This window comes from Dermochelys coriacea, chromosome 6 (genome assembly GCF_009764565.3).
Source record: "Dermochelys coriacea isolate rDerCor1 chromosome 6, rDerCor1.pri.v4, whole genome shotgun sequence".
NCBI lineage: Eukaryota > Metazoa > Chordata > Testudines > Dermochelyidae > Dermochelys > Dermochelys coriacea.
Window position 1 is genome coordinate 10,679,500 of NC_050073.1, and position 120,759 is coordinate 10,800,258.

General features: G+C 52.4%; 8 protein-coding genes across 27 annotated transcripts; 5 read left to right on the forward strand and 3 right to left on the reverse strand.

Annotated features, from left to right (window-relative positions):
• Window positions 1-9,074: 9,074 nt before the first annotated feature.
• DDB1 (damage specific DNA binding protein 1) lies at window positions 9,075-35,390 on the reverse strand. Its single transcript, XM_038404615.2, is given in 30 exon segments — window positions 9,075-9,817; window positions 10,001-10,124; window positions 11,835-11,937; window positions 16,465-16,634; window positions 16,893-17,002; window positions 17,942-18,112; window positions 18,279-18,373; window positions 18,898-19,062; window positions 19,436-19,559; window positions 20,273-20,384; window positions 20,708-20,803; window positions 21,361-21,568; window positions 22,073-22,180; window positions 22,275-22,438; window positions 22,528-22,706; window positions 22,896-23,004; window positions 23,086-23,161; window positions 23,399-23,501; window positions 23,830-23,946; window positions 24,961-25,044; window positions 25,531-25,689; window positions 27,209-27,306; window positions 27,419-27,533; window positions 33,124-33,168; window positions 33,170-33,283; window positions 33,286-33,362; window positions 34,207-34,294; window positions 34,296-34,325; window positions 34,495-34,643; window positions 35,216-35,390. Coding segments are annotated over 30 exon segments (3,438 nt in total). The 5' UTR covers window positions 35,277-35,390; the 3' UTR covers window positions 9,075-9,733.
• Window positions 35,391-37,756: 2,366 nt separating this feature from the next.
• TKFC (triokinase and FMN cyclase) lies at window positions 37,757-45,531 on the forward strand. Its single transcript, XM_038404616.1, is given in 18 exon segments — window positions 37,757-37,826; window positions 37,829-37,864; window positions 37,952-37,992; window positions 37,994-38,134; window positions 39,220-39,298; window positions 39,676-39,762; window positions 40,163-40,197; window positions 40,275-40,359; window positions 40,434-40,523; window positions 40,980-41,100; window positions 41,621-41,699; window positions 42,396-42,522; window positions 42,525-42,555; window positions 43,291-43,417; window positions 43,681-43,784; window positions 43,990-44,023; window positions 44,360-44,449; window positions 45,043-45,531. Coding segments are annotated over 18 exon segments (1,515 nt in total). The 5' UTR covers window positions 37,757-37,771; the 3' UTR covers window positions 45,196-45,531.
• A 5,155-nt stretch (window positions 45,532-50,686) lies between these two features.
• Window positions 50,687-57,623, forward strand: TMEM138 (transmembrane protein 138). Of its 5 annotated transcripts, XM_043516641.1 has the most exons (6): window positions 50,697-50,890; window positions 51,343-51,484; window positions 52,143-52,400; window positions 53,095-53,266; window positions 56,481-56,556; window positions 56,886-57,623. In XM_043516641.1, exons 3-6 carry the CDS (start codon window positions 52,273-52,275, stop codon window positions 56,996-56,998), a joined length of 489 nt encoding a protein of 162 aa, XP_043372576.1. In that variant the 5' UTR covers window positions 50,697-50,890; window positions 51,343-51,484; window positions 52,143-52,272; the 3' UTR covers window positions 56,999-57,623. The 5 variants fall into 5 exon arrangements, with proteins under 5 accessions (XP_043372575.1, XP_043372574.1, XP_043372578.1 ...); XM_043516640.1 differs by lacking the exon at window positions 56,481-56,556 and having other exon boundaries at window positions 50,687-50,890; XM_038404614.2 differs by lacking the exon at window positions 51,343-51,484 and having other exon boundaries at window positions 50,694-50,890.
• A 2,343-nt stretch (window positions 57,624-59,966) lies between these two features.
• On the forward strand, window positions 59,967-65,142 carry TMEM216 (transmembrane protein 216). Of its 5 annotated transcripts, none has more exons than XM_043516637.1 (6): window positions 60,046-60,118; window positions 61,200-61,548; window positions 62,548-62,649; window positions 63,155-63,247; window positions 64,429-64,686; window positions 64,771-65,142. In XM_043516637.1, exons 2-6 carry the CDS (start codon window positions 61,503-61,505, stop codon window positions 65,004-65,006), a joined length of 735 nt encoding a protein of 244 aa, XP_043372572.1. In that variant the 5' UTR covers window positions 60,046-60,118; window positions 61,200-61,502; the 3' UTR covers window positions 65,007-65,142. The 5 variants fall into 5 exon arrangements, with proteins under 5 accessions (XP_043372570.1, XP_038263645.1, XP_043372572.1 ...); XM_043516638.1 differs by having other exon boundaries at window positions 60,101-60,118; window positions 61,231-61,548; XM_043516635.1 differs by lacking the exon at window positions 61,200-61,548 and having other exon boundaries at window positions 59,967-60,118.
• On the reverse strand, window positions 65,112-72,887 carry LOC119857987 (fascin-like). Its single transcript, XM_043516644.1, has 7 exons — window positions 72,475-72,887; window positions 70,632-70,881; window positions 69,917-70,198; window positions 67,977-68,095; window positions 67,148-67,304; window positions 66,363-66,536; window positions 65,112-65,756 (listed from the first exon to the last, which is right to left on the reverse strand). The coding sequence occupies exons 1-7, from the start codon at window positions 72,793-72,795 to the stop codon at window positions 65,557-65,559; spliced, it is 1,503 nt and encodes a 500-aa protein (XP_043372579.1). The 5' UTR covers window positions 72,796-72,887; the 3' UTR covers window positions 65,112-65,556.
• On the reverse strand, window positions 72,571-101,815 carry CPSF7 (cleavage and polyadenylation specific factor 7). 8 transcript variants are annotated; one of them, XM_043516629.1, is made up of 10 exons: window positions 101,670-101,815; window positions 101,210-101,323; window positions 87,037-87,255; window positions 85,934-86,037; window positions 85,235-85,380; window positions 82,872-83,277; window positions 82,502-82,620; window positions 82,253-82,421; window positions 81,888-82,061; window positions 72,571-72,705 (listed from the first exon to the last, which is right to left on the reverse strand). In XM_043516629.1, exons 1-9 carry the CDS (start codon window positions 101,754-101,756, stop codon window positions 81,893-81,895), a joined length of 1,533 nt encoding a protein of 510 aa, XP_043372564.1. In that variant the 5' UTR covers window positions 101,757-101,815; the 3' UTR covers window positions 72,571-72,705; window positions 81,888-81,892. The 8 variants fall into 8 exon arrangements, with proteins under 8 accessions (XP_043372564.1, XP_038261229.1, XP_038261228.1 ...); XM_038405301.2 differs by lacking the exon at window positions 72,571-72,705 and adding an exon at window positions 76,729-78,851 and having other exon boundaries at window positions 101,670-101,814; XM_038405300.2 differs by lacking the exon at window positions 72,571-72,705 and adding an exon at window positions 76,729-78,907 and having other exon boundaries at window positions 101,670-101,814.
• On the forward strand, window positions 101,796-104,565 carry SDHAF2 (succinate dehydrogenase complex assembly factor 2). Its single transcript, XM_038405042.1, is given in 5 exon segments — window positions 101,796-101,825; window positions 101,999-102,097; window positions 102,099-102,223; window positions 103,286-103,395; window positions 104,118-104,565. Coding segments are annotated over 5 exon segments (495 nt in total). The 3' UTR covers window positions 104,249-104,565.
• Window positions 104,566-104,702: 137 nt separating this feature from the next.
• On the forward strand, window positions 104,703-120,500 carry PPP1R32 (protein phosphatase 1 regulatory subunit 32). 5 transcript variants are annotated; one of them, XM_043516632.1, is made up of 14 exons: window positions 104,703-107,230; window positions 111,532-111,681; window positions 112,391-112,508; window positions 112,952-113,105; window positions 114,527-114,655; window positions 115,002-115,065; window positions 116,635-116,738; window positions 117,304-117,363; window positions 117,773-117,859; window positions 118,056-118,187; window positions 118,276-118,370; window positions 118,695-118,859; window positions 118,954-119,037; window positions 119,497-120,498. In XM_043516632.1, exons 2-14 carry the CDS (start codon window positions 111,576-111,578, stop codon window positions 119,618-119,620), a joined length of 1,422 nt encoding a protein of 473 aa, XP_043372567.1. In that variant the 5' UTR covers window positions 104,703-107,230; window positions 111,532-111,575; the 3' UTR covers window positions 119,621-120,498. The 5 variants fall into 5 exon arrangements, with proteins under 5 accessions (XP_043372567.1, XP_043372569.1, XP_043372568.1 ...); XM_043516633.1 differs by lacking the exon at window positions 104,703-107,230 and adding an exon at window positions 110,215-111,415; XM_043516634.1 differs by lacking the exon at window positions 117,304-117,363 and having other exon boundaries at window positions 119,497-120,500.
• Window positions 120,501-120,759: the final 259 nt, after the last annotated feature.

The following is a 120,759-nucleotide window of genomic DNA, read 5'->3' on the forward strand; positions in this document are numbered from 1 at the left end:
ATCAGGGTTGGAAGGGACCCCAGAAGGTCATCTAGTCCAACCCCCTGCTCAAAGCAGGACCAAGTCCCAGTTAAATCATCCCAGCTAGGGCTTTGTCAAGCCTGACCTTAAAAACCTCTAAGGAAGGAGATTCTACCACCTCCCTAGGTAACGCATTCCAGTGTTTCACCACCCTCTTAGTGAAAAAGTTTTTCCTAATATCCAATCTAAACCTCCCCCATTGCAACTTGAGACCATTACTCCTCGTTCTGTCATCTGCTACCATTGAGAACAGTCTAGAGCCATCCTCTTTGAAACCCCCTTTCAGGTAGTTGAAAGCAGAAACACTCCCCCCCCTCCGGCTGGCAAAATGTGGCCTGACTTACACCTGTGTAAACGGGGGCTGCTGCAGTAAAACGAGGGGGGGACCGCTTCACCTGACCCTCCTCTTCCTCTCGTAGGCACTCCCTCACCCCACCAGCAGCCTGAACCTCTGGGCCCAGGAGCCCCAACACACCCACCTCTCCAGCTGTGAGGCTGGTGTTAATGGAGCCTGGCACTTGGGGTCACAGCACCACTTGAGTTTGGCCCAGCCAGGTCCCCAGCTCCTCTGTCTGTGATAAAGCAAGCGCACAATGTTTCCAGCTCAGGCAACCAGGATTGTTATCAGTGTAAGGGGAGGGTTGGAATCGGGGACTCACTGTGCCAGGCACTGCCCAGACACACACCAAGAGACAGGCCCTGCTCGGCTGAGATCAGGGCCCTTTTGTGGGGGGAGCTGCCCAGACCGGAGAGAGTCCCTGCCCCCAAGAACTTGCAGTCCAGTGTTGCAAACTCTTTGGGTTATTTCTACCTCCAAGCCTCTTTCTTCAAGACATTTACTCTCTGCCATCTGTGCTTTTAGTTCTGCTTTTATCTGCACTGTTTCTTTTCCTGCCTCTGACCTACTCTATTCCCATTCCTTACCTCTTTTTGCTTTTCTTTTTCCCCTCCCCGTGATGCAGGAAAGGTCACTTGATTTGTATTATTGGAGCAAAGTTCTCAGCTGCAATCATGTCCCTGTGGTGCTGGGCACTGTACAGACAGTGAAAGACAGTCCCTGCACCCTGCAGCGCTAACATCCAAAACAGACCAGACAGCGGGTGAGAGGGGAAACAGGCAGAGAGAAGTGACTGGGGCAAGGGGCTACAGTTGATCAGTGCCAAAAGTGGGATTAGAACCCAGATCGCCTGAGTCCCTCTCCCCTGCCTTGCAGTGAGTGGGTGATGGAATTTAGGATCTCCTCCTAAACCCGGGGTCCAACAGTCTTGTTTCTATAACTAATCCCTGCCTGGGATTCCAGCCAGGGAAATTAGGCCCATAGTACAATAGGTGATTACACCAAGCTCTGGGGAGAGGTTTGGAAGGACCAAGAGAGCTCTGCAAGGGGATACATTGAAACCAGAGCCCTGCTAGCATTCTGCACTGGGATGAAGGATTCTGCAGCATTTGCGTGTGCATGACTGCACAGCTGCCCTGCGAGACCCCCGAGCTGGCCCCCTCTCCTCCGCATGGGTCAGAGAGCAGGTCAGCCTCAGTGAGCTATAAATAGAAACTGACATTGTCCATTGGGCTGCTCAGCTAGAGATCACACAACTACATAGGGGGAAACGCTGCACCCACCTCTGAAATGCAGCCACCATTGGAGTGGAATGGGGCAGCTGTTTAACAGCAACACTGCACAACAGGTTGGGACAAGAAGTGAAGGATCTTGGAGCCTGTTGACACAGCAGAGAAAATTTAGGGAGCAGCCCAACTGGAAAATGGCCAGAAAACTGGGATTAACACACCCCTGACCATGCAAACAGCACAGCAGGCCTGTCAGCAAGCACAAGTAGATGGACTGTCAGTGTTCTTCTGTTTATATTCCAGTAGCACCTCGAAGCCCAACTGAGATTTGGACCGCATTGCACTAGACACTGTATGCATCATACAGGATAGCGCCTGCCTGGCAGCCCTTGCAGCCTAAACTGACCAGGGGGATAGCTCAGTGGTTTGAGCATTGGCCTGCTAAACCCAGGGTTGTGAGTTCAATTCTTGAGGGGGCCATTTAGGGATCTAGGGCAAAAATTAGGGATTGGTGAGCAGGGGGTTGGACTAGATGACCTCCTGAGGTCTCTTCCAACCCTGGTATTCTATGATTCTATGACAAGACACAGGGTGGGAGAAGAGGAAGTTTTATCAATCCCATAAAGATGGGGAACTGAGGCACAGTGACTTGCCCAAGCTCACACAGGGAATAAATGGCAGAGCTCGGAACTGACCCCACATCTTGCGAGTCTCAGTCCACTGCCCTATCCACTGGGCCCCCCTAAAATGGCACCCTCTGTTCCCTCTAAGCTGTGTGCATGTGTGTGCACACAGATCTTAAATCCCGCGTGCGCTTCGGCAACGGCTTTTTTTTTTTTCGCTTCGGTAGCAGCATCTGGATTTTGCTGGACTGTCTCCCATCCAAGTGCTGACTGGCCTTGACCCTCCTTAGCTTATAAGAGCCAACAGAACACACAGAAGCCTAAGAGTTCAGTCCAATACAGGCCCTGAACAGCATGTCAGGGAGATGCAGCATCCACACAAGAACCCATTCTTGTTTTGAATGGTGCCTTCTATAGTTAGTCGTTGCTCAGCTGTGCAGAATCTCTCTCTCTATATAACAGGTGTGTCCAGCACAATGGGGCTTGGTCACTAAGTGCCACTTCAATAAAACTCAGGTTTCAGAGTAGCAGCCGTGTTAGTCTGTATTCGCAAAAAGAAAAGGAGTACTTGTGGCACCTTAGAGACTAACAAATTTATTAGAGCATAAGCTTTCGTGAGCTACAGCTCACTTCATCGGATGCATCCGATGAAGTGAGCTGTAGCTCACGAAAGCTTATGCTCTAATAAATTTGTTAGTCTCTAAGGTGCCACAAGTACTCCTTTTCTTTTTTCAATAAAACTGTTACTAAGGATAAACACTACTTAGCAAGCAAGCTGCTGAGTTCCTCCAGTATTCATTCCTACAAGTGACCTGCCAAGGAAACTCTTAATAGGGCTTTTGCCCTTTTCTAGCTTGTTTGTGATGGATAAAGGCCTGAAATTCTTCCTCGTTGCCACTGGGTTTTGCACTAGAAATTTACATCTTATCTCCCCTGGAAGACTCTATGGATCACTGAATAACAGGGTGGTTGGACAACATCACAGGTACAAAGGATGTGACAATTGTGGAAGGGTTTTTTATTTATTTATTTATTCGGGCTGTTTAAAGCTCTATTTAATTCAATTGCCCTGCAAATTTCTGGGAAAAAAGATTATTCAGCCCAATAAGAATTCAAAACAAACAGGCAACACAAAACTCCTTTCAGTCCCCCTTCTTACCATAAAACATAAAGGGCAAAAGCCTGAGTTTTATCCCCCCTCCCCCCTTTTAATGAGTAATACATGGAGGATTTGGGGCCTGATCCAAAGCACAGTGGATGAGTTCCGTTGAGTACAATGTCTCATAGAGAGCAGCATTTTCAGCGTAAGGCACATCCCCTCATTTGTGTGCACATAAAGATCTGTCAAAAGAAAAGGAGTACCTGTGGCACCTTAGAGACTAAAATTTATTTGAGCATAAGCTTTCGTGAGCTACAGCTCACTTTATCGATGCAAGCCATCTGATGAAGTGAGCTGTAGCTCACGAAAGCTTATGCTCAAATAAATTTGTTAGTCTCTAAGGTACCACAAGTACTCTTTTTCTTTTTGTGGATACAGACTAACACGGCTGCTACTCTGAAAGATCTGTCAGTTATCCTTCAGTGACTCAGTTTTCATTTAAAATAAAGGGAAAGAGACCAGCTACCATTGCAAAGAAAATCTCCAAACCATGATCTGTGCATAACTGATGCAGCAATAAGTGCCTGAGTTTGCAGAGATCCTGAAACAAGTGCTCTGAAATGTGACTGCTCCTGTCATTTCAAAAGGCATTCACTCAGATGCTACTAATGATGCTTTAAATGTCAATATCACTAATTCACTGCTTAAAGCACAAAAGGAAGGAGAGGAAGCATCACATTAACAACAACAGCAATGTTTCACAATGCACAGAGTGTGCATGCATTGAAGATGCATGCATTAAGATGTGTAGCTAAGATGTATGGCAGAGCTGAAGTGGGGCCACAACTGGTTTTATTTTCCTAAGCGGGAGGAGGGGCTCAGTTCCAGTCATTTAGGAAACTACAGAAATGATCTTACCCCAAGCAACGTGCATAGCAACCATGAAGAAAACGGGTCAAAAGTCACTGTGGGGAGGGAAATGTAATGATCAAAAGCCAGAGATAATAAAACAAAAACAAAAAAACAGGCTGAGAGCAACCTGACTGTCTAGGCACAGAATCCAGACTCATTTCAAAGGGTCATGGTCCAGTTTTTTCTGTCCCTAAACATAGTCTTTCTAAATAAAAGACATTTCCCAATATGGGCTTTTTAATAGTAAATTCTTCAAAGACACAATGGCAGGGCAGATCTGGCTGAACATTTCAGATTTGTAAAACCAAACCTGCAAGCTTTTATAGAATCTTGTGTTTCAGAAACACCACCTATGTCTCTGTCTGCTCATCAGTCTTGGTTAGGTGATATGCACATGGACTTTTTAAATGGAGATTCTATTTTGAGGGGCCTATTTGGCGGGTTACTCATTCATATTAGAGTAGAGCCCAAAGGCCCCAGCCAAGATCAGTACCCCATTGTGCTAGGTAGTATAAAAAGTAAAAACCCCTATGCTTAAGATCTTACAGTTTAACTAGTGGGAGGGGGAGCAGCAGAGGTGAAGAGATTTGCCCGAAGTCTGAATGTGGAACAGAACTTCGGTTTCCTAGGCCAGTGTCCACCCTGCAAGCCCATACTGCCAAGTCCACCCTGCAAGCCCACTCAGGCTTAATACTAGGCATTTTTCATCCAAAAATCTCAAGGCACTTTGCAAAACACTGATTAAGCCTCACACCACACCTGACCTATTAGCCTAGGAGTGGCCAACCAGAGCCTGAAAAGGAGCCAGGATTTATCAATGTACATTGCCAAAGAGTCACCGAAATATGTCAGCAGCCCCCATCAGCTCCCCCACCCGACTCCCAGCACCTCCCACCCACTAGCAGCCCCACCAATCAGTGACTCCCCCTCTCTTGCACCTCTTGATCAGCCGGTTTTGTGGCATGCAGGAGGCTGGGGGGAGGGGAGGGGAAGCAAGGGCATGGCAGGCTCAGGGGAGGGGGTGGAGTGAGGCCGGGAACTGGTGGAGTGGGGGCAGGGCCTGTGGCAGAGCCAGAGGTTGAGCAGTGAGCATCCCCCAGCACATTGGAAAGTTGGTGCCTGTAGCTCCAGCCCTGGAAACGGTGCCTATACAAGGAGCCACATGTTAACTTCTGAAGAGCTGTATGTGGCTTGGGAGTGACAGTTTGGCCACCCCTGTATTAGCCCCTTTCCACAGATGGGGAAACTGAAGCTGGCAGAGACTGCAACTTATCCAAGTCAACAGCAGGGGTGGGAACAGTGCCCTGGAGTCCTGACCCTCAAACCATTTCTTCAGGGAGAGCAGCTAGTCCCTTTGCAAGTCTCCTGTTGTGAAGCTACTTGGCAACTAACCAAAAGGGTATAGCTTCCTCCTAGATTAGGTGGTCTCATTTTGCCTGCCAGAGGACAGCCTATACCTATGACCCTGCTCAGTGCCAGTTTAACACCATTGGCAATCTCAGATCTGTGCAAGCACTCCTTGAGAATAGCTTGGGTGTGATCGTACTATCCCATTAGCCAGCCAGTTACACTGGTCTCAGAAGCCTTCAGGAAGGCATCTAAGCCATGTAGCAGTAATTGTACAGCTACACTAGATAGGGCCTGGTCTCTGGGCAAATACTATGCACGTGGCTCACTGTACAGAGGCACAAGAATCTGCTGACCTAACAGATCTATGGGAGTGGTTCCTTTCTGCACCCTGCTGCAGAGCCAAGAAACTGCACCTTGTTCCTCCAGGCTCAAGTACCTCTGTTGGGTAACTGGGGTCAGCTCCTGCTGGGTAATCAACTCTTTGTGAGTGTATAAGTGATCAGGAATGGTTAACCCCACTCTCAGACAGCCTGGATCACAGCCGAGGTGCATTAAAGGGGGCACATGGAGTGAGGTAGCAGGTTCTAAACTACTGCAGGGAATGGGCTATCAGAATAGACAGGAACAAAGATCTGATGAGTTTGCCATCACTTATAGCCACCAGAGTAGACAAGTTTGCAGGTATTATATCATAGAATATCAGGGTTGGAAGGGACCTCAGAAGGTCATCTAGTCCAACCCCCTGCTCAAAGCAGGATGAATCCCCAAATTTGGCCCAGATCCCTAGGATTGAGCTCACAACCCTGGGTTTAGCAGGCCAATGCTCAAACCACTGAGCTATCCAAGAGTCTGATGCAGTGTGGCACCAGATCGGATACCAGACTAGAAAGGATCGCTGGCCTAAGCCAGAGTGGTAAGAGCCAGAATACCAACCTGGAGGGGATAAGCAGGCTGAACTAGCATGGAGAACTCCTGTGTTCCAAAGAGTCACTTTATAATATTAGAGATACCGGGTGGGTGAGGTAACATCTTTTATTGGACCATCTTCTGTTGGTGAAAGAGAAACTTTTGAGCTTACACAGAACTCTTCTTCAGGGCTGGGAAAGGTACTCAGTGTCACAGCTAAATACAAGGTGGGACAGATTGTTTAGCACAAGGACATGGGCGGCGGGTATTGTAGGCAAGGGTTAGCTGTGCCTTCCCAACAGCCTAGCATGGCCCTGCCCACACTCTGCCCCAAGGCCAAGCCCCCGCCTGCAGTTCCTGCTCTGCCTTCACTGGCCTGCTTCCAGCAAGGAGTCAGGGGGGCTGGTGCTACTGCGGCCGCGCTGCCTGGCCTTCCGGAGCTGGCCATGGCACCCGGAGCACCGGGGCTGGAGGTGCTGCCACCGGGATAATCAGGCCTGGGGCCTCACCTCCCCAGCAGCCAGGCCCTGGGACTGCCATGGGGGTTCTCTTGGCTCCCGGGGGGGGCAGGGAGGCAGAAGACAAGGGGCCAGGGGCTAGTCTCCCCAAACAGCCAGGCCACTGGCCACCCACGCACAAGAAGTTAACGTTACAAAGGACCATTCAAGGTGAAGTCAGCAGTTAACACCTCTGCAATTATAGGACAAAAATGGGAGTGAGTTACAGATTGTTGTAATGAGCCATAAATCCAGTATCTTTATTGAGTCCATGATTTTTAGCGTCTAGCAAAGTTATAAATGTAAGCTCCCAGGCTCATCCTTCAAAGGCGTTGTGAAAATTTCCTTTGAGGGTGAGGACAGAGGGGTCAGCTATGGAGAGACCGCTTTATGAAAAGTGTTCACTGAGGGGAGAGATAGTGTTTGCCGAAGGGAGAGAGATTGTGTTTTTGTCTTTTATCGTTTTTCTGTGCGAGTTCATGCATGTGTGAGTTATATGGATTAGGGTAACATCTATAGTGCCAGAGGAGCTCACGGTCCCCAAGTACAGAATGCCGCACGTTCTCATAGTAAGAGAAAGTCCCTGCCCACACTCTAATAGCAAAGACAGACAAATGGAGAAAGGAAGGATCATTATCCCCATTTTACAGGCAGGGAATGAAGACCCAGAGAGAAGACCCTAAGTAATTGTGCTGTGGTTACATGGGCAGTCAGTGAAGTGGAACCCAGAGTTGCCAAGCCCCAGCTAGTGCTGTAACCACTAGACCATCCTGCCCTCTGCAGAATCACTTTTGCCCAATGGATCGTTTCATTAGCACAGGAAAAACACACTGGCTACTCTACTGCCTTACACACATGCCTCCAGATCCGCTGTCACCCATTTCCCATGGGAGATGCTAACAGCAGGGTCCCTGGCCTTACACTCCTGCCAGTGTGCAGAAAGGTACTGGAGCACAATGGGCCAGCTGAGCTGCTCAGAGTTTGTTCTTTATTTTATTCACAAGCAAAGAGATTGGAGGGAGATGGGCTGCTGTGAAAGCAGTTCAGTTTGATAGACAAAGCTATTGTCTCAGCCACATGGTGACCTAGACTAAGGTGCTGGGGTGAATCCATAGAGGAGACAATGCAAAGTGAGCCAGGACTATATTAGGACAGGAGTTCTGGCACCTTCTCTGAAGCATCTGTTGCTGGCCACTGTCAGAGAGAGGAACACTGGTCTTGATGGACCACGGGTCTGAGCCCATCTGATGATCTCAGTGTTCCTAATCGCAGAGATATTTTGCACTTGGGAATTTTACTACTACTGGGAATTGTTGGCAGAGCTTCCAACCTGGAAGGGACAGCCTTTTCAGGCATTTCATCATGGGAATGCACTGCTCCTCTGCCCCACTGGCAGCAGACTGAACCCGAGAAATTCATCCCACACAGCTTGGCACGAGACAGCCAGAACAGCAAACCAAGAAGCAGGGCAGGTGGGAAGCCCCTTAATAGGTGCAAAAAGGTAATTGTGAAGCTGTCCTTTTAATTCTATAAAAAAATCCAGGGATTCATTGTCAAGATCATTCCCATGGTAACCTTAACACTGCTCTACAGAGGGGATGGACACATTCTAGAAAGGTTTCCAAGTCTTATCTTTCCCTTGAGTATTTGGGTAACGTTGGAGTACCATATGCTTAGATACATGTCTATATCTGTAAGAGGAGCATGCTCAGTAATGCCTTCAAAGCACTCTGCACGAGGCAAAGCCCACAATCCTCAGTACAAAGACAAGTCTGAGATGACTGTCTTTAAAGTGCACACATAGAAGAATGCATCTGGGAAAGGTTCTCTCTTCCTCCCCCAGAAACTGATCGATCCACTCAGCTATTCAGCTCTGTCCAACTCCCCCTGCAGACTGTGTGTGAGCTGAGACAAACGGGGGAAAGTTTAAGCCCAAAGGATCATTTCTGGACAATGGTCAAAGCAATGGAGAACAGGGATGTGGAGTGAGAGTTCCCCGTGGAGCATAGCAGGGACATGGCTCCTGTAGCAGTGGCCCACAGCACTACAAATCAGCCCCATGGCAGAACAAAGGGACAAGGAGAAAGCAGGAGCCAGACCTTTCCTCTTGGACTCTTACTTTATTTGGTAAAACTCAAACCAAACCACAGATATTTCACTTTCCAGACCCTTCCTCCCTGAGCACGCCACAAATCCTGTGGAGAGAGAGACCTTCTCTACCCTTTGAGCTTCACCAGCCAGACAAACAGGCATCTTCCCAAGCCAGCACGGTATCTCCCCCATCTTCCCAGCACCAGAGAAGAGCCTCCAGCCCATCCTCATTACAGAGGCAGAAGGGGGTGCAAGAGGCTTCCACTTCAAAACACACTGAATCAAATAAAAATCAAATAAAAAGATACTAAAGACAACAGTGAACAAGTGAGTCACGGGGGAAGTCCAGGCAAGGGGTGACCCTTCAGCCAAGTGCTGGCAGTTACCCAGTGGGAGCAATTGGCCATGACCAGTCCTGGGTTGGGAGCCGAGGTCCACAGGATTGGTGAACTCAAGCAGGAAACAACAGGACGCCCAGCCAAAAAAATCACATCCCCAAGTCCCTAGCGAGATAGCTTCAGTTCAGAGGTTCTCCCCTTCCACCCGGGAAGATAACCGCAGCCTCTGGTGTCATAGTGCAACTGGCTAGGGGACCCCCTGGCTGCAGGTGGGAAGAGACTCCATATTCTACCATGGAGGAAGATGCTAGGAGATGAGTCCGAATCCTATTAATGGATCCGGGTCAGCTCCTCCACGATCTTTATCAGGTCGTCCACGGTGGCCTCTCTCTTCATGCCACTGCCATCGTCAATCTGCAACAAGGGACAGATGTGTTATAGCAGCATGACTTGCGGGGAGAGGAGGAACAGAGCTCCTACAGAAGCACCCCTGCATGAACCAAGGTTAAGAAGTGCCATTCAAAAGATTAGTACCAGAGATCAGTTTCCCAAGATCCTCTGCTGCTAACCGATTCTCACATCCGAACCCCATCTCACCTGTAGGTTTGCTACCACCTCCTGCATTTTGGGTCGGCTGATGTCCAGGAAGCTTTCAATCAAGTCACCGTCAATGAACCCTGTGGCTGGCTCCGTCTTGCGCTCAGTATGAAATGATCTCCAGGTGGAAGTGAGAATCAAGGAGCAAAACCCACTTAAACTGCACCATCCTCAGACTCCCTTAAATACCACTCAGAACAGAACTCCACCCCCAGGCACGTAGAGCAGCTTTGTAGGACACACACTGCCTCATTTCCCACATATACATGCTACATTCACGACCAGTGCAGCATTTGATTTACATCATGGCCCAGTATTTCAGAGAGAGAGAAACTGTGTGCCAAGCCCAATGGAATCCCTGACCCCGAGTGCAATACAACAGAGTGCCTGATTCATCCTGCTACTCTGCAAAGCAGCTCAAAACATTCCCCCTACCCACTGGTACAGTCCCCTAAGGCAGTGGTCTCCAACCGTTTTTACGTACAAGATCACTTTTTGAACTTAAGATCAACCCAGGATCTACCTCGCCCTTCCCCTGAGGCCTCTTCCCTTCCCCAAGGCTCTGCCCCACTCACGCCATTCCCCCTACCCTCACTCACTTTCACTGGGCTGGGGCAGGGGCTGCGGGCTCTGGGCTGGGGCCGAGGGGCTTGGAGTGTGGGAGAGGGCTCTGGGCTGAGCCTGGGGCAGGGAGTTGGGGTGCAGGAGTGAGGGGTCCAAGCTCTGGGAGGGTGTTTGGGTGCAGGGGTCATATGGTCACACTGCACCTAATCTCAGAATCCACTGAACATTTCATGAATTTTACTTATTATTAGTGTCATTTGTGGTTTATAGATCGAAAATTCTTCAGGGATTGTCATAAATCAGTGTAACATTCTCAACTGTGGGGTGTGCATTAGCTGAGCCTGGGGCAGTGGGTTAGGATGCAAGAGGGGGCTCCGGGCTGGGGCAGGGGTGTGGGGTCTGGGAGGGAACTCTGGGCTGGGGTGCAGGAGGGGGCTCTGGGAGGGAACTCTGGGCTGGGGTGCAGGAGGGGGTGTGCGGTGCAGGGTCTGGGCCGGAGGCGCTTACCACAGGCAGCTCCCAGTTGGCAGCGTATCAGGACTCAGGCAGGCTGCCTGCCCGCGGTAGCCCCATGCTGCTCCCAGAAGCAGCTGGCTGCTGGGACATCTCTGCATGCAGCCCCTGGGGCGGGGCAGTGGGTCTCCATGTGCTACCCGCACCTGCAAGCGCCACCCCCGCAGCTCCCATTGGCTGGGAACGGGGACGATACTGGGGGCGAGGACAGCATGCAAAGCCATCTTCCCACATCCCTTCCCCCACGGGCCGCAGAGACATGCCAGCAGCCAGCTGCTTCAGGAGCAGCATGGGACCACAGCAGGCAGGCAACCTCTAAGCCCCACTGCACCGCTGGACTTTTAGCAGCCTGGAGGTCACAAACAACTGGCTGAGGCTCCAGGATCAACCAGTCGATCGCAATCGATGGGTTGGTGACCACTGCCCTAGGGTATTGGTGCCAAAGCTCTGCCTGCCTACTATACATGTGAAGTGCCAGGGACACCATGTCCAAGTGATCAGAGCTCACCACAGTAGGTCACAGTAACACAAAGATCTGTTGAACTTCCATAAATTCTCCCACCACCCAGGCTCCTGGAAGTCACTCTAGGCTTTGGCTCATCAATTCATGGGTCAGCATTCTAGCATTCGCTGTGTCGGCCTCTATCCCACTCATGGCACAGCCTAACAGTCATCCCACTGTAAGAGGCACCTTCACTGCTAAGCTTCTAGATGTGCTAGAGAAGGCGGCACAGAACAGGAGGATGGGGAAGGATATAAGGAGTGCTCGATCTTGCCCACACTCTTGATGACTTTATTGAGTCTGTTCTGCATATCCAGCAGGAGGTTGTACCAGCTTTCCGACAGTGATGTCACCAGCCCTGCAAGAGAGGAGAGGGCAATGAGGAGCAGGTCTGGATGAAGCAGTTTCCTGGCAACCTTTGGGCCACACTGTTGCAGATTCCAGCAGGCTGGGAATGGCAGGCTCTTGCCTGGCAGTTAATGGATAGAGATGGTCACAAGTGCTCCCGCACCCAGGAAATTTAAATGGAAGTGGGAAAAAAAAAAAATCACTTTCTTGCATATTTTCCAGAGAAAACTTCATTTTTCGGCAAAAATTCAAATGTGAAAAGATTAAAATCCAGAAAAGCTGGTGCCTCACGGGAGCTGTGGTTCAGGTACCTTATGCTCCTGTTCCATGTACAGCCAGATTCTCGCTGGAAAGTATCAAGGGAGACTATGCTAGGCTGGGGAAGACCCTTAAGGAAATTGAGGCTCAGGTGATCTTTAGCGGGATCCTTCCTGTTCCTAGAGAAGGGCAACAAAGGTCTGACAAGATTATGACTGTCAACAGATGGCTTAGGCAGTGGTGCTAAAAGGAGGGCTTTGGGATGTATGGCCACTGGGAGGCATTCACAGACAGAGGTCAGTTCTCTCGGGATGGACTTCATCTGAGTAGGGAAGGAAATAGACTTCTAGGATCGAGGCTGGCACAACTGATAAAGAGCTTTAAACTAGGAATTGGGGGGAGATGGATGGGAGATGTCCAGAAAATCTCCACGCCAGATTTTAGCATTGAGAGGGAAGAAGATGAAGTAAGAAAGGATACAGCCATGGGTAGGAGAATGTATATAAGGAACGAGGGCGGTGTGGATACTAGTCTAATAGGTTATACTGGCTGTAGAATGACTGTGCCTAATAGGGTACAAAATGTGAGCGAGGCCAAACAGCAAAAATTAAGATGTTTGTACACCAATGCGAGGAGTCTAGGTAACAAAATGGAGGAACTAGAGCTACTGGTGCAGGAAGTGAAACCAGATATGATAGGGATAACAGAAACATGGTGGAATAGTAGTCATGACTGGACTACAGGTATTGAAGGGTATGTGCTGTTTAGGAAAGACAGAAACAAAAGTAAAGGGGGTGGAGTAGCATTGTATATCAATGATGAGTTAGAATGTAAAGAAATAAGAAGCGATGCAATGGATAAGACAGAGTCCGTCTGGGCAAAAATTACATTGGGGAAGAAAACTAGTAAAGCCTCTCCTACGATAGTGCTCGGGGTGTGCTATAGACCTCCGGGATCTAATTTGGACATGGATAGAGCCCTTTTTAATGTCTTTAATCAAGTAAATACTAATGAAAACTGCGTGATCATGGGAGACTTTAACTTCCCAGATATAGACTGGAGGACCAGTGCTAGTAATAATAATAGGGCTCAGATTTTCCTAGATGCGATAGCTGGTGGATTCCTTCATCAAGTAGTTGCTGAACCGACTAGAGGGGATGCCATTTTAGATTTAATTTTGGTGAGTAGCGAGGACCTCATAGAAGAAATGGTTGTAGGGGACAATCTTGGCTCAAGTGATCATGAGCTAATTCAGTTCAAACTAAATGGAAGGATTAACAAAAATAAATCTGCAACTAGGGTTTTTGATTTCAAAAGGGCTGACTTTCAAAAATTAAGGAAATTAGTTAGGGAAGTGGATTGGACTGAAGAACTTATGGATCTAAAGGTAGAGGAGGCCTGGGATTACTTTAAATCAAAACTGCAGAAGCTATCGGAAGCCTGTATCCCAAGAAAGGGGAAAAAATTCATAGGAAGGAGTTGTAGACCAAGCTGGATGAGCAAGCATCTTAGAGAGGTGATTAAGAAGAAGCAGAAAGCATACAGGGAGTGGAAGATGGGAGGGATCAGCAAGGAAAGCTACCTAATTGAGGTCAGAAGATGTAGGGATAAAGTGAGAGAGGCTAAAAGTCGAGTAGAGTTGGACCTTGCAAAGGGAATTAAAACCAATAGTAAAAGGTTCTATAGCCATATAAATAAGAAGAAAACTAAGAAGGAAGAAGTGGGGCCGCTTAACACTGAGGATGGAGTGGAGGTTTAAGATAATCTAGGCATGGCCCAATATCTAAACAAATACTTTGCCTCAGTCTTTAATAAGGCTAAAGAGGATCTCGGGGATAATGGTAGCATGACAAATGGGAAGGAGGATATAGAGGTAGATATTACCATATCAGAGGTAGAAGCGAAACTGAAACAGCTTAATGGGACTAAATCGGGGGGCCCAGATAATCTTCATCCAAGAATATTAAAGGAATTGGCACCTGAAATTGCAAGCCCATTAGCAAGAATTTTTAATGAATCTGTAAACTCAGGAATAGTACCGAATGATTGGAGAATTGCTAATATAGTTCCTATTTTTAAGAAAGGAAAAAAAAGTGATCCGGGTAACTATAGGCCAGTTAGTTTGACATCTGTAGTATGCAAGGTCCTGGAAAAAATATTGAAGGAGAAATTAGTTAAGGACATTGAAGTCAATGGTAAATGGGACAAAATACAACATGGTTTTACAAAAGGTAGATCGTGCCAAACCAATCTAATCTCCTTTTTTGAAAAAGTAACAGATTTTTTAGACAAAGGAAATGCAGTGGATCTAATTTACCTAGATTTCAGTAAGGCATTTGATACCGTGCCACATGGGGAATTATTAGTTAAATTGAAGAAGATGGGGATCAATATGAACATCAGAAGGTGGATAAGGAATTGGTTAAAGGGGAGACTGCAACGGGTCCTACTGAAAGGCGAACTGTCAGGTTGGAGGGAGGTTACCAGTGGAGTTCCTCAGGGATCGGTTTTGGGACCAATCTTATTTAATCTTTTTGTTACTGACCTTGGCACAAAAAGTGGGAGTGTGCTAATAAAGTTTGCAGATGATACAAAGCTGGGAGGTATTGCCAATTCGGAGAAGGATCGGGATATTATACAGGAGGATCTGGATGACCTTGTAAACTGGAGTAATAGTAATAGGATGAAATTTAATAGTGAGAAGTGTAAGGTTATGCATTTAGGGATTAATAACAAGAATTTTAGCTATAAGTTGGAGACGCATCAATTAGAAGTAACGGAAGAGGAGAAGGACCTTGGAGTATTGGTTGATGATAGGATGACTATGAGCTGCCAATGTGATATGGCTGTGAAAAAAGCTAATGCGGTTTTGGGATGCATCAGGAGAGGCATTTCCAGTAGGGATAAGGAGGTTTTAGTACCGTTATACAAGGCACTGGTGAGACCTCACCTAGAATACTGTGTGCAGTTCTGGTCTCCCATGTTTAAAAAGGATGAATTCAAACTGGAGCAGGTACAGAGAAGGGCTACTAGGATGATCCGAGGAATGGAAAACTTGTCTTATGAAAGGAGACTTAAGGAGCTGGGCTTGTTTAGCCTAACTAAAAGAAGGTTGAGGGGAGATATGATTGCTCTCTATAAATATATCAGAGGGATAAATATAGGAGAGGGAGAGGAATTATTTAAGCTCAGCACCAATGTGGACACAAGAACAAATGGGTATAAACTGGCCACCAGGAAGTTTAGACTTGAAATCAGACGAAGGTTTTTAACCATCAGAGGAGTGAAGTTTTGGAATAACCTTCCAAGGGAAGCAGTGGGGGCAAAAGATCTATCTGGTTTTAAGATTCTACTCGATAAGTTTATGGAGGAGATGGTATGATGGGATAATGGTATTGGTAAGTAATTGATCTTTAAATATTCAGGGTAAATAGGCCAAATCCCCTGAGATGGGATATTAGATGGATGGGATCTGATTTACTATAGAAAACTCTTTCCTGGGTATCTGGCTGGTGAATCTTGCCCATGTGCTCAGGGTTTGGCTGATTGCCATATTTGGGGTCGGGAAGGAATTTTCCTCCAGGGCAGATTGGAGAGGCCCTGGAGGTTTTTTTGCCTTCCTCTATAGCATGGGGCATGGTTGACTGGAGGGAGGCTTCTCTGCTCCTTGAAGTTTTGAACCATGATTTGAGGACTTCAATAGCTCAGACATGGGTGAGGTTTTTCATAGGAGTGGGTGGGTGACATTCTGTGGCCTGCGCTGTGCAGGAGGTCGGACTAGATGATCAGAGTGGTCCCTTCTGACCTTAGTATCTATGAATCTATGTAGGCTGGGCTCCCTGATGGGACTACATCTCCCATGATGCACCACAGTGCCCCTCCTCTTGGAGAGGGATGGCAGCACATCATGGGACATGTAGGCAGGCTGGGAAGCCCAGCCAAGGAAAGCGAGTTGGAACATGAGGAAACTACTACATCTCACATGAAGCACCGCAGCAGCATTTCTAAATAAAAAAAATTTTTTTTTAGCAGAAGTATTTTGATTGCCCCCCAAAAATCAAAGTTTGCTGATGAAAGCATACACTGTGCAAATATTTTAAATTTTCCAGCAAAAACCATTCTGCCTAGTCCAACTAATGGCTCCAGGAGGGCTCTGATATTGAATCCACTTTGGCAGCTTCCTTTCAAGGCCCATGTTAGTGCCCCTCCAGGATCTGAGATCCCCACACAACAGGCCCTAGCAGCAGGGTGAGAGGCAGCCAAGGAGCTCTCCCCTTACCGATCATTCCGTTGACCGTGCCGAAGAGCACCGAGCCCTGCGTCGGCGTGGACGTCTCACCCAGGTTCTGCATGACCAGGGAGCCGTGGCAGAACACGTTGACAAACTCTCCCAGGTGGAACAGCCCCACTTCCTGCAAGTGCTGGCGCTCCTCATCCGTCGTAGCAGCGCTGAAATGCAAGGACCCTGGTAGGCAATGGGGTAACACCACAGACCAGAGGCACCACAGAGACATGTCCCCCTGCATGCAAGCACACTCCCCATCCCAGTGCTTTGAGCTAACAAATACACCTCCCCACAGCCACATTCCACACACAGAAGAGAGGCAGATCCTGCCAGCTAACACCCACTTGTAAAGGGAGGGAATGATAGGATGTATCACATCACCATCACCACCAGGCAATGCATCATGCCCAGAGCCAGCTTACCTATCCTTCTGGCACACAAACAGGTTAAAAGCATTCTCTGCTCCCAGGAAGTTGTCATCGTCCAAGATCTCCACGGCGCTCATCCAGTTTGGGTTGAAGTCTCGAGCAATCTTAAAGGGGATGACACACACAGGGGAGATCAGGCCCTGCTGTGAGCCCCCAAGGCGATATCCTCATGGAGCCACCCTGCCCCACCCAACACCAACGTTACAATGGCATGGAGGGATCCCACCCAGCCCTTTGAGCCCAGCAATGAAGTCAGGTGGAAGGAGGAAGTGCCAGCCCATGTCAGAGCTAGAAGAAGGAGGTTTGCATGCTCACAAGGCCACTTGGAGGAGCAGCAGCACAGCACAAACTCCAGTTGATGGGATCACAATCCCATCTCCCCAGGAGAGGGACTTTGTGCCAGTTTCATGCAGAAGTGGCTCTTTCTGGAGGAGGTGGGGCCTTTGGATGGAAAAGCAGGCTGATTCCTGGAAGGACTACACCAGACAGCCAGCTACTCCAGCAGTACATTCCCTACCCCGAGAACGTAACAAGGATCCTGGCAGGACAACCCATGTTGCTTGTGAGGGGGGCTGGTCTCTCATCAGGACACCTTATACTACCCATCCTGGATCCCACCACAGGAAGCCAGGACAAACCCACCTCCCAGCCCCATGGCAGGCACCAGATATCACACAAAGCATCCTTTCCTCAAGGCCTGTGACACTGAACCAGATCCCCCAGCAGCATGTCTCACATGAGCCCACAGAGATCTGCCACAGGCTGGCTTCAAGAAGAAAAGGAGTACTTGTGGCACCTTAGAGACTAAGTACTCCTTTTCTTTTTGTCAATACAGACTAACACGGCTGCTGCTCTGAGGGCTGGCTTCAGTAGATCCCATTCTTATGGACACTGTGCCTCAAAAAGGAAGCCCAGCTCTGTTGGCTCTTCTCTGGCCAAACTGCCCTCTCCTCACCCCACAAGCTGCTCTCCCTTTCCTGAAAGCCCCTTGCTGTACCATAGGATCAAGACCCCGATCACCCTGGGTGGAAGAGTATCGGTACCTCCTCAAAGTTACCCTCCATGGGCTTGTAGGCAAGAAGCAGAACGGAGCGCATCAGATCCCCAACCAGGATGAAGTCCCCCTTGGTCTTCACGTAGAGAGCCATGATGTTATTGTAATGGTTACACTCTGTGCGCAATTCCTTCTCTGCTGTCCACTCATACAGACGCACCTGAGAGAACAGACATGTGAGCCAGGGCCAGCACAGAAGAACCTAGAGGGACATAGCAGCCCAGCACACCAGAGCACAGGAGCTCTTTCAATCTTGTTGCTGAGCTGCCTCCCAACTCTGGAGAAAACTCTTCCCTGGGATATCCAGGGCCTTGCAGGAGCCTTACCGTGCTGTTGATGCTGGCTAGGAGCTTGCCGTTGAACTCCACCATGGAATACACAGCCCCTTTCACTTCCTTCTCGGCCAGACTCTGCAGTTTCCCTGGAACGCACCAACACACTCTTTGGTTACCCTCTGTGCCCCCCAAGAGCAGCTACAAGACCCTCTGTGGAACCCAAACAAGATGCTCTACTCAAGTCTGTTCTCTCCCTAGAAAGGCTAAGTCCATTCCTCAGCCAGTTGGTGGGCAGCTGCTGGCCCAGTGACAGTAGCGGAAGGATGTGAGAAGTAAGACTGGAAAGACCATGGGATTCAGACTCCAGCTCTGGACGGAAGTTAGGGTGAAGAATTACTGTGTCCTAATGGGAGATGGGAAGAAGTACCATAATTTGGAGGTTGGTTCACAGCAGAACAAAAGCTCCCAAGCAGCAGAAGAGCCTGGGGGCACAAGCTTTCTCATGGACAGCTGGCAACCATCTGTCAGCAGGTCTGTGAGGGAAGCCAAGGTGCCTGTTACAGTGCTGTCCATTCCCAATCATCTGGATTTAGGGGGGTGACCTCCCTTGGATGATTGGAGTTTGCCAGGAGAGGGACCCCGTACAGGAATTCAGCCGTCTCCCTCTTACCATCTGAGTAGTGGAAGACTACGATGCGACCCTGTTTGGGCTCAGCCTCCTCAGGATACACCATGGCCGTGCCCACAATGAAGTAAGTGTTGGGGTCCTTGCCCAGCTTGCAGGAGACCAGGCTTAGGGCGTATTCATTCTGCAGAAACTGGTGAGCGTGGAGCACTGGGTGTAGGAAAGAGAAAAGCAATTGGGTTGTGGCTAAGAGCCCTCTCCCCTCCCACATTACTGGACCAGCTTATTAAAAGGAACTAAGAGCCTGCTCCATGTGCCCAAGTCACAGAGTCAAGAACTTCCCTAGAGACCCCCTCTTTACCAGTCTGTGCTTCCGCCCAGTATAACCCCCTCAGCCTTACACCCAACCCTCCTCCAGGAGTCCCCATCCCTTTGCCTTTCCTTCTTATAAAGCCTCTTTTTCACAGAACTGCTGGTCTCATCCATGCCCCTTTGCTGCATGTGCATTGCAAGGGAAAGTGTTCAACAGGTAAGCTGGGCCCCCTCCTGAGGGCAGGAAGAAGGGAGTGATTAGGGTTGGTACCTTCAAAGGTGTGCTGGTCTATGATGAGTAGATTGTGCACCTCCACCTCCTCTCCGAAGGATGTCTCGTGCGGGGCGGTGCTGCTGGAAAACAGCTTGCTGGAGCTGACGCTGCTGGACAGGGCCTGGGACAGAGAGTGAGTGATCACACCCTCAAGCTACTCGCAGTGGCCTAGCACACTGGGAGAGCAGAAAGGCTGAACGAGAAAGAAAGCTGGAAATGCAGAGTAGGGGTAAGAAGATGAATGAGATCCCAGACAAGACGCTTGGCCAAATGGGCCACCGATGTGGGGGGAACATTTCTTCCCATGGGAAAATCCAGATGCAGCTGCTCGGGGCATATGAGCACATTGGACTCCCCCTCAGAGTCTTCTGAAGACAGACTGTCAGGCTAAGGGCCCTTTAAGAAACACAGAATGATGAGATAGAAGTTTCCATGGCAGCTTCTGAGAGGACTTTTGTCTCAGCCATGGAGAGAAGGAAACAGCCCAGGATGGATCAGCAATCCCATCTAATGAGCAATCTGAATGGTAAGACCAAGGGAAACAAAGGAGATCTAGGGCTCTGGGTTGAGAGAAAAGGGGAACATGTGGCAAGGGAAGCCACAGAATCTGCTAGAGATAAAAAGATTCAAGAGTCTAAGACTAGAGTCCCACCCTCCCTCCAGCCCAGACTGCCATGGGGTAGGACAGTGGAGTCCACGTACTCCACATTGGGATGACAAGGTGGTCAAGAAAAATACGTATAACTATTTGGCTTGAAGAGTCATGTTTCCAACAGCCGCTAATCCAGTGGCCCAGCTCCCGAGCCCACATGCCTTCCCAGAGCTTCCTCTCACCTGGGTGCTGGCACTGGGTCTCAGTGCAGTGGTGCCCCCACTGGCATCCTGCACCTCAATGCGACTCGAAAGCACGCCAAAGCACTGAGACACCTCCTGGTAGCAGATTTTCCTGCAGGATAAACAGAACAAGCTGTGTGGACAAGGACTCCTCAGTAGGAGGGGAGAGAGCACGTCTGAGGCTAAGGAGAACACAAAGGCTCCTGGGACACTAGGCTATTAAACTGCTCAGTTCCCAGACATCTCCTCGCTACAGCCCCCAGGCTGCTCTCAGAATGCCAGCCACCAATCTCATTGATTCATCCATCTCATCACTTCCACACACAAGTGGAAAGGTGGGGCGGCTCCTCTTTGAAGAGCGATGAGCCATGCCATCGTCCTTCCCCATTCACACACAGGGCGCAGACCCAGAAACCCTAACACACAACTGCTCACCTGGGCGACTCGTAGAGGGGAACCGTGCGGATGTGCAGCTTTTGGATCTCGTCGATGGTGCCGATTGTCAGAGTGCTGTTGTTGGCCAATGCCAGACTGTAAAGAAAGGAGACTGTCAGTGATCAGGCTTGTAAACCAGGTGCCCAGAGAGGAAGCCACTGACTCCAGGGCTCTGCGTAGCTAGGATGCTGGGAGAACAGCTAGACTAACACAGCACTGATCTCCTGACTAAGTGTTACTGGGACCCAGCCTGGGCGGAAAAAACCCAGTGCCGGTATATAGGGAGGGACAAAGCAATGGCAAGTGTCTTCTCATTCAACACCATCATGGAAGCAAAAGAGCTGGACTGTTATGTGTGAGTGAGGAAAAGGAGTGGGTCTGATCGCATTTGGAGGAGGGTTTCCATTTCCCATTCTCCATGCAGCTGCAAGCTGGCCTGTGGGTATACTGCTCACTGAACATGCCATCACCTTCCACCTTCTTGTCAGCCAGGCCTGAGCAGGGAATGCACGTGGGGGTGTTGTGCCCTTTCGACACTAGATCAGGTAGAAGGATGCAGCTGGGAACCCTCCAGCCATGCTGCTGCTTACCTAACTTGGGCCAGTGCAGAGTCCAGAAGCCCCTCCCCTCTGGCATGGGGCGAGCGTGCTCACCTGTCGGGGTAGCCATCTGAGTTGAGGGGGCACATGTAGTTCACCTCCTTGAGGTTGACATTGGAGAATACCAGCTTGTGGTTACTGCTGTAGATCACAGTGGGGCGGTCAGAGCAGGCAAAGACGTTGGTGGTGGAGAGTGAACGGAACGTTCTCAGGACGGTGGGCTGGGTGCCCAGCGTCACTTTCTTACGGTCGCTCAGCAAACCTATAATAAGGGAGCAGCAGTGTTAGGAGCTGCCCAACAAAGGGGATGGGAGCTTTTGGAAAAGTGGGATCAAGCCACAAGGCACACTGGCTGGAAGGGGCTCACATGGAGGCCAGAGACACCATGCTGTCGGCAGAGGGTGGCTGTCAAAGCGTTTCACACAAAGAGCCACGTCATGTCCCCTCCAGGAGAGGGAAGAGTAGCCCTCCCTTGAAAAGCAGGCAAGGGGTGATCCCCCTCCTGTAGCAGGAATCCTGATTGTATTGAGTATCTGAACAGAAGCTGCCTGTCAGATTCCCCAGGGATGTCAGGGTTATAACAAATGGGTGAGATCCCTGTCCTGTCTTGTCGGGGCGTGGCCTGACCAGGATGGAGCGGGGAGGGGCCATCATCATCACAGGCCAACCTACTTGGGATCAGAGAGAGGATTCAGAAGGGGGAGAAAGGGCATCTGATCAGTCTCGTCCCCCTCAAAAGCCAAACTAGGAAGGGCCATGTACTCACCCGTCTCAATGCTGAGCCCGAAGTAGAAGAGAGCCCCGTCTCCCAGGGCACAGAGAAGATAGTGGCTGCTCTCAAAGGTGGTCATCAGAATGGAGCGGGGAATGATCTCTGCAGGGGTGGGGAAAAGAGAAGGCCTCATTAAGTGACACACATAGCTTTGTTCACTGCTCCCAGTACAGAATGCCCCACAAACAGTGCCTACCTCCTCCCAGCATCTCCTTGTGCAGCAGCTCAAACGAGGGCAGCTTTAGGATGCGTGCCGAAATGTCAGTCCAGAGGCCGATGGCACACAGAGGGGACTTGCCATTAGAATCTCCCAGTGGGGTGATGTCCAGGCAGGCCACCTCATGCTCCATCTCTGTGCAGCTGGGCAGGCAGGCAGGCAGGAAATGGACAGGTCAATAACCAGGCTGGGGGCCAGAGGAACGAGACAAGGGCAAGGGGATCACACCCACCTTATTTGCCTGAGCTCCTGGGGCTGGATCTCCAGGTAGTAGAGTGCTCGCCCCACAGCCACCACCACCTGGCTGCTGTTACAGGAAGCCACGCTGATGTTCTTCCCCTTGGGCTCTTTCCATTCACTCACCAGGGCTTTGGGCTCCTGAGTGACCAGCCGCACGGAGGCAGAGGTGATCTGGAGGAGCGGGAAACACTTCAGCTCAGATGCAGGGCACACTCACCGTCAATGATACTCAGTCCAGGTGAAACGCTGCCACCCTCCCTGTTACTGGGAGCACATTCTCTAGGCCTCCTCCCATGATACCTCACAGCCCTTTCCATTCCAGCCAGAAGCCCCCTCCTCTCCCACTGGCCTCACCAGTACCTGGATCAGTTGCTGATGGGCCACATTGCCACAGAAGAAGGTTTGCTGATCATCTACGAATCCTGTCAACTCAGTTTCCTCCACTTCCTCCCCATTTAACATCAGAACCCTACAAGAGGGAAAGAATTAATTAACTAGGTACAGAGCACACAGCCCAGAACCTGCCCCAGCATTAACCCCAGAGTCTTACCTGGTCTGGCCCACAAAGGATAGTACCAAGGTGTTGTCAGTTTCACGGTGTGAATCTGACCTCAGGGGCCATAGGCCTGCACAAGAAAAGAGCCCAATATTACTCAGTAATAAAGTAAAATCTGAGTAAAAATCTCAGTAAAAAGCTTAGGGAGATGCCCCTTGACACACCCCACACCCTGCCCAGCCTGCATGCAGGACACATCTCCCAGTCCCCTCTGAAGCTGTGGGTCACAATCAAATGGATTTATAGAACATGCCGACAAAGCTGAAGGCTGACACGTATGCTCTGCGCTCCCGATGGATTTACATACCTTTAATCCCTGGCAGGTCGATGCTGGCGTGTTCGTGAATCCCAATCCCATTCCGGATGATCCTTAGGGAGCCCTCCTTAAAGGCGCCAGAGCACGTGACCAGCTAGAAAGAGGAGGTACTCATTAACTTTCCTCTAATCTTCCCTCATGAGAAGGGATCCCCGGGAAGCAGCTACCCTAAGACTCCTTCTTTGCACTCACAGCACCTTCCCGCAATGGATCTCAAAGCGCCACCATTCGCTGCTCCTAACACAGAATACCCCACAAGCACTACCTATCCTCCCTCTCAGTATCTCTTTGTGTAGTAGCTCAGATGAGGGCAGCTTGGACGCCCAGCATGGAGCACAGTCTATCCCCCCTTTGCAGTGGGCACGCCCCATCTGGAGAAGACGCACTCAGCACTGACAAAGGGAAGGCAGAGCCAATATTACCTGCCCTTGACCCTGTCTCTCCAGATCCACCACACACATGTCCACGATGGGGCCCAGGTTGGTGAAGGTTTCCATGGCCACTACGTAGGAGCCTTGTTCATTGCTGTCCACGCTGAGCTGTGAACACAAAGTCATTAGCTCCCAAAGTAAATGCAGGGAGCACCCAGAGGTGGGGAGGGATCTGAGTTGCTAGCAGATATGAAACTCCCATAACGCTTTGTACGCAAGTCCCAGAACGCTGTGGGGCATCAATCAAAGTGCGGGTGTTCTGTATCTATACACCTAAATGTGCTCTGTACACAGGCTGAACCTTAGTGTGTGACCAAGTGATGGAATGTGTGTAATCTCCTGCTGTGATCCTGTCAACCCACAGAAAAAGTCATCAGATGTCTAGGAAACCAAGAAAAGAGACCACTTGTGACTGACGAGGGATACTTGCAGATGTGTTTTGTGATTGATAAGATAATAAACTACTGAGATGTTTTTAATTCATCAGGATTTGCTTGTTGTCAGAGACGTTTTCTGTAATAACAACTTGGTTCAAAATACCTATGGACTTATCAAATCATGTATGCTGAAATACCATAAAGGATATTTCACAAGTAATTAGGCTGTTGAAAAAGGAATCTTTTCTCTCTCTTTGTAAAGACCCAAGGCACATAAGGAGCTGAGGTTTTGAGAGTTAGTTGGGAGTGAATCAAGAACATTTCTGCAGATCGGTTTGGTAATATACAGCCTTCCTTTCTGTATTCTGCACTATGCTGTATCAATATGTAACTAAATCTGATTCATAAATACTGACGGAGCCTGTTTATTCAACCTGTTTCAAAGTGGTATCCATGTTAGTCTGGATCAGCAAAAAAAACAAGGAGTACTTGTGGCACCTTAGAGATTAACAAATTTAATTTGTTAGTCTCTAAGGTGCCACAAGTACTCCTCGTTTTTTTTCGACCTCTTGTCAATAACAGAGTCAAACTTCCAGCAAACAGAGCAGAGAGGCCTGGGCGAGCAATGGGAAGCAAGGCAGAGGCTCCCCTGACCCATCCAAGCCTCTTGGGATCCAGCAGGGAGGGGAAAGGTGAACAAATGTGGCTGCAGATAGAACTAGATCAGGAGAGGGCTTCTTCTCACCTTCACAAGCTGGGAGTCCCCAAGCCGAGAGCCGACAAAGACAACACCATTATCTAGGTAGGTCAGGCACTCTGCAATGGATGTCTAGGCAAGGAGACAGATGGACCAACAGGTTAGGGGGAAAGAGGCCTGTAGCAGATATACAATTCAAGCCCACTGGAAAGCCCCAGACCAGAGCAGGGCCCCCTACCCTACAAACACCAATCCCAAACTCCAGCTCCATGGGAACGCCCCTGGAAGGAAGTTAAGATCCGTAGCCTGAAAGAAAATCCTTTTAGGGAAACACCAAAGAGTACATGCTCCCCTCAATGACTGACCGAAGCACCAGCCCCAATGCAACCCCTGAAGGTGGGGACGCTAGCAAAGGACCCACACTTGGTCACTCCCCATAAATCCTGGTGCCTCAGGGGGTTTAGAGCTGTGAATATAGCAAAGAATTAAACCGCACCCCACCCCAGTCTTAGTGGAGACTCGCTTCTCTCCATTTAAGTCCTTGAGCCGTGCTTGCAGCTCAAGAATTCCCCAGGCAGAGACCACACATAGTACAGCAGCAAGGGGGAAGAGCACTACCTCTCCAAGCAGCTCCACACGCAGGTCCTTCAGGCTGACTGTGCCGTCCATCTGCTCTTCCTTCTCCAGAAGCAGCATGAAGAGACGGCCCTCCATATCCCCCAGGAGGTAACGGGACCCGTTGGGATCCACACGATTGTGGCACACGATTGTACTTTGCTGCAGGCAGAGAAAGTGGTTGGAGTTACTGGGCTCCCTAGCTTGGTATCTGGCTCCCAGCTGCCAATGTCAGATGTGCCAGAGAAGAGTGAATACGCCCACAATGCACATGGCCAACAGTACAATCCTGCGTGAGACGGTGAATTCCCCCAACCATTGTGGCAATCCGCTTGCTCCTTGGGACAGTGATTTGACTCCCCACTGATTATATTGTGCCATTGACTATATGCGAGTCTGTGGTGGAACTTCCCCATTATCAACTACTCAGAACTGTCTCAGGAATTACAGGTCAGGCTGAAATGCCTTAGGCCCATTCTCAGCTCAGGAGTGACCCCCTCAGAAACCTCATTCCGCTGACTGAGCACTTTCAGCAGATGAACTGTCCAGATGCTGGTTTGGGCCTAGACAGCTGCATGCCAGTTTTGTCTCAGAACTCTGAGCAAGTGGTTTTCTGAGTGACAGATGATGCCCAGCTTCTGGTCATGCCATTTGGGTTGGGATTTAATGGCATGCTCCTGCAGCCCTTATCCAAGCAAATCTCCCATTGACTTTAGGGCAGATGTGCCTGTGCTAGGTATGCAGGGCAAGGCCCAGAGAGACTCCCAGGCAGCATGTTACTTTTCTTACTAATGCAGCACACATAAAAGCATGGGCCTCCAAAGAGCCTGAGCTGACAGCCTGTCAGACACTCAAGCCACGATGCCTGTATCTATTTCCCCAGAGATCTATTTCCACATTCTAGTCCATTGTTGTCTCAGCCTTCAAATGATCTTCTGATCATATCTCTGCTTTTCTTTCAGTCTAACACATACTCACTCCCCTTGTTGCCTCTGTGATCTAGTTGATGCTTCCTGTACAACTTGCAGCCAGGAATCATACCCCTCTCATGAGGATCACACCCCCTGGCTCAGACACCCCACCTGGGCTCCCCTCTTCCCAAACCAAGCACTCGTTCACACTCAGTGTTGTATTCAAGCTTCAGCTCTTTCACTGCTACAGGTCCTACCTTTGCTGTGAGCCTTTCAGCTGCATCTCTGCTTTGGCTTGGGCCAATGCCCGAACCTCACTCTGCTACTTAATGTATTTCTTTCTCTGCAGCCCCAGAGCCCCAACAGGCTTTCGGCTTTACAGCATTCTCCCCGGCACTCAAAGCAAAGAGCAGCCCCACCCATATTTGGCTATAAGGGGACCAGGCACACGCCTTCTTCAACACAGAACACAACCCTCAAGTGTCCGAAGACAGGGATCAACAACTGTACCAGACACCCATTCATGCACCCAAAGGCCACATCCCTACACTGTCACATGGGAGTAAAGGAGTCCCATCCCACAGATATGCGAGGGTGAGAGAGCAGTTTAAAATCCCAACCTGGAGACTCCTTAGTACAGGTGAGCCTTAGAACTTACTACATGCAGTACCTAGGCACAACGTGGAAACTGAAGTGCAAAGGAACCAGGCCCCAGGAGCAGCCATATCCAAGGCCCTAGGGAACAGCATTTTAGAAAGAAACTCTCTCACCTTGATGATCGGTGGAGCTATAGCCAGATATTTATCGCCATTGTGGTAGGTGATCGACTCTTGCCCAATGATGATAGCTCCTCCAAAGGGCTCGGGTACTGCAGAAAGGGAGAATGCAGACAGCCTCGTTAGAGAGTACCTGTAACAAGGTGAAGCATCAACACCGAAGCAAGATGTGGTAGGTAAGATCTTCTATAAAGAAGAACCGACCTGCAATTACCATGGACGCTTCGGCCTCTACATTCTCCTGTTTCCAGGGACCCTTGTTGAATTCCTTCTCTCGCAGGGATACCTCGTACGTTTTGACATGGCGACCCTGGGGATCCTGCAGAAAGAGAAGCAACAGAAATCACTGCAGCAGGCAAGCAGAAGTGTGTGTTTGATCATGAACACAATGAGATTACTTGCAGAGTAATAAGGAGGCTGCAGGACCGTAATGTCTGATTAGGGGCCGCAAAACAGCAGGGAAGATAGAGTCTGACCCTCTACAACCAATACCATGTTAGAGTGGAAATGCTTAAACAATGCCCTTGTCATATTATCCAATTCTCTCAAATACAATACAATATTCTACAGCCTTAGCTGCATGTGCATGTAGTACCTTCTAGAGCTGTAATACTTGACATGCCCAGAAGGCAATGAAAATACAGACTGTCTTGTTATAGTTCACTATTTTCTTTGTCATGGCTTCTCTTTACAGACAGCCTTTTTAAATAAGTTGCCTTTTCTCTTATGATATTTATGACAACACCCATTATTTGTACTGCAGTAGTGTCTGGGGCACCAATCATGGATCGGTCTATTGTGCTAGGTGCTGTACAAACACATAAGACAGCTCCTGTCCCAAAGAGTTACAGTATAACAATCCGAGAGACAACAAGTGGATACAACAAATGGAAGAACACACAGTAACAATGATACTGGCTAGCATAAAAAGCAGTAGTCTCAGTAGACCCATTTTTTGACCATTATCCAGTTTACCCATGGACTCTGCTGCAAACATGCAAGCTAGTGTGACAGCCAGCATGTTGACTGACACACCAGGCAGATTGAACCAGGGACCTCCAAAGCTAAAATTGACCCAGAGATTCATGCTCTGTAGCTGGGCTGTAACAAATTCATATCCCCTGTCGATCAAGCACAGGGAGGGTCATGTAACACAGAGTAGAGGGTTATATAAACTCTTGCTATTACTTAAAGTTATTATTCTGCAGTACGTTGTGTAAGCACAGTTTACTAATACTTCTCACAAAAATGATTTTTCTGAACTAACGTTTGTCTGACACACAGACTAGTGCTCTGTACTACCAGGTTACAGAAAACCCATACAGCACTATTATTTAGGAACCGTATGGGATCCAGGAACTACAGTCTATATTGTAATGATGCAGGTGCCCAAAAGGGCAGAATTAAGGTTGCGAGCATGGTTCTATTATGAAAAATGACTTTTTTTTTGTGAAAGGACACTGTTAGGCTCTGTGTGTACTGTGTCTTGGCAATTTGCAGATCCAATCAACAGTTTCTAAGTAAAAGATTTTACTAACTGCCTGCTTTGCAAAGTCAAAGTTAAGCTGGGTTCTTTCCAGCTCACACTTAAACAAAGATTATGCAGTTGGAACTTAAATCGTTTGGTTGACAATGCTCTAACTCAAGGAGCGTGAGCTTAACATTCCTGTGGTGGAAAGAACACCTCTACAGCCCAACACTGTGGCATTTAATTTCAGAAAGGAGAAAATCAACTACTGTACCCAATGACTGGAAGATAGCTAATGTAACGCCCACAGTTAAGAAGGGCTCTAGAGGTGATCCTGGCAATTACAGACTGGTAAGTCTAATGTCAGTACCGGGCAAATTAGTTGAAACAACAGTAAAGAATAAAATGGTCAGACACACAGAACAACATAAATTCTTGCACAAAAGTCAACATGGTTTCTGTAAAGGGAGATCATGTCTTACTAATCTGTTAGAGTTCTTTGAGGGGGTCAACAAACATGTGGACAAGGGGGATCCAGTGGACATAGTGTACTTAGATTTCCAGAAAGCCTTTGACAAGGTCCCTCACCAAAGGCTTTTACGTATATTAAATTGTCATGGGACAAGAGGGAAGATCCTTTCATGGATTGAGAACTGGTTAAAAAGACAGGGAATAAAGGGTAGGAATAAATGGTAAATTTTCAGAATGGAAAGGGGTAACTAGTGGTGTTCCCCAAGGGTCAGTCCTAAGACCAATCCTATTCAATTTATTTATAAATGATCTGGAGAAAGGGGTAAACAGCGAGGTGGCAAAGTTTGCAGATGATACTAAACTGCTCAAGATAGTTAAAACCAAAGCAGACTGTGAAGAACTTCAAAAAGTTCTCACAAAACTAAGTGATTTGCAACAAAATGGCAAATAAATTTTAATGTGGATAAATGTAAAGTAATGCACATTGGAAAAAACAACTCCAACTATACATACAATATGATGGGGGCTAATTTAGCTACAACTAATCAGAAGAAAGATCTTGGAGTCATCATGGATAGTCCTCTGAAGACATCTACGCAGTGTGCAGCGGCAGTCAAAAAAGCAAACAGGATGTTAGGAATCATTAAAAAAAGGGACAGAGAATAAGAAGAGAATATCTTATTGCCCTTACATAAATCCATGGTACGCCCACATCTTGAATACTGTGTACAGATGTGGTCCCCTCATCACAAAAAAGATGTACTGGCATTAGAAAAGATTCAGAAAAGGGCAACTAAAATGAATAGGGGTTTGGAATGGGTCCCATATGAGGGGAGATTAAAGAGGCAGGACTTTTCATCTTGGAAAAATGAGACTAAGGGGGAATATGATAGAGGTATATAAAATCATGAGTGGTGTGGAGAAAGTGAATAAGGAAAAGTTATTTACTTGTTCCCATAATATAAGAACTAGGGGCCACCAAATGAAATTAATGGGTAGCAGATTTAAAACAAATAAAAGGAAGTTCTTCGTCACTCAGTGCACAATCAACCTGTGGAACTCCTTGCCTGAGGAGGTTGTGAAGGCTAGGACAAATAACAGGGTTAAAAGAGAACTGGATAATTAATGGAGGTTAAGTCAATTAATGGCTATTAGCCAGGATGGGTAAGGAATGGTGTCCCTAGCCTCTATCAGAGAGTGGAGATGGATGGCAGGAGAGAGATCACTTGATCATTACCTGTTAGGTTCACTCTCTCTGGGGCACCTGGCATTGGCCACTGTCGGTAAGACAGGATACTGGGCTGGATAGACCTTTGGTCTGACCCAGTATGGCCATTCTTATGTTCTTATGAGCTGGATTCTCTTCTGATTGTGCTGGCAAACCATTGTTAATCAGAGTGAAGAGCAATAAAAACTTAAGTTTATCAGTAAAGCAAGAAACAGTTACAAGGAATAGAAATGGGGAATAGATCTGAGCGTAAAGTTGCTGTTTTAATAGTAGCTTTTCAGAGTAAAATTGCATTTTAACTCTGGCATTTCTGGACCACTTTAGTGTCCTTTCAACTGGTATGTTTTCTTAACAGTCTTTTATATGGAATTTATTCATATTTGTGGTATCTGCCTTTGGCATTTAAAATAAAAACAAAAAAAAAAAAAAGGATACCCACCAACATCTAAGAACATGCACTGCAATTCTGATCAGTCCAAATTCTCTGATCAGGATTAATAACTTTAGAGAGATTACATGAAAAAAAACTCGGAAAACCTCTCCCCACCTACATGCACACAATTCAGAGACAGGTTTCAGAGTAGCAGCCGTTTAGTCTGTATTCGCAAAAAGAAAAGGAGTACTTGTGGCACCCTAGAGACTAACAAATTTATTAGAGCATAGTGAGCTGTAGCTCACGAAAGCTTATGCTCTAATAAATTTGTTAGTCTCTAAAGTACTCCTTTTCTTTTACAATTCAGAGAGACAGCAACCAAAACAAAACCAAATGTTTTATGTAAGAATTAATGAGTCAGACAGAATGCGTATCCCACTCTGCTACAAGGGCAAAATTTACTGCACGGCATTAAGTGTGTTGTTGGCAGACACAAATCAAATCAACCCTTTCCTTCTTATACCAGGACTGTTTGATTATTATAACAGGGCATTAATAGCTTCACTCTTAATTAGAAATGTTTACAACCCTTAGATCTGTGGAAACAAAGCCCTGTTTCCTACTGACTATACGAATAACCAAGTCCTCTTGTCTCTGCTACTTTGGTGGACAGAGGAACATTGTGAGTACAACCCTGGAATTCCTGAGTTCTTACCAAGGCTCTGTCATGGACTCTATGACCTGGATCAAGTCACTGCCACTCTCTGCCTCAGTTTCCCCACCAACACAATGAGGGTAATGATTTCCTTTCTCACAGGGTAATTTACGCTTTATAGAGTGTTGTGTAAAAGCCATTATTTATACTTCTTAGCTTTAGGGAAGCCACAAACATCTCAAACTGGGTGCAATGGTTACACAAACCCCATTGCTGTAGCATGTGTAAATGTTATGGAGCACAGTAATAATAAAGTATTACAGGCAAAATGTCATGATGGAGGGTTCAACATCACTGTGGTTACATGGACATGCCCTGAAGAGTCATCGCTAAAGATGAGGGGGAAGCTCAGGCTCCCTGGTCTGTTCAGACCTTGCCTCTTTGCTCAGACTGCAACATTATCACAGTGTGGCCTAGTGGACAGACCACTGGACTAGGAGTCAGGAGACATGGGTTCCATTCCCAGTTCTCAAAGTAGTAGCCGTGTTAGTCTGTATTTGCAAAAAGAAAAGGAGTACTGTGGCAACCTTAGAGACTAAAATTTATTTGAGCATAAGCCATCTGATGCGATGAAGTGAGCTGTAGCTCACGAAAGCTTATGCTCAAATAAATTTGTTAGTCTCTAAGTGCCACAAGTACTCCTTTTCTTACTCCCAGTTCTGACACAGACAGGAAGTCTATGTCACATCTCTCCTATGCGTCTCAGATTTGCCATCTATAAAATGGGAATAATGTTACTGACCTCCTTGGTAAAAGTGCGGAGCTCTACGATGAAATGCACATTATAAAAGCTAGATTATTACTTGTGCTCATGACTTTATGTGATCAGCCATTAAGAACTAAACTGAAGCCACCAAAACTCATTTCACACAGGCACAAAGAAGCCATCAGACAGCAATGACTTTCAGCCAGTGTCTAGCTTCCTGGGCTAGATTTGCACTGGCAATGTAAAAGACGAAGGACTCCATGTCCTCTCACCAATTTTCTGAGCCAGCCAGCTAGCCCACAGAGTTTGTTTTGAGATGTGTAAGTGGAGATGTAACAGTGCTCAGAAATGTTTCCTTTGGGAGACTATCCCAACAGTAAGACAGGCTTGAGGCACCTACAGAAATGAAAAGTAGCCTTAACCTATAGCTGAACAGGATTTACTGACTCCTCACAACCACTGAGAAGGAGGCAGATCAGGCCCAACATCACCTTCTATAAAGAAATAGCCAGAGCCTGTAAACCAAGCTGAGCTCGTCCGCAACCTACCCAATGCATGCTGAGAGACATTTCTGCTAACCATTTAATAAGAAATAGGCACATCTAAATCACCAGTCATCCAGAATCTCAAGGCTCCTAAAGAGGGAAGCTTTGACCTCCCATGGAGTGCTAATACTCATGTGGCATGCCACTCATGTGGCATAGACAGAGAAAGTGAGGCAGAGAGAGGTGATGTGGCTTTCCCTAGGTCGGTCAGTCAGTCGAGTCCTGACTCCCAGCCTCTTGCTCTAACCACTAGATCACAATGCTGCTTAGCATAGGTTCCAGGACAGCATAAATGACTTGGACAATTACAAGGACATTCAGGGACTACACTCACACCAGCCCTGACCAATTGATTTCCAACACCCTCTATTCAGGGACAACTCAAGGAAGCCACCCAGGGTACCTGGTAAACAAAGCAGATGGTAGGAGCCTGGCAGCCATAGAGGAAACTTGACATCGATGACCTGCAGCTCCTCCAGGCGGATGTTAAAGGCCTTTAACTCCTTGTTGTCCCGGTCCAGAGGAATGACCTTGAAAAGGCCATCATAGAGCCGCAATCCAAATCATCCGACAACTCAGGTTCAATGATGCCAATTATACCCGTCTCTGAGGGCCGACCAATGCGATCCTGGAGAGAAGAGACTACTATCAAAAAGAGACCCAAACAAAGAAACAAGAGAACACTCAGTGAGGTCAAGAGACAAAGTCAATTTCCTGCAATCCATTTATTAGGTTTTAGCATATTGTCCAGCAAGCAAATAGTGACTTGGGTATCCCATGTCCAAAATAGATGTCCTTTTCACAATGAGCCATGACGTTTCTCCAAAGATAAAACCACCAGCCTCAATAACTTACTCTCAGTTTCCTGTAGCACAAACAACTTTGCAGTCTCTTTTCTAGGGAGGCAATATGCTTCATAGATAGAGCACTGAACAGGGACACCACAAGACCTGTGTTCTATTCCCATGTCTGCCTGGGTGACTCAGACATGTCACCAACCTGTGCCTCAGTTTCCCCATCATAAAATGAGAATAATGATGCTTATCTCTTTATAAAGCACTTTGAAATCTATAGATAAAAAACACTATCTGAGACTTTAGGTATTATCTTAGATCTCTTAGCACATTACAGATGGCAAAACTGTGGCCAGAAAAGCATCTGGCCAAGGACAACGCTCAGCAACTTACCGGCAGACCAAATTTCCTGATATCCAGTCTTGTACTCAATCCATGCATCACAGCTGCCAATTATAACCTCAATATTTGAAAACAGATGAAGGTGCTTTGGCTTGACAACTGGTGAGGGAGGGTTTTGTCTGAATACTAGTGTAAGAGACCAGGCACAGTCAGTTGCAAGATCAGGAGCTTAGGTTGTGAGTTCCACAAAGGCAGAGATTTGTATTATAGTTTGTCTATTCCAACACCAGAATAAAACCAGCATTCACAAAGGGAACCCATCAGCCTTTACTGCTTGCTCACCAATTTACCTGCAACGTTGCCATGGGCTCGGGTGATGATATCAATGCTCTCACCACTTTGCTTGTACTCAAGGATACAGGATTGTAATTTGGCTGTTCAGGAATGACAGCAGGTCCTTGCTCTCCCCCTAGAAAGAGGGAACATCAACATGCTTCAGGAAAACTCCATACAAAGGAAACCCACCCAAACTCCTGGCACTGATCAGAACAAATTTCACACCCCTTATTCCACAATCTCATCCTTCGGCACCCCACCCAGCACCATACCCCACCCCCACCACCAGGCACCACACTCACCTTTGGGTGGAAGAGTTCCATAACTGCAATCTTGCCATACATGCCCACCTCCTTGACAGGCCGCAGCCCCTCAGCCGTGACCACATAGATCTCGAGGCGGGTGTTCTTCGCTATCAGCAGGTTCAGGTCCTCCGATGAAGTGAAGTGCCCTGTAGACAAAGCATCACAAGGCTGCAAACCAAGGGAGCAACCCAGCAGCCTCTGTCTCCACAGAGGGCCTCACACTACACCTCAAGCACCCAACTTATTGCCTCAGCATCCTGCTCACCCCTTGCACCCCACTTGTCCCCGCCCCGACCGCTTGCTCCCCTGATTGCTCTCCACCTCCTGGCACCCCCAGAACCTTGTTCATTCACCCCCACACACACTGACTGCCCCCCATCCACCCACTGCCTCCCACTCCCCAGCCCCTGCCACTCTGCTCACCACCCACCCACAGGCCGCCCCCCACAGCCCACGCGTCCTCACCCCCACGCGGCGCCCCAGCCCATAGGCAATAGCCGCACTAAGCCCCGCTCCCCACGAACAGGGGGCCAGGCACAGCTGTCACCCCTCGGCTGCCAAGGACTGACGCTCCCCCCATGGGCGTCCGGGGACAACACCTCCCCCCCCACCGGGCCCGGCCCTTCCCAGCCCTGCCCACCGCAGATAACTCCCCGCCTCAGCCCCCGCCAACTCATAGGGCCCCCCGCCAGGCCCCGCCCCCCCGCACGGCCGGTACCGGTGACGCAGCCGTTCACGGCCGTTGGCTTCTGCGCCGTCACCACGTAGTTGTAGGACATGGTGGGGGAGGGATGGCCGAAGAGACCACAGAGAGCGAGACCGCGCAGCCCTCACCGCTGCCTCCCGCACCAGCGAGATACCGCCGCCAGACGCCGCCGCCGCGCGGGGGCACCACGGGACGGCTGCCGGGAGGACCCGCGCGTGCGCGCACGGTAAACGGGAGTGCGCGCACGCGCAGAGCGGGGGTCCGTAGGAAGAGGATCCTCTGCCCCTCTCGGAGGACCCGCTGTGAGCAGAAGAGTCGGCAGGCGGGCGGGTGAGGAGGAAGGCGGGGAGGCGGGAGGCGTGCTGCAGAGATGCCCCCCGTTTGTGAGATGGCAACCATGCCCCGCCATTCCCCAATAGGAGGGCGCTGTGCTCCTCTCCTCGCCCTCAGCATCCCCTGTGGGGGGCACCGTGCCCCTCGCGCTGCGCCACATCTGCCCGCACCCGCTGTGGGTGGCTCCCTTGCCTCATCCCTCCCGCCATGCCCATGCTGGTAGCACCCTGTCTGCCATCTCCGCTGCATTGCCCCGCGATGCCCTGATGGAAGGAGCCGTGCCCGCTCTGTCAGCCCCGTGGCCGCCTGCCTCAGTTTCCCCACCACCGTGCCCTCTCACGTTTCCCCTCCTGCTGCATCTCCCTGTGTCCCTGCCGGCCCAGGGAGCGGGGTTGCGGTGTCACCCAACTGTGTTTTACACCAGTGCCAGGCTTGGCCTTTGGATTGGGAGCATGACAGGCAGTAGGGACACCTGTCTCACTGGAACACTGAGCAGGGCCAGGTGGGTGTAATCCTGGGATCTCCTTCCCTGCCTCTCTGTAACATCCTCTTCCTGGCGCAGGCAGAGTTTTGGACTTAGGTTTGAAGTCTGTGGCCCCGGAGGCAGGATTCAGCTGGTTTTGAATGCCACAGGGCTGCTTTGCTGTCCTGTCCCAGCATCCCACTCCCTTCCTGTCCGTCCGAGCAAGACAGACGTCCTCCCGACTCACCCCCAGAGCTACTTCTCCTGTCTGACCCCCGATCCTCTTGCCCCAGGTGAGGGCAGCTCTGCTAGGCTGAATCGGGCCCCTTTCCTTACTGGGATTCGCTCTGCCCTGCGGGTGCCTCAATCCTGCCCCCATGCAGTGAGTTCCCAGCCTCAAAGGAGGTTTTGATAGGCGCCGGGGGGAGGGGAGGGGCTATAGCTGTGGCCCCATTCACACTGCAATGGAGGTGTAAATCCTCTGCCCTATATGTGCTGACTTGGCCAGTGTGCCCCTCCAGCAGCATGAGGAGTACTGGTACCCTGCTATGATCAGGATCCAGAGTAGTTGTTGTACTGGCTGCATTTGACTGGTCTCTGGTCCAGGTCCTGTTCCTGAGGCCTCTGAGTCACTGGGAGATTTTCTTGAGGAAATGCCTCACAAAGACCTCGGAGTTTGTCCCTAACTGCAGCAGCACAGCCACGCCCCAGAAGCATGGCACAGTGGGGCTGTATGAGCAGAGGCTGGTCCAGGCGGGGGCCAGTCCCCATGCAGAGCAGGGGCTCGGATCTATTGGGGAGGCCCAGGTTGTGCAAGGGAGGGGAGTGTAAGCATAGAGCAATAAGAGATGGGGGTGTGGAGATAGGGATGGTACGGTAATAGGGACCTATGAGGAACCATGCCTCTGCTTCCCTTGTAACAAGGAACTCCCGTGTCCTGCAGGGGAAAGGCACAGTATCCCCATTTCTCAGCCCCCTGAGCCAGCCAGTCCCGCTGTCCTGGGTTGAATGGAGCCAGGGCAGGGGAAAGGTCCATTTCTTTCTCCCCCGCCAGCCAGCCACCAGTCCTCCCAACAGAGCAGTATTGTTTGAGCCCCTGCAATTGTGTATTCAAAGCACATCTGTTTTCTAGTACTCATCTACCCCTAACTACCCAGGTAACCCCTCCAGGCCATCTCCCTGCCAGCAGCAGTGCGGTCAGGAGCTGCATGACTCCCTTCTCTCGCTGCCTCCCAGGTCTCCAAGAAGCTGGTGAACTCAGTGCCAGGCTGCGCGGACGATGCGCTGGCTGGGCTGGTGGCCTGTAACCCGGCCATCCAGCTCCTGCAAGGGGCACCGGGTGGCCTGCGATCCGACCTGGAGAACATTCAGGGACGGTGGCGCTGCTGTCTGAGGAGGGTCAGGACACGAGCCCGCACATGCAGGTATGCGGTGCAGGAGCAGGGAGTGGGGCCAGGCTGGAGGCATGTTTGGGGAGCGGGGGGAACCGAGGGGGGGTTACCAGCCCAGTGCCCAGGAGACAATCTCATTATCCAGCATGGTGAGTCACTAATGCAGTGTGGAGGTACAGCTGCAGGCCTTTGGCTGTGGGTGGCAGGGCCCTGCTACACGGAGTGTGCCGGGGTTGGTGCTAGTGGAGGGTCCTATTGCTGAAGACATGACAGGAAGCAGGGAGATCAGAGTGCAAGCAGTGCATGTTGGAAGTGAGGCTCTCTCACTGTGCCCCTAACAGGACACACTCTCTTTCCCCTGCCTAGGGTACATCGGAAGGGATGCTCACCGGAGTGGTGGCTGGCGCCGTCTTCACTTCTCCCGCAGTGGGCAGCATACTGCAGCAATCCGGGCAGTGACACAGGCTGGCTCAGGTACAGAAGTGCAGTGTCAGATGGGGGGTCCCTCCTAAGAGTGGCAGAGAGCAAGTGAGGCACCTCGCTTCCTTCTGTCTCCCTTAGCCGGGACGCTGCTGATCGTGAAGAACTACACTGGGGACCGGCTTGAACTTCGGGCTGGCACTGGAGCAGGCGCGGGGCAGAGGGGCCGAAGTGCAGATGGTGGTGGTGGGTGACGACAGCGCTTTCACTGCGCAGAAGAAAGTGGGGAGAAGAGGGCTGTGTGGCACAGTGCTCATACACAAGGTGAGTGGGATGGGGCAGCCCCCCAGTGCCAATTAGCTGTGGCGGCACAGTGTTCATAAACACTGTTAGCAGATCAGTCCCCAGTGGCCATTCACTGTGCAGGGCCCACTGCAGATCAAAACCACCAGCCCTCAATTACTTTCCCAGCAGCCTTGGATCCAGCTCTGCCTGCTGGAGTCAAATCTGGATAGCCTGAAGGGGTCTGATCAGCTGTTCCTGTTCAGAGGATTTAGTTGTCCACATCCAGGGCCCTGGTTGTAATGCCAGGGGACTCTGGTGGGGTTGTAACTGACCCCATCTTTGCTCTCCCAGGACAGTCAGAGCCTGGTCACTTTCACTTGGTGCGTCTACTCAGGTCCAGCAGAGGCTTTGGGGCCAGCTGGAAGCTGTGATGTTTGGGTTACAGGCTCCGCCCACCCAACCAGGAGTGTTTGAATCCAGGCACAGAGCTGTCTGCATTGCGTTTGTTGCTTTAAGTTGTGGGGGAATGGTTCTCTGTGATGATTAGCTCTAGGCAGTCACTACTGCAGTGACTTATTTGTATCTCAGAGCAAGTAGAAGCCAGAAAGATCAGTGCTCCATTGTACCCGGTGCTGACCAGACACAAGGAGAGTCAGTCCATGCCCTGAAGGACACGTGATGGAAATGCACAAGACAGGCCAAAGAAATGTCTTTTTTTTTTTTTTTTTTTTTTTTTTTTTTTTTTTTTTTTTTGCAGAAGGGACCTGGAATGATTCTCACAGGCAGTCTGTGGCAGAGGCAGATATCGAACCCAGGTGTCCTGGGTCCCAGCCCAGTGCCGTAACCACAAGACCATGTCTGTTTGCATCCACTTCGTCTCATCCATGGATTGAGAGGTCTCAAAGGGCGGGACCATCTCTTTGCTGTGTGTGTGTGGTGCCCAGCATAGTGGGCCTGGTCCAACTTTGGGGCCAGTGGGTGCTACAGTAGCACGCATGCTAATCAGATGCCTTGCTCCGTGTTGGGTTTTACCCCTGGCTGTGGCCCTGCATCATGGGCTCAGGGCTGGCTACAGGAAGGAGCAGCATCCTGAGTTGGCACTGAGGCAGCCTTTCTCCTGGCAGGTGGCTGGCGCGCTGTCGGAGGCAGGGGCGAGCCTGGAGAAGGTTGTTCGCAGGGTGATGGCTGCTGCAGGAGCCATGGGTGAGTGCTTAGGGACTCCTGGCATGGGCTGGGGTGGGCACCACCTCCCACCATAGTGCCCAGGACTGCTGATGGGTGAGGGAGGGGGTCTGGGAGGGACATGTGGCCCCACAGCAATAGGGAGCTCCCCCCAGGGATGTCTCAGCCAGGAGATCCTTGTCTCAAGTCCCAACCTAGATGGTGCCCCCATGCCTAGATGTTCTTCTAGACCAGGGCACCTGCCCCTGCTCAGCCCCACCCTGTCCCCCTAGGGGCTCGGCGCTGATTACAGCCTGGAGTTGTTCTCCCTGAAAACATGGAAAGATCCCTCTGGCCCAGCATCCCTGTCCTGTCACCAGCGAAGGTGAAGTTAACTCTTTCATTCCCTCCCCATGCAGGTACCTTGGCGTGGCCTGTCCCCCTGCATGTCCCTGGCTCAGGACCTACCTTTCAGCTGGCTCAGGACGAGCTGGAGCTGGGCCTGGGTGAGGATTGGCCTCTACATCTATGTGTCTGTTGCCTTGCGCCTGTTCCTGCATTGGATGCATCCCTCTGCCCTTGTCTCCCTTCAGCCTGTGGCTGTCTCTCTGGGGGTGGGGGACTGGTGCATTGGTTCCAAGGGGGTCCAGGTATCCATCACCTACAGGGCCCATGTGCCCATGGGCCTGAATGTTCATTGTCAATGGTGCCTAAGAATCCACTGTTTAGGGTCCCAGGTACGGGCCGGTGGCCGTGCTGCCCGGAGGGGGATAGGGGCCAGGCGGCTCCCATTGGTCCATATTGTGGGTGCCCATGGCCCAGGCCCTATCTCTGGTTTGGGATCAGGTGCTGGCAATAGGGGTAGGGAGCAGGTCGGAGGCCTTGTGACCCCTTCTTTCTCTGCAGGGATTCATGTTGAGGCGGGCGTGCGCAGGATGAAGGTAGGTTGGCTCCCCCCCTCACCTGTCCTCAAGTCTGTTGCTGCCCCACTCCCATCATCTCCCTCCTCTCCCTGCAGATGGTGCCGGCGGACGAAATCGTCAAGATGATGCTCGATCACATGAGCAGCTCTTCCAACGCCTCGCGCGTGGCCTTGGAGCCCGTGAGTGATCCTTCCCCTGACCCGCCTCCCCCCTGTGCAGGGCAGGGCTCACACTCACCTCTCCTCTGCCTTCCAGGGGCCTCTGTGGTGCTGGTGTTGACAACCTGGGTGGCCTGTCCTTCCTGGAGCTGGGTGTGTGGCCGGTGGCGGCTGTACGCTGCCTTGGTGAGTGCCTGGCCTGGCCCGGCCCAGAGCTAGTGGGGTGGGGAACAGGCCAGGACGGTGCAGGAGAGGGGCTCAGATGGGAGGGGATTCAGGGGGTCTCTTCCCTCCTTCCCATGGTAGAGGCTGTGCCTGGATTGTGTGTATAATGCTCCCCAGGTGTGTGCCTAGGGCCCCTCGGCACTGCACCCTGGACCTCTTTGCCCTGGATTTCTGGCCTTGGATCATCCACGAGGTCCTTTAGCTTCCACTCCCCACCCCCTGATCTCCCTTGCACGGTCCCCGTTCTTTGCCATCCCGACTGACGGGTGGGTGGAAGAGGAGAGGGGACTGCTTCCTTCCCTCCCTCCCCTGCGTCCAACCCCTCCTCCATCACCTCTGCGATCCCCTTGCTGGGTCCCCACTGAGCTCTGGTTCCTGTTCTGCTCGTCATGAACTCCCTTCCCTCTCACCCCAGAGGACCGAGGTGGTTCGCGTTGGCCCGAGCCCTGGTCGGCACCTTCATGACGGCGCTGGAAATGGCTGGTGTGTCCCTCACCCTCCTGCTGGCAGATGATGACCTCTTGGACTAATCGGTGAGGCCTTGGGGCATCAATTCCCCCTGGCATTGGGCTGGGGGTTATACAGGGAATGGGGGGCAGGGAGTACCCCCACAGTGCCGAATGACTTTGCTGTGGGGAAGGTGAGGCTTTCCCCTCCTGGTGTCAGGGCTGGGGATGAAACTGGGGTTGATGGCCATGGGTGAGGAGGGCCGAGGGACCATCTTTCCCCCGGAGGGATGGGAGGGAAGCGATGCTCTTGGGGGGCCAGAGGCTGGCAGCAGTGGGTTCCCTTCTGGCACACATGGGCAGAGTAGCTGATGTCCAGCTCCTCGGGCCCTTGGCCTCATGCATAACGGTGGTGGCATCTCCTTGGGCTGGGCCATGAGCCAGGACTGGGCCCAGCAGTGGTGGGCTGTGGTTGGCCACAGGCAGAGAGGACCCTGAGTTCCCTGACCAGCCCTGTGCTAATCACTCAGCCCTCCCATCAGATGGCTGGGAGCCAGGCCCTACAGGGGGCTAGTGTTCTGGTCCTGACCCTGCCGTCTTACTTCCCCCTAGATGCTGAACCACAGCTGTGGCCTGGCCCAACCTGGCCCGAGTACTTGTGACAGGCCGGAGCAGAGTGCTGGCTGCACCTGTGGAGGGCCTAGGTGGAGGAGCCCATCCCAGCTGGAGGTATGGAGCAGGGGGGTTCTTGCTACTGGGCATCGCTGGACATGGTTCTGGAGACACTGGCCGAGGCCCTGCTATTGCCCTGCCGCTGAGGCCGAGGGAGTGGGCGCAGCCTGAGACAGGCGGGGGGACAGAGAGACCGAGCAGCCCTGTTATGCCTGCTACCGGGGAAGGGAACATGGGGCTGAGGAAGGGCCTGTCCATCAGGACTCCTCGTTATCTCTTCAGGTTGGAGGGGGTTGGGTCCAGTGTGGTAGAGTGCGGGGGCTGGAGGCAGGACTCCTGGGTTCTATCCCAGCACTGGGAGGGAAGTATGGTCTAGTGTTAGAGCATGGGGCGTGGTGTTCCCATCTAATTTGCTGACAATCTTGAGATCATAGGCAATTTACTTCTCTCCCCGTGCCTCAGTTTCCCATCTGTAGGACAGGGTGCTGTTGTTCCTTTCTGCCTGGCTGGGGGGGAAATGGGGGTCTGTGCTCCTGGCCTCGCTGACATTTGTAGTGTGCTGTATATGCCAGGGCAGAGGGCATGGGCTGAGATGGGGGCAAGGCTGGGTGGACACACAGGCATGGACAGCGTGTGTACAGGATCTAATGCCCGGGCAGTGAGTGTGCGAGGGGCACAGCCATGAGGTTGCAGATCAGCCCACATGCCGAGCCAGGCACCTCCTCCCACATCTAACCAGCCCCCTCTCTCCCTCAGCCCCAGTCTCCCAGCGGTGGCAGCTGTTCTGGAGCGGGTGTGCAGTACTCTGCTGGGCCTGCAGAGGAAGCTCAATGAGCTGGACCGCGCGCGGGGGATGGTGATTGCGGCAGCACCATGCCCGGCTGCCAGGGGTCAGTGCTGGGACCCGCATCTATCCCACAATCCATAGCAGCTGCCCCGGGCTGGAGCTCGCAACAGGCACAGGGATCCCAGCTTGCTGGCTTCTGGGGGTGGCCTCCTTCCCTCTTTGGGAGGGCAGAGGAGCTGGCGAGCTTACGGAGGGGTGGGGAGCATCTCAGTCCAAAGTGGACAGTTCTGGTCCAGCCCTGGCCAGGAAGGACCAAACAAGCCCCTCTCTGGTAGAGGAGTCTCCATCCGCTTCCTGACTACCCCTCAGTGCCCACAGCCATGGGAACTGGGCAACTTGGGGCTCAGGCACCCTGCATTGGGGAGGGGTGGTCACCCTGGCGCTGCCTGTGGTGCACCCGCTGAGAGCACTCTGCTTGCTCACCAAGGCTAAAGTCACTTCCAGGAACCAGCTTCATTATCCCCAGGCATGGGGCTCCCCTCCATCTGGCACATCCCCCCTGGAGGGCATGGGGCTCCCCTCCCCCATATCTCCCTTCCAGGGGTACAGGGTCCCAGGCTGGCTCTCCCAAGGCTCCCATAGAGCAGGGGTCCCAGGCTGGCTCCCCATAGGACTTGGGATCTCAGGATCCCTCCTGTGCCCCAGGAGCATCCTGTGAGCTCTGCCCGGTGCCTCTCTGCCCCCGAAGCCCTCGCTATTCCTGGGGTGGGACCGGTTGGAGGGAGCCAACTCTCAAGCCCAGCCCCTTTGCCTCTCACCCGAGATGCCGTGTGTCTCCAGCCATACAGGAGTGGTTGAACTCGACGCCCCTGCCTGCCCGACCGTCCCAGCTCCTCTCCACTCTGGCCAGGCTGATGCTGGAGAAGATGGGGGGTCGTCAGGGGCGGTGAGTGCCACAGATGGGGACTTGGGTAGGTTTGTCCCTGCTGAACTGATCCCTGCCCCCCTTTTGGCAGGGGTGCATTATGGCCCTCGTGGGAAGATATGAGGCCTGCGGGAAGGTTGGGGGTGGTATATGGATCCTGTGTCCGATCACCCCGTGGGAGGGATGGTATTTCATCATCCTGGGGGAGTAGGAGCCCTGCCATCTCTGTGCCCATCACCCTGCATCAGGGCAGCACTGCTACTGAGCAGCCTGGCGTTTTCCTTGTAGCTGTACGGGCTGTTCCTGACGGCAGCTGCGCAGCCCCTGCAGAGCCGCAGTGACCCCGCAGCCTGGGCTGCTGCCATGGAGGCCGGCATCGAAGCCATGCAGCGGTGAGTAGAGTCCACAAGGTGGGTGGAGGGTCATGTGGGTCCAGGGGGAAATTGCAGCAGTTCCTGGCCCTGCCAGGGGAGGGGGGACCCTGAGTGGGAAGGGAAATGGGGCATTCCCACCCCTACCAGTGGCCCGTGACCCCTCCGTGGTGGGTCTATGGCACTGCTCCGTGCTCGCTACTGATCCCTTTGCTTTCTGTGCCAGGTATGGGGGAGCCGCCCCTGGGGACAGGACCATGGTGAGTGACAAGCAGCTGCCCTGCCTCCTGGGCACATGATGTGATGGGGACTAAGCAAAGCTCTGCCCATGCCCGTTACACTGCCACTGGGGACCCTCTTGATGCTATGACTGCTCCCATCTACGGGCAACACTGAAGGCAAGGGAGGCCATTCAGTGCAGACACAGGGATATTCCCCATCTGGCACTGTCCCCTGCTGGCTCAGGCAGGCTTTGCCCCCAGTGAGCCCCAGAGGGATCCAGGGGCAACCTCTGCTCAGTAACCCTGACCCCAGCCACTTGCCCCGTCTCCCAGGGGCCCTGCCCTCACCACTCCTCCCACTTGTGTCTTGGGCAGCTGGATTCGCTCTGTGCTGCTGCTGAGGAGCTGCGTGCCCTGCAGGCCCCTGGTGCCGACCTACTGCCCGTGCTGGCCAAGGCAGTTCAGGTATTAGAGCTCACTTCCCACCAGGCCCCACTCCTTCAGTGACAGGGAGGAGCTAGTGAAGGGGTGGAGCCTGCAGCTGAATGGGCCCCTGAGCAGATTCCAAAGCCGCATAAGGGAGTTGAATGTGGGGCTGTGACCCTGTTGGTCTCATGAGCTGAGTCGGGGCAGGCAAGCCCTTGGGCACCTTGAGAAAGCTGCAGGAAGGGGGGCGAATGGCTCTTAGCAAGAACTGAGCCAAAGCCTAGCGTGAGACATGAGGGTGCTGTGCCAGTGGATGGCTGTCTTTGACGGAAATGTAAAAACAGGCCCTGGCTATGTCTGGACAGGAAAATTCCTATGGTGCAATTTGCAAAAGCAGGGGATGATGGGTATCAGCAGAGCTCTGGAGGTACCGAGATAGCAGGGGAGCTGTGCGTCAGGATCGAGGAGCATTGGCACAGCTCAGGGGGGCAGGATGGAGGGGCATCGGGAGAGTTGTAGAGGGAAGCCCCTCTCCCCCAGCTACTGGCTGCATGCCCGACCCAGTTGTGTTCCCCATGTCCCTTGGGGACACTCCTGCCTATAACCTGCTCCCTCCCATGGTCTCTTGGCAGAGCGCAGAGGCTGCGGCTGAATCCACCAAGAACATGGAAGCAGGCGCTGGCAGGGCCAGTTACATCAGCTCGGCCCGCCTGGAGCTACCAGACCCAGGGGCTGTGGCAGCAGCTGCTGTTCTGCGCGCTGTGCTGGAAGGGTTACAGAGCTAGAACGGGTGACTCTGCCACCTCCCCCTGCTCCTGGGTACTCCCCCACTTTACCCTCCTCCCCCTGCAAGTCCCTGGGGCCCTTCTGTGCTGACTTGCACACCCTTTGCAGGCAAGACAAGCAGAAGCGATGTTAACGGAAGTCCTACCAAGAGCTGGCTCAATGCTCCTGGGTCTGCCCAGAGCAGGATCTTGTCGGCAGGAATGGGGGCCAGCAGGGAGACTGTGGTCATCCCTGTGCCACTGCTCACTGGGTAGCTGGCCCCCTGGCCCCCCCAGTTCATCCCTGCTACTGGGTGCTGTGAGTGCGGTGGCTGTAATAAAGAGTCCTGCCCCAGAGATGATGGCCCGTTCCCTTCTGTAGCAGCAGCGCTTGCCCGCCCGCCTCGTTCTCACAGCACAGAACAGCTGCTTCCCCCTTCACTCCCCCCCGCTCCCCGAGGTGTTTCTGACTTCGGGATTACTCTAAAAGCAGCCCTGCTCTGATGCTGAACGGCGCCTCCTACTGCTGGGGCTCAACTCCCTTGGGCATGGACAGCAATAAATTGCACCAGCTAAGCAGAGACAGTGCAGGCTGTGCCTGGCTGTAGCCTCTCCCCCTGCCCTCACCCACAGAGGATTTCCAAGCACCTCCTTCCAGCTGTAGGGGAATTAATTGTTCCCTCCCCAGGAAGTAGGCTCAAGTGGTGTCCAGATTCCCTATTGCATGGAGGAGAAAACTGAGGCAACCAGCACAGATGGTCACATGGTGAGTCAGTGCAGAGCTGACACTAGCTCTGAGCTCCAGAGCTGAGGTTTCAGCCCTGGCTCATGCCTCCTCATATGGTGAACCTGGGTGTGCCTGTCAGGGTTCTCTCACCACTCTGAACTCTAGGGTACAGATGTGGGGACCCACATGAAAGACCCCCTAAGCTTATTTCTACCAGCTTAGGTTAAAAACTTCCCGGAGGCACAAATCCTTCCTTGTCCTTGGATGGCTGCCACCACCAAGTGAGTTAAACTAAGATTCAGGAAAAGGACCACTTGGAGTTTTTGTTTCCCTAAAATATTCCCCCAAGCCCCTTCACACCCTTTCCTGGGGAGGCTTGAGAATAATCTACCAAACAAATAGGTAAACCAGAGTCTTAATAAACATAACTTTATTATAAAGAAGAAAAAAAAGTAAAAGAAGTACCTCTGTAAAATTAGGATGGAAGGTAACTTTACAGGGTAATCAGATTCAAAATACAGAGGATTGCCCTCTAGGCAAAACTTTAAAGTTACAAAAAACAGGGATAAACCTCCCTCTTAGCACAGGGAAAATTCACAAGCTAAAAACAAAAGATAATCTAACATGCCTTGCCTTATTTACTTACTCTTTTTGCAATATTGAGACTCATTTTAGGATGATTTTAGGAGAAGAAGTTTTCTGACCTGATGCTTCTCTGCTTCCCCAGGGAACACACAAACAAAGCCTCCCTCACCCCATCCCTTTTGAAAGTATCTTCTTTCCCCATTGGTCCTTTTGGTCAGGTGCCAACCAGGTTATTTGGAGCTTCTTAACCCCTTACAGGTAAGGAGGAATTCTAGGCTACCCTTAGCTGTAGGTTATGACAGTGCCCAATTACCAGGCCCTGTGCTACAGCAAGCGGGGACAGGGCACCACTGAACTGAGCAGCAAAGTTTCCAGGAGCACAGGAGCCAGGAAAGCCATTGGCTGTGGGGCTGTGCTCATCTGCCTCCCCTACCGTGGCACAGAGAATCATAGCTGAGCTGTGGCAAGACCCTGCCTAGAGCGCACAGGGCCCCTTGTTACCAGGAAGCTGGTGACAGAGGGAGGAAGGGGTGGCATGTGGAAAGATTTACATCTATCTGAGCTTGGCTAAGGGTTGCTGGGACCACCTGCACATGCTTCAGCAGCTGTAACAGCTACTTCACTGTAAGCACAACACAGGCTCCTGCCACCTGATGGTGAACAGGCTTGAGCTCTTCCTGCTCTCCCGGCTGGGGTCTCCCCTGCAGCTTTTGGGTGAGGTAGTACTGAGGAGGGATCTTTGTGTGTTCTCCACCTCCTCCTAGCACGGGTCTCCTCTCTCTGTGCCTTCAGGCTGCTCCTGGGGTGGGGACCCTGTCCCACTCTTCGATTTCCCCCTTCCTGTTGGGCAGAGAGCCAGGCTCCCCTGGTGTGTTTGTTCAGCACTGCCTGTGCCGTGAAGGAGTTCCCCTAGCATGTCAGGACTATGAATTCTCAGGACAGCAACTCAGCAGGTCTGGGGAGGGATGTGGAGGGGGGCAAGGTACGGGAGGGGTCCTCTGCATATTCTGAGGCTGGGTAGAGAAGAGGGGGCAGGCGCTGCGAGTGGGAAGCACTGGGATGAAAGAGTAGAATGAGGCCATGTCTCAGCTTTGTAGTGAGATCCAGTAGGCTGTGGAGGCCAACTCCCCCTACACTAGCTGAGTCCAGCCCCTGCAGAGGAACACACAGGGCCAGTCTTGTCCTGGCAGGGATAGGTGACTGCTGGGAGCTTTGCTCCCCACCATGACTCCACGCCCCGTCAACCCTTCATGGCTACTATGCAAACATTTTGTTTCATAACAGCTCCTCTGCTGGGGTTTTATTTATTCCTTAGTCCCAGCCTGTTACACCATGTGTTTCAGGCTTTGCACCTCCTCAAAAATAGTTGTTACCTGCCCTCTCTTAGGGCTTATGGTTACTTTAACTCCATGCCTCTGCCCTCCCCAGCCTTAACCTGCTGAAGTGATCACTCTGCTCCCCACAGCTCGGTACGGTTTATTCCCGCCCTGCAGAGCCTAGCTTCATGCAGAGGGGCTAGCAGGCCCTTTTTCCTCTGGGTAGAGCCTTTCCCTGGGCTCTCTTCAAGCTCTCCCTTGGCTCCCTTATCCTCCCTAGGTATAGTCCTGAGCAGGTGTTGCTCCATCCCTCAGCAGGCTGCAGCTGTTTAGTCTGCAGGGATATTGTACCTGCTTCATTTAAGGGGCCAGCCCCCTGAGATAGGGAAGTCCCCTACTCCAGGCCCTCTATCTCTGTCACTTGAATCAAGGACAAGGGGGAAGAAGTACTGAGGCATAGGTCTCATTCCACAGATCCTGAGCTGGTTACTCCAGCCCAATGTACCACTGTGAAAGCTGCCACAGGAGAAACCTGCTCAGCCAATGTGCCTTGGGAGAGCAGGAGCTGGCACCGGCCCACCTGCAGAGGATTGCCCCATGCCAAGGGCCATCTCCCCTCCACCTTACCTACACACCCACCCAGCAGGCAAGGCTTGCAGGCTGCTAGGGGATCATGAAACAGGCCAAGATGCTGCCAGTGTGTGGTGTACATTGTTGTGAATCCAACCAGACAAGGGCTGCTTCCTGGACCATGGACCAGGAAAGGCCCAGCATATGGAGGGACCAGCTGGATGATGCCACAGGCAAACACTGCACCAGCTGGGGAAGGGTTGGAGCTGACCAGAGTCCAGGACTAGGAGTGGCAGGGATGATCCTTTTCCTGGGTCAGCACAGAAGGGAGACTAGCTTTTACCTGCCTGAAGCAGTTCTTCTGGCTGCTGGCACAATGCATAGCTCCAGCTAAGCCATGACATGGCAGCATTGCTGGGGATGGGAGGGGTTTGAGACATGAGCCCAGGTAACTAGCAAAGGGGAAAGTGAGCAACCGATGTGCTGGAATTAAAGCAACGAGGAAATCCAGCTCTGGGCAGGGCTGCAATACACCCCCCACCCCCTTTCCTCTCTCCTGGAGCAAAGTTTGCAGACGAGCGCAGGGCATTTGAGGCAAAGGGCTAATTCATCAAGCCAACAGATCAGAGCACCCTGCTGGCACCTGCCAGTTTATGGAACTGAATGGCTAAAAAGGGTATCTTTACTTTGGCAGCCTGCACCGCTAGGCTCTTTGTCCTGCCTCGCTCTGATGAGCCGGATCAGTAAGGGTGTCCTTGTTCCCTGACAGCTTGAGCTCGCTGGGGGAAATGTACCTGAAAGGCCAGCCTCCCTCTTGCCTTTGCTGCACTCCAGCTGGTTACTCCCAGCACTAAGCAAATTGAGCAACAGCTGGTTTTTAGGAGGCTGTTTCCACCCCTCCCCAAGTAGACACCCCCTTGACTCCAATTCCAAAAGGATACCATTTATTAAACAAAGGGTAGTACCGTCACCGAGGCCTCAACATTTCAGAATAGCCTATTCAGGTGTACAGTTTCCCAACAAGACATCAGACTGCTATTTAGCATTTATTCTCACTCACAATAAAGCGGTGAGCTGGCACCATTGAACAGGGCAGGATTCAGGGCAAGGCACTAGTGATTCGGGGGTGCCTATCCCCCAGCCTGTAACTTGCCCCTTGTGAGCAACCCCTTTAGCCTGCCAGGTCCCTAGGATCCGCACAGTCTTCAGGGGGCAGGCCTGAGGCCAACACACTCTGCAAATTGGGGTGCCAGTGAGCCAGGGTTTCCTGCAGCCAGGCCAGCCCCTGTGCCTCCACCAGTGCTTAGTTTACAATGGCGCCAAGGAGCCGGACCCATGCTCAGAAGGGGCCCCAGCTTGCTCTATTGCTGGTTGCCCCCCGACCACCACTTGCTCTTCTCAGCCTGCAGGGTTGTGCAGGGTGTTCTGCACTTGTGGGGGTGGGTCTTGGGGAGGCTCTGGCCATAGGGAGTTGGGGTCAGGGTGTTACAGAGGTGCTGAATTTCTGATTTCCCCCTGGGTGCTTGAACCCAGCTCTATTCCAACCTCACCCCCACTCCACTCTTTCCTGCAAGGGCCTCCCCCATTCCACCCCCTCCCCAGAGTGCCCTGCCTCTTCCTGCCCCTGCTCCCAGCCAGTGCCTCTCCTGCCCACTGCAGAATACCTGATCAGCGGTGGGCGGGAGGCTCTGTGGACGAGGGGGACGATCTGATCAGCAGGGCTACCGATGGGTGCTGAGCACACACTATGGGGTGTCTGGCGGGGGGGCTGTGTGGCGTGGCATGGCATGGGCCCACCTCCCGAGGGGATGGGGCATGCTGGCATCACAGGGCCACTGTGCATCTGGCAACAGCCGGTTTGTAAATAGTGGCCTCACACTGGGCTGGGCGGCGCGGGGCCGCCCCTGCCATGCCATGCGCCTGGCTGGCCCCTCGCTCTGAGGACTGACCTCGACGCGCCATGCTCCAGGGCCCCTATGGGGGCCCACAAAATGTTAATCTGGCCCTGGCCTCCACCCCATGGGTCAAAGCCAGGCCCGCCTGGAGAACTGGGGCCCGTGCCCAGGGAGTGCGGCTGGGGACATGTCACTGGGCTGCGGGAGGGGTCATGAAGTCACCTGCTGCCCCTAGGCAACCCCACCCCGGCGCCCAGCCCGCACCTCTCGTCCGGCCCTGGCGCGGCGCACCCTGGGAGCGGTAGTTCCAAGGGTCCGCGGACCCCCCGGCTCACTATGAGGACCCGCGGAGCCCGCTCGCTTCCCGCCTTGCAGGCCCGCCCCGCGCGCAAGCACTTCCGGGTCGCGCCCTCCCCGCGGCACTATGGGAAATGGAGTCTTCGCCATCCAGCCGCCTCCGCGGCTCACAGAGAGGGGCAGAAGGGAAGAATTCAGCGCCACTCTATGATCCTAGTGGGAGCCGGAGGTGCCCCGGCTTCTATCTGAGCGCTTCCGGTTCCGCCGGCCGGACCGGTCGCTAAAGGCTGTGCGGTCTCCATGGGGATGGAAGATGGCGGCCCGAGGTGCGTGCGGGGCCCGGCCCGGGCAGTCTGGGGGAAGGCAACTGCGCCCAGGGGAACCGCAGGGGGTGCGATTGGGCTGTTGTGCCCTGGTTGTGCAACCGGGGCCGGGGGGTCCTGAAGGGATCCCGGGGGTTCCTGGCTAGGGGGCCGGTGGTCGGGGGGTTTCCTGGACGGAACCCCGGGGGGGGCCTGTAGGTGTGGAGGCGTCACAAAGCTCCTGGTCCCGAATCCCCGGAGGCGCTGAATTAAGAGGGATTCAATGGCGATGTCCCAGAATCGCGCCCCCCCCGTAAATGTCGCCCCCACCTATGTGCGGTCCCCTAGTATTGTAGCCCCTCCCACTGGGGGTGACCCTGTTTGTTACCCCCCCACACACACACGTTGTTGCAATCAGAGAAGGGGGGTGTGGGAGCTGGCTCTGAATTGCATTTCCTCTTTTCTTCTATGGACAGACCCATATCCCCTCCCCATGGGTGGGTAAAACCTCATCCCTCATGTGGCAACCTGCCCCAGCTCCTATTCCTTGTCTCCTCCTCCCTGCCCTAGGGTGATCCCAAGTCTTCAGGAAGGATCCCTCTGCTCCAGTCTCAGGCTGTGTATGAGTTGCCCTAAACAAGATCACCCCATCGCTCTCTGCTCAACCCTGTGTCCCTTCACACCACTACCATTGTGGCTGTGCCCCCGTTGGGTCCCAACCCCAAATGTATTTATGATCCTCCTCCCTTATGGGCATCTGTAAACCACCAAGATTCTGTCTCCTCTCATTCTTCCTCCAGGGTCATGTCCTCCCCACCTCCCTCCAGATGCATTTTCTGCCATAACCCTCAAGTAACCTGATCAGACAGAACAAGAGCTCTTGAGCCCTCTGACTATGACCCACAGGGTAGAATGCACCCTGGTTAGGGCATGGCTCTGCATGGAGCCCCTGAGAGCCTCTCCCTGGTATGCCTGCAGCCCCTAGGTAGGAGAGCGCCTGTCTTCTGGGTGAAGGGAGTCCAGGGTTACTGCTATGACTCTTAAGGGTGTCCTCTTGTAAACATCTTTGCTCTCTAGCCCGGAGCTTGGTGCTGGGTAACTGAAACTGAGAAGGTCCCATGGATTTGGGCCCACTGTTTGGGGGCATGCGAAGCAGTTTGGGGGGAACCCCTGGCCAAGCTGGGCTCTTGGCTGAGCTGCAGCTTCACTCCTAGGTCAAGTAGGCATTTGCCACAGGCCCTGCTGGAGATAGACCCCTTCTGACCTTCTCTTCCAGACTCCAGAGCTCAGCTGTAGGGAGAGGCTGTGGTGCAGGAGGGGAGCCTAAGCCCCTCTGGCCCTGAGGATGAGCTGGCTCCGTTCTCTGGAATGCACACGCTGAGGGCCCGCAGCCCTGGGAAAGGAAGATGCTCCGGACTAGTAACTACAGCCTGGTGCTCTTCCTGCAGTTCCTGCTCCTCGTCTATGACCTCTTCGTCAACTCCTTCTCCGAGCTGCTTCGCACGGCCCCCGTCATCCAGCTCGTGCTCTTCATGTGAGGCAGCAGGGACTAGCGGTTGGAATTGGGAGAGCTGGGTTCACTTCTCAGTTGTGGGAGTGCAGGCTAGTGGTTAGAGCAGGGGACTGGGAGTCAGGAGCCCTGAGTTCTCGTCTGGCTCACTGCCACTGTGGCCAAGTAAATGGGGAGAAGGGGGAAGAGAGGACAAACTGAGGCAATGGAGTGGAGGGGGAGGACTTGGAGAAGGTTTTGTCCTCCTTCCCCTGCAGTGTGCAGCAGTACCTGACTGCCTTCCTCTGAAGCATCAGTTACTAGCTGCCAGGGGGGAAGTGGGGCGTAGCTGCAGGGAGAGTCTGGTCTGTAGGCAGTGGCTCCATTCCCAGAGACAGCCTGTGTTCTTGGCTCTAAGCCAAGTGTCTGTTACATAAAGATCTGGAGAGGAACATCTGTGTCTGCCCAGATCAATTATCAAAGCAGCAAATTACTGCATTAGGAGGGGCTGCTTGGGCTGGAGGAACCACCCAGAGCTGGCTGCCTCTCCTCCCAGGGGCCTAGTGCATGGTGCTGTTCCAGCACAGGCTTTGTGTTTTGCTGTGTAGGCCAGGACAGCTGGGACACCCCCTGGGGCAGAGGGCAATGCTTGTGTTGACCACTGTGTCCAGCACATGGTCCCAGGGAGGGCTGTGGTCTCTGGAAGTGCTGTGTGCTCATGGCATCTGTCTCCCCGCAGCATCCAGGATATTGCCATCCTCTTCAACATAATCATTATCTTCCTCATGTTTTTCAACACCTTCGTCTTCCAAGCTGGCCTGGTCAACCTCCTCTTCCACAAGTTTAAAGGGACCATTGTCCTGTCGGCGGCTTACCTGGTTCTGAGCATCGCCTTCCATGTCTGGGTCATGGTAAGGCAGGGCTGGGCTCTGGAGTCTCAGGGGGCGTAGGAACAACTGTACACATCTGTCTAGATGGGTAGCTCACCCTCTTCTGAAGCACCTGGGACTCTGGTGCATCTGGTATGATACCCACTTCTTGTAGTCTCAGAACCATCCACTGGCCTGATGTCCTTCCCCAGCTGGACACTGGCCCATCTGCTCTGCTAGCCCCCCTTTGTCATGAAGATTTAGAGAGGGCCAAAATCCCCATCGCACACCAAACCAGTCCTGCCACACTCTGTAAGTGGTGTGTTGTCTTGGCCTCCTTCTGGAGAGCAGCTTATCCTGAGGGAAGAGGCCTGACCCCTGAGCCTGGAGAGGTCAGAGCTTTGCTCGGGGCCCATCTCGCCTTGCAGTTCCAGAGAGGGAGAATTGCTGCTCTGTGGAATGTTTCTGTCTCCCAAAGAGGCAGCAGCGCATCCCTGGAGAGAGTCGGGCACTCTAAGGAGAAGAGTGAGGTACCGGGAGCTGCCACAAAGCACCCTTGCACCCGGCCCCTCCCTGATTGGGGGATTCACCCATGTTTCAAGTAGGGGGATTGGGCCTGGAGTGGAAGGGGAGGAGGGATACCAGCCCCACTTCCTCTCTCTCCTTGGAGGGAGCTCAGCTGGGCTCCGTGCAGACCTTCCCCAGCACCTTCCTCCCAGCTTGTGACAGAAAGCGTTGTTCTTCCCCAACTCAGATCCTTTCTTTGGGGGACGTGTGCCTCCCCAGCCTCCCCCTCTTTTCTTGGAGATCGGCCCTGGGGCTGGGCAGAAGCCCACCCTATCTGCCAGATTTGGGGAGAGCTGCTTCTCCCACTAGACAGCATAGTCAGCTACGGCTCTTCGAGGACCTGACTTGGGTCTGCGAACAGCCCTCCCAACCACTTCAAGCAGAGTCCCCACTGCCGAGAGCAGGATCAGGGCCTCACAAAGCAGCCTGTTTCATGGCCATCGGCAGGAGCTGGTGTCCTGGGCCTTGTGCTCTCTTGATGCCATGGTGGGAAACGTGGCCGGGGGAGGCAACTCCACAGTGAGAGTTTATTTGGAGCAGGGATAGTTTGGGATTCAAAAATACATTTGAATCCAACTCCTCCCTTGGCGGCTGGGGCCAGAGGTTGGCGGAGGCATCAGTTCTGCCCTCAGGAGCTGTCTCGGGAGTGATCAGAATACTCACAGCGGGGAAATCAGAGGTGTTCACTCCTTAAGGGGTGCTGGAGTGGCGACACAGATCCATCTAGTGGGGTAGCCCAGCCCCTCCTGTCACAGCTTGGGCCATTGGCCAGTCTGTTGATATCCCATCACTTCCTCCCAAAAGGATTTTGCTCCATCTAAAACTCCATCTAAAACTGCTTAGCAGAAGCCAGGCCCCAGAGAACACCCTCGTGGCAGGGGACTGCTGGAGCTAGGGTGGAAACTGACCTGTGTCCTCAGCTGTGGTACCCATGAAAGGGCGGTACAGCAAGAGCCTTTCCCTTTGAAATCCCCCTCCTTCCCTTTTCAGCTCCCACCTGAGTAGCAGCTCCTGGTCTCACCAGTTCCGATCAGGGTCTAACAGATGAACAAGTGCATCCTGGGTTGGATCCTATGTGGGAGCCCTAGGGAGTTGCATTTACAGGGATGCCTGGCCTGGTTGGTGCTTGCCCTGGAAAGCTCCAAACCTGCTTTGGAGTCTTGCTGGAATGGCTTCCCCACCAACAAGGCTAATCCTTGGGTGAGGAGTGCTGATGTCCATGCAAGGCATTACATGGGATAAATCCCCACCAGGAGCCAGCACTCAGGGGTGCAGCTGGTCGCAGGAGCCACAGGCTGCGAGTGTCCGTCCCAGATTGGGTTGAAGCGAGCACAGCTGCTGGCAGCTCTGCTTGTACCCTGCCCTCATAGGAGAAGGGTAGGGAGGATTGCTCTCCACAAATCCTCAGGACACCCATCATCCCCTCCTTGCCACTCCCGTTAACTCTTTTCTGCCCTGTCTCTTAGGCACTCCACCCCCCCCCCACACACACACCTTTGATCTCACCTGCTGTGACATTCCCAGTCTCTTAAAGGGCTAGCCCCACAAATCCCATTTCTCTGCTGGGGCTGCTGCTTGGCTCTGAGACGCTGGAGTGAGCACTGGGGTGACCAGCTGGATGGGTCTAGTACCTGGCCCAAAGCCACTGGATAATAAACTAACCACTTGTATTGTATTTGACCATTTGGGGCTTCAGAATGTCAGTAATAAGAACCACTGACGCGCGTAACCCGATGGAGCAGGGCATCATGGTGAGGCACTGCCAGCCAGATACCAGCTCCCTTTACTGCCATGAATGCAGCACAACAGTCCCCCTCTGCCCTGCCGCCCCATGAAACAGGAAGCCACAGGCATCATCTCCCCCCCCACACACCCCTGCACAGAGGGTGACACCCAGGCACAGAGAGAGGCTAAGGATCAAATCCTTAAAGGTATTTAGGTGCCTAACTCCCATTGAAATCAGTAGGGGTTAGGCCCAGCTCCTCAGAAGTATATAGGTGCCTAGGTGACTTGCCCAAAGCCACCGAGTTAGTGAGCAGCTGAGCTGGGAACCCAACCCAGATGTCCTGACTCCCAGTCCTGTGCTCAGACCGCCAGACCCCATCCCTCTGAGGTGCCAATGCAAGTAACTTGGAGGGCATCTGCCTGGCAGCTTCCCCTGGCTGGTGCTGCCCATGGGCCATAGCTGGGCAGTGGGATTTAAGAGGATTTTCTGGGATCTGTGTTGGGAAGCTCGACTAGGTCTTGGTGTTCTGTATAAATCCGCTGATCTGATTAACCTTTGTGTGCTCCTTGAGCTGCTCCCTGGCACTCACACCCCCGCTCATAGGGAAGAGGAGGGAGATCTCTAGACAGCTGGGCCCCAAGGACAGGCTCAGAGAGGGGGATGGTTCTTGTTGGGAAAGGGTTGTTTTGGAAAGTGGATCAGTACAGTGATGATGCATTTCTCCCTCTGTTGAGGGGCTCAGCCACTAGGGGGAGTCCTCTAACCCTGGGGAGATAGAGAGCTGCTTCTCACTGGGAATCTGGAGTAAGTGATGGGGGAGGTGACTGAATAGAGCAGCCCGGAGAAGAGAGGAGCAAGGAAGTGAGTTAAGGGGCCCAGCATCTGAGCTCTGTGGTGGGCCGGACAGGCGCTTGTGTGGCCGTTTCCTGCCCCTGATGTCCCTTGTGCCTCTCTTTCCTTCAGAACCTGCGCTGGAAAAACGCCACCCGCTTTGTGTGGACGGATGGGCTGCAGGCCCTCTTTGTGTTCCAGCGGCTGGGTAAGGGCCAAGCTCCATCATGGACCCCAACACACAAACACAGACAACAGCCCCAAAGCAGAGCTACCAGAGCTGGCAGTGGGCTGACCCCATCTGCCTTCCCTGCAGTCTCTCCAGGCTGGGCTTGGGTGGGTTTGTTGGGGAATGGCAGTTCTATGTTCCCATGAGCCGTACCAATCCCTTCCCATGGATGCTGGATCTCAGTGTGGCTCTATCTGTCCTGGAGGTCCCCAGGGCACACTGGGGTGATCCAGCGGATGGAGGATGGGGTGGGGGAGAGGACATTCCCCAGCCGGCTGTATGTCTCACTTTCCTCTCACTGTCCCCAGTGGCCGTGCTGTACTGCTACTTCTATAAGAGGACAGCCTTGCACCTGGGTGACCCCCACTTCTACCAGGACTCCCTATGGCTGCGCAAGGAGTTTGCTCAGGTCCGCAGCTGATGGCTTCCTCCAGGACCCAGAGCCGTGGCCGGTCCGTGGCTGCTCCCAGCTGGCTGGCATGGTGCCCCCCGTTCCACCTGTGCTCTCTGTCGGCTGTCTGAGAAGCCAGTGTCTCTCAAGCCTGGTCTTGCGCTCCATCCCATGAACTAAACAGGCTGGAGAGGTCCCATCAAGAGACGTGTCATCCTCGCACCTGCTGCTTTCCTGGTTGCCCTCTCAGGCTCTCCCTCACCTCCGATATTTCATTCCATTCCCCTCTTCCAGATCAGCAAGCCACTCCTGCTCCTTTCTCTCTGGACCCAGCTGCAGCCTCTCTGAGGAGTGATCCAAAGTGCCAAGCAGGTTTGGCTGAGGACTCCTGTCCTGTAACTGCAGCGTGGCTCCTCTTCATCCAGAACAATCCTTCCACCAGCCCTACGCACAGCATACTCACTGCCTGACCAATGGGGTCCTGTCGGTATTGGCTCCATTTGGCCTCCGCTTTGCATATGTGGTGGGATGAGATGCCAGGACTCAGCCTGTCCTAGCTGCTCAGCATTAGGCCTCTCCTGGTGGTAGACCCTCCTTTTGTACCTGTGTATTTTTGTAAATTATGAGACAATAAATTGGCTTCATTTTCCAGAAACCTCCCTGTAGGTGCATGTTTTGGGTGCACCCTCCTTACTCCAGGCCCTGCTCTATCCTATGTGTCCCCCTGCCCCCAAACACTGTTCTGTTCTAGCCCACATTGCAGCTAATTCCCATACTGGGGGCAGGAGTCCAATGGCCAGGACACACTCTCTCCCTGCAGCTGCTGAGCTGCCTGTGGTGTTTAGTCATTCCTCAGTCATGGATCAGGGCCCTGCTGAGCTAGGCACTGCAGAAACACAGAACAAAGATGGCTGCCACCCTAAAGAGCTGACAATCTAAGCAGGAGGCAGGAGACAATAAGACAATACTGGTTAGGGTGACCAGATGGCAAATGTGAAAAATCAGGATGGGGTGGGGGGTAATTGTTGCCTATATAAGAAAAAGCCCCAAATATCAGGACTGTCCCTATAAAATGGGGACATCTGGTCCCCTTGACTGGCGGTGGTAGCGGTAGGGTCTGCATTCCTACCGCACAGTAGGCATTACTGAATGGGCAACTGCTGAATTCCTTCATCAGCCTGTTGGAGGGCTGGGCAGGGTGCAGAGTCTTGGTAAAGACCAGGGCAGAGGTGTGTATGGGGAATGGTGCCATAACATAGGGCAGGCAGAGTTACATATAGACCCACATAACACAGCCCTTGTTTCCCATGCCACCCCAATCTTGGAGGAGTAAGAACATGAAGCACTTGCTAGCCTAATGTTCTCAGCTGAATGGAGAAACCCTTCAGCTTGCCAGTGAGCTGTGTTTTCAGCATTGGTTTATTTCCAAGCTGCCTGCTCCAGAGGAGGGGACCTGGATGGTGTCTGGTGGTGATCAGAGCAGAGGGAGTACAGCTCAGGAGTTACTCAGAAATAAATTTCATAATTCAGAACCATAGTATTTCCTTTTTCCAGACAGGCTGTGGGGCTGCACTGCTGGGCGGATGAGGTCAGACAGCGACCCAGCTATGCTGCTTAGGGGAAGGGAATGGGGGGGTCACTGGTGAGCAATGGGGATTACACCAATGCAGGGGGAGGGATATCTCCAAATCACCTGTATGGTCTGTGGGTCGGGGTGCTGTCCCTTGACATTGGGTAGGGCCTCGTTGAGAAGCGGTGCCAGGGGTACTGCAGAGTGACCAGCTGTCAAGGTTCCTTCCCCACTCTGAACTCTAGGGTACAGATGTGGGGACCTGCATGAAAACCTCCTAAGATTACTTTTACCAGCTTAGGTTAAAACTTCCCCAAGGTACAAACTATTTTACCCTTCGCCCTTGGACTTCCACTGCCACCACCAAACATTTGACTGGTTACTGGGAAAGCGTTTTTTGGAAACATCTTTCCCCCCAAAATCCTTACCAAAACCTTGCAGCCCCCTGCCTGGGGAAGGCTTGATAAAAATCCTCACCAATTTGCATAGGTGACCACAGACCCAAACCCTTGGATCTTAAGAACAATGAAAAAAAGCATTCAATTTCTAAAAGAAGAATTTTAATAGAAGAAAAAGTAAAAAAAAGAATCACCTCTGTAAGATCAGGATGGTAAATACCTTACAGGTAATTAGATTCAAAACACAGAGAATCCCCCTAGGCAAAACCTTAAGTTACAAAAAGACACAAAGACAAGAATATCCATTCCATTCAGCACAGCTTATTGTCTCAGCCATTTAAAGAAATCAGAATCTAACACATATCTAGCTAGATTACTTACTAAGTTCTAAGACTCCATTCTTGTTCTGTCCCTGGCAAAAGCATCACACAGACAGACCCAGACCCTTTGTTTCTCCCCCCCGACTCCAGCTTTGAAAGTATCTTGTCTCCTCATTGGTCATTTTGGTCAGGTGCCAGCAAGGTTATCCTAGCTTCTTAACCCTTTACAGGTGAAAGGGTTTTTCCTCTGGCCAGAAGGGATTTTAAAGGTGTTTACCCTTCCCTTTATTTTTATGACACCAGCCTTGCTGTTAGAGAAGGGGATCAGGGTCGTTTGGGGACTATGAGGCCCCTACTATTAACCATCAGCCCCTGGACAGGAGGAGCGAATGGTAGCGTTGCCAAGCCTTGTCATAAACCCCCAGCTCCTGGAGGCAAGAGGCCAGGGGAGCATCGCAATGTCGCCAGCTGCGGGTGGGCAAAGGGAACGAGCCGCGCAGACAGGAGAAGGGCGTCGAACCCAGATGTTAAACCAATAATCAATAGGGGGGTGTCTGAGCCTGCAGGCCCTCGGCTCGGAGGGCTCTGGGCTGGCTGGAGGGCAAGGCGAGCGGAGATGCCGGGACTCCAGGAGCTGAAGCTTTACGCAGAGCCCCAGCCCGGGGTGCCTGCCTCTGCCACCCAACGTAGCCCTCGCTCCACAGCGCCCGGCGGGTCCTCCCGCACCATCGAGCCGCGGGACTGAGCCGGATGGAGTGGCACGAGCCGCTCCGGCCCCGCACTTCCGCTTCCCCCTCCCGCGTTCCCGGAAGCGATGTCGCTGGGTGGCGGTTTCCATGGAGATGGAAGATGGCGCCCAGAAGTAAGTGCGGGACTGGGGGAGGGGATCCCGGATTTCCCTCCCCCCCAGCCCAGTGCGTGGGACACCCTCCGCAGGAGCCTTCACCGAGCACGGGGCGGCAGCATCCCTGGGGGGCAATCCCGGGGGCTGTGCCACGTGACTCCTAATCCTTGCGGGAAAGATACGTGACCTCCCCATCCCCACCTTCGGAGGCGCACGTCCCCTGCCCCACCTTCTACATGGGGTGCCACGTGAGCCACCCCACTTCCCTGACCACCCTGGGGCTGCCACATGACCCCGTCCTCGCGGGAAGGGTCCTTGATCTTCCCCTCCACGGGGGGGGGGGCACGTCCCTTCCCCCACTCCATCCCAGGGGGGCCACCTGCCTCCCCTTCCCCCACCCCATGGACGGAACTGTGCCCCCCCAGCCCTGTTTCCCCCGATTGCCTCCAAGCCTATCTCCCCAGGTGGTGATGGAAAGGGTGTCCCTGCCCAATCGCCCCCTCCTGCACCTTCAGGAGCTGGCTTAAATGAGCAGATTTTATCTCACTGGAAAGCACCGGGCAGCTCCCACCCAGATCCACTGCCCCCGGCTGGCTCAAAGGGTGCTGAAAACAGCTCGCCCTCAGAGCCCAGGCCTGGAAACTTCAATGCAAAGCACAGAGCTACAGCCAGCAGGGGCTGGGATGAAAACAGTCAGGAGTCAGGCAGCGTTAGCTTTGGCACTGAGATCCAGTCTCATCACAAACCTGATTACGATCTATCGGTACCTTGAAAACACCGCTTACTACAGGGTTCGGTCATCTTATAGACTTTAAGGTCAGAAGGGACCATCATGAGCATCTAGTCCAGGATGGACCAAGTCTCACAGCCCCGCTCTCTGGCGGAAGCTCGAGGGCCAGATTAAAACATCTGAAGGGCCTCATGTGGCCTTTGGCCCGTAATTTGCCCACCCCCAATCTAGTCTGACCCCCTGCACATTGCAGGCCACAGAACCTCACCCACCCACTCCTGAAATAGACCCCTAACCTCTGGCTGAGTTACTGAAGTCCTCAGATCGTGGTTTAAATACTTAAAGTCACAGAGAATCCACCATTTACAGACATATTCCTGGGAACTTTATTTCACCCCAGTCAGAACAGAAGACAACAGCTATGCGTCTCTGGCTTGTTACTTCCAAAACATCATGTTCTGCTGCTGAAAGACCAGCCCACACAGCTGACAGCTTGTCTGCCACATCACTGCTGTTGGAGTCAGTGTTTCACCTTGGCCTGAAGCACCAAGCAACTAGGAACAGCCGGCTTGGAGAGTCTGCGAAACCAGCTCCTGTTGCTGAATTTCACTCCTTGCTGCCTGACACCCAGCTGTACAGTGGGGCAGGTGGCACCCTACTGTGCAGCTGGGCATGTGCAGGAGCTCTTTGATCTTAGCTGGACCTGCTGCCCTGCCAGGTTTTCTTTTTAAATACCAGTGTCCTGTTCTCAGAAATCCTCTTTCTGCCAAGAGTGGCACCAAGCAGAGGGAGAAAAACCAAAATATAGTGGAGAAAGCTCCTGCCTGCAGACAGAAAGTGGAGCGGCTTAGAGACCCACACTGCCTGCTTCTAGCGGAGAAGAGCTGACCATGAACCAACGGCTGGAAGCTGAAGCTGGACAAATTCAAATTAGACAGTAGGCCCATGTTCCCAACAGTGAGGGGACAGACCATGGGCAAAAATGACTCAGGGAAGTGGGGGATTCCCATCATCTCTCTGGAAGATGCTTTAGTCAAACACAAATTACTGGACTCATGCCAGAAGTGAGGTCAGCCCCAAGTGGCAGCTCACCCAGCCTCTGAGGTAACTTGGCAACCTGTGCTATACAGGAGGTCAGACTCAGTGATCCTTTCTGGCCTTAGATGCTGTGAAATCACAATAGCACCCAGCAGCCCCAGCTGAGACCAGGGCTCCATTGTGCTGCACTAATGCATTGCGAGAACCAGCCCCTGTCCCAGTGAAACAAAATAGACAAAAGCTGGGAGAAAGGAAGGATTCTTATCCTCATTTTACAGATGGGAAACTGAGGCCCAGAGAGACTCAGGGTCAGATTTTGAGGTGCCTAAAGAGGCAGGTGGGCACCTTCTACATCTTTAGGTGCCTACATCTCTTTGTAAGTCTGTGCTCTGTGGTTTGACCAGGGTCATGCAAGGAGCCTGTTGCAGAGCTGGGAAGGGATCCAGGCCAGTACCTTGACCACCTATCCTCTGAGTCAGTCCCTTGTGTTCAGCCTATCTCAGAGAGACAGACAATCCCTCATCCTACGAGGACGGGGCTCCCATGGGGAGTTAGGGGTTAATGCAGCTCAGGCCCTTCTGACTTCCTCTGCCCCCTTTGTGGGGAAGAATGAGGGCGGCTGGCCTGCATGGGGAGCAGCATCTCACCCATTCATGCTGTTCATCTGCCCATCCCCTAGGCCGCCAGCTCTCCTCTACACCTCTGGAAATCCTGCTCTTCCTCAATGGATGGTATTATGCCACTTATTTCCTCCTGGAGATCTTCATATTCATCTATAAAGGTGAGTTCCCTCCACTGCCATTCCAGCCTCCATTTCAGATCACTAGGGCTGCCCGCTGTGTTGTGCCATCAAGTGCCACTTGACTGAGGGCAAGGCAGGCAGGACAAGCCCAGTAGAGTGCCAGCTGACTTATTCCACCCATGACCCTCAGGCCTCCCAGCCCATCCATCCGTTTCAGCCATTCCCAGCCTGTTCCAGGGCTGCGTCTGGTGGGAAGAGGAGTAAGAGGAAGCCATTAGCATTTGGCTCTGATGCTGGGCAAGGGCCAGGACCCGTTAGATGAGCCTCTCTCTGCACTGCATTTCTGTGGTCCTGCTGGCACCTCTCTGGGGCTCTCCACCAGACTTCCTGTCCCTGGAGAAAGGCCTTCAGGCTGAGAACCACTAGCTATTCACGGCCATCTCCCCTTCCTTAGGGGCCTGTCCTAGGTGAGGGACAATGACATGTCAGAAAGAGGGTTTGGGGGCCTTGCACTCCTTCTGAAACAGGTGACTTGTGTTCACAGGGCTGCTGTTACCATACCCCTCTGCCAACCTGGCCCTGGATCTGGTCATGCTCTTCCTCTACCTTGGCATTGAAGTCACTCGGATATTTTTTGGTGAGTGCCTAAGATTAACAGCCAGCTCTGGAACAACAGGACGAGCAGCCCCTTGCAGACAAACACCTCTGAGAAGGCTGGACTGGTGCCTGATTTCACTGGCCACCAAGCAGCCAGCACGTGACTGACTTTTACTCACTCAGATTGGAGATGGATCAGTGCCTAGAGCTGAAGAGCTCTTTGCCTGAGCCATCCAGGTCCCTGGACCAGGGGCCAGATTGGAGCCAGAGACCTAGAGAGGAAAGGCTCCATGTTCCATTCCCTGCCCTTGGGCTGGACTGGAGCCTGTGTCCTAGAGGAGATAGGCTCCATATCCCAATCCCCCAGCAGTCTGTCCCCACAGTCGTGCCCCTCCAGGAAGCTGCGTGTGTGACTGGCTGCAGGGTAGGGAGCAGTTGCCTTACTAACTGTACCACGTGGCAGGCTCCAAGGGGAACCTGTGCCAGCGGAAGGTGCCGCTCTCCATCAGCCTGGCTTTGACATTCCCAGCGGCAGTGATGGCGGCCTATTACCTGCTGCTGCAGACCTACGCCCTGCGGCTGGAGGCCATCCTCAATGCCATCCTGCTGCTCTTCTACGCCATCGAGCTGCTCCTGGGCATCCTCACCCTGGCCTCCTTCTCTAGGTACCCAAACCCCGCCCCTTCCTGCCCTGAGAAGCAGCAGCACTGGGAGGCAGTGGGAGACTGAGCAGGTGTGGACAGGGTCTGGAGGGGTAACATGGGGCAGGGGAGGAGCTGGGATGGGGAGGGAGACAGGATCCAAGGGGTGAAAAAGCACTGGGACTGGGGGAGACTGGATCATTCTTGGGCTAGTGGAAATGAGGGAATAACTAGGTAATGGGCAAAGAGGGAGGCTGTGGTGGAGACAGGGTGAGGGAGGGAAAGTGGGGAGAGAAAATGCTGATGATACAAACAGGAAAGGCTGGGCAAGCGGCTCATGCACACGCCTGGGGATCAGGACTCCTGGGTGCCATTCCTGACTGCCCTGCCTTGGTTTCCTCATCTGCACTCTTCTCCTCTGATTGGCTGCCTCTCCCCACTACAAGGACAGATTCACAGGGGAGGGGAAGCAGTTGGGGTGACAGGGTTGCCCAGGGATGTGAGGGAAGCTCCCCCCAGCCAGAGCCCTGTGAGAGGCTGCTATTGACGGCCAGGCTCTCTCCTGTTTATCTCCCTCTAGGGTGGACTCGTACTAAGGCTCCATCCAGGCTGTTCTGGGCCAGACAAGGCTACGCATTGCCCCAGCGCCTGGGACCAAGGCCACACATTCCCTCCCTCCACAGTTGGTCTGATGGCAGCATCTCAGCCCCTTGGAGCAGAGCTAGACCCAGCCACAGCCTCATTCCACATCAGCCCCTCCTGGGCAGGACGCCACCCCTGGTGTGCCCAGCGACTTGGAGACAGACTGTAACTCGCATCCCAGACCTGGCGCCTCATGGAGCAGCCATTCCATGTGCCCAGGCATCACTCACCCGCTGCAGGCACTGCCCTCCCCCACCTGCCAGGCATTGGGGGGGGGGGAAAGGGGGAAGAGAGGCTACTGGGAGCTGTCATGGATCCCATTCTGGCCCCTACAGCCAGGGCTTAGATTTTGTCCAAGCCCACACACACAAGGCCAGGTGGCCCCTGGCCCAGACCACACCCCCAGGGATCATGCCTGCACCAGCTATGTCCTCCCATTTCAGCATGGGGGCGGAGGGGCAGACACCCAGGGCTGTAAGTATTAATAAGCTCCTGTCTATCGCATGTGAGAAGTGACTGATTGGGAGGTGCTTGCGCCCGCTCCCCCAGATTCAGTGTTATTTGCTGTAGCAGTGACTCGTGGCACTTTTTTCCCTCCTCTTGCATCCTCCGAATTAATACTATTTTCCAATAAATATTTATTTTTCTGCTACTGCTGCTGCCTGGAGCCTTTTCATTAGAGTAGGGCTTCCCCCAGGGGGCAGCAAGAAGGCATCTCCCTCCCTGGTCCACTAGAGAGCAGCAACAGCCAGCCTGCTCCCACTTCAGAGCACATGAATGCCCTCTGCTCCACATAGCACTGCTCTGGCTTGGAGAAGCCCCATTAACTCGCTTCCATCCCCATGGGCCACATCTCCTCCCAACAGCCGGCTCCAGGTGGCAGGCCAGGCCCATGCCAGCCTGCACTGTCTGCCCCAGCCCGGACCCACTCCCCAGGCAACAGGAGGGATACCGATAGGAGAGATGGGCAATGACTGGGTGGCAGCAAGAGGAGAGGGGTCCTAGCAACAGGCTGGCAGCGGTTGAGACAGTGGAAGAGAAAATTTATTTCAGGGGCTAGTGACCCTCAGTAGCGGAAGGGTGTGGCAGAGGCTGCATCTGAGGCCCCTGCCCACAGGCGGCCCCCCGCCTCCACCACCAGGTACTTCTTGTTGGGAGCCTTCAGCACGAGGCAGCTGGAGGAGACGAACTGGAGGGAGAAGCTGCTGGGGTGGTCTTCACTCGCCATGACCAGCCCGTCCTTGTCCAGGCTCCAGTACTTGTTGGCTGCAGGCCAAAGGGGGAGTTAGGGCCGGGTGACATGAGGATCATGGCGGAGGGGGTAGCCAGTGTGAAAGGGCACACTTGGGTGCACGTTAACCTAGGGAGGCTTCTGCAGGATGTTACAGGTGGAATCACTCCAGGAGATGCACACCAGAACCTTGCTGCAGAGCGGACACTAGCTGGGGCCAGTGTGGACTCTGCTCCTCGAAGGATTATGGGAGAGGCAGGGGGCGCTTCCCCCTTTCTTCTGAAGTACTGGCTACTGCACCAGATGGGAAGGGAGGAGCTGGTGGCCTTCAGCAATTCATTGACTGTGTCCCCAGTGATGGAGGATGGCATTTCCAGCCTGGGCAGAGGTACCCTGGGCAGCCCCACTTCCTAAGACATGGCCAGGGGCCCCTTCTTTCACCTCCAGTGGGGATCCCCTAGCACCCCCATCCCCAGGGATGCCCCAGTGCCTGCACATCCTCATCACCCTGCACCCTCACAGTCCAGCCCCTGGCATGGATACCCTGGTACCCTCCCATGCCTAGTACTCCCCAGCCCATTGTATCCCCAACCTCCTGGCGTCTCCACGCCCAAACCCCTGGCAGGAACCCCATGCCGCACCGACTCTGAAGTGGCAGAATCCGTCCTCGCTGAGCGTCAGGGTGCTGGCGTCATAGGCTGGCCGGTTCCCGTCCAGGCGCTGCGTCCCAGGGAACAGCCCCACGAAGCCAGCCTCGCTCTGCAGGATCAGCAGGGGCCGGTTCACCAGCAGCAGCAGGAACTCCTCCTTCTTGCCTGAGGGCACAGATCCCAGCAGGCAGAGTTAGCTCCAGCTGGCCCCACATGGGGCACGGGATGGAGGCTACCAGCCCTGCAGAGGTGCTGTGTGAAGGCAGAAAGGGCCAAAGCTCAGTCAAGTCAGGTCAGGAGGGGCTGCTGCTGAGAACCATCCCTTCGGTATATGGGGCAGGCCAGGGCCCACTCCCCCTGGGGATGGGGGGAATGGGGGTGGGTGACGCTTCAGAGTAGGGCAGGGATCGAGCAGAGAAGCCAAAGCTTCTGTGCACCTAAAATCACCTTCGCTGCTGCGGAGCAAGCCCTGGAAATGGACATTCTCCTTGCAGGGCAGGCTTGGCCCCTGCCCCAAGACCCTGCTCCAAGGCCAGGGCGAACCCTGGCTGCAGCCAAGGGGGGCAGTTAGTGTCAGTGATCTGGGCTGGTGGAAACTGGGCTGAGACACCCTGGCCTCATGTCACGTAAGCCCCAGAACAGCCACTGCATAAAAGGGATTTATCAGCACCGCTGCGGGGCTGGATGGGAAGCGTGGGGCAGTGAGGTGAAGGGCCTCTATTGCATTGCCAACCCCTCCTCCTTGATTAGGGGTATCAGCTGCACCTTGCCCCTACCTGCTGCCTCGGGCACCAGCAGTAGTTGCCCGTTGGGCCTGGTGGCCACTTGTCTGCCGTCAGCCATTCGCAGTATCACCCTCTGCTCCCGGTACTGGAGTGAGAACCAGACCCCCTTGTCGTGGGTGCTGGTGCTCACCACAGAGTCGTTGGGGCCCTGCAAGGAGGCAGCATTATGGAGCAGGGCAGGTGCTCAGCCCTCACGCTCCCCCTTTGGGGGGACCAGGAGCTGCTCCAGCTCCCAGCAGGAGTCTGGTCACAGGCCCGGTCCTTGTAGTAGGGTGACCAGATGTCCTGATTTTTGGGTCTTTTTCTTATATAGGCTCCTATTACCCCCCACTCCGGCCGGATTTTTCACATTTGCTGTCTGTCACCCTACCCTGGAGTCATGTTCCCCTGCCACCAACTGACACCCCCCCCTAGGAGAGGGGTGAACATGACTCTGGGGCAGGGCTAAGGCGGGCACCAGCTGGGCACAGGGCTGGGCAGAGGAGGGACAGAGGGACCAAGATTCAAAGCTCTCCCGCCCAGGCCCCTAAGCAAGGGGGTTTAACCCCTAACGTGCTGGCACCCTCTCAATTGGCCACTCCTGGAATGGGGCACACTCTAGCAGCTGGGATTGGATAGCAGGGCAGGGGAGAGCCAGGGCCAGCCTGCCCTGTGCTGGCAGTTGCCTACATCCCTCAGTCCCAGGGATGTGTTCACCCCTGCTGGTGGATCGCAGAGCTGCACCGTGGCAGGCAACGCACTGCAGGACAAAGTCGGTGGTTCTGTCTATCTCCCCCCATTGGGGGATCTGTGCCAATCCCCTGGCTCCAGCCACACTCACCACGGCGAGGTAGGTGCCGGAGGAGCTGCGAAAGCAGGCCTGCTTGGTGACATCATTCAGCAGCAGCTGGAAAATCTCCGTGTTGCCAACGGACATGGCGTTGGCATAGATGTCAGCCCCTGCGGGCAGCAAGAAATGCATGGTAACAGGATGGGCAGCATGGTGCCAGCCCAGAGAGTCAATAATGCCCTCCCCCATGGCCCAGAAGGGCTGGTATGTGTATCACTGCTGCCCTCTGCTGGCTGCAGCCGGACCTACTCCAGTCACGGCAACTTCCATCCACCACAGCACATGGGAATATGTTGGCTCTGTGAAGAGATCCCAAGGGCTAACTGGCACACTGTGGCTGCCCACGTAATGCAGAGCCCCCTTTAAAATATGAATGTAGGATAATTAACAAAGGGACACCTGCCTGAGGCTACAGGCAGACAGCCTGAAACAACAGCTAGGAAAGGAGGTGCCAGCAGATCCGACAGCTAGACAGACTGTTAACCACAAAACCTACTGACTATTTGTCAATGCCAAACCCCATGGGCCATGTTCAACATGTGGGGGCAGCCCAGTATACAATGCTTTACACAAAATAAACAACACAATGCAGATTTCTGTATTCCACTGGGTACAATATTGCAATTGACTTGCATCTTTGTCAGAGACCACCGGATTTTGCTGCAGAATTCAGATCACTCCATAGTTTAATACAGATAACAACAGGGGCCTGAACCAATGTCATAAATATAAAGGGAAGGGTAAACACCTTTAAACCCCTCCTGGCCAGAGGAAAAACCCGTTCACCTGTAAAGGGTTAAGAAGCTAAGATAACCTTGCTGGCACCTGACCAAAATGACCAATGAGGAGACAAGATAATTTCAAAAGCTGGAAAGGGGGGGAAAAACAAAGGGTTCTCTCTGTCTGTGTTGTCTTTTGCCGGAACCAGAGCAGGAATGTGGGTCAGAACTCCTGTAAAGGGTTAATAAGCAATCTAGTTAGATATGCATTGTTTAAATGGCCGATAAAATAAGTTGTCCTGAATGGAATGTATATTCTTGTTTTTGTGTCTTTTTGTAACTTAAGGTTTAGCCTAAAGGGATTCTCTATGTTTTGAATCTGATTACCCTGTAAGGTATTTACCATCCTGATTTTACAGAGGTGATTCTTTTTCTTTAATTAAAATTCTTCTGATTGCTTTTTCATTGTTAAGATCCAAGGGTTTGTGTCTGTGTTCACCTATGCAAATTGGTGAGGATTTTTATCAAGCCTTCCCCAGGAAAGTGGGTGTAGGGCTTGGGGGGATTTTGGGGGGAAAGACATTTGCAAGTGGGCTCTTTCCCTGTTATTTTTGTTAGACGCTTGGTGGTAGCAGCAATAAGGTCCAGGGACAAAAGGTAAAATAGTTTGTACCTTGGGGAAGTTTTAACCTAAGCTGGTAAAAATAAGCTTAGGGGTTTTTTCATGCAGATCCCCACATCTGTACCCTAGAGTTCAGAATGGGGAAGGAACCTTGACAACAGATAACAATAGGGGCCTGAACCAAGATCAGGCCCCATTGTGCTAGGGGCTGTACAGACACAGTGACAGTCCCTGCCCTGCAGATCTGACTGTTTCACTACACAAACGGAGGACAAAGGAAGGAACATTATCTCCATTTTGCACATAAGGAACAGAGGCCTAGAGAGTTGCAGTGCCTTGAGCTAGGTCCCACAGGGAGCCAGGAAATGAACCCAGATCTAGTCCCAGTCCAGTGCTGCAACCACTAGGCTTTCTATGTGCCACATGCCCCAGAGTACATGGAGCCTGGCTGCCAGGTCCTCTCCTGCTGCAGCATGTGCTGCCTGTCCGGAGAGCAGCCCAGAGTGGGGGCAGGTCTGGAGTGGCAGTAGCAGCAGGGCAGGTGGTGCCATCTGGGTGCAGCACTGGGTTCCCCATCCTGCCCCGCTCACCTGGCCTGCAGCAGACAAAGCGGCCCCCAGTGAAGGTGCGCAGCGAGACCTGTGCAGCACTGGGCTCCAGAGCAAAGAACTCGTCGCGCCCTGGCTTGTCCGTCTTGAAGGTCTTGATGGTGTTCTCCCGCCCGGTCAGATACCTGCCATCTGCATCCCGCAGGGCCAGCAGGCCACCCCGCAGCTCCAGGGAGTAAAGCGTGTGAGGGGACAGCTCAGCCTGTAGCGAGCCGTCGGCAGCCAGCAGGCTCCCAGCCCCGCTCCACAGCCCATACTTCCTCTCTAGAGACAGGGCAGGAAGGCAACATTAGAGAAAAAGTCACCCCGGAAATGGGGCACCACGGCCCAGTGCCGCTGGGCTAATAGCTCTCCCAGCTGTATGGTATCCGAGCCACTGGCAATCCCAGTGATGCTGCGGGCCTGTGGGGCACATGCAACAGGCCAGCATGCACCCCACCTCATCTACATTCCCCATCCCACCCCAGTACCCTGGCTTTCCACATCCTTCCCCACCCACCCCAGCACCCAATGCCCCATTCCCCTGCTCACATCTTCCCCCTCCTCTCTGATCTGCTCCCACATGGCCCCCACCCCACACCCAACACCTTCCCCACCCCACCTGCTCCCTATCCCCCTTACTCTTTAGTACCTCCCCTCAGCTCCCCCACCCCAGCAGGGCAGAGCACCCCTGAGGCAGCAGCGAGGGGCTGCCCACCTTTGAGGTCGAAGTGGAGGGTGATGACGGCCTCGGGCCCCCAGGGCAGATCGCGGTCGCAGCGCATGTGCCCGGTCTGCTGGTCACAGCGCATGTAGCGCTGCTTGCCGAGGTTCAGCATGTGCCCGTTGGGGTGCTGGGCCAGGTGCAGGCTCCACTTCTCACCCTCACTCACTGTCTGGGCAAAGCAGGTGACGTTGTCCTCGGCCCCACCCAAGTAGCGCTGGGAGAACTCGCACTGCAGGGACACCTGCTGGGAGGGCAGCCAGTCAGTGCCAGGGCCGGGGGGGGCACAGATGGCTCTTCCCTGTGGGCAGAGCACATACCCAAGCAAGGAGGGGCTGGTGCCAGCATGGCTCGGGGGGGCAGTGCTGGCTCCTCCAGTACAGCCCCCAGCACAGCAATCAACGGCCCCGGTGTGCATGTGGGAGCCTGGGAGGAGCCACAGGAAAACCTGGGTGTGTTGGCACATGGAGGAGAGAAGCCAGCATTGCCACATGAGCCATGCTCAGGAGCCAGAGGGGCCGGGCCAGCTGGAAGAGGGCCCAGGAGAGGGGTACGTAGACCTCTCCCACCTGGGCTGCAGTGGCACCCATGTCCTTGCCTTCTGTGGGACCAGGGGACCTGCGGGATCCCCCATTTCCTTGGTAAAGTGAAGGCGGGAAACCCTCAGGGCCCCTATGTCTGAGGAGAGGATGTCTGGGCCTTAGAGCACAGCAGCGCCCCCAGCTGGGTCCCTCTGTCGGTGCTGACACATGAGCTTTAACGGCTCGTCGTCTGCCTGCTCTTCAGCCCCTGGCTCCGTCCGACCCATGGGTAGGAGCTGCTTGACCCCAGGACCCCTGAGCCATCATGCCCCTATCTCCGCTTCAGCCCACATCCAAAGTGACTCAGTCAGTCCCAGCTCAGGAGCTCCCCCCAACACCCCACATGCCAGCCTCATGGCTTGTTCCGAGGCTCCCAGCCACGGCATCCGAGACATGGGCGCCTGCCCCACTGGGCCATCAGGTTGAGATGCCTACCCCTTATCTGCCCCAGACACCTCAGCAGCCGGCCCAGGGGAAGGCTTTTGGTCACTACCTGCCCCAGCCAGACTCCAGCCACTGGCCTGGAGGCAAAAAGTTCCTCCTCCTCCCCGGAGCTTACAGTGGGACCAGCGCCCTAAGAGCAGGCCCCAGCCGACCGACCCCCAGGGAGCACCCAGACACCTCCAACCAGGGACTTGTGCTATAGGGACACAGCAACTGTGCCCACGGAAAGGGGGATTTCTTGGGGGATGTGTGGCCCCCTGGTGGCTGGAGGCACAGGACAAACTCCCTTCCCAACTCACTAATGGTGGAAGGGACTGGGATGACCCCACCCCTCCTGTGTTGTAGAGACCCACTAATGGTGGGCTGAGGCCATGGCCACTCTCCAATATAGTGTGGTGCCCCTAAGGCCTTGGCCAGAGCACAGAGGTTGCTTGGTGGGAGAGCAAATTCTGACTTGACATGGCACCCGAGCTTGTCTGCACTCCCCCATGTCCCGGCTCAGTGCAAGGACCCCCATTGAGCCGCGGGGAGCCCCTTGGCTTGGATGACATTTGCCAGCTGAGCCCCACCCATCTTTGCTCCTCCCACAGCTGTCAGGTCCCCCTAGGTTTGGTGCTGGGGGATTGCCAGGGAGGGCAGGGAGCTGCAGGCTCTATCTTCAGATGGGCTGCAAGATGCTGGAGCAGTTGGGGGCTCACACCTTGCCCTCCAGGTGCTGCCGCAGCAGGAGGGAGGCTGGGGCTCAATGGAGCGGTGCCTGGGGTGGGGGGCAATAGGAAGTTCGGGGGTGTGTGTGTGTGGAGTTTGCACACCTTGCCATCTGGGTACTGCCGCAGCAGGAAGATGGTACCCGGGCCCGGGCTCTCCTGGTCACAGGTGACTTTGCCATTGGGATCGGCCGCTAGGAAGCGCTGCAGGGAACTGAGCAGATGCAGCCTCTGCCCGCTCTCCTTGGCCTGCTCAGCTGCCCCGGCTCCCTGTGAGGGCACGAAGTGCAGCATCCAGACCTGGCAGAGCCGCAGCACCGAGCCCGTGGCCACCACCTGGAAGCGGAAGGGCTCGGCACTCAGGTACCGGTTGGCAGCATTGATAAGGCCACAGGGCAGTGAGGGAGGTACAGTGGAGTCAGCCATGGGGCTCTGATCACTCCCACTCCTCCCACCTGGGCCACTTTATGCTGCTGATACTGCTCAGACACGCCCACAACAATGGACACCAGGCAACTGGGCAGCCACTGCACAGGCCCCACCCCACAGCACTAGCCCCACCCATTCCACAGCCCCACCCACACCCAACTAGCCCCACCCACACCATGGCTCCACCCCCAACTTGGACATGTCGCTAACGGAGCAGCATCCACAATGGAGGGGCCCTACCAGTGTTCCATCCCTACAACCTTTGGGGATGTTACACTTGCTGATAAGGGCTTTGGCCCCAGCCCTCACAGGGACCACAGCCCAACCCCCACCCTGCATTAGGAGCAGAACCTCACCCCTCCCCGGCCCTCCAGTTGCAGTCTTTGACTCTAACCCCAAGCGCTTCTAAGCCAAGTTGGTGGCAGGTAAGGACACCCTGCCCCCGCGGGACGGAACAGAAGGCAGTGAAGCCATTGAGAATGAGAGTGCACATACCACCCCAGGGAGAGCATCTTAGCAAGCTCCCCTCTTCCTGAAGGCTCCAGAGCATCTCTGTGACAACCCCCATTACTGGGGGGATGGAAAGCTGGGAGGGCAATAGCTGGCATCAGAGCCATGGCATCTCATGACCCCACAGAAGTGCTGGAAGAGGATAAGATTGAGCCTTGCAAGACTTTATGAGGGCCTTAAGGTACCAGCTGCAGCTGCCCAGCCCCCTGCGATCCCCAGAATGAAGTGAGCTGTAGCTCATAAAAGCTTATGCTCAAATAAATTTATTAGTCTCTAAGGTGCCACAAATCCTCCTTTCCTTTTTGTGGATACAGACTAACATGGCTGCTACTCTGAAACCAGAACGACCAGTGTCAGTTCAGGGCTGCCCCAGCCACTCTGGCCTGGGCTCGTAGGCAGGATTTCACTCACCAGGGTGAAAGACAGCAGACTGAGCAGTGTGAGTACAGACACCTGACCATGGCCTAAAGCTCCATGGTACCACACCTGGTCTGAAGGGTGCAGGGTTAGTGGATACAGTCTGATGATTGCTGGCATTTCAGCCATACCTGGGAAAGAGTAGCCTGAAAAGGCAGCAGCTTGCAAGATTGGGACCATGCAGGGCTGCTTTCTTAATCGCTGCCTGCAGGATGCCTCTAGGAGGCAGGCAGTTTCTCTGCAGGATCCACCAGCCAGTCCTTGTCATCCCTGGTGGGACCTATTTCACATGTGACCTGAATGTCCCTCAGCTTCACAGGACCTGAGTTATTGGTCCAAACTCAAAGAAGGTATTGTACCCTGAGACCCAGCCCAGCACGCCACTGGGTGCCACTTTTTCTCAGCAGGGTGGCAGAAGATTCACATTCAGTTTCTACCTATCACTCTGGGGAGGCTCTCAGTGGACTTCAGATGTAGCTGGTCAATGTAGGTTAAAAATCACAACTAGACTGGGCACCTGACTCCTGTCATAGCATATACTTCCCTCCTTGCATCTTCCTCCCCCAAATCCTGCTGAGGACCACAGCTCCTTCAGCATGGGGAAGGGGACCACCCCCACCAATAGAGTAATTGAGTCAGAGTTCAAGGCCAGAAGGGGTCACCAGATCATCAAGCCTGACCTGTGAGCTCCAGGCCATCATCACCAGCCTAACTGGATGTGCTCCACTTTCTCCTTCCCCACTAGCTTGGGTCTCCCTCCCTCCCCACACATACGCGCACCACAACACGGTGCTTAACTAACCAAGAACCAGTTCATAAATGACACCAAGTCCCAACCCCTTGTGCAGGACTGCCAGAAGCCTGTATTTGCCAAGAATCTTCCTTTTACAAGGAACCACCCCAGAAATGCAACTTGGAAGGGGCCAATCAGGTCCCACTTAGTCCATCAGGATTGGTCCCAACAAGATGTTGTCTAGGAATTTGTCCCTAGTCTAGTTTTAGGTGTCTTCAGGGCTGGGGTTTCCCCTACTTCCCCTGGGAGATTGTTCTGCAGATCTCACCTCTGCGTGGTCCTCTCCATAGGGAAGTCTACAACTAGCCTGCTGCCATACCTCGCTTGAGAGCTACCTCCAGCTCTGCCAACGCTCCTCTAATCCACCCCACAGCTCGTGTTAGCTGCTTTTGCCAGAGAGCTGCCTCAGGGAGGGATCAGAAGAGACACACTTGAGGGAGGAGTTTCAGAGAGCCTCAAAAAGGTTTTTAGGTTACCTGGTATTTTGCATGGCCCTTCTAAATTTGATGAGGTCTCTTGCACCCATTGTAACAGCAGGGTTCCAGCCCTAGCCAAAGGCTCTGAGCAGCAGTCAGGAGAGGATTTTGACTAGGACCAGGCGTGGAAGAGATGTAGGAATCTGTATGCGGTTTCGAATGGCGCAGGCTGCGCCTATGGACTCCACAGCAGTCACAGCCCCGGGGGGAGGGGGAGAGAGGGACACCTCTGCTCCCATCGGCGGCAACTCCATCTACAGAAAGTTCCATACATTATAAAAAGCTGTCGCCAAAAACTTAATTTCCCAACCAAAAAAAACCCAACCCAGTAAGGTTGTAAAGGAACCATGCAGCTGCCCTCTGGCAATGAAATCATTAAGCACTTGAAAGCCAAAGAACATGGAGATATGTTTAAAAGATTTGAATAGCACGATTTTAGAACACTGTAGTCCAAAAAAACAGAACCCAGCTGTTTTGGGAATTCTATAAAGTACAGTCACCAACCTTAACTGTGTCCCCAACCACTATCTACTTCTCAACTATGGACCACAGACCATCACCACGCTGCAGAAAACAGCCACTACACTGCCAACCCCAATGCTGGCAGTATGAGACATTACCCCCCATTACCCTACACATTATCTATCCAATATCCTGTCCTCATCCACCACAAAGAGCTCTGCCCCAGTCATCCTCCTAAAAAGACCCAAGGCCCCCCCAACAATCCAGATCCAAGCCACGGCCAACTTTCCCTACATTCATCATGGACATACAGGCCACCATCCCTTGATACAGAGGGCTAGACCATCAATAGAAGTCTGTATTACTGTAAAGCGAGCACTCAACAGAGAAGACAGCTAACAGTGGGTAGGTGGCCAGGGGTGGGTAACAGAAGGCCAAGGGGACAGTTTGTGTTGACATGTGCACCTCAGTGATTATTTCCAGACTCGAGCATTTAGGGTTTCATTCTAAACCTCTGACTTTCCTACTTCTGATTATTTTAACCTTAACTTAGGCCTACCCAGAATGGCGCAGTTTCCACCGGCCCCTAAGCACCATGATGTTCAGATCCTCTTGGATAGCAAGGACTGATGTACAGCCTGAACCACAGTCTGCTGGAGAGCACTCAAAACTTTGCTTCTGTCCCTTTTGAAAAGTGGATCTCAAAGCAACCCACAGGCACTGATCTGACCTCCTAGGGTGGGGGGCAGTATTCCTTACACTTCACAGGGCATGGGACTGGCCTGCTGAGGTCAATGGTGCTGCCTATGGGCAGTGCTGGAAGGTGGTGCTTTTAACTACACCCTGAATGCTATCCTGGCTGAGAGGCAGAGATCCACAACTCCCAAACAGGTGTCCCCTTAAAGGGTCAGAAACCCCTGAAATCTCCCCTACCTGGAGAGGGGATAGCCAGAGAGAAGCCATGGCCGAGCAGTTGCTTTCAGTCCCACCCACTGCTGCAGGGCAGGGAGCTGCGGGCTGGGCTGGAGGCATAGTTTAGAAGCACAGACTGCAGTCTTGGCTGGGGGTGGGTGTAGCTGGCCTAGTGTCCTTGGCAGCCTCCTATATGTCTGACCATTAAATGCTGGTGCTGGTTCTGAGGACTCAGCGCCTCTGAAAATCAGATCACAAGCAAGGTCAAGAATCCAGAAGTCCAGAGTCCCAAACCCTAGATCCCCATTTACAGCACCAATACCACCATGGCCCCAGAGAGAGAATCTTATGCAATGCAGGTTCCGTAAAACAGCTCACACCCCATTTATTATTTAAAATATTTTGTTACAAAAGGAGAAAAAAAAAAGAAAACATAGAATGCAGTATAAAAGATTGACAACGTCATCAAGTTTATTACACAATTTCCAACCTATCAGAAAGAGACAAAAATCAAATCACCGAGAACTGGGGGAGGGGAATTGGGGCGTTGCTTTTTATTTTATTTTTTATCATCCCCCCTCCCCCCACTATTCTGAAATAAACTAAAAATTTGTGTCATTACGTAAAAAAAACAGAACGCTCTCCTGTCAAAGGGTTTTCTGGTATTTTACACTTTTTTTTTTTTTAATGTCACCTCACTTTAAGTTTCCGTATTTTTTCATTTTCTTTTAAAAAAAGACATCCAGAGCTGGCCTTTGCTCACCGATCACAGTTCTTACGGAGGTGTCACTTCACTTCACCAACCTCCAGGTAGGCTGTGCACTCTCGGCCCCTGCCACCCTCTCTGATGTGCCCAACTGGAGCACGAGACCCCCTGCTGGGGGGATGGTGCCCAGGTTTTGCCCAGCTGTGTCTACAACTTGCCAGGAGGGCCACACTGAATGGCATGAAATGCAGCAGGTGATTGCTGACCTCAGTCTTACATAAAGGTGCAGGCTCTGGAGACTACAGGTCCCAGCATGCAACGTGTTATAGCTTGAGCTAAGTGACTGGAGAATTGCATGCTGGGATGTGTAGTCTCCACAGGCTGCTGCTCAGACGCCACTGTGGTGTGACACATGCAGGCTGCTCTCTGGCCACCTGTACCCTACAGCATCCTCTGCTCGAGGGAACATGGCTCCTTCCACACCACCTACTCCACCAGCCTTCGAGAAGCACCAGCTGAAGGCTGTGGTGGAAATGGTGGTTATGTTTCCCCCTGGCCTTTCAGGCATCGCACTGTTGGACACAATCAGCCCATGTGCTAGAACAGGCACCAAGGCTCCTTAGCTAGATGTAGACCAACTCTCAGCCGCCCCAAACCCTTTGCTCACCATCACACACTGTAGAGCAATAGCAAGCAGCGGTGCTGTCTAAAGAAACCCCCCATGCAGCGCTCGAATGGGAGCTCCCATTCCTAGAGTGTTTATGAAGGGGCGGGATTCCCTACCAGAGTTCTCCATCCCTGGAATCAATGCACCTCCCACCACACAAAAAAGCTAAGCAGCTCACAAGGTTATCAGTGGTTGGGCTCATCCAGCCAGCCCCCAGCCCACCCCATCTCCATCCACCGATATCACAACTCTCAGCCCATGCCACTTCCTCTAAAACAAGGAAGGCAGCCTCTCTGGGAGGAGGCTGGCTCTGGAGAAACAGGTGGCTGGGGCTTGCAGTAGGGAAAAACGTGAACTGGAACAGTTATTGCATGAGATCAGCATGGAGAGCCAGAGGTGTTGAGTCCAGCCGAGAGGGGCCACCTCTGTTCTGGACAAGCCCCCTAGATGAGCCAGGGCAGAACGCAGAGGACTCAGAGGTGCCTACAGGAATGGGAACGGGGAACAGAAAGAGGTGATGGGAGGCAGCAGCCAGCCTGCTCTCCATGAGGCAGGAGGAAGAGGAAATGCTGTTATCTAAGCTGAGTATAATGGGCCAGACAAGCCAGGCCTGGAACTGGTTGGGAGAAGGGATCGCACTCCTCAGGAGAGCTCCCCCACACAGGACGAGAAGACAGCGCACCATGGGAGGGCATGGATACTGGCCCCAGTGAGCCAAGCAGGCCAGGCAGCAGACACCACGCAGAGATATCTGCATCCCCACCTCCAACCCTCCCCAGCACACACAAGGGTGATGGATTCCCTTCCAGCTGTCCCCAGAAGGGCCACGGAGAGGAAGGAGCTCACAAGCTTCCATGGAAAAGCACCATTTCTCTTTGGGTCCAAGTATCCGTGGACTGGAGCACTCCCTGCTCACAGTGGCCCCGATGCTATCCCTCCCTAACTCCACGTCTTCCAGCATTTCCCCAGGAAGCAGCAGCAGCGAGTGTGGGTCCCGAGGTCACCATGTGCCAGCTGGAGTCCCGCAGGCGACGTGGCTTTCCCTGGGTGCCTGGAAGGAGCTGGGGGCAGTGGGGAAGAGAGGGGTGGAGCGGCCTCCGTCCTTCAGTCCTGATCGAGGTGAGGAGATACAAGTCCATTAAAAACACTTACTGCCAACCAAACTCCTGGAAGGGACAGAACAAGACAACAGGTCACACAGTCTCCCTGCTGCACTGACCAGGCACTGAGTTGCCACTGATGACAACTGCTCAGCAAGGATCTGCTTGGGGCCCAGTCAGCCTCCCCCATTGGAGGCAAAGGCCCCCCACGGACCTGCCTTTTAACATTTGTCTTCGTGCAAGTTTGGTGTTGACAGGATCAAGGTGCAGCATCCATGGCCTTGGAGAGGGAAGTCCTCCACCCCCAGGGCAGGCTCCACCAGATGAGGTGCCTTGCCCCTGCCCCGTGGCCACCTGTAGGAGCGAGAGAGGCACTCCATCTCCACAGCCCCATTCTGGCCTCAGCTGAACAGCTGGGAATGCCAAGGAAGCTAATTCATGTCTAACAGATCTTGGGCTCTCCAGCGAGGACTTTTGTGCACTAGGAACCGGACTGAGATCAGCCAAACCTGCACAGGTCAAATCGCCAGAAGGTCATGACCAACCCAGGCTAGATTGGAACCAGTGACCGAGAGGGGAGTCATTTCACCTGGAATATTTAATGTACATTCCGGAATAAATCCTGCAAACCACACGGGTTCTGCTGAGAGGGGACTTACCCCAGGCAGTTCTCTATACCAAAGGATGTGCTAATTAGACCAGGTTACACAGGGCATTTCTAGAATGTCTTTCAGCCGAGGATCTGAGCGCTTCACAAGGGTAATGGGTTAAGTCAGAAGTACGTGGCAGGTAGGCAAATATTACGGCCATTGGAGGGGGGCAGGGGGGACTGAGGCACAGAAAAGAGAAGTAAATTGCCAAAATTCACTGTTAATCAGTGGCAAAAAAAGCTTGGCTCCATTCCCAACTCCCCCTTTCTTTGCTTTAACCACCAGGCCCCCAGCATGCCTGGACAGTGCTCACATTGGAAACATTTTGGGGTGGGGGATGAACGTTTAAAAGCATAAGGCAATCATGGGTTTGAAACCCAGGGCTCCCCTGGAGACCAATGTTTTGATCTGGGTAAGAAACTCAGCAGCTGGCCCAGTTGCAGTGGGGGGCCTCCTGGTCTTACCCTAGTACAAATCAGTAGTGTGTCGGGGTGTGGCAGTGCTCAGAGGAGAAGGCACTCCAGCAGTAGGCAGATCATTTAAGAGGCACCAGCCCATTGCCAAATAAAATCCTCACAGCTGCACAAAGAACGCAGAGTACTCCCCCTGCAACAGACTAAGAATACCACCATCCTATGTCTCACCCAGAGGCAGCCCAACCAATGCATCGAGTCCTGCGGGGAGAACTTTCCCACACAGAAGGAACGGGACCAAAACACCGGGGCTCTCGAGCGGATACTGGAGGCTGGTCTGTAGTTCTAACGCTGCCCACTTCAGTACGGCTAGAGGTAGGGGAGGCAGCAGAAATCCTGGCATTAGCCCAGCTGCCCAGGCAGGATTGGGAGAGCTCCCAGGGGATGCTATGTTTGCAGGGTTGATGCTTTGTAATTTCTGAGTCAGCTTGTTCCTTAGTGGCGGCCTCTCTCAGAGGGGAGCAGGGGCAGCGTATGGGTCACGCGGCTGGGCTTTAGTCAAGACCTTCAAAGGCAAATCTAGTGGGTAGCTGTTTTTAATTCTTTAGGACTAAGTGCTGTACAAAAGCCCCGACAGAAAGCAGGAGAGGCTGTACATCTGGGTAGACACGGGGGAAACTGCAGTGCCCTCCATTCCCCCCACCCACCAAGTGATTCTGAAATAGTGGACTGAAAGGAGCACATGGCCTGAAGCTGGCAGCCCTGACACATCAGCCCTAATTTAAAAGGTTGCGTGGCCCTCTCCAGTAGAGCTATAATAGAACCAGAGAGCAGCAGGGTTAGAAGGGACCGCAAGGGTGATCTAGTTCTAGTCTGACCCTCTGCTAAGATGCAGGATTTGTTGTGTCTAAGCCATCCAAGACAGGTGGCTATCCAGCTTCTTTCGAAAACCTCCAGTGAAGGAGCTTCCACAACCTCACTAGACAGTCTGTTCCATTGCCCTACTGTTCTTAGAATTAGGAAGCAGATTTAATCTAAATCTGCAGTGCCATAGCTTGAACCCATTGCCTCTTGTCCTGTCCTCTGTAGCGAGAGAGAATAACTTTTCTTCATCTTTTTTATGGCAGCCTTTCAAGTATTTGAAGACCACTATCATGTCCCCCCCACTACTAGGGGGAGATGGGGGGGACACACATGCTATTGACACTTCCATCCTAAAAATCCAACAAACAACTTCTCCCCAGCCAAGCCACCCACAAACAGCAGAGCTCAATGTCCAATAGTTCTGAAGATGGTTAACAGGAAGTGAGGACATTGCAGGGTGCTGTAATCAGCCAGTGTGGGACTCTGGCAGGCTAACCCCAGAAAGGAATTCCATAGCTGGAGGATACCTGACCAAGGAAAGCCCAGTCCTCACACTGAACCTAGAAAGGAGGACAGAGTACAAAGGGCAAGGAGCTCACTCTCTACTGTTCAGTGCAGGCAATGTGGGTTCACAGCCTACTACAGTTCAATCACGTGAAGGAGACACAGGAAGGAGAGGAACGGGGCTGGAAATGACTCTGCTGATGCATATGAATAAGTAGCAGCACCAAGCTGGTTGCAGTTTCAATGGAAAACCACCAATGAGGGACTTCAGTGCTGGTTATTGAGCAGCCATCAGAGGAGATATGGGAACATTCCCTTCTCTTCTCCCTTGGGGCTTTCCCTCCTGGAACACATGCTGCAGGCAATGAAAGATCATTTGTTGCTTGAGAACAGGAGGGTGGCCACTGTGTAGTTACAACACTAACTGGAGGGGCTGCCATGTTAGCCATGGAGAGTCAATTGCTAAAAGCCAGGGGAAATAGACTACGTAATGTTCAGTCTGCACCCCCAGGAGTTTGCCACGTCCCTCTAGGGGAAGGGGTGTCCCACTGGCAGCAGGTAGATGGCCCTGCGGAACAAGGGGGGTAAAAGGAGCAGGGCCTTGGGCCAGCTCACCTTTCTCAGTGGTGCCGGTCCCTTTCTCTGTCCCTGTCCCGATGTCTCTCATGCTCCCGGTTCCTTTCTTGGAAATAGTCCTCGTGCCGATCCTCATTATGGAGTGGGTCCCGGTGCCTCCTGCTGCTCTCGCGGGACCGACTGGGCGACCTCTCCCGAGACCGGTGTCTTTTTCTGGAAGACAAGGCCAGGCGCTAAGTGTCTCCCAGACCGTGCTCCCCTCCAGATTTTCAAACAAAGGGGCTGCTGCCTCCCACTCAGGTCTCCCCAAAGGGTAGTGAGCTGTGCCCCTCCCCAATCTCCACCAGAGGCCCAAGATGAGAACAAGGAGTTCTCCCCTCCTGCTCTGGTTGGCAAGGATTTACCTGGAGGAGCTGCTGCTGGCACCCATGCTGTAGGACTTGGCTTCGATCCCATGAAGACAATCCTTGAGGGAGGAGATGAGGACGCGGCACCGCTCGTCGTTGGCTACACGGGACTGTTTGATAACGGCGATGGCCGTGAGCAGGGTCTCTATGGCATCACTGTAATCCCCTGCAGGAGATGAGAAGAGGGGTGAGGAAAGAGACCGGGCAGAGGATGGAGGGCAACAGGTGGCAGGGGGCTGCTGTTACCTGCGCTGGCTCCGGACACCGCTTTGGAAATGGCACTGCTGGAAATCGCTCGGTTCCTGTTCATAATCTCCTCAAACTCGGCTTCGCTTACCGGGGGTGGCAGTGGGCCCAGCTCTCGACTGCACAGAACAGAGCACGCGCCTATCAGCTGGGCATGGGGAGAAAGCTCCCACCCACTGGGACTGACCCAAAAGGCACTAAGGGTCAATGCCCACCTGGCAGAGCTTCCCGGGGCACCCACTTGGCATCCCATAGCAACACCTTTTGCCCTCTTGGGGCCCAGTAGGCCAGATCTGGCTGACACACAGTTATGACGGTGCTGCTGTCTCCTGCCCCCCACAAGTCCAGCAGAGGCTGGAGCTGCTCTCACCTGCTGTGGTTATATGCTGCAGAGGCCTTGTAGGTGTCCAGCGGGGGGGCCAGTGTTGCATTTGGTGGGGGGAAGAAGGCCGGGTTAAGGTGCAGGGCAGGAGGGACCGCCCCTGGAGGTGGCACGGCCAGGTGGGGGGGCAGTCGAGGAGGAGGGGGCATTAGATGCTGGTAGTGGATTCCTGGCGGGGGAGGTGGCACTCCAAAGCTGGAGGAGAGTGGTGGCGGGGGAGGCATCGGGGGAGGGGGCAGGGCCATGAGGGGCATGGCAGCAGGGGGGCGGTTAAAGAAAGGCAGCACGGAAGGGGGCTTCTCCACACGAGGGGGCGGCACGGCATTCTCTGTCGGCGTGGCTCGGCCATCCATCGAATCCCAGGAGTCCCGGGAGTGAGCCCTCGGCGGCACCCCTGTTAGCCAGCAAAGATGAGGAACGGCCTGTGAGCACAGGGGTGACTTTATCCATAGGAAAGCCACCTGAAGGGAGTTAGCTGGTGCGGCAGCCCCTCCATAAGCCCAGGGAAGAGAGAAGGAGGCGGGGCATGGAATGACCCAGTGACCGAGGGAGGGACATATCTTCCCCTCGACCCTGCACTAGCCCCTACCACACCTCCCCGCCTTGAGATCGGGGCACCTGTCTCCCACAGCCACACGCCTGATTTCAGCGGAGCCTGAGGTACCAAGAGAAAGATCCAGCCAGCCAAACGTAGCCTCCACTTCCACAGGCCTCAGCCAGGGCATGATTGCTCTCCACCAAGACATCAGGAAAGCTTCCAAGGCAGTGCCCCGGTGGTGATCACAGGGGATGGAAGTTGCAATGCAAATTGATTACCCGGGCAGAAGCCAAAAGCCTTGACAAATTGCAAGAGGCCGCAGTGGAGAGGTCACCGAGCACTGCATGAGTGAGAGCTTGCCTGTTTGTTGGTTAATACAACTGGTTTGGGCCTGCACAGCGGCAGAAACTGAAATCCTGCCAATACTTTAAGTGACCCTGACCCACAGAGCCTGCAATCCCCAAGGGGAGTGGATCTGGAAAGGGCTAACGGGATTATAAGGTGAACAAACAGAGGGACACAGCTTGGATCCAAAACTCTCATGGCTACCAAGTATTGGAGAGCAAGTAACCAGATGAGGACCATGAGGGAGTCTGAGGGGGTTAGATCTGCAGCAGACATGCAGATGTTGCTCATCTGCAGCTGTGGGGACAGACAGGACCTGAGGCTATGTCTGAAGAGCTTTGGGAACAAGCTAAGGGAGATTACTACTACCAGGAAACTTTCCCTTCTCTATCCCCTTTCAGCCCAGAATCAAAGGGCTGGAGACACACTGAGGCCTTGCCTGCCCTGGTGAGTGGTCCTGTAACAGCCACTGATACAAACCCCCTAGTGTACATGGTAAACTGCTATGAGCTGGCCCCGTTTCATCCAAGTAGAAGTTCCATTCATACCAGGTGTTGGTCAGCTCCATCAGGGTGAGCACAGCTGCACCAATGGCTATAGCCAGGGCAATTCCCCAGTGCAGACAAAGCCAACAGCCTCACAACAGCCCTGTGAGGTAAGGGACAGAACAGAAGGAGCCTCTCATCTGCCACTGAAATGCAGCCACCTCCATGGCAGAAGGTGATAGCGGTCTGACAGAGCAGAGCACTTCTCTTTGACAATTCAGGGTGGGCAATGGAAATTTGGTGTTCCACTGCAACTGCCTGGGGCGCGTGAAGGCTGCAGGACAGTCACCCAGTTGGAATTTGTCCAGGGCACTGGAAGGCAGTAATTCTCCTCTTACGAACTGTGCCATGGGATTGACAATGACCACCGGTGGCCAGTTTCATCATGTGTGTCCCTGGAAAGATGGCACCTCCAGCTGCACAGCGCCCCCTAGCTGGGGCGGGGCTGGGACATTGGGCCAGGCCATCAGACTGAGGAAAAAGGCCATTGTACAAGGCCCATGGTGAGGCCCCAGCTGGAGTACTGCGTCCAGTGTTGGGCACCTTACCTCCGCAGGGATGTACAAATTCTGGAGAAGGTCCAGAGAAGAGCTACTAATAGATATGGAGGGTCTTAGCTATGATGATAGGCTGAAGAGCTTAAGCCCATTCAGTTTGGAGAGGAGGAGGAGGAGGAGGCTACGAGGGATCTTCGCAGTCTATGAGCACCTAAAATGGGATCATAAAGACTCGGGTCAGGATCTGGTCAGACTCGGCAGCAACAGGAAAAACACGCAGAGACTCCTGGGAATTCAGCCCCCACCCCAGGGTTTTGGTTGGTTCAGGCCGCTGAAGCTCTGCTCAGGATCTCTAGGGCCCAATGGGAATCTCCCCTTCCTCATGCACCCTGCGCCTCGCCCTGGTGGCAGGCCTGTCCCACTTACGTTTCCGAGCCTGTGCCTCAAACTGCGACAGGTTCTGCCGGGTGGCCAGTCTCACCTCCACCTTATCCCCGTTAAGGATCTTGCCAGGCAGCAGCTCCAAGAGCTTGTGGACTGAGTTCTCAGAGGCAACTACCACCTCTGCATACCTGGGGGGGGGGAGCCAGAGACAAGCAGATGATGGCAGACCAGTATCCCATCACATCAAGGGACCAAGCCTGCCCTCCTCCCCCGACCACAATCTATGGGGACAACCCAATGAGCAACCATGGATGCTTCAATGTACACCTCTTCCCATGGCCCAGGCAGCATAGAGAGCAGCAATCCTCACCTCTCGCTATGGACGTCCATCTGCAGCTGAACCCAACCCACCACTGCAGGGTAACCGGCATTCCTACGTGCCTCCCATCAGCTCCCCATCACCTCTTCGCTACCTCGCCCTCTGTGCTTCAACACACTAGCTCCAGTCACACAAGCACCTTTCAAGCCTCCACACAGCTCCACAAGAAGGCTTCCTGACACCCTGCCCACGGGGAACAGGAAGGACGATCATGGTGACAAACCCATAGGAGAAGAGGTCCAGGGTCTCCCCCAACAGTGTTCACTCTTTGGACTGCCCACCGCCGGAAGATCCTGGGAATTCTCCCTCTGCGGACTGGCCCATTGCCGGAAGGCCTTGGGTCCCCCCCCCAGAGCTCTCACCCTTTGGATTGGCCATTGGCTCGGTTCTCTGCGAATTTCAGCTCCACCACATCGTAGACCCCCACTGAGCGAATAATCTGGATCAGCTGCTGGTCAGTCGTCCACTGAGTGAGAACAGGTGGAAGAGGACAGGGTTAGCAGCTGAGGCCCTATGGCAGGATCTCTGGGCCACACACTCTTGTTCCAGGGCTAGCATTATCAATCATTCACCACCACCAAGACTCGCCCTGCTCAATCTCCCCCTAGAATCTTTAGCATAGGCTCCAGTTTCTGATGCCACAAATGCTTTCAGTGGGAAGGCGATACAGCCCAGTCTAGTAACCCTCCGTCTTGGAGCCACCAATCCCCAGGGAGGCAGCTGTAAATGACAGTCGTAAGATCTGGGGAAAGGCACCAGGGAGAGCTGTGGTGATTGAAGGGCTCTGTCTACAGAGTTTGAGCAGCAGGGCAAGATTCCCCCACGAGCCACTCCAACCAACAGGCCTGGACCAAAAAGGATCACAGGGGTTGTGGGGCAGAGCTCAATCTCCAGGCCCATTCAGTCCTTGGCTTCTCTCAGGGACTACCAACAAAGGGGACAATTAGTCCCAACTGTGTCAGTGGCTTGTGTAGTGGGGACATCTGTTCTTCAGAGAGCCATCACCTCATATCATATAAGCCAGCCCATGGCCACAAGAGCACATAAGCTGGTGCAGAGCCATCATTCTCCCACTGCACTAGCTCCGAAGCTAGAAAGGCTCTATATCTCAGTCCCATGCAGAGCACACCATGAGATCACCATTGGCCACAGATGGTCCAGGTCTCTGTTCTACCACACCTCACTAACTGTTTGATAGCACAGCCCTTGCAAGCCCAGGATGGGGCACTGGTTCAGTATTGACACAAAGGGAAGAGAGCCCCCTACACCACATCCCTTTCTACAGAACATGGGTTTCCTTACAGGACCCCCATCCATGTACAGACCAACCTTGATTTCACTTCACTTGACAGTTACGATTGCAGCCCAGACTGCAAGCACTGAAGACACTGCATCTGTCCCCAGTAAGTGGAGGACAGTCATACTAGGCCATATGCTTCCAGCAGGCATCAGTGATCCGACTCACCCAGGAGAAGCTGCCCACATACACGGCAGCCCGTTTGTTGCGCAGGCCACTGTAGGTGTACAGGATGGCAGGTGATTTGCTGTTTGGCTTGGGGGATTGCTCCTGGCGGATCTCGGTCGGTGCCTCCGAGCTGCTGGTGCGGCTTTCAGGTGGCTGTGAGCTTGCTGCTAGCACGTCATCATACAGATCCATCTGGTCAGCATTACTGAATTCGGAGTCCTAGGACACACAAGAGATCAGTGAGCATTTCTGTGACAAGCCCACAGGGCCAGTTTACCAGCTCGGCAACAATCAATCACTAGCCAGTCACGTCAAGGGAAAGGCTCCAGCAGACTAGAGGTTTGCCCTGTCCAGTGCTTCTGATCTGCTGGGAAACAGCCCGTGCTAAGAGATTAAACACCAAGGACAAAACAATCCTGAGAAGGAATCATTCTCTCCTGCCCTGACTGAGTTTCACTAGAACACCCACTCTCAGAAGCCAAAGGGAAGGAATGTTACTGGGCTGAGGTACCATGTAACAGGGACACTCCTGGTTCTTCAGCCTCTCTGTGTCTTCCATATCCTAAATTTGAATGATTACCTTGGGTATAACATTTTTCCTGCCTGGTTCAGACTTTAAGTGGCTTTGGCAAGGACTCGTTTCTCTATGTGTCTGCAAAGCTCCTGCCATAAATTTCAAACAATAAAGGAGTTCAATGACAGAGAGGACTTTTCTCATTGCCACCAACTCTCCCTGAGAACCTCAAATCCAGATTGTTTCTCACTAGCCCCACCTCCTCTGCCGTGGAACAGAGACCACGATTTGGCCAACGCAGGAGGCACAGTGGAACGTGGCTCACTCTCCTGTAGCTGTGTGGGCTCTGCAGCCTCATGGGAGCAGCATGTGTGTCAATGCGCAGATGTGACTCATTTGGGGTCACAAAAAGGACAACAGTTTAGGACAGGAAGTGAAGAACGCTGCATCCAAATGAAACTATGGGGAGAACTTCCAAACGCAGAATGGAATCTGGCTAGGGCTCCTCTTCTGATCACGAGTGGCCAGGGCCTCCGTTTTACATCCGATCCCAGGGGCACTGATTCAGCACTCAGAGGAAAGAGCACCGCCTACTGCAGCATCTGGGCTTTCCTCTGCAGTCTCCTGGCCCGGTTTAACTTAGGAGACCTGAACCCAAGGTAGCATGAGGCTTTTGAGGAAGCAGTGCAATTAAGTGGGGGGCAATTTCCTCCTACTGCTCTTATTAGACTGTAAAGCATTAGAGCCCTTAGCTTATCATTTTATCCCAGTTACTGTTACAACAAATGCTACGGTCCTTTCAAAACTCTTATAAAGCTATTTGCTTTTCTGACACCCCACAGCAGCAAGTGACACAGGTTAATTATGCATTAGCAGCCATTTCATATGCTTGAAGTTAATTATCTTAATTCATCAAGTGCACTCTTGTTCTTGCACTGAGACAATATAAGCAGGAGCGTAAATCCAGGATAGGCCAGAGACATGAGATCAGGAGGACAATTCCTTCAAGAAAGAGAGCCATTTTAAAGCTATTACACACATCTAAGGAGATGCTCCTGCTCCTAATGAAATCAAGGATAAAACGGCCAATGAGTTCAGCTGGGCGGGATCTGACTTGATGCATCATTTCCAGGCTACAGTTCCTGGAAGTCCAGGAAGATACATACCTTAGTCCAGGGGATGGAATAGATGATCCCTAGTGCCTGGACCAGTCCAACTCTCCAAGGAGGGGTGACCATCCTCCTGCCTTGGAACACTAACCCCACATTCCTATAGAAAGAAGTCTCCACAGTGGGACCTTTTTGGATACTTGGTCTAAAACTGGTCTAAAAATGCCCTCTTTCAATCTCCTTCCATTAGTCCTAGCTAGACCGTCTACCACTAATTCATCTTCAGATCCATGGCTCCTTGCAAACGGTTCTGCCTCCCCATAGCCATCATTTAGGCAAGGTTCAAACATTTTTTAATCTTTCCTCACAAGTCAATCTCCCCAGCTCCTGGGCTTTTCTCCTGCCCTTTTCTGAACTCCTCCTCCCCCAATATATTGCCCGTTTTTCTATAACAAAGTGCCCAGAACTGAACTTTGTAGCTGGCATTCCACCACTGGAGTTGTACAGAGATTGTCTCCCTGCTTTGTAATGGGCTGTGTTTGTAAATGCAGTGCTGCAACCACTGCTGGAACTGTGTCCAGTTCTGGCACTCACAGTTCAAGAGGAAGTTGATAAATTGGAGATGCTTCAGAGAAGAGCCACGAGAGTGATTAAAGAATTAGAAAACATGCCTTATAGTGACAGACTCAAGGAGCTCAATCTGCTTAGTTTAACAAAGAGAAGGTTAAGGGATGACTTGATCACAGATTCTATAAGCATCTACATCAGGAATGACTACTGGCAAGTAAATCGAGATTCAGCTCTAGAAAGGACTTTGAATGCAATCCACTGATTGGATCATCAGTACCCGCACTATTAACCAGGTAATCCTGTGGCACGCAATGAGAATGCTGATCCATTGCTGCCGCAAACCGCTTTGGCAAGCTCCACATTTGATAAGAAGAGTAGTGACACGAGGAACAAATATTTAATAATGGGCTCTTCAGTCTAGCAGAGAAAGGCACAACGTGATCCACTGTCTGGAAGCTGAATCTAGATAAATTCAGACTAGAAACAAGCCATAGATTTTTAACAGAGTAATTAACCACTGGAACAATTTACCAAGGATTGTGGTGGATTCTCCATCACTGAAAATTTTTAAATCAAGGTTGGATGTTTTCTGAAAGATCAGCTCTAGGAATTATTTTGGGGAAGTTCTCTGGCCTGTGTTGTATACCTGGTCAGACTAGAACATCACAATGGTCCTTTCTGGACTTTGAATCAACAGCCAGAGCCCCACATTTGCTACAATTATTCAGTTGTGGAATCCACCACAGAACATGCTTTCTCCCCAGCTGACACAGAAATCCCCTACCTTTGCATTTATCCATGTCCAGCTGCCTTTTTACACTGCCTGTGTCTCCCCATCCTAGTCAAAACGCCTGCCCTCCAACCAGTCAATCATTAGCATACTTCCTAAAGTGAGGACTCAAGTCCCTTTCCTTTTTGGCTACTGTGTGATAACAGGAGGAGGATTGCAGCTAGCATCCCAAAGCAGAGCCCATCTTTAACCAGGTGCTACGGTGTGCCACGCAAACCCCAGTTAATAGAATGCTAAGGTGGCCTGGTTGCGCTTTCAACATCCGCCAGGAGACCAGAGCCAGGCCAAACTTGGTTTTTCTAAGGTAAAAAGCAATCAGAAAACCCTGACCTTTATAAAGGCACACCAAAGAGCAGGAGCTCAATGAAAGAAAACACCTCTGGAGATCAAACATCCTAAGGTCATCCCTGTGTCACTGCTCACCTCCCTCACAACACAATCCAAGCACAGGGCTGCAGGCTGGTTCTCAAATGCAGCATCCGGCAGGCAATTCTCTTCTACAACCTCAGACACATAGGTGTAGCATTTTGTCATTTGTTTTCATTGCCATCAAAGTTCAGTGTATCATTACTGACTTAGATCTACCTATGTTGTACGCAGTGCAGTTATAATCATGTTGGCCCCAGGATATTAGAGAGAGAAAGTGGGGGAGATATTATCTTTTCTTGGCACAGTTTCTGCTGGTGAGAGAGACAAGCTTTCGAGCAACCTCTTCTTTGAGGCTGGGAAACGTAATCAGTGTCACAGATAAATACAAGGTAGAGCAGATTGTTCAGCATAAGTAGTTAACATGTATTTCAAGGGACTATTCAAGGTGAAGTAGCTTGTTAACATCCTGCCAGTAACAGGGAGGAAAGGAAAGGGCGTAGGGGTGGCAGGGGAGCAGCTGGAGTGTAGATAGTGGGTTACAGATTGTTGTAATAGGCCATAATAAGTCCAGTGTTTCTATTGAGCCCATGATTTTCAGTATCTAGCAAAGTTGTACATTTAAACTCCCAGGCTCATCTTTTGAAGGCGTTGTGCAGTTTTCCTTTCAGGAAGAGGATTGATATTTTGATCACCAGGGTAGTCCCTACATAGGACATACATTTTTGGGTGTGAAAAAAACAGCATCACCACCTTTCATGGCAGCTGAAGAAGTTTCTTAGCCACAAAACTGAACAGTCCTTGATAGGCCTTCAAATTCTTGCTCTAGGCTAGATTTAATTATGAGATATTTATGATATATATATAGATATATAAATATATTGCTCTATGCTATATTTAACCTGGGATATATGTGGAGTTCCACTTAATGTGTATTTTTCATACTTATAACTTGCCTGGAATCCTAAAGTACTAAGAGTATTTCTCAGTACTATAAACTGCTACCTTATTTATATTGCAGTAGTGCCTAGTAATTCCAGTCCTGGACCAGGACCCCATTGTGCGAGGCACAGTGCATATACAGAAAAAAAAACAGTTCCTGCCTCCAAAGATCTGACAATCAAAGTAATGAGTTGAGGCAGCTATGGCAATTTCCTGGAATAGCCTTGTGTACAAGTTCATATATTATTGTGGGCCCAGGGGGGTAATGTGATAGATAAGAGACCTGGGAGTTTAGACTATAGTGAAAATGTGCCAGACGCATATGGACTTTGGGGACAATAAGTGTGAAGTCGATTTCCTGGGGAATCCCTAGGGAGAGGTTAATGCAAATTCCCCATCTCCAGTTATGCAAAACCCCAGACTTTTGAAGCTCCACCCTGAACAGATTTCAGAGTAGTAGCTGTGTTAGTCTGTATCAGCAAAAACAACAAGGAGTCCTTGAGGCATCTTAAAGAGACTAACACATTTATTTGGGCATAAGCTTTTGTGGGCTAAAACCCACTTCACCAGATGCATGGAGTGGAAAATACAGTAGCAGGTATATATACACAGTACATGAAAAGATGGGCGTTCTAAGGTGCCACAAGGACTCCTCGTTGTTTTTACCCTGAACAGAGGGTCAGTGTCTGCTGATAACCCATTACAGCAGGCCAAGATCAAAGGGCTGAGCTGTATAAAGAAACAGCTGATCTGCCAGCATCCAGTTCTGGATTTTGAAGGACTAAAATCTATCAGAGTCCTGGGCGGGAGTTGGGGGTGCCCTCTGGTAAACTTCTGAGCAGTCATGTAAGGTTTTCTTATTGTTTTTTTAGATTCATAGATACTAAGGTCAGAAGGGACCATTCTGATCATCTAGTCCGACCTCCTGCACAGCGCAGGCCACAGAATGTCACCCACCCACTCCTATGAAAAACCTCACCCATGTCTGAGCTATTGAAGTCCTTAAATCATGGTTCAAATACTTCAAGGAGCAGAGAAGCCTCCCTCAAGTCAACCATGCCCCATACTACAGAGGAAGGCGAAAAACTTCCAGGGCCTCTCCAATCTGCCCTGGAGGAAAATTCCTTCCCGACCCCAAATATGGCAATCAGCTAAACCCTGAGCATATGGGCAAGATTCACCAGCCAGATACCCAGGAAAGAATTTTCTATAGTAACTCAGATCCCATCCATCTAATATCCCATCTCAGGGGATTTGGCCTATTTACCCTGAATATTTAAAGATCAATTACTTACCAAAATCCCATTATCCCATCATACCATCTCCTCCATAAACTTATCGAGTAGAATCTTAAAGCCAGATAGATCTTTTGCCCCCACTGCTTCCCTTGGAAGGCTATTCCAAAACTTCACTCCTCTGATGGTTAAAAACCTTCGTCTGATTTCAAGTCTAAACTTCCTGGTGGCCAGTTTATACCCATTTGTTCTTGTGTCCACATTGGTGCTGAGCTGAAATAATTCCTCTCCCTCTCCTGTATTTATCCCTCTGATATATTTATAGAGAGCAATCATATCTCCCCTCAACCTTCTTTTAGTTAGGCTAAACAAGCCCAGCTCCTTAAGTCTCCTTTCATAAGACAAGTTTTCCATTCCTCGGATCATCCTAGTAGCCGTTCTCTGTACCTGCTCCAGTTTGAATTCATCCTTTTTAAACATGGGAGACCAGAACTGCACACAGTATTCTAGGTGAGGTCTCACCAGTGCCTTGTATAACGGTACTAAAACCTCCTTATCCCTACTGGAAATGCCTCTCCTGATGCATCCCAAAACCGCATTAGCTTTTTTCACAGCCATATCACATTGGCAGCTCATAGTCATCCTATCATCAACCAATACTCCAAGGTCCTTCTCCTCTTCCGTTATTTCTAATTGATGCGTCCCCAACTTATAGCTAAAATTCTTGTTATTAATCCCTAAATGCATAACCTTACACTTCTCACTATTAAATTTCATCCTATTACTATTACTCCAGTTTACAAGGTAATCCAGATCCTCCTGTATAATATCCCGATCCTTCTCCGAATTGGCAATACCTCCCAGCTTTGTATCATCTGAAAACTTTATTAGCACACTCCCACTTTTTGTGCCAAGGTCAGTAATAAAAAGATTAAATAAGATTGGTCCCAAAACCGATCCCTGAGGAACTCCACTGGTAACCTCCCTCCAACCTGACAGTTCGCCTTTCAGTAGGACCCGTTGCAGTCTCCCCTTTAACCAATTCCTTATCCACCTTTTGATGTTCATATTGATCCCCATCTTCTCCAATTTAACTAATAATTCCCCATGTGGCACGGTATCAAATGCCTTACTGAAATCTAGGTAAATTAGATCCACTGCATTTCCTTTATCTAAAAAGTCTGTTACTTTTTCAAAAAAGGAGATTAGGTTGGTTTGGCACGATCTACCTTTTGTAAAACCATGTTGTATTTTGTCCCATTTACCATTGACTTCAATGTCCTTAACTAATTTCTCCTTCAAAATTTTTTCAAGGACCTTGCATACTACAGATGTCAAACTAACTGGCCTGTAGTTACCCGGATCACTTTTTTTTTCCTTTCTTAAAAATAGGAACTATATTAGCAATTCTCCAATCATTCGGTACTATTCCTGAGTTTACAGATGCATTAAAAATTCTTGCTAATGGGCTTGCAATTTCAGGTGCCAATTCCTTTAATATTCTTGGATGAAGATTATCTGGGCCCCCCGATTTAGTCCCATTAAGCTGTTTCAGTTTCGCTTCTACCTCTGATATGGTAATATCTACCTCTATATCCTCCTTCCCATTTGTCATGCTACCATTATCCCCAAGATCCTCTTTAGCCTTATTAAAGACTGAGGCAAAGTATTTGTTTAAATATTGGGCCATGCCTAGATTATCTTTAACCTCCGCTCCATCCTCAGTGTTAAGCGGCCCCACTTCTTCCTTCTTAGTTTTCTTCTTATTTATATGGCTATAGAACCTTTACTATTGGTTTTAATTCCCTTTGCAAGGTCCAACTCTACTCGACTTTTAGCCTCTCTCACTTTATCCCTACATCTTCTGACCTCAATTAGGTAGCTTTCCTTGCTGATCCCTCCCATCTTCCACTCCCTGTATGCTTTCTGCTTCTTCTTAATCACCTCTCTAAGATGCTTGCTCATCCAGCTTGGTCTACAACTCCTTCCTATGAATTTTTTCCCCTTTCTTGGGATACAGGCTTCCGATAGCTTCTGCAGTTTTGATTTAAAGTAATCTCAGGCCTCCTCTACCTTTAGATCCATAAGTTCTTCAGTCCAATCCACTTCCCTAACTAATTTCCTTAATTTTTGAAAGTCAGCCCTTTTGAAATCAAAAACCCTAGTTGCAGATTTATTTTTGTTAATCCTTCCATTTAGTTTGAACTGAATTAGCTCATGATCACTTGAGCCAAGATTGTCCCCTACAACCATTTCTTCTATGAGGTCCTCGCTACTCACCAAAATTAAATCTAAAATGGCATCCCCTCTAGTCGGTTCAGCAACTACTTGATGAAGGAATCCATCAGCTATCGCATCTAGGAAAATCTGAGCCCTATTATTATTACTAGCACTGGTCCTCCAGTCTATATCTGGGAAGTTAAAGTCTCCCATGATCACGCAGTTTCCATTAGTATTTACTTGATTAAAGACATTAAAAAGGGCTCTATCCATATCCAAATTAGATCCCAGAGGTCTATAGCACACCCCAAGCACTATCGTAGGAGAGGCTTTACTAGTTTTCTTCCCCAATGTAATTTTTGCCCAGACAGACTCTGTCTTATCCATTGCATCGCTTCTTATTTCTTTACATTCTACCTCATCATTGATATACAATGCTACTTCACCCCCTTTACCTTTGTTTCTGTCTTTCCTAAAGAGCACATACCCTTCAATACCTGTAGTCCAGTCATGACTACTATTCCACCATGTTTCTGTTATCCCTATGATACCTGGTTTCACTTCCTGCACCAGTAGCTCTAGTTCCTCCATTTTGTTACCTAGACTCCTCGCATTGGTGTACAAACATCTTAATTTTTGCTGTTTGGCCTCGCTCACATTTTGTACCCTATTAGGCACAGTCATTCTACATCCAGTATAACCTATTAGACTAGTATCCACACCGCCCTCACTCCTTATATACATTCTCCTACCCACGGCTGTATCCATTCTTACTTCATCTGCTTCCCTCTCAATGCTAAAATCTGGCGTGGAGATTTTCTGGTCATCTCCCATCCATCTCCCCCCAATTCCTAGTTTAAAGCTCTCTTTATCAGTTGTGCCAGCCTCGATCCTAGAAGTCTATTTCCTTCCCTACTGAGATGAAGTCCATCCCGAGAGAACTGACCTCTGTCCATGAATGCCTCCCAGTGGTCATACATCCCAAAGCCCTCCTTATCGCACCACTGCCTAAGCCATCTGTTGACAGTCATAATCCAAATGCATCCGATGAAGTGAGCTGTAGCTCACGAAAGCTTATGCTCTAATAAATTTGTTAGTCTCTAAGGTGCCACAAGTACTCCTTTTCTTTTTGCGAATACAGACTAACACGGCTGCTACTCTGAAACCTGAGTCATAATCTTGTCAGACCTTTGTTGCCCTTCTCTAGGAACAGGAAGGATCCCGCTAAAGATCACCTGAGCCTCAATTTCCTTAAGCGTCTTCCCCAGCCTAGCATAGTCTCCCTTAATACTTTCCAGCGAGAATCTAGCCGTATCAGTTGTTCCCACATGAAGGATAATTAGGGGATTCTTTCCCGCTCCCTTTAGGATCCTTTTCAACCTCAGGTCTACATCACGTATCTTAGCACCCGGAAGACAGCACACCCTTCTATTCTCAGGATCAGCTCTAGTTACAGGCCTGTCTATTCTTCTCAATAAAGAGTCCCCGATCACATAGACCTGCCTTTTCCTGGTGACAGTGCTATTCTCCAGTGTCTCCCCTGTTCCCTCTGGCTGCAAGTTCTTTCCATTCCTATTTTCCCTTACAATCTTCTTCAACCCATCCTGTATCCTCCTGGGGCTCATATTTGGTGTAGTCTCCCTTGACTCTTCCCCTTTTTCTATAGGGCTAGCCTCTCTTCTCTTCTTCCTTACCCTTCCACCTTCAACAAGTACCTGCTGAGCCCCTTCTTCGTTTTCCAACTCTGCAAACCTGTTCCTAAGCTCTATTTCTCCTTCACTAGCCCGTCTTTTTCTCTGCCTGGTTCTTTGAGTCACATGTTTCCACTGACCACTTTCCTCCTCCAGTCTCTCAAAATGCCCCAGCCCTGGTTCCATCTGTGAGTCTGAGCTTTTCTCTTCAGATACCTCATATCTTTGCTCCATCATCTGCTCAAACCCCTTCCTAAACTCAACCAGACTTTCCACCTGCATCTCCAAACCTCGGATCTTTTCCTCCATCAGCTCTATCAGACGGCATTTCATGCAGACAAAACTCTTACCGGTTCCCCCCTCCAGGATCATGTACATACCACAGCTTCCACATCCAGTCATCCTCAATGTGTCTTTCACTACAGGAGTCACTCCCACAGCTGCCTCTGTATCTGTCATCTCCTTCCCACCTAAATCCTGTTAATCTGGGAAACACAAGCCACACCAAAAAGACCACACACCCCCCAGCAAAAGCAAACCCCAAACAAGCACCACAATACAAACTCCCTTTACAAACTCCCACTCTTTTAATAGGTTTTCTCTGTAATACTTTTTAAGAATAAATGTAGAAGGAGCTGCAAGGTAACTTATAACTGCTGGCAATACACCGGCCATAGGTCTTTGGAGAGACAGCAGAGCACAGGCACTGTTCTTCTTAGGCAGTCTGGCTTGCTGGGGATATCACAGTGCAAGGCGGGGCGCTCTGCAAATTATACTGAGTGCCCCCCAAAGGGGAAATACAGATACAGTTGCCCTGATCTTGTGACATGTGTCTCAAGATTGCAGCAAAGAGCAGTAAGATACACTGCATTCTTTACAAAAGAAAGTGCCAAGATTGCAAGGTTAGACAATGTGAAGTTGGGAAATGCCAGTTAAGGTTCTACACAAGCCCTTCTCAAAAGCAAGGGCTATTTCCAAGCCAAATTTTCAGCCCCCAGCTATTCCAGTTGCAGAGGTGATTAAAAGGTTAAAATAATTTTAACAGGGAAAATATTTTTGTACTCATTCTCAAAAACTGCTCAACTGTTTCTGTTTAAACTCCTTCTCCACCCCCCAGCAAAGTCACCTTTGCACACAGATCAAGCCTGAAAGGTGAGTTTCAAAAAGTTACAAGTGCATAAAAATAGGGGGTTGGAACGGAAACAATTCTGAAGCCTTAATTATGCCATTTGCTGCTGCTCCAGCTATAAATGATCAAAGATCTTCCCAAGGTTTGTTCATTTTTCCATCTCACCCCAATATTGTCTTTGCCATGAAGAGAACTGACTTTTCAGGGCCTTTCCCCACATTGCCATGTGCTGGCTGTAAAAGACTGCCTTTGTCACCTCATTCAGTAAGACAGAGAGCACTTTACAGCCCATCCCCACCTGGAAAGCATGGCAACAACGTTCTGCAGCTAAGATCTCCCTGCTGCAACTCAAATCCGCAAACGTGTCTATTTGAACCTTGCAAGGACTGAGCCCTTTAGTATATTGATTAAGAGGTGCATTTTTAGATTTAATTACAATCTTGTGCTCTGGATTTATTTTGTGAACAAATAGCTGCAGTACAATTTTTACTTTATCACAGAATGTAACACTAATCACAGGAACCAGGAGTAGGGGTGTCCTGTTACAGAATTGAGATCCACCATGCAGCAGGATACAGAAGCCCCAACTCACTAGCCACTATTAGGGCTTGTCTATACTTACATTTTATAGCACTCTAATTTGCTGGCTCAGGGGTGTGAAAAATCAGCCCCCTGAATGCAGCAAATTTGAGTGCTTTAAAGCGCTAGTGTGGACAGGCTCCGAGTGCTGGGAGGTGGATTACCAGGAGCGCTGGGAGAGCGCACACTCACACTTCAAAGTGAAGTGCTTTGAAGTTTCTAGTGTAGACGTAGCCTTAGAGACAGAAGGTGAATGAGGTAATGTCTCCTAGTGGCGAACACTTGTCTTTTTCGCCAACAGAAGTCAGTCCAATAAAAGACATTATCTCACCCACCTTGTCTCTCAAGATCTGTGGACCAACACAGCTACAACACTGCAAACTACCCAAAATCACGCCATAGTCTCTTTCTCTTAGCACTGTTGCTTTCTAGGTTTCTTCCTCCCATTGAAAATGAAATTCTATGGCCTTGGTTATGCAGGTGGTTAGACTAGATGGATCATAATGATCACTTCTAGACTTAAAAACTACATCTATTCATGTATGTTGGAGATGTTTTATCCGTGAATGTTTTTATCATGCTGTTTACTTCCAGAGAACCACTGAAGATGTTGAGTAAGACCAATACAGTAAGTCCAATACAGACTTTTTTTTCTGCATCCAGTAAACATCTTCCTCCCAACTCAATGCATTGCCTTTTATTACCATTCTTGGTTTCTGCTTTTCCAGTCACTTCTGAAGCCATGTGAAAATACTCAGAGTCAACCCAAACCTGGATAATTACCTTGGCGCAGTAAGTGCTTTAAAGTCAAAACAACAGAAAGCCAACAAATGAGAGGGGCTTGATTTTTTTTCCTTTATAATTCCATGACGCTTACACTGCTCATATCTCTGCTATCCTTCAAGATGTTTACAGACTTTTATTTTAATTAGGAACTGATAGACCTTCCAAACAGTAATTGCCAGGGTCACTCTTTCTCCCTTTTCTGAAGATTGGAGAAAAATAAATGTGCTACCAATCTCCTCCCCCAGGGCTTTTCAAAATAATCGCCAATGACTCAAGAAATTTGTTAGTCATTTTCCTTTACTCTAGAATGCCTGTAATCCTGATAGACTAATCTGCATATGTTTGTATTTTCCAAGTTCTCTCATACCTACTCTTTATCAATAACTACTCGGTTCTCATACTACTAAACTGTCCAAAACTACTTTCTTGATTTTGCTTGTTAAAGGTTAACTGCAAGGAAACTAAATCAAGCATATTTCTGCATTGAACTGTTTCAATGGCCACATCCCAGAATGTAATTCTGACCTATCATTATAGCATGGGATCCAGTGAGACTTGGATAACCATGCTGTACTCTAGGATGCTTTCAGTCAATCAGAAAGTCCCAAGCGGATTGTAAACAAAGGTAAATGGTTATTTTAAAGTTAAAACTGCTTTCAGTGGGGGATGAAGCCGGGCTATTGGGGGTCATACAGCACAGAAATACCATAACTTTTATAGGTTTCAGAGTAGCAGCCGTGTTGGTCTGTATTCGCAAAAAGGAAAGGAGTACTTGTGGCACCTTAGAGACTAACCAATTTATTTGAGCATAAGCTTTCGTTACAGCTAACTTCATCAGATGCAACTTGCACAAGTAGTCCTTTTCTTTTTTTATAATTTTTATGCCGTTCTTTCAAAGGTAAAATTTCAAAAAGGCGTTCAAGACGTCACCCATTTAGAACCATCCTCAATTTCATCCTCATTTAATACATCTACTTCCAATCAAGCACTACTATTTCTCCCAGGATAGCTGTAAAAGTCTCTCACATTTCCCTTAACACCCATGTCATGGTTAACATTCTTTTTTGCCAGTGTTAACTTTTCCCTCAAGGCTCAACTTCTGGTATAGTCTCATTTGGTAACCTCCCACCTTTTCAGAACAGGAGTTTATTGCCTTCAAATTTCTGTTCAACCCCTCATGAGACCACACTGGCAGTCTCTTGTTCTTTGCATTTTGCTCCTGAAAAGTAATCAAGATTGATTGCAGTTTCCTGTTTAAAAATCTCTAATCTTCTTCCATGATCTCAGACTTAGCACTTCCATAGCATTTTCATCTTTAAAGAGCTGAACTTGCTTCCATTATACCCACCTGTCCAGATTTCTTAACTCTCCAAAATTTGCTTCCATGAAATCTAATACATTTGGACCACTGCATTCACGTTCCTTACTACATAAGCTACCTTATTATTCACACAGTCACAATAATTTTCTTCTTGTAAATCCAGGATAGATTTTCAGTTCCTGGTATCATCAGGATAATTTCTTTGTAATATAGGCACCTCTCTGATCATACCCAGTTATTCAAGCAGATACAATTCCTTAAGAGCTCAGCATCCTGAAGTCCTGAGTACCCTAAATCAGGTTGTGTTCGTGTGCCTACAGTTGCAGAGAGATCTCTAGTAGTTGTCCCATCTAGCTCACTTCTGGTTCATTCCTGTCTCTTTCCTTCATGTTTTGCATAAGAGGATGGCTAAATTCCCAATCTTTTGTATCCATCTCTTCTCCAACAACACAGATCTCCCTGTCTTAAAGGACGCTTCAGTCCAATAGGTACTGCCCACTTCTTTCTCCCCATTGCCCACAGATTGTAATCAGACAAGCACTTGCTCCAGCTGAAAAAAAAAAAACATCCCAGCAGATTCCAGTCATGACCCAGATAATGACTTAACAACACTCCCAATCTTTGCAGGCTTCCCATGCTCTATGGGGATTTTCAGAGCCACCCTTCAGCACCATAATGCTCCTTTGCTGGCACACAAGCCCCATCACGTGCCTTTACCAGACGAGTAGGAACCAGATTCCACCTCTGGTCCCTTGCAGCCTACTTCACAGCTTCCGAGTCGCAGGCGTTTAATATCCTCCGCAAGGAGGGGCTCACCTTCTCCAAACAGCGCCCCCCCAACTCCATGAGACTTCCCAGCAACTCTCTGCAAATCCCCCCACCACCACCGTGATGGGAGTGGGGCTTTCACTCCCCGCTCACCTGGTTGAACTCTTCGTCGGCGTAGATATCGATCAGATCCACCCCCTCGGACATATTTCCAGCCGCGGCGGGAGCCAGAGCCCGGGGGCACAGGAAGGAAGGAGGTGCGGTGCACTGCGGGGAGAGGCGGCTCAGTATCACGGGCCGGCCATGTGCGCCCGGCCTGAGTCTACACCCCCCCCCGACCTACCCGCCCTGGCTCCCTCACATCTGCCCACCCGGCTCCCCCTCCCCCTCCCCCGCTTAGATCTACCGCCTTCCCCACGATCTGCCCGCCAGCTTCACCCAACCCCCCGGGAGAGCGGGGGCCCATCCAGCGCTCCCCCCGCCTCAGGGCCCAGCCGACCAGCCCCCCCCCGCGCCGGCCCCGCTGCATCGAGTCACCGGGGGGCCCCCGCCGACCCGTTACCGCGCAGGGGCCCAGCGTCCCGAGCAGGCCCGAAGCGCGCGAACCGCTCACCGCCACAGCCAGCGCCGTCACGCCACGCCCCTTCCGCCGCAGGCCACGCCCCTTCCGCCCTCCACCCGCCGGGAACGGAGCTACCATAGAGAGGCCGGAATAGAGCGGCAGGGCCCCGGAAGCGGGATGGCGGCGGCAGCGGTGATGGGGCTTTGGGTGAGCGGGGCGAGTTTCTGCGGGGGAGGGGTAGAGCCTGGGTTCAACCCCCGCCCCGGGTAGGCACCCGGCTCCCTGCGGGGGGTTGGGCTGGGTGGGGTAGGTCGTAGGAGGCAGCCCCATCCCCTCCCGCAGGGGCCCTGGCTCCCCTCACGCGCCCGCTCTCTCGGCAGCTCCTGTCTCTCTCCCGACGGGCTCTCCGCGCCCCCAGCCCGAGGTCGCTCCCCGCCCGGCGTGGCTATCGGGGCGGCTCCCCGGCCGACTCGCGGAAGGGACCTGCTGGAGATCCCCTTGCCCCCCTGGCAAGAGCGCCCCAGCGAGCCCTGCTGGCCAAGAGGAGCCCGGCTCCTGTACGAGAGCAGGAAGCGTGGCATGCTGGAGAACTGCCTGTTGCTCAGGTAAGGGGTCCCGCGCGGGGATGCCTGGATCGGGGTCTCCCTCTGGCTGGCTACGTCCCTGGTGGATTCGCTTCCTGCCCCCTTCTTTGGGAGGGCATGAGGGTCTCCGTCTCCCCAGCAGCTCTCCCGGCCCTCCTTGGCTCTGCCGGGCTTCCCCATTCCCCTACGGCGGGGAACCGAGGTTGCCTTTGGGTTCCGTGCCGGGTCCCGTGCCGTTCAGTGTAAGTAGCGATCTGCAGCGCGAGGTCGCAAACACACGGAGGACACGAAGTGACTGCGATTAGTCAGGCTACAGGGGGCTGCGTGGAACTTCAGCTACCTGAGCCCAGCTTAGGGAATGGGCAGCACCATGGCAGGTGAAATTCAGTGCTGCTAAAATATTCTCATGCTGTCAAGTACATCAATAGTGCGGCCTCAGCTGGCTAAGGCATGCTGTATTGTTACCCCATCTCCAAAAGGGTATTGCCAAAAAGAGGTGGCTGAGAATGATCAAGGACCTAGAAAAAACGCCTCCAAAGAGAGAGAGAAAAGACTGAGATTATTGTCTGAAAGGAGACCAGTAAGAGGGAACATAAATTGATAAAACCATGACTGGTCTAGATAAGCAAGGTTGGAAGCTTCTGTTCTCCCTGTCACATAATAAGCACAGCAAGACAGTCAATTAAATAGAAGGATGGGAAGTTCAGAAATGATAAAGGCGAATCCTTTTCACACAGTGCCTAATTAGCTTGTGGAACTCCCTGCCACAAGAAGTTGGTGAGGTCAGGAACATGGTAAGATTCCCAAGTGACCTGACATTTCTATGCATAACTAAAATATCCAGAGTTATAATTAAGGATAACCAATGTTGATAGGGATATTAAAACTCAGCTACAGAGTTAAGCTGATCTTTAACTACTAGAGACCTGGATGAGCCCTGCTTTGGGGATAGATTATCCCACATCTGCCTGTTGCTGGCACTGGCCAGCGTCAAACAGGATGCTGGGCTGGACGGACCCTGGCTGTGAGCCTGATAGTTCCTATGTTCCTCATGCTTCCTGGTTTCTCTCTCGCCTCACTTAGCCTCTTTGCAAAGGAGAATCTGAACAGCATGACCGAGCGGCAGCTGAACCTCTATGACCGTCTGATCAACGAGCCCAGCAACGACTGGGATATTTACTACTGGGCAACAGGTACTGTATTGCAACAGGACACTCTTCAGGGGAGGCAGTGTGGCCTAGAGGATAGATTAGTGGGCTGGGGCTCAGGAGACCTGGGCTCTATTCCCAGATCTGCCACAGGTCTGCTGGGTGACTTTGGACAAATCACTTCCCCTTCCCCATGCCTCAGTTTTCCTATCCACAAAATAAGGTGATGATACTGACCTTTGTAAAGTCTACTAGAGCTAGGTATTATATCTGGTCCCTGGGCCCTGTCTCCTATGATGAGATGGAGCAGGAAGCTTTCTGGGGTGATGAGTGTGTCTCAGCTCACCTGGGCTTCACACGCAGCAATGTACAGTATAGGGATCAGAATAGCAACTGCAGTGACTCTTGCTCAGAAAATGTCCGTGGCTTCCAATCCTCATGCTTCAAGGCACAAGATGATCATAAACTGGGGGCAGGAAGGAATTCCCCTGTGCTGCACTAATTGAATGGAGGTAGGGTTTTACTCCCTCTATATCATAGAGCTGTTTGCTGACAGCTGAGATGGGTCTCACTAGGAGGATGCTGCCCTGACCTGAGTTCCCATGGTATTTAGTGAAGCAGACTTGAAAGAGGCGCTACAACTTTAGAGGGATATGAGATGGGGTTCAGTGTGACTCCTGATTGGCTACACAAGGATGTGAAGCTGGTGACTCTGAGAAAGGGGGTTGGGAGTGCTGTGTCTCAACCTGTGTCCTTTCTCCCTGAAGAAGCAAAACCCACTCCAGAGGTGTTTGAGAATGATGTCATGGTGATACTGAGAGAGTTTACCAAGAACAAGAACAAGGAGCAGAGGCTGCGACAGCCAGACCTGGAGTACCTCTTCGAGCCCTCACGCTGAGGCATCCTGTCTGCTCCAGGATCATCTTCTCATCCCTGGCAACAGAGGCTGAGGTGCCTAGACCTATTTGGCAGCCTGCAATGCTGCAGTCCTGGCTCCTGGAATCCTCCACCTGGTGGTTGCTTCTACCCAGGTTTCCAAACCCCACCAATAAAGTTTCAAGCACTATCCCTGGCTGTAGGAATTTCTATGTGGATTTGTCCCACTGTTGTACGGGTGCAGCAATCCACCTCAGAAGTGGCTGCATTTCAGTAGCACTGTATGTATATAGCTTGTAGAGCATCTTGGTGCGAGAGAAATAGAAGGTGATAGCATTATGACAGTGTGCTTTGATTCCTTGTGAAATTCCTCTTGTTTGACTGTGGAGGCCTCTCTGATGCTACAGCTTCTCCATTAACCATTCCTTGTAAATCCTTGTGGCCAGGGCCCACCAATGGGTAAATTCAGTGTAAAGGGTGAGGCGGGGGGGAGAAGATAGACCTGCTCAGCAGGAAGGGTATCCACCACTCACTCTTCCCCAGCCTCCTGTTTAAAAACACTTGCTCCAGGAAGAGAACAGCAATGCTCAATCCCATGTGACAACTGATTATGTGCCCAACCAACCCCGCAGGCTGAAAATGGTTTGCTTAAACTGAGTACACTCCAACCTTTTCCAACAGTGAATCCTGTGCGATTATTTTTTGTTGCAGAAGCACCTAGGAATTGCAATCATGCTCCAGGCCCCCGTTGTGCAAAAACAGACCAAGTGGGCAGTTCCTGCCCCAAAGAGCTGCCATTCTAGACAGAGTGTCTCTTAGCTTCTCCCCTCCTGCTGTTGTTCAGATTGCATCCCTACAGCAATTGCTGCGGTGGGAAAGATGCTAGGAGTGGGTTTGATGAGTTTGTACCATAGAATATCAGGGTTGGAAGGGACCTCAGGAGGTCATCTAGTCTAACTGCTCATTGCAGGACCAATCCCCAATTTTTGGCCCAGTAACCCTAAATGGCCCCCTCAAGGATTGAACCCACAACCCTGGGTTTAGCAGGCCAATGCTCAAACCACTGAGCTATCCCTCCCCCGAAAGGGGAGGAAAGGAGCTGGAAAGGAGGAGGAGGGGTCTCAGGATGCACTTGGCCAGGCTGCCATCTCTCTCTTGTGTTATTGGTAAGACCATGTTAAATCAAGGTTTCAGGGACTGCATTGAAATTAGCCCAGTATTGTGATTTTTCCAATAGAGGGGGGAGACTGAACTGGGGATGAAACAACTCACAGTAACGGATGCAGGCTGGGCTGGTTTCACCAAATGACACTGTCCATCCAGCCCAAGCTGTCATTACAGCTGCCCGCCTGACCATCAGGGAGAGGGGGGCAGTGCTGACAATGCTGCAGTTAGGAGTCTTGGCCCAGCAGCAGGCCCAGGGGAGGCATGGCAAGGGCTGAGCCTAGGATCTGCCACTGGGTGCATGAGATGGTGCGTGTGGGAGTGGGGTGAAAAGATGGATTCCATACTCACCTCCACCTCTTTGCCAGGGCAGGGCCCCCTTATGCACTTTGTTGTGTGCCAAGTGCAGATGCTAGTCTCAGCTCCTGCAGTGTTTCCCTGGGCCTGCGAGGGACTGCTGTAGGTTGAGAGAGCCCAGGGCTCCTAATCACAACGTGTTGTTGACGCCGTCCCCTTCTCCCCACCAGCAAGGCAGGGAGCAGCAGCTGCAGCCTGGACCGAGATGGGCTTGGACAGCTGGTGCTATGTGGTGAAACAGCTGCACCGGCCCACCACCCTACCTTGCTCCCCAGGGTAGGACTGACCTGTCGCCTACCCCCATGAGTAGCTGTGGCTTCAGGTGGGAGGTGGAAGCCTGGATGCCTGCTTCCACTGTCCCATGGGGAAAATTGCAGCAGTTTGGGGCAGGGAAAGGGGAGACTTGGCAGTCATGCCTGTCCCGTGAAATTCAAACATTGAGCCATGACAAACACCCTGCAATTTATGCAGGGCCTTAGCTACAGTGGCCAGGCCTTCATTCCTCCTTTCTCCTTTTCTTCTCTCATCCTCCTTTTCTGAGAGCAGCCTCGGCAGTGGGGAGACTTAAGGTGCTGGCCACGCTTTCAGAGCCCTGGGGTGGTGAAGGGAAGAGGTGGGGGCTGACTCTGGATAGCTGGAAACAGTAGGTTTTTAGGGATCTCATTGCTATAGGGAGGGGGATGGGTCCTGTCATTTCATTGCAGGGCAGAGAAGTGGGCAGAAGACAGGACTTGTGGCTGGTAGGAAGGGTGGAGCAGGGACACATAGCAACTGATCTGTTCCCTTGAAGCTCTTGGGAAAGATTCCCAGCTCAGTGTCTTTGAGACTAAGCAGGAGCCGTACCAGGATCAAGGGAGATTAACCTCAGCTGAAGTACCAAGGAATGACCATGTGGTGTTGCTGCCTCCTGAATGCTGAAGGGCTGGGAGCTAAGCAAGGTGAAGGCTCCCCTGGGTTTGCTACCTGATGACCTGGCCAATCCCTCCACCGCTTGCTCTCAGCCAAACATCCTGTGGCTGTATCTCCTCGCCCCTTGCTTTCTGTCTGCCTAATGCAGTCGTCTCTTGCTTTGGCCACAACCACACTGGCTGCTCTCCGTGCCTCTGGTAATGCTGGGACATGTGTGCAGCGGGTGCTTGTGTACTCTGGGCACCTGTGCCTGTGTAGTGCCCTCTGTGTGGCTCAGGAGCATCTGGGCTGGGTGGGCCTTAACAGCCTGCGCTGTGATCAGGCAGCAGGGCTGGAAATCCTTGCAGCCCTGTTCTGGGATGTTGGCCCGCATTGTGAGTGCTTGTAAATTGCTTTGAGATCCCCCTGGGCCTCAGCTCCTTCCTGCTGGAAGCTGTCCTGTTTCTCCCGCCGGTTGCTATGCGCTGGTCACTAGGATACCAGTTGTGACTGGGCAGGCCTGCACATTCCTCCAGCGAACTCCTAACCCTGCCCAGTGCCTGCCAGGATCTTGCCAGAGCCTCGCCTGGGGCAGGTAAGGGGGCAGCACCCCAAAAGGGCAGTGGGAGAAGGGCATAGGGTGGCAGAGCTGGGAGGTGGCAGAGCAAGTGGGGAAAGCTGCCCATGTGATCCCTCTGTCCCCAGCCCAGATAAGAGTGGCTCAGCCTGTCCCTGCGGGATTGACCCTCAGCGCTGAGAGGGGACGGCTGGCTCCATGGTGTCTCTGCTGAGCGTTCCAACAGAAGGGACAGCCAGTGGCCATGATGGGTTTGTATTGCTCATTGAGACCCCAAACCCCTCCCCTCAAAAAACCCCCACCCTCCCCCCAAGGATCTGAACAGCTATCTACCAAGGTCTGCCTATGTGCAGCCTGGGGTCAGATGGGAGCCAGTGGAGGTGAAAGACCCTGAATTCCTTCTGGTGCGCCAGCCAGTGTCCTTTTTATGGCCACTGGACTTGGCTGACGGTGGAAGAGCAGGGGCTCTTCCATGTGCTGGAGCTGGGCTGGGTTCAGTGGTGTGGCAGGGCCCAAACTGGCCTAGGGCTCTCCCCTGGGATCTGCCTCTCTTGCTCTGCAATCTACCCTATCGCTGAACAGGGAAGAAGTTTCAACCCTTGATTTTGTACAAAACCTTTGTGATGTAGCCCCTCTAAGGGCCTCGGCCTCAGCCTGCAGCCAGCCTGGAATGAATGATGCTTCTGAAAAGGGGCAATACCCCCATTCGTTTACACCAGTTAACTCTAAAGCCTAACAATGTGATGGGTGTCAACATTGCCGATTCCTTCACTGTTGAGCAAAGGAAATGAGAAAGAGGAGGGAGGATCAGATGATTGCCAGCTCTTTGGGGCAGGTCTTTTTGTTCGGTTTGTATAGCACCTAGCACAATAGGGTCCTGGTCCATTACTGGGGTTCCTAGACACTACAATAATACAAAGAATAATGATGGGGAATTTCATAACCTAGTGTGGGTAGTGCCTCCTGCCTGTGTCATGAGTGAAGGGGTGGAGCTTGGGTTGTGGGCCTAGCCTGGAAAAGTACCAACACACCTTATTCCTGCGCTGACCCCTGAAACTCAGAAGTGGGTACAAGCCCCTGAGATGCTCAGGCAGCAGCAGGAAGGCTAGGTGCCATGAAGTAGCTTGGAGGAGCCTTCTCTGGTGAGTCTAGTGTCCATAAGGATAGCTCCTCGGGCAGAGCACAGCAAGAAGATGCTCAGCATGTGCCACTTCTTTATGGGTGTGGGGGATCCACATGTGCTCCTGCCATCTGACCCTCTAGCTGTGCTGGACCCGACCCTCTCCAGTAAGTTCCTGAACTGTCTGCACACTCCAGTCAGCAGGGCCAAATCGTCCTCTCTGTAGAGACAGAGCCTCTTGCTAATCCCTAGCCTGCACTGGGTAAAACCGCAGAGATGGGATGGATAGCCAGGCTTGGGGAGCTCCACCAACAGGTGCAGGGAATTCTGTGCTGGGGAACCAGAGCAGAAGGGCTCATGGAGGGGGGAAGAGAAGCCGAAAGAGGAGCCTGTGGGGGAGAGGAGGGAAAGAAAAATCCCCTGTAGGGCTTTCACCTGGTAACTCTCTGGGTGACACTGTTAGTATGTAACCCTCTGAACCCCTCAGTGCCAACTGACAAAGGGTTCCCTGTCCTCTAACAGCAACATCTAACAGGACTGACAAACTCACTACACCTAGCACCAAGTTGTCATGGTATTTATCCAGAAATAGCGTAGTGTAAGGTATCAAATGAAAGCTGACATCACACTGGTCACTAATACCATTGTGAAATGTATGTACTGAGTGTTAGGGGGTTTATTCCTTCACCCACTTACTTCCCTGGTCCTTCTCGCCTGAACAGAGAGCAACAATATCCAAAGTCCAAAGGTGCAAACAATTCAATGTTTATTGGGGTGAGCTTCCAGCAAGCATGATTCCAGTTTCCTTCCTTAGTACCCCCTTTCCCAGCTCTGACACCACAGAGCCTTACACCTGTGTCCCTGTTCCCATTCCTGCCCTTAACCAAACATGATTCCAATTTCCCCACTCCTATTCCCATTCCCCCTCCCCATCCACACACACACTTCCTGATTAACAAACTGCAAACTATATAAAGAAAAGGATTACTTGTGGCACCTTAGAGACTAACAAATTTATTTGAGCATAAGCTTTCGTGAGCTACAGCTTATGCTCAAATAAATTTGTTAGTCTCTAAGGTGCCACAAGAACTTCTTTTCTTTTTGCGAATACAGACTAATATGGCTGCTACTCTGAAACCTGCAGACTATATAGTAAAACTTGAGTTTTGCTTAGCTATACTTTAACCAATCATTTTCCTGAAATTTAACTAACCAATCCTAACATAAAAAGAAAAGGAGTACTTGTGGCACCTTAGAGACTAACAAATTTATTAGAGCATAAGCTTTCATGAACTACAGCTCATTCGATGAAGTGAGCTGTAGCTCACAAAAGCTTATGCTCTAATAAATTTGTTAGTCTCTAAGGTGCCACAAGTACTCCTTTTCTTTTTGTGAATACAGACTAACATGGCTGCTACTCTGAATCCTAACATAGTGTAACATAATTATGTAACCAATTATATCCCACCACCTTAATTAGTTTACACCCAGCAAAATTAATTATACAGCAGACAGAAACAATCACAGAACCAGACAGACAAACAATAGGAAATGGGGACTACAGTGACAGAACAAAGAAATGAGGATTTCACATCCCAGCTATTGATAGGTGAGTTCTTGCCAGACAGGATGTTATCAAACTAAGTTTCCTTTTACATCTTCTAGGCACTTCCCTTTCTCTGGAGGCGATAGGCATTATCAGGATAGGAGTGTGTTCCTAACAGCCCAATAGCAACTTATTTCAATGTGACTAGTTTGGAATGTGAGGATGTAACCGGTCGCTTCCCAGCTTATGGCTGCCTCTGCTGCTTAGCCAAAGGCCCTAGCCTAAGCACAGGGCCTCAGACTGTCACAGTAAGAGAAGGACCTTACACTTGCAGACAGTGATTTTGATTCTTTCTTTTATACCTCTATAACTAGCTAAGTGATAAGAATACACCTAAATTCTTAGAGTATAGGTCTTTACAGACAGGCCTGAATATCTACATCCTAACACTGAAGATATCATTTAAAAGTGATGTGTGCATACTGGCACTATGTCTTTAAGTCTGTAACCAGGCAGAGCTGACCCACAGGTTTCTGCCAGACAGGAGAAAAGATATGTCTCTGTATCATGTAAATTAAGCCAAATCTGTCTACGACATACCCAGGAGGATGGGAAGACACTGTAGACTAGACTGCAAGGGCTGTCCTGCCTGGGAGGTGGAAAGACAATGAACTTTGTGGGGGCATAAGGGAAAGGCAAAAGGACACCTTCAGTGAGGCAGCAAAAGATCAGCACTTTTCCCATTAATGAAAGTTGCCTCCTGGGCTAGTGATGCTGGGAGGTTGCCTTAGATGAGATTTTCACCTGTTAAAAGTTGTTTAGACTCTAAGACACATGTTGAACCTTTGGTTTTATGTGTAACCGGCTGCTCTTACTACCCTTGCTCGGTAGCTCTTAAATCTTAACCTTTGTTAATAAACTCTGATTGGTTGTCCCTGTAAAGAGACGCCAGTGCTGTGTTGTTATACTGGAACGGATACTCGATTGACAAACAAGTTGGTGGGTGTATTATTCCCTTGAGAGTAGAGAACATAGTAGTTACTGTGAGGGTTCAGTGTCAGGGGCTGGACACTATGGGGGGATGATTTTGAGGAGTTTGTGGTGCACCAAGTGTTGCCCTTCAAGGCAAAGTAGGGGCTAGCACAGCCCAAGGAGAGTGCTTGAGTGGCTGGGAGAGTCCTTGAATGGCTGAAGGGCTGGCGGGGTCAGGACACCCAGCTACCACCAAAAGTTTCCTTCACTGAGGCAGGCAGGTAACACAGTGACTCGCTGCCCCAGGGTTTCCAAGAAAGTGTCCCATAGCCCCTGGGCTCAGCACGGTTCCCTGTCACTTCCAGGCCCTGGCAGGATCAGCTGGCTTCAGAACTGTGATGCTGGGTCTCAGGGCTCTGGGCCCTTCCCGTTCCCAGGAGATCCAGGCCTCTGTGGTCCTTTCCTGCCCCTGGCTCTAGGATCCACTGGCTTGCTACCCTGGAAGGGCAATGGGCTCAGAGCTGGGCTTTGTCTTTGCCCCTGCTCTGACATTACAGTGCCACATGTATGACCTCACACTCCATCACCAGGGAAACACTGGAGGAGCAGTTGAGCCAGGCAGGGTGGGTGGCGATCTTCTTGTCCCCATGCTCAGCTGTACCACGTCCTCTGTCTCTATAGCCACTGGGCACCCTGCCCCTTGGAGATCCAGCTCTCCCTCTGCCATGGGGCGCCTCCCCCTAGGTGGCGTCTCACCCTATGTGAGGACGAGCGCTGGTGGGAGCGTGGACCCTCTGAAGTTCTACGCCACCAGCTACGGCACAGCTTATGGTAAGGGCCCCACAGTAAGTGGTGCCTAATGGGGCATGTGTGGCCATGAAGGATCAGGGGAGGGAATGGTGAAGCCCATGCCAGCTCTGGAGCTGGTGCCCCAGCAGGCCATGTGAATGGCCTTCCCTGCCTCACCCCTTGGGGAGCCACTGACCCAGTGCGCTCAGGGAGCCAGTCAACAGCGCTTCCCTCCCACTGTGCTCTACTTATCCACAATACACTGCTGGCCTGACCCCAGCCTCAGTGTCCCAGCAGGGCCAAGGCCCAGGGCAGCTTCCCTAGCAAGGCCCCTGTGTCCCCAGCACTAACGCACTAAGGACTGAATCTCCCTCACAGCTCCCCACCAGGCTTGGCCCTGTCCCTGTCTCATGCACAGCCACATTATCTTGAACTGACTATCTGTGCTCTCTGGTCCCCTCTGGTGGCCAGAGCCTGTATAGCCATGTATGAGTCCTGCCCTGGTGCCAGTCTAATGGACCTGCTCCTTCAGCTCAGTCTCCTGAGTTTAATCCCTGGTGATGCCAACTGCTGAGGCGCCATTGCAATTTGGAGCTTGGGGATCGTCCTGGAAGAGCAAGTTCTTTCAAAGGCTCTAACAGTATTAGAGGATCAGGAAGTGTCTCCCTCTCTGAGCAAGTGTCTCTCTCTCTGTGGGCCCCCACATTGCCTGTGTGGCTGATATCTGCGATTCCCCTGCTCTGTTTGGCAGGGCAGGAGAGGTTCCATCCTCGTGTTGGCCACCACTCTGGATCTGGGTACAAATCCAATTACCGGCCTGTCGTCTCTTACAAGGCCAGCCTGGATGAAGTGGATAATCCAGTCGTGGGGTAGGCTGTCCTTGTGGAGATGAGGGGCCTGGTTACAGCTGGGATTGTGTGCAGGGTGGGGACCGTCCCATGAACTATAGATCCCTCTCCCACCCTGGGGCGTTCATCCCAACAGGACAGCCCAAGGAGTGTATCCCAGGTTGGCGGGTCTCTCTCACTACTCCCCTCTCATCCCCTGGGGAGGTGGGTGTATCCGTGCAGAGCTGGGATCTGTCCTGCAGTGTGGCCTAGCGGATGGAGCACTTGCCTGGGCCTCTGGAGAGCTGGGTTCATCTGTCCCATTTGTCCCAGGCCTGGTTTGCCACCTTGGGCAAGTCAGTTCCCCTGCCTGTGCCTCAGTTTCCCCATCTGTAATGACCCTGACATCATTTCTAGAGCACTGTGAGATCTACAGAAGACCTAGCTATCATTATCCCACACTTGTTCTCTTTCTCCTGCTCCAGACAGCTCCTCCAAGATAACTACAACACGGTGACCACCAAGCATTTCCGACCCCTCCAGCTGCCTGATGGCAAGTACCCCTTGCCCTGGAGTGTCTACCAGCCGGGGAGCGGGTTTGTTCGAGACAAGCCTATTTCCTTCCCTACCACCAAAGCCGTAAGTGTCCAGTAAGCCCCGACTCTGTGCCTGGCCAGCTCATGGATCAAGACCCTGTCTGCCATGGGTTTGCCATTGGGAATGCAGCCTGGTGACATTGTGGCTAGGGGATTGTGTAGTTGGTACGTTCCATCCCAGAGCTAGTGCTAGATTGTAGGGCTGGGGACAGAGAGGGCCTAACCCTTTAATAACTATACAAAATGTGACCCTTTTATTTTATTAACTACGTGCAACAAGGAAAATGGAACTTACAAAATTAGGTTTGGTTGTATCCATCTGTTGTCTCTTGTCTTAGATCATCAGGTCTTTGGGACAGAGCTCATCCTGATTTTGTGTCTGTACAGCACCTAGCACTTCTGGGTATGTCTACACTGCATGCAAAGCCCAGGTTCTGACTCAGGTTTGAACCCAATTCCCCCTTCCATCCACACACGCATCGGTTTGACTCAGGTCAGCAAGCACCCCAAGAGCCAGGTCATAGGACACTGCTAGACTTTGACTTGGCGCCAAGCGCTGGCATTTTGCAGTGTGGACACAACTTAAGCTGCAGACCCGAGTCAGGAGGTCTGCATAGTGGAGTATGGACATGTTAGCACAGCTGTGAGACCCTGGTCCAGCACTTGTAAGCTCAGATTTACAATACAGTGTGGGCAGTCCAGTGTAGGCTTGGAAACAGAGTCCATAAGCCTGGGTCCCGCAGACCCAGGTTTACAATGCAGTGTAGATGCACCCACGGGGCCTAGTCAGTGACTGCAGTTCCTACATGCTACTACAACATGAATAATAAACAATAGCACACATTGGTTCTGTTCGGATGGGAATATAAATAACCTGACAGTGTTCATGAGTGTCCACAAGTCTAGAAAGTGCTGTGGTCTGCTCCTCAGCGTGGGCTCCATCAGGGGGTGGGTGCCATTGGCATGATGTGACCCCAGAGGTGGGGTTACCCACTGACTGCTTGGTGGTCTGTGTGAAATGAGGAGTTTGCGGTGAGGTCTCAGTCTGAATTGGACAGGTGGCCCTGATACATGCAGCGCCCGCACAGCTGGGTTGGGTTAGCAGCTTCAGCAGAGAGTCCAAGGACTGAATGGGCATGGAGTCTGCCCTGCCCTCTCCCCCTTAGAGCTGGGAGCAGTGGTAGGATGTGGGGGCTTGTAATGCAGCTGGGGGCATCCAGAGGCAGTCAGCATCTGGAAGTGCTGATTTAACACACGTATAGAGGTCTGCAATGTTCCTCCCCTCCTTGGACGCTCCCCTTCACCTCCTGCAGCAAAGGTCTATATAAACCATCCCTTGGCTCTGATCGCCCCCTGTGGGGATATAGAGGCTCAGCAGTGCCCTGTGCAGCCTTGCCCATCCTGGCTGAGTGGGGACCTAGCGCTTTGGTGCCACTGGACTCACCAGAGGGGCTCACTCTGCAGGCTAAGAAAGTCCACTTCGATACGCGGGACCAGGGGCCACGAGCCATCACAGGGCTGGAGCCCAGACAGCTCCCCATCCTGCACAAGCCACAGGAGAAAGGCTCCGTCCAGGGGGAGAACGCCAGACACGTAAGTGCAGCACCGGCTCTCCCTGGGCCTTGATCCACTGCCGGCACCAGAGCAAAGGAGATGGAAAGGGGAGCCACCAGACATTTGTTCTAGGCATTGCAGCAAAGCAAGGGGAAGCCTGGTGTGTCTGCGTGCTGGAGTGAAGGGGAGATACCCTGGCACCAGACTGGAGGGCTCCTGCCAGGGGAGGTGGGTGAGGGTCTTCTGGCAGGGTGTGTTTGAGCCCTGGGTGGGGGTCCTCTGGCAGGATGGGTACTAAGCTGGGGAGCTGGGTAGGGGTCTACTGGCAGGCTGGGTGCAAGACTGTTTTCCCCCCGGTTCACTCGCTCTCTCCTGCTCCTTGCAGGACTCTCTGTACATGTCCACAGAGTATAACTCCAAGTTTCGCTTCGACATTCCCGGCCAGCCAGGTACGGTCCTTCCTGGAGCCCCTTGCACCCTCCTGAGCCATGTCCTGGGGCAGCCAACCAGGCCTCTGCCATAGGCTAACTCATAGGAGCAATACCTGTACCCTTCCAATTCCCAGCCATCCCCTCCTTGTCTAAGCAGCACTGGGCCTAGCCATGGCTTGGAAAGGCACACCGGGTATTCTGTAATGAGCCATCCTGGGGCCAGGGGGCATCCTAGGGGCAGGGGGCATTGCACTGCTGGAGGATGCTGTCTCTTGGCTGAGACAGGAAGCCGAGGTCCTGACTACTTGTGGTTATTTAAGATCCCCTGGAACTTTTGCTAAGAGCAGGACTTTTAAACGGTTTCCCAGTCAAACTCCAGTTCAGGTGCTTATCTTCTGCCTCCCTAAATTCCCCCAGCAGTTTCAATTGGCTGTGCTATTTGTTTCCCCTGCCTGTCCTAGTCATTGTGTCATGTCACTGTGAGCTGGTAAGCACATTCCAGTTCAAAGGTGGCTGCATTGCAGTGGTGGGGAAATGATCCCTAGTCTTACTGGAAACCCCTTTATGGTCAGTTGGATGGAAAGCGCTATGTACAAGATGCTATCCTCACCCGGCTGCCCTCTCTGTCCTCTGCCTGGGAACACAACCCCCTGTCCCTCTAGCCTTAAAGGGTGGGGTCTCCCTGCTGACGAGCTGACTGACCCTGGGGAAGTAGAGAGGGGGTGTTACTGGAACCCCTATCATGAAGGGAACCCTAGGTGAACCATGCTTTCTACTGGCTAGAACTCTCTGGGAACGGTAAGGGGTGTAGGGTTCCCAGGGTGGGGGGAGCATGGGGAGCTCTCTGAATTGTCCCCTGGTCATGAGCCATTCTGGGGTTCCCAGTTCCTGTCTCCTGTGCAGACCATGCTGGCTGCACAACCTCACTCCTGTCATTGGCATGATTCTTTGTCCTTATGATCGCTCTCGCCTCCATGCAGCCACCTACGCTGAGGTCACCCTTCAGGCCAGGAGCGTCAGAGGCAGGGTTCCACATGCAGCCCCCTATCCACTTGCACTGCTATGCCACGGCCCAAGCCCAGCTCACTCGCTGTTTCTCCCGAACAGCCCGGGGCCCGCCCTGTGATCTTAGCTACCTATGGGCCACCTCAAGATCTTTCCTCCCACGCCTGTTTGGGCTGGTCCCACAGTTGTCACAGCCCAGCTTATCTAAATCCATTGGCTTGTCCAGCAATCGTTTCCTCTGTGGTGCTCTCAGCTCCCGTGTGCGCCTCATTTTGCATTCAATCAGCAGCCCAGTTAAGCATGAGGCTAATGCAGACGCAAGCCGGGCTTGCCCTGTGGGGTGCCCTGTCTCCCTCTAGTGGCTAGACCAAATGGAGGTTGATGAGCCAGCTCCATCCTTCATTAACGGAGCTGATCTTTCTGCTCTGGCCGGAGAGGCTGGTGGTTTTAGAGCCAGAGGTCAGAGGTTCAAACCCCGAGGTGCGGCGTTACATGACTTTAGGTGGCTTAGATATGTTGGTTGTTGCCCAGTGTTGGGAATGTGGATTACCGTGTACTCCCCCGCCTCGTCTCCCGTTACAGATTTCCTACAGAGGAAGACGATAGGAGCCAAGGAGGAGACGGGTTTCACTGAGGGCACACAGCAGAACCCCATTGCCGTCCTGCCACCTCCTCTGAGAGAGCCAGTAGGTGCTGGGCCCTGGCCCACTCCCCGGTGGTCATCTCTGAATGGAGCACAGCGCCCCCTTTGGACCTGGGGGTGACCCAGCTGTGCATGCCCAGACTTACCCAGGACCCTGTGCAGCTTGCCACCCCCCCATCCCCTGGTTTCCCAGCCACTCCAGTGGGTTTCTCTTCCCCCGGCCCGTTTTGTTCAGAACCGTCTCTGAGCGGCAGCAGGGGTGAGGCTGAAGGATCCTGTGCCCCATCACGGCTGCCCTGGAACACATGCCAAAGCTGTTTGGGGCCCAGCGTCCCAAACACCTTCCCCCCACTTACACACACACACACAACACACACAGATCAGCTACATGGGGGAGGTCGCCCACAGCCTGGCCTCATCCCTACCAGCCTGAGGTCCCCATGTCATGGGCCAGTCCCATACACCAGCAGATTCCTTAGTAAGATCTCAAGGGATCCCCCTTAGATCCCAAGGGGAGGAGTTGGCCAGGCCTGGCCCAGCCTGTCAGTGGAATCCCAGGCTCATCCTGCATGGGGACGGGACCTCACTGCCCAGCATCTCCCTTGCAGAGGAGCCAGCCTGGCATCAGCATCACCAAGACGGACTTCCTGCCCAGCACTCTCCCCCATGTAAGAGGGGCCGGGGGAAGGGGGGAGAGAAGGAGGAGCAGAGGGAGGATGGCAAAGGGTAGGCTAAAGGGTGGGAGGGTCACCCATACATGGGGGGCAGGATGGGCAGAGTGGGGGAGTCACCTAGAGACTAAGTGGGGAGGGCAGAATTAGGGTGTTTTCTGGGCTATAGCTCCATGCTAGGGAAGCCATTTGGAGTGCGCTCTCCCAGGGTCCTGTAATAAGTGGCCAAGCCCCGGTGCTTGGGTGGCTTCCAGTGCGATCAGGGCCTGTGATCCCACAGAGGCTGGGCTGTGATGCCCTCTGCCCTGCTCCGCCTCTGCAGGTGAACTGGGTGGCTACAAAGTCCTTGGGATGGGGGAGGTGACACTTTGCCCCAGGCTGCATCACTTTGTTCCTCTCCTGTCAGGGCAACGAGTTCCTGCCCGTGCTGTCGAAGGGCTCCGAGCGAGAGACGGGATTCAGCCGGGACAAAGACAACGGCCTCAGTGCCATGGTGAGCGACCCGTCTCCCCTCCTCCAACTTGCCTGCCCTCTCCATTCCACTGGCACCCCCCATCCTGCCTTCAGTCCTCCCTGTCTGCCTGCATCCTCCTCTCCACTTGTAACCTGTCTGTGTGCTGGCCTCTCTGTCTGCTCCCTCCCCGTCTGTGACTGTCCCCCCATTCACCTGGTCTCCTCCTGCCCCCCAGGGCCCGCCACACGCAGCACCCCAGCCTGGGGCCGAGGGGTCAGGGCCCCTGAGCCACACTCAGTTCCGAGGGCTCCAGAGGCCCCTGCAGACCCAGACCAACCTGCTGGGCCGGGAGTACATGGGGAACAAGGTGAGTGTGAGCACGGTCTGTGCTGCCTGCTCAGGGTCCCGCAGGTCCCCTCAGGCCTAGCCAGCTCAGCCCTGTGTCCCTCCCACAGGAACTCTCCGGATTCAGCATCAACAACAAGAAGTATGTGACGCCCCCCTACGACCCAGACTTGCCCAACAAGTACCTGAGCAGCTACAACTCCAAGTGAGTCTGAAATACTGCCACCGCCTGCCCCTGGGGGAGCTCTACCCTGCCTCCCCCAGCCCACCCTGCCCCTGGGGGAGCTCTACCCTGCCTCCTCCAGCCCACCCTGCCCCTGGGGGAGCTCTACCCTGCCTCCCCCAGCGCTCTCCCCTCTCTTCATGTGCATGCCCTGTGTCTCTCTTGGTCTGAGTGGGGGTACCCTGCCCAGGTGTGTGTGGGCGGGGAAAGGGAAGGGGGTCGCCCGGCCTGTGGGGAGGGGGCTGAGCACCTGACAGACCCAGCAGGATGCAGCACTCTTTGACTCTGTTTCCTCCCCTCTGGCAGGTTTTATGACAACACCCTCAAGGGGGTGGACCGCGAAGGATGGACCTGTGGAGGGATCCAGCCCCAACAGCCGGGTGGCTTCGCCACCAACAACCACATAACTGAACTGGGCACGGACCCCAATGCCATGGAGACCCTGAGACGGGTCCACTCCCATGTCGGCCGGTGAGGCTGGCCGGTTCCCACTGCCCTCCACCCTTCCCCGACGCCCTCCTGCCCCTCCTCATCCCTCTGTGATGCTCTCCCCCTCTGCTCCCAGGACGATCACAACGGTGGACCCGTTCTATCGCGACACCCCTCACAACAGCTGCTTCTCTGCTTTCTACCAAACCACCGTACCTGAGTAGGTAAGGGGCCTGCGTGAGCTCGCTGGGCACCTCCCAGGGCAGGGGGGTTGGGATTGCGCTGCCCCCCAGCTATGCAGTGGAGCACCAGGGCACGCACCCATCAGAGACCTGGCCAGTCAGCTGTGAGCACTTGGCCCTGGTGCTGGAGCTGATGAGAACAGGTGTCAGGATCTGCTGGGCCTGGGTCAGGCTTTCTGCTCCACAGCGAGGGCTTCCTCCAGGGCACAGCTCCTGGCATTTCCTTTCAGGGGACTCTGGGAAGGGAGTCCCAGGCCCTTATGAAGAGTGGGGAGCATGATGGCTGCCAATCCTCATCCCTGTCCTTTCCCCAGAGTTATAAGTGGTGATATGGGTTCCGCAGGGCCACTCCACCTTCTCCATTCCCCTCTTGGGGTCCCTCCCCCCACTTCGCCAGATTTCAAGGACTGCTTTGCCTTTTCTTTGCTTTCTTCCAGATCTTTGCCTCCACCCTGCAGGAGCTGGTCTCCCCTGGCGACGCAGGAACTCCGGGGCTGGTCACCCCTGACAAGGCAGGGGCTTCAGCATCTCCCAAAGGGCTTTACTTTTCCAATGATGTAAAGAGAAATCACCATCCAGTGAAGTCTCATTAGTTCTCATTGGCCTAGTTGCCAGCCCTCCTCCCCTTAGATGCCATAGACCTCTCCTCTTCTTCCCCATGGCTCCCATAAACTTCTCCTTCTCCTCTTCCCCGGGAACCCCAGTATGCCCTTCCACCCCTGTCCCCTGCTGTTTTCGTAGGGGAGCCCTCTGCTGTGCGAGCTGATCCCAGCTCTCATCCCACGGGTGGTGACACTCATGTGCTTCCATGGGAGCCAGATGGAGTCTTTGCATCTGAAGGATCAGCTGGTGCCTCCTGGCAGAAAGGGGAGCGCAGCCCCTCCTCAGCACCTTGCCTGCTCTGGCTGGGGATGAGAGGTGCCAGGGCATTCCTGGGCCCTGCAGTTCCATTCTCCTGGCATTCGGGCCCATCCCACGTAGCACTGAGCAGTTGGAGAGGAGGGTACCTGGCACCACACAGGATCAGGCCCTTTGACTCGAGAAGGGAAGCTGGGCCCTATATGTACAGCAGTGAATGGAGTTAACCATTAGACATGTGCTGCAGCCATCTGGGCTACCCCAGCTCACCACAGGGTCTCTGCAGGGCCTGGCACTGTCCCTGCAGGGCCTTGGGGCTGTTACCATGGAGCCTAGAGCTGTTCTCACCGGGCCTGGGGGACTTGTAGCTTTCACCGGCACCAGGGTTGCCTCGATTTGACCATTAAATCATTACCATCAATGGAACAAGGCTCATTTACAGCAGTGGAGGATCTGGTGGTTTGTTCTTCAAATGTAGCCCTATTGCTAAGGCCACCCAAGATCCAGCGGAGGCTGCTGAGCTCTGGAGATGGGGGACTGAACCTGCCCTGCAGATGCACGCTCGGAACCAGTAAGGCTAGGTCACACTGTAACATCCCCCTGCCCTCCGCCTGCTCGGAGGAGTCTTCACTCAACGGCTGCTCTCCAGACCTTAATCCAGGGCCCTGCACTGACTCCAGCTGAGTAACTCTGGGTTTGCCTGGTGGAATCCCCGCTCTGCCTGGCTGTTTCTCTTTCACAGCTCATTCGCAGTGGTGTTTGTGATGATGGAGGCGGCTGTGTGGTGATGCTGCCTGGCTCAGGTGCCCCAGCACGATGGAAATGCCATCCCACTCATGCAT

Excerpts from the sequence above, each read along its gene's own strand:
- TMEM216 (XM_043516635.1), top strand. The coding sequence starts at position 60,007 with ATGGAGTGGCACGAGCCGCTCCGGCCCCGCACTTCCGCTTCCCCCTCC. Across the intron at positions 62,650-63,154 it reads CTTCATATTCATCTATAAAG|GGCTGCTGTTACCATACCCC; the intron begins GTGAGTTCCCTC and ends TTGTGTTCACAG. Across the intron at positions 63,248-64,428 it reads AGTCACTCGGATATTTTTTG|GGTGGACTCGTACTAAGGCT; the intron begins GTGAGTGCCTAA and ends ATCTCCCTCTAG.
- PPP1R32 (XM_038406420.2), top strand. The coding sequence starts at position 111,360 with ATGGGCTCAGAGCTGGGCTTTGTCTTTGCCCCTGCTCTGACATTACAG. Across the intron at positions 111,682-112,390 it reads CAGCTACGGCACAGCTTATG|GGCAGGAGAGGTTCCATCCT; the intron begins GTAAGGGCCCCA and ends TCTGTTTGGCAG. Across the intron at positions 117,860-118,055 it reads ACAACGGCCTCAGTGCCATG|GGCCCGCCACACGCAGCACC; the intron begins GTGAGCGACCCG and ends CCTGCCCCCCAG.
- TMEM138 (XM_043516640.1), top strand. The coding sequence starts at position 52,273 with ATGCTCCGGACTAGTAACTACAGCCTGGTGCTCTTCCTGCAGTTCCTG. Across the intron at positions 52,401-53,094 it reads ATCCAGCTCGTGCTCTTCAT|CATCCAGGATATTGCCATCC; the intron begins GTGAGGCAGCAG and ends GTCTCCCCGCAG. Across the intron at positions 53,267-56,885 it reads CCTTCCATGTCTGGGTCATG|TGGCCGTGCTGTACTGCTAC; the intron begins GTAAGGCAGGGC and ends CACTGTCCCCAG.
- CPSF7 (XM_038405303.2), bottom strand. The coding sequence starts at position 101,756 with ATGGTAGCTCCGTTCCCGGCGGGTGGAGGGCGGAAGGGGCGTGGCCTG. Across the intron at positions 85,381-85,933 it reads GCCAATGGCCAATCCAAAGG|GTATGCAGAGGTGGTAGTTG; the intron begins GTGAGAGCTCTG and ends CCCCCCCCCCAG. Across the intron at positions 82,062-82,252 it reads GCCAGCAGCAGCTCCTCCAG|AAAAAGACACCGGTCTCGGG; the intron begins GTAAATCCTTGC and ends CTTGTCTTCCAG.
- LOC119857987 (XM_043516644.1), bottom strand. The coding sequence starts at position 72,795 with ATGGCTGACTCCACTGTACCTCCCTCACTGCCCTGTGGCCTTATCAAT. Across the intron at positions 68,096-69,916 it reads CTTTGTCTGCTGCAGGCCAG|GGGCTGACATCTATGCCAAC; the intron begins GTGAGCGGGGCA and ends TGCTGCCCGCAG. Across the intron at positions 67,305-67,976 it reads CCGGCACCTACCTCGCCGTG|GGCCCCAACGACTCTGTGGT; the intron begins GTGAGTGTGGCT and ends GCCTCCTTGCAG.